Source organism: Dipodomys spectabilis, unplaced genomic scaffold (genome assembly GCF_019054845.1).
Source record: "Dipodomys spectabilis isolate Male_0828 unplaced genomic scaffold, ASM1905484v1 ptg000366l, whole genome shotgun sequence".
NCBI classification, from domain to species: domain Eukaryota; kingdom Metazoa; phylum Chordata; class Mammalia; order Rodentia; family Heteromyidae; genus Dipodomys; species Dipodomys spectabilis.
Genome location: NW_024871043.1, coordinates 1,466,551 through 1,602,904, shown reverse-complemented (window position 1 = coordinate 1,602,904; position 136,354 = coordinate 1,466,551). Strand labels below are relative to the sequence as shown.

The following is a 136,354-nucleotide window of genomic DNA, read 5'->3' as shown; positions in this document are numbered from 1 at the left end:
CATAAGAAAGAAAGAAAAGAAAGAAAGAAAGAAAGAAAGAAAGGAAGGAAGGAAGGAAGGAAGGAAGGAAGGAAGGAAGGGAAAGAGAGTTGGGTTTTCTGAGATTTTTTTGTTTGTTTTGTTTTGTGCTGGTCCTGAGGCTTGAACTCAGGGCCTAGGTGCTGTCCCTGAGCTTTTATGCTCAAGGCAAGTGCTCTACCACTTGAGCCACAGCTCCACGTCTGAGTTTTTGGTGGCTAATTGGAGATTCAAGAATCTCACAAGCCAGGCGCCGGTGGCTCACGCCTGTAACCCTAGCTACTCAAGAGGCCGAGATCTGAGGATCACAGTTTAAAGCCAGCCTTGGCAGGAAAGTCTGTGAGACTCTTATCTCCAATAAACCACCAGAAAACCGGAAGTGGCGCTGTGGCTCCAGTGATAGAGCACTTGCCTTGAGCTGAAGAGTTGAGGGACAGCACCCAGGCCCAGAGTTCAAGTCCCACGACCAACAACAACAAAAACTCACCCCCCAAAAATAATCTCACAAAACTTTCTGGCAAGGGCTGGGTTTGAACTGCAATCCTCAGATCTCAGACTCCTGAGTAACTAGGACTACAAGCTTAAGCCACTGGTACCCAGCCTGGTGGATTTTATTTAATGCTTCTCTCTGAGAACACTGAGGCAGATTTATTGATCTGTCAACCTGTTTTGACCTCTTGCCTTCCTTGATCTTGCAATACTTCAGGTCTCTGCTGAGGGGTTTTTAGTATGGTGGAAAGGATAGGGGCAGGAGGGTAGATGGATAGACAGGTTGGAAGCCAGGCAGGCAGGATAGACGAGAAGGATGAAGGGTAGACGCTAAGTGGGTAGGTAGAGTGAGAGTAAGCTGGAGAATACGGGTGGAGTTATGGGGGAGGGGCTGTTGAATAAATATCAGCTGCTGGCCCAACTTGGCTTGAGGGCTTTGAAGCCAGTTACCTGGGGCAATTGGATGAAGATCTGATGATGGGATTCATCAGGGGAAATGAAAGAAGCAATTCATCTCAGCTTTCAAATTCCTCTGCAGCTTTCTTCCTGAGCAGATGTTGAAATACCCAGGCCCACCTAGGCTATTGTCTGGAATGAGGAGCCAGAAATCAAAGGAAGGCAGGTGTGGCTGCAGCTCCCCCTGGTGGTCACTATGAGTTAATGGTCCTTTTTCTTTTTTTTTCTCCTTTTCTTTTTCCCTTCCTTCCTTCCTTCCTTCCTTCCTTCCTTCCTTCCTTCCTTCCTTCCTTCCTTCCTTCCTTCCTCTCGCTCTCTCTTTCTTTTTTTGTGTGTTTTTTTTGGGGAGGGGTCCAGTCATGGGGCCTGAACTCTGGGCCTGGGCACTGTCCCTCAGCTCTTCAGCTCAAGGCTAGCACTCTACCACTTGAGCCACAGCGCCACTTCCAGCTTTTTTCTTTTTGCTTATGTGGTGCTGAGGAATCGAACCCAGGGCCTCAGGCATGCAAGGCAAGCGCTCTACCACTGAGCCATCTTCCCAGCCCTCTTTCTTTCTTTCTTTCTTGCCTGCTCTTCCCTGCTTCTACCCCAACCCCAGGGTAGAATGAAAATAACTTTTTCTACTTAATCATTGTTTTATATTCAGCATCTGGATATTGCCTTCCATGCCAGGTGTTCAATACACAATCCTTCAAGAAGTGAATGACAGATTTCAGAATACAGGTTTCAAATTCTGCCCTGAAAGTCAGGCCCTGGTGGCTCATGCCTATAATCCTAGCTACACAGAAGGCTGAGGTCTAAGGATCTTGGTTCAAAGCCAGCCTGGGCAGGAAAATCTGTGGGACTCTTATCTCTAATGAACTTCCAAAAACCTTGAAGTGGAGCTGTAAGTCAAGTGATAGAGCACTAGCCTTGAGCAAAAAAGCTCTGGGTCAGTACCCTGGCTCTGAGTACAAGCCCCAGGACACACACACACACACAATTCTGCCTCACTTTATTGATGTGTGCTATGGGTGACTGGGAGCTCTAGCTTGCTAGTAAGATCTACTCCTTGAGCCACACCCCCAACCTTTTTTTGTCTATTTTTAAAATGTGTGTGTGTGTGAGTGTATGTGTGTGTGTATCCGTATTGGGGCTTGCCCTTAGGACTTTGTGCTCTTGCTTGGCTTTTATGCTCAAAGTTGGCACTCTGCCCTTTGAGCCACAGCCCCATTTCCGATTTGGGTGTTTTGTTTGTTTGTTTTGCTGATTACCTGGGGTTTGAACTCAGAGCCTTGAGCTTGCTAAGCAGGCACTCTACCACTTAAGCCATACCCCAGCCTACCAGTTTATTTAGGGGTAAAATAGAGACACTACTCCTCACCCCCCTTCCCTATGAGCATTTCTAAAGAAAGGAGGTCTACACATGCTGAACCAGATACTCAATCGCCACCATTTTCTTTTCATCCACCAGTTCACAATGGTGATGCCTGTCTGGCCACACCCAATCCTTCCTCCCGCCTCTAACTCACCAGCTCCTTCTGCCCGCTGAGCCTAGAGATGTCTATCCTCTGCCTGCATCTCATTCTCCCCAGCCCCACTTGGTCTGACCTACATCCAAGCCGTCTTGGGCAGCCCTGCTCCTGGCCCTCTGTAGCCTCTCTGCCCTTCCCCCTCCCCCCCCCCTTAAATGCATCTTCCTGCTGTGGACTGGATTCAACTGCAAATATGCTTATCTCATTTTCCAGCTTGAATCTGATTGTTCTTGGGACAGAATCCAAATCCTCTGCCCATTTTGTGGTCTGGAGCCAGTCTATCTCCAAGCTGACTTGCTTTCGCAAGTCCAGCTTCCAATACTACACCCCCCCTATACAAGCTATTTCCTACCTCTGGGCCTTTGCCCGTGCAATGCCCTCTGCCTGGAAGCCCAGCTCCTTGCAAGGAAGGAGTATGTTGCCTGTGCTCACCCAAGAGCCATTTCCTTCCTTCTATAATGGGATCTCCTCCCCAGCTCTCACATCTGGAGTTTCCTGTAAGTGCTGAGTGGTTTCTGGGTTCAAGGGTAAACTTAAAGGTGAACTTAAGATTCAGCCTGGGAGATCTTTGTTTTGTTTTGTTCTGTTTTTCTGTGCTGGTCCTAGGGCTTGAATTCAGGGCCTGAGTACTGTCCCTGAGCTTTTTAGCTTTTTTTTTTTTTTTTTTTGAGTCCGGTCATGGAGCCTGAACTCTGGGTCTGGGCGCTGTCCCTCAGCTCTTCAGCTCAAGGCTAGCGCTCTACCACTTGAGCCACAGCGCCACTTCCAGCTTTTTTTCATTTTGCTTATGTGGTCCTGAGGAATTGAACCCAGGGCCTCTGGCATGCAAGGCAAGCACTCTACCACTGAGCCACCTTCCCAGCCCCGCTTTTTAGCTTTTTAACCACAGCTTTATTTCTGTTTTTTGGTTTTGTTTTGGGTTGTGTGTGTGTGTGTGTGTGTGTGTGTGTGTGTGTGGTTATTTGGAGATAAGAATCTCACAGGGTTGGGAAGGTGGCTCAGTGGTAGAGTGCTTGCCTTGCATGCATGAGTCCTTGGGTTCGATTCCTTAGCACCACATAAGCAGAAAAAGTGGGAAGTGTCGCTGTGGCTCAAGTGGTAGAGCGCTAGCCTTGAGCTGAAGAGCTGAGGGACAGCGCCCAGGCCCAGAGTTCAGGTCCTACGACTGGCTTTGAACCATGATCCTCCTATCTCAGCCTCCTGAGTAGCTAGGATTTACAGGCCTGAGTAACAGCACCCAACATCGATTTCTTTAAAAAAAAAAAAAAGAAAGAAAAAAAGGAAAAAGGGGGGGGGCAGTGCTGTAACACAATGGTGTCACATGCGTTTTCCTCTTGGCCACAGTCTACTTCCCTTCTTCTTCCATCTTTACACATTTGAGTGCAGAGGTATTTGCGCTTGACAGTCCTGGTACACATTCCCCACTTACACCTCTCCTGGGCCTTCACTTCCCCCTGGAGCCTAGCGTTTTGCTTTTCAATTCCCAGACCACTCCTGGATCTAATTTCCTGGGTGCCCAGTTCTTCCAGAAGTTCACTTCTCCTTCTTCTGGGAAGAGGAGGCTCTCAGATCTGAGCTTTCCAAAGCTGGACCCCATAGATGAGCGTGTCCATGCTTCTCTGGGAGAGACAGGACACGGGATGGAGGTGGCATCAGACAGGATGGAGGTGGCATCAGACAGGACAGGTGCATCCCAGGGGCCGCCTCGGGGCTGTGCGCTGGGGGTGAGGCCTTTTGTGCTCAGAACATCACCAAAGGCAGCAAACCAAGTCTGTCCAGCATCTCCTGTCAAATGAATCTCCTTCTACTGTTGGCTCCCAGCCTGGCACAGCTGGTGCATGAAGGATAAAGGGCTTGGGACTCCTGCCTCTGATCTGAACTCCTTTTTTTTTTTGTCGGTCGTGGGGCTTGAACTCTGGGTCTGGGCGCTGTCCCTCAGCTCTTCAGCTCAAGGCGAGCGCTCTACCACTTGAGCTACAGCACCACTTCCTGTTTTCTGGTGGTTTATTGGAGATAGGAGTCTCACGATCTCTCCTGCCCGGGCTGGCTTTGAACCACGATCCTCAGATCTCAGCCTCCTGAGTAGCTAGGATTACAGGCGTGAGCCACCAGCGCCCGGCTGATCTGAACTCTTTATTGAAGGACTTTCCTCTCCCCTTTTAGCCCATTCTTTCCATGTATCCAAAGATGGAATATGAAGGAGTCACCCCCACCCCGTTTTTCCCAGGTGCATACAGATGCCAGGCAAGCCACCAAAGAGAGGCGCAGACTGCCTGACCCAGGCAGGGCAATGGGAACTGAGCCTGGTTGTAAACATTTCAGGGTGGGCCCAGCGTGTAAGGCTCTGAGGCCAGGAAAGGGTTAAAAGGTTGAAAGACCAAAAAAAAACCAACCCTGTATCCTGTGAAGGTCAAACTGTCTAGGCAAGACAGATGTAGAGCTGTTTGAACATTAAAAAGCTTGAGACCTTGGAGAAGGGGACCTTCTATTCTCTGCCTCCACCTGCAGTCGCCTCCCTATACTAGACTCATATACCGCTGTCTCTTTGCTCAGCCCCTATAAAAACCTTCACTCCAACCCTACCCCACAACCGCCAGACCCACAGGAAGGACCGTGTCCTTCCCCGACAATAAATAGTCCTGGTCTGTTGATATGGAGTTTGGCCTATTTCCTTCCTTTCTCCTCCATCTTTCTAACAGTTATTTCTCTCTCTCTCTCTCTCTCTCTCTCTCATAACAATAACAATAATAATGATGATGAAACTGTTGGACTTTGACCAATTTTTTTTTCTGTTTTCTATGTGCTGAAATAGCCGTTTTAAACCAAAGGCTGTGAGATTCACCTGTAGTCCCAGCTAGGAAGATTGAGCTGGCAGGAACTACTCAATTGAAAGTTTGAGGTCAACCAGGGCTACACTGTGAGACCATGTGTGTGTGTGCGCACGCGCGTGTGAGTGTGCACACGGGCATGCTGCAACTAGGGCATGAAGTCAGGGCCTTGCATTTTCACTTGGCTTTTTCTGCAGCTGGCACTCTACCATGTGATCCACGCTTTCCACCTCCAGCTTTTTGCTGGTTAACTGGAGAACAAGAGTCTCGCAAATCTGTTTGCCTGGGTCTGCCTTTGAAATTCTCAGGTATAAGACAATTCTCAGATCTCAGCCTCCTGAGTAGCTAGGATGACAGGAGTGAGCCACTGGTACTGGTCTACGAGACCTCATCTTCAAAAGTAATCTAAGCTGCCCTAGGCATTTCAACATAGATCCGCTATCTCTGAGTGATGACATATAGGTGCCATCCAGGCCACCCGTACATCCTCTGCTGCACAATGCCAGCTCTCATGTAACGTGTCTTCTTGTACAACACCATAAAGAGGCCCCCTGACTTGACAGTAAACAGTGCATGTTAGTCATTTCTAACACTGACCACTTAGTGTATGGTAATTATTACCATAAAGTTATTACCATAAAAAAGCCCATCAGGTTGAGTTTATTAGACCCATTTTACAGATGAGGAAACTGAGGTGAACAGAGGTGAAGTCAGGCCTGGCAGGTCACACTAAAGATGTGTCCAGCCAATCACGACTTCAGGATCGGCAGGGGTAGGGCACTGGAGTGGTCCCTTCGGCAAACAGCTTGAGGGAGAAATCGAGGGCAGGGGCAGCCTGGGTAAGCATCCCCAGAGAGATGACATCAATCTGGGGCCCACAGAACTGGGGGAGGTTGCTCAGCGTGACACCCCCACTGGCTTCCACAGTCACACTTGGGAACTGGGCCTTCACCGCAGCAGCTGTGGGGTGAAGCTCCTACAAGACACAAGCTCAGGGGAGGTGAGAGTCCTCTCTCCCGTGACCCCTCCCCATCAATCAGATCCCGCCTCACCTCAGGCTTGAAGTTGTCCAATAAGAGGAGGTCTGCACCTGCCTCAGCGGCCTGCATGGCCTCCTGCAAGCAGCTGCATTCCACTTCTATCTTTAGGGTGAAGTCTGTCACCTGCCGGGCAGCCTGGACCGCCTGCGGGGTTAGAACCCATGAGGGGGAGGGGTGAGGATAGTTAACTGGGTGCCAGGAGCTGGGACACAGAAGGGACTGGAGGTGGAGGAGAAAATTTGGGGAGCTTTCTATTAGGTTAAACCATTTTGCAGGTTAAAAAAAATAGACCAGAATTCAAGTTTGACTTGACTATTAGAACTATAAAAGGGTCTTCAAAAACATCCCTATAGGGGCTGGGAAGGTGGCTCAGTGGTAGAGCGCTTGCCTTGCATGCATGAGGCCCTGGGTTCAATTCCTCAGCACCACATAAGCAAAAAGAAAAAAGCTGAAAGTGGCGCTGTGGCTCAAGTGGTAGAGCGCTAGCCTTGAGCTGAAGAGCTGAGGGACAGCGCCCAGGCCCAGAGTTCAGGCCCCAAGACTGGACCAAAAAAAAAAAAAAAAATCCTACAACTGAGTGCCCAGTGGCTTATGCCTGTAATCCTAACAATTCAGGAGACTTAGGTCTGAGGATCATGTTTTGAAGTCAGCCCAGGCAGGGAAGTCCATGAGACTCTTATCTCCAATAAACTGCCACCCTCCCCCCCCCCCCAAAAAAAGCTGGAAGTGGAGCTGTGGCTCAAGTGGCAGAGCACTAGCCTTGAGGGAGAGAGAGAGACAAACACAGAGATGGTGCCCAGGCCCTGAGTTTAAACCCCAGGACCCCCCCCCCACAGAGAGAGAGAGAGAGAGAGAGAGAGAGAGAAGAGAAAGAAAGGACGGAAGGAAGAAAAGAAAAGAAAGACCACATACCACATTCCTACAGCTGAAAAAAACAAATCCACAAATTCAAGTGAGCCCTTGACATTGTGTTCCCAACATTGTGTTCTTTGCTCTTGAACTGGCATACCAAGCAGCAAAACAAAAAAGTAGCTAGGCAAAAGAAGTGTGTCTAGCCAGGCCCTGGTGGCTCATGACTGTAATCCTAACTGCTAAGGGGGGGGTGAGATCTGAAGATCACGGTTCAAAGCCAGCCCGGGCAGGAAAGTCTACAAGACTCTTATCTTCAGTAAACCACTAGAAAACCAGAAGTGCTGCTGTAGCTCAAGGGGTAGAGCGCTCGCCTTGAGCTGAATTGCTGAGGGACAGTGCCCAGGCCCAGAGTTCAAGCCCCACCGCTGGGGAAAAAAAAAAAAGTGTATGTAGGCTCACTCCTGTAATCCTAACTAGACAGGAGGATAAGATCTAAAGAGAGAGGTTCAAAGCTAACCTGGGCAGAAAAGTCCATGAGACTGTCCAACTAACCAGCAAAAAGCAAGAAGTGGAGGTGTGGATCAAGTGGCATAGCACCAGCCTTGAGGGAAAAAGCTAAGGTACAGCGCCCAGGCCCTGAGTTCAAGCCCTAGGACCGGCCCACAAAAACACACAGGTGAACCGCATCTGCCTCCCTCCCTGACGCGCGTGGAGGGGCTGTGAGAGGGGGGCGCCTTGCATCCGACTCGGGATTCACGATCACCGCGCAGCGGCGGGCGGCTCTGGTAGAGAGAAGGGCTGTGATCAGAGTGCGGGTCGGACCCGAAGGAGAGCAGAGGCTCAGCGGGACACACACCTTGGCCACCCCGCCGGCGGCCACCACATGGTTGTCCTTCACCATCACCAGCCCGCCCAGGTCGTAGCGGTGGGAGGCGGCCCCGCCCACCAGGAGCCCGTACTTCTCCACCAGCCGGAAGCCGGGTGTGGTCTTCCGCGTGCCGGCCACGCGCCCGGCCCAGCCCGCGGCCCGGGCCACCTCCACCGCCGAGGCGGCCGCGCTGGCCACCCCGCTGCAGCGGGCCAGCGTGTTCAGGGCCACCCGCTCCCCCAGCAGCAGGCGGTGCGCAGGGCCCCGGACCTCGGCCACCTTGACCACCGGGACCAGCTTCGAGCCCTCCGGGAGGAGCCAGGACACCTGGCAGCTGAGCCGGGCAAAGATGGCATCGAAGAAAGGCCGTCCGGCCAGGACCCCGGGCGATTTGGCCCACAGTGCCGCCTGCGCGGGGCCTGCCCCGGTCACCAGAGCTGCGAAGTTGAGGCCCGGACAGTCCTCCTGGAGCCAGCTGTCCGCCAGGGCGGCCAGGGTGGTCGGGGGCAGCAGGAGCTCCAGGCCTGCAAAGGAACAACACGGGCGCCACGTTGGTGGGCTGCGGCTGCCTACCCTGCGGGAGACAGAATATGTAACAACCTGTTGCATCGGGCGCTAGCCAATCAGAGAGGAGAGCTGGATCCAGGGGAGGGAGACTAGCCAATCAGGGAGGAGAGATAAATAAGGGGGCGGGGCGGGAGCTAGCCAACCAGAGAGGAGAGCTAGATCCAGGGGAGGGGGACTAGCCAACCAGGGAGGAGAGCTGGATCCTAGAGGTGAGGCCGGCCCCAGTGTGGACTCAGAGCACGGGACAAATTGAAATACAGGACAATCTAGTGAGATTCATTTCTAATAAGAATCACATAATCTTTTTAAAAAGCCAGATATGGGTTTCTTCCTGTCATGACCATGCTCTTTTCTTGTGGGGCTTGAACTCTGGGCCTGGGTGCTGTTCCTCAGCTCTTCAGCTCAAGGCGGGCGCTCTACCACTTGAGCTACAGCGCCACTTCCAGTTTTCTGGTGATTCATTGGAGATAAGAGTCTTGCGGGCTTTCCTACCCAGGCTGGCATTGAACCGGGATCTTCAGATCGCAGCCTCCTGAGTAGCTAAGATTACAGGCATGAGCCACCAGCACCCGGCACCATGTTCTTTTTAGTTTTTTTTTCTTTCATCTTTTCTTTTTGTGGCAATACTGGGGTTTGAACTCAGGGTCTCCTGCTCCCTGGTCTTGGCTGCCACCCTACCTCTTGAGCCACAACTCCACTTAGGCTTTTTGGTAGTTAATTGGAGATGAAGAGTCTCATAGACTTTACCACCCAGGCTGGCTATGAACTATGATCCTTTCAGATCTCAGACTCCTGAATAGCTAGAATTATTATAAGCATGAGCCACCAGCACCCACCTGGAAGTTGTTTTGGGGTTCTTGTTTGTTTTCTTTTCTTTTTATTTTTTTCATTATTTAGAGAATACTTTATTAGTTTCTGTAATCAAACCCATGTAGATAAGACCTTACATATTTAATACAGTGCGTTTACCCCTGTACAAATGGAAAAAAATTAAGTTTAACATTTCTAGACCAATATGGCTATTAATTTCTGTACAATGCTAACTCAACATGGTAAACTGGGATACTTTTTTCCAAAGTTGACAGCACAGCTAAAGTTTCCAAAAATTCAAATTATATATATGTATATATATTTATATTTATATAAAAAGACCAATAATAGCAGTATGTTATGCATTTGTTTTCTTTTAAAACAGGATCTCACTATGTAGCTATGAACTCGAGATCCTCTGCTTCAAGCCTCCTGAATGCTGGCATTACAGCTGTGCACTACTACACTTGGCTGTATGTAATGTTCTAACAACGCATGCAGCTGTCCTGTGTGTACTTGAATGAAGGCCACCCTGTTTTTTCCTATCTGTTTGCCTGCAAAGATTAGTTATGTATACACATGGAAGCCCTCCAGCACTTTATGAACATGGGTCTTTTTCATCCTAGTATATTAAAGATGTAAACTCAGATTTTTATGAGGACCACAGAGGAAAGGCAAATTGGCTGAGGTCATGCAACAAATTGGCAATAAGATCAGAACTAGATGCTTGGCTGTCTCTGTCTGTCTCTCTGCCTTTGTTTCTACTTTAGAAATCTCTTCTAAGTTTCAGCTGGGTTGCCTTTAGAGCTAAAGGCCATTCAAGGAGGAAAGGACACAGGAAAACTGGGTTTGACACCCTCTTCTGTGAAACATGGCTTCAGAAATAAGGGGTGTGAGCAGGGTGATCGAAGGTCCTGCATGGCCTGCTGACTTGCCTTTCTGGTCTATTGAGTAGACTGCAGTGGCGGAACCCAGATGTGGGCCAGCACCGCCATCTGTCGGTCAGAGAAAGATTTGCAGCCTCTTGAGTCCAGCCATCAAGGTATTTGGCTTTCCAGGGATGGGGGAGAAAAATTAGACCCAGTGTGAGGGTATTTGTTTTTACAGCCACACGTGTGCATGCTCTCTCTTTCTCTATCCCTTACACACACACACACACACACACACACACACACACACACACAGAGAGAAATGCCCAGTTTCATTCTTCTCCAAAGACAATCACTCAGGGATCACTCACCCCGCGTGCCCTGAGCCAGTCTTCAGCATCTATCTGCATTGCCCTAACCCCAGCTGGCTGTGCCCAGGCTGACGGTCCCTTCACCACCCACCTAAGGAAAAGGCCTGGGAACAAATAGCAGAGAGGTATATTCTTCCCTGAAATTCCTCCATTCAAACTAGAAGCAGTGATTTTAAGAAACAAAACACAGAAAGGGGGGAACAAAGGATGAACAAAGGCAACCAGTGGTACTCACTAGACACTATGTTGAAAATGAACTATACAACTTGTAGATGGGGACAAGAGGGAAAAACTGGAAGAAAGCAAGGGGAGGGATGACATTGTCCAAAAAGAAATGTACTCTTAGGCAGGCACTGGTGGCTCATGCCTGTAATCCTAGCTATTCAGGAGGCTGAGATGGGAGGATCATGGCTTGAAGCCATCCCAAGCAGGAAAGTACGTGAGAGTCTTGTCTCCAATAAACTACTCAGAAAAAGAGGTGGCTCAAATGGTAGAGTGCTAGCCTTGAGCAAAAGAAGCTCAGGGAGTGTGCCCAGGATCTGAGTTCAAGCCCCAGGACTAGCAGAAAAAGGAAAAAAAAAGGGGGGGGAAGAGAAGTGTACTCTTTACTTGACTTATGTAACTGTAACCCCTCTGTACATCACCTTTATAATAATGAAAAAAATTTAATGCCAAGGAGAAGCAAAACAAACAAAATGAGAATCTATCTATGCAATGCAAATCTATTATGCAATAATAAAAAAGGACCCAGCCACTAATTGACATGGTAGAAACTTTTTGCCCTAAATATAGTATTCTAAGTACAAAAACCTCATCTTGGCGATGGTGACTCATGTCTGTAATCCTAGCTATTCAGAAGGCTGAGATCTGAGGATCACAGCTTGAAGCTAATGCAGGCAGACAAATTAGGGAGACTCTTATCTCTAATTAACTACCAAAATGCCAGAAGTAGAGTTCTGGCTCAGGTGGTACAGTGGCAGCCTTGAGTGAAAAGCTAAGGAACAGCACCCAGGTTACACACAGTACAAGAATCTAGAGTCAAAGACTGCCGTTGAATGTTTCCATTCAGACAACATTCTCAACAGAATGGACATGCACTTGTCATTCAGTAACTACAGGAAACCTAGAGTAGGCATATTGTGGCCCAGGTGCATATCTGGGCAGGAAGTGAAACCCTGTCGCAAAAACTAACAAGCACACCGGGCTCCTGTGGCTCAGGCCTGTAATCCTAGCTCCTCAGGAGCCTGAGATCTGAGGATCGTGGTTCAAAGCCAGCCGAGGCAGGAAAGCCCATAAGACTCTTATCTCCAATAAACCACCAGAGAACAGAAGTGGTGCTGTGGCTCAACTGGTAGAGCTCTCGCCTTCAGCTGAAGCACTGAGAGACAGTGCCCAGGCCCAGAGTTCAAGTCCCATGACCCACCAAAAACAAACAAAAACAAAAACAAAAATCTAACAAGCACCTGGCACCAGTGACTCACACCTGTAATCCTAGCTACTCAGGAGGCTGAGATCTGAGGATCACGATTCAAAGCCAGCCTGAGCAGGAAAGTCTGTGAGACTCTTATCTCCAATTAACCACCAGAAAACTGGAAGTGGCACTATGGTTCAAAATGCCAGAGCACTAGCTCTGAGCACAAAAGCTCAGGGACAGCACCCAGGCCCTGAGTTCAAGCCCCATGAACTCCCCCCCCCAAAAAAAAAACAACTAACCAGCAAAAACCAGAGCTGGAAGCATGACTTAGTGGTAGAGCATCTGCCTAGAAATCATGAGCCCCAACTTTAATCTCCAGTACCACAAAAAAAAAAAGAATTAAAAATATGCAAATAGATCGGGATGGAAGCATGGCTCAGTAGTAGAACACTTGCCTGGCATGCTCAAAGCTCTGGGTACAAACCCTAGTACTGAAAGAAAAAAACAAAAAGTAAATTTGAGCCAGGCACCAGTGGCTCATGCCTGTAATCCTAGCTACTCAGGAGGCTGAGATCTGAGAGTCATGCTTCAAAGCCAGCCTGAACAGGAAAGTCTGAGAGACTTATCTCCAATAAACCACCCAAAAGCCAGAAGCGGATCTACGGCACAAGGGATAGAACACCAACCTTGAGTGGAGAAAACTAAGCAACATAACCCAGGCCCTGAGTTCAAGCTCTACTGTGCGCGTGCGCATACATACACATACACCCCACATGCAAATAAGATCATGACCTCACAGGTTGTTATAAAAATAAAGGTGCTAATATTTGCAAAGCCCTTCAGGGTGTCACCTGGCACACAGTAGGCGTGTTTGCTAATGATAGAAGCCTTTTGAGTGTGAAGGAGGCAGCCAGGAGGAGATGAGTGTCAGCAGGGAAGGTTGAGTTTGCCAGGGAGAGGTGTGGAGGGAGAAGACATTGGAGACTGAGCAGTGCTCAGGGCTCAAAGGCAAACAACAGGCAGGGAGAGAACTGAGATTAGGACTCACAAGAGGCCACAGGACAGAACAGCTAAGCCTCTTAGCTCAAGAGTGTGGGCAGGCCAGATGCTGGTGGCTCGTGCCTGTAATCCTAGCTGCTCAGGAGGCTGAGATCTGAGGATCATGGTTCAAACCCAACCCAGGCAGGGAAGTCCCTGAGACTCTTATCTCCAGTTAACCACTAGGAAACCATAAGTGAAGCTGTAGCTTAAAGTGGCAGAGTGCTGGGCTGGGAAGGTGGCTCAGTCGTAGAGTGCTTGCTTGCCTTGCATGCATGAGACCCTGGGTTTGATTCCTCAGCACCACATAAACAGAAAACGCCAGAAATGGTGCCGTAGCTCAAATGGTAGAGCACTAGCCTTGAGCTGAAGAGCTAAGGGACAGCACTCAGGCCCAGAGTTCAGGCCCCACGACTGACAAAACAACAACAATAAAAAGTGGCAGAGTGCTTGCCTTGAGCCAAAAAAGCTCACGGACAGCATCCACACCCTGAGTTCCAGAACCAACAAAAAAAGAAGAGTGTGGGCAGATTCTGAAACCATCATAGAACTGGGAGCTAAGGAATAAGGTGATTGTAGCTTGTGTGTGTGTGTGTGTACATGCACGCATGCACATGCGCACATGCACATGCCAGTGAGCTAGTCCTGGGGCTTGAACTCAGCTGTCCCAGTAAGGCTGTGATTCAAGTGGTGGAGTGCTAGTTTTGAAGAAAACAACAACAATAACTTAGGGACAGTGCCCAGACAGAGAGGATCCAGGGATGCAGGGGTGGGGAGTAGAGAGATCAGAGCCACCCGGGGGTAGTAACAGAGACAGTGACAGCAGATGGCAGTGGATGAGGCCACAGGGCCTACGCAGAGGGCTCTGGGAATTGTCAGTAAGGCAAGGGCAAGTAGCAGCGTGGCTACTTAAGAAGCAGGCCGGATGTCTGGGGTTGGGTAAGAAGAGGGTTCTAGAAGCAGGGTGTGGGCAGAACAAGTAGGAGGAAGCCTGAAAAATGGGTCACTGGACTTAGCAGCCAGGAGGTGTTGGCCACACAGTATTGATGCTGTGTGGTGCGGCCCGAAGCCACAGGAACATGAAGAAAGGGATGCTGGAGATGTGGGGCCCTCACACGGGGCTATGCCTTAGAAGCATCTGGAAACCTTTCAGGATCTGAGCTGCTGGGGTCCACTGCAGACTGTGGCAGAATCTTGGGGTGGGGGGTTCCCCGGTTTCCAGGTTCTAAGTCATGCTTCATTGTACTCTGTAACTTTGACACATGAAGGTCAAAAAACAATGCTCATGAATAGGGTACCAGTGGCTCCCACCTGTAATCCGAGCTACTCAAGAGGCTGAGATCTGAAGATCAAGGTTCAAAGCCAGACCAGGCAGGAAAGTTCGGGAGACTCTTATCTCTGATCAATCACCAAAAAGCCAAAAGTAGATCTGTGATTCAAGTGGTAGAGCTCTAGCCTTTGAGCAAAAAAGCTCAGAGACAATGCCCAGGCCCTGAGTTCAAGCCCCAGAATTGGCACATACAGACAAAGAAAAATCCTTCTAGAATGTGGCCAGGCACGGTGGCTCACATCTGTACCCCTAACTACTCAGGAGAGTAAGATCTGAGGCTCGAGGTTGTAAGACCTGGAAGGAAAGTCTGTGAAGACTCTTATCTCCAATAAACTACTCAGAAAAAGCCAGAAGTGGCTCTGTGGCTCCATTGATCAAACACTAATCTTGAGCACAAAGAGGCTCAGGGACAACACTCAGGCCCTGCGTTCAAGGCCCAGGACTAGAAAAAAAAAAGCCATCAATCAATCAATCAATCAATCAAATTTGTAGCTTGAAGCCTGAACTTCTGAGCATCAAGGAGAACAATGGCTTCCAAGTACCAGACATTTTCCATATATTGCTAGAAATTCTACCCACAATCCTTCAAGCTACGTAAGATTTGTATTTCTAGATTAAAAAAAAAAAAAACCCAGACATGTAAAAGGAAATGATCTAAAGGGTAGAGCTAGAAACTGATCAGCTAGAAAATAAGATAAACGGGGACCGAGGCCTTTCCTCTCCACAGCTGGGCTATGTAGAACACCCAGCTGTGTCTGTGTGGACCCCAGGGTTTTCCTGGCACCCACTTCAGGGAGATCCACTGTCCTGATTGCCTTGAGCAGAGGCACTTTCCACTAGTAGAAAATAAATAAACACATCTGGTGTTTCGTTAGCCCCCCCCGCCCCCCCCACCCCCCCCTCAGCCCCCTGGCTCTTGAATTTCCAACAAAAGGGATTTCTGTGAGTAGCTTTGAATATCCAGGCTTTCCTGATTAGCAGCTGTTCCCCAAAGGGGCTCACTTCAACACACCAGTTAGTGTCTCTGCAGCTGCAGGAGGAGGATGGGAGAAGCGATACACGGCAGTTCTCCAGATTCTAGTTCTAGAGGGTTGGCCATTCAAAGTGGTTTCAAGGTCCCTGGACTTCTGAGAAGATAGTTTCATCATGGGGGGCGAGGAGGGAAGGGGGAGGAATATAACCCTGATATCTCAAGGGAATTCCTTCTTAACCCTTTCTCCGGAGTGACTACAATGTGAATAAAAGTGGTATCTATTTCCTTTCAAATAGTCAGCAAGAAAAGCAGGACTGGAGGTGTGGTTCAAGTGGTAGAGCACCAGCAAAGCAAGCAAGCAAAGCCAGCACCAGGCCCTGACTTGAAACTCAGGAACTGGCAAACACAAATAATACATTTAAAAAAGTAAGAATAATAACTTGTCAACATTCGCACGGGTGGGAATTGTGATGTTGGGCTCACAAACCCTGGCAAACCTGCTCCAGGATTCACAGACCCATTTCACCCTCCCACACCACCACTGGATTTGGCAATGAAGTCTATTTTCAGTGCTTGTTGTATATTCAATGCTTGTTGGTGGGAATTGAACTCAGGGCCTAGACGCCGTGGTGTTCTATCACTTGAACCACACCTCTACTCCTAGCTTTTTGCTGCTCAATTGGAGATCTGAGTCTTTTGTGGACTTTTCTACCAAGGCTGGTTTTGAATAGCAATCTTCAGACCTCAGCTTCCTGAGTAGCTAGGATTTCAGGCATGAACCCTTTCTCTCCTTAGAGAAGGAAAATGACTTCCAAAAAGGTTCTGGGTGAACCCCTTACCCCCATCACCTAAGTGCTAACCTGATGTGTAGACTTTCGGAATATGGGATGCTGTAGAGGGTGAGGGCAAGAGAGGCCTGGGTAGGGCTTGGGAAGAGCTGGCCTGAGTGTCTGTGGGAATTTGATGGGGTGAAGGTGCTCTGCAGAGAATGGAGGGGCCACAGGTCACTCAGGAAAGCCCTGGCACTTGTAGACTGGAAAGGCATAGGGCAACCAAGAATCTTGGGATAAGGTCAGGCTGAGCAGGCCTCAAGGAGAAGCCAGGACTAGAGTTCTCTCTGCTCACGATACAATAGGGTATTAGCACAGAAGTGTGTGTGTGTGTGTGTGTGTGTGTGTTTGTGTGTGTGTGTGTGTGTGTGTGTGTGTGTGTTGTGGCTTGAATTCAGAGCCTCATCCCCCTCTCACTTGGCTTTTCTACTCAAACCAGAAGTGGAAGTGTAGCTCAAGTGGTAAAGGGCCAGCCTTGAGCAAAAAAGCTAAATGACAGCCAGGTGCCGGTGGCTCACGCCTGTCATCCTAGCTACTCAGGAGGCTGAGATCTGAGGATCACAGTTCAAAGCCAACCCAGGCAGGAAAGCCCGTGAGACTCTTTTCTCCAAAGAACCACCAGAAAACAGGAAGTGGCGCTGTGGATCAAGTAGTAGTACAGTAGAGTGCTCACCTTGAGCTGAAGAGCTGAGGGACAATGCCCAGGCCCTGAGTTCAAGCCCTACAACCACCACCACCACCACCAAAAAGCTAAGTGAGACAGAATATGAGCACAAGGCCCTAAGTTCAAGTTCTAGTACTGGCACACACACACACACACACACACACACACACACACACACACGGGGGGGGGGGAGGGGGGGGGTCCTGAATTCCCCTGGGGCCCAGGATGGCAATACTCCAGCACCTGTGCCACAGTAGTTAACTGTCTCTATAGCCCTGAGGCCTGGCCATCAGCTCCACCCCCCCCCCCATGTGCAAACCAAGGCTCCTCCCCTCTAAGTGACTTGCCCTGGCTCCCGGAGCTGCTGCAAGGGGTGGGAGCCTGTTGTCCTGCAGGAGACCCCAAGAGCCAGTTCACCGGAGCCCCCAGGGGCTAGTGCAAGAACCCCAGCCCAGGAGAAGACAGTGGAGGGGCAGAGAGGAGAGGCTCAGGGGGCAGGGTGGAAATTGAGGGGCCTCAGGCTGTGCGCCCCGGACTTAGCCTCAGAGCTGCTGGAGCCTATGCATGGAAAGCTTACAAAGTCAAGGAAATGGGGCCCTGGGGGCTCAGAGGCCTGCCGCAGCCTGTCCCTGGGGGAGTCCTGAGACCCCCCCCCCCAGTGTCAGGTCACAGCCATGCAGATCCCCCACCCCCCACCCCACCCCAATTCCACCTAGCAGATTCCACAGGACTTTGCCTCGGCTTCTACCCAGCGGCTAGAGAGGGGACAGAGTCCACACGCTGCCCCGGCCACACTCCGACTTCTGTCCCTGTCCGCGAGCCTCCCTTCCCTCTCCTGGGCCCGGGGCCTCCTCACTCCTCAACTCAACGGTGGGGGGCCCAACAGGGGGAGGGGACAGGGAGAGGATGCCCTTGTGGGGGTGGGGTCCTGGAGGCTGGAGGGGGAGGGGAGGGAAAAGAGTCCATAGAGAGTTGGAGGGGGCCGGGGCCTTCCAGGAAAGGGCAGAGGGACAGGGCTGTCCAGGATGGGGAGAGAGAGGGACACGGGGCCGAGCAGCCCCTTCACCTTCAGCGTCCATGGTGACGGAGCGGTCAGCTAGAGCGTCCACCGCGGCTCCGATCCGCGTTCCCAGAGGCCAGGCTGGGGGTGGGGCTGTCGGAGGGGAGGGGGGGAGAGGGAGGGACGGTCTTGCGGGTGACTGACCTTTCTCAATAGAGGCCTCTGGGACCTGCCCCCATGGGAGGAGGCTTTAGGCCTGAGGAAGGCGCAGGTCCCCTCCCTAAGCCCAGCCCAACTGAAGGCAGAAATGGGCTCCCTCCTGAGGGCTAGAAAGCCTTTGTTTCGGGCTGGGGGTGGGGGGGATCAGTCGAGGGACTTGAACTCAGGGCCTGGGCACCATCCCTGAGCTCTTTTGCTCAAGGCTTGCATTCTACAACTTTGAACCACAGCTCCACTGCTGGTTTTATAGTGGTTAATTGGAGATAAAGAGTCTCAGGGACTTTCCTGCCCAGGCTAGCTTTGAACTATGGATCCTGAGATCTCAGCCTCCTGAGTAGCTAGGATTACAAGGCACTACACCTGACCTTTTCTTTCTTTCTTTTTTTTTTTTTTAACCTTTTCTTTTTTATTATTTTTATTTATTTCATTACAAAATTTATTTTGGGGGGACTGGGAAGGTGGTTCAGTGGTAGAGTGCTTACCTTGCGTGCTTCAGGCCCTGGGTTCAATTTCTCAGTACCATGTAAGCGGAAAAAAGCTGGAAGAGGTGCTGTGGCTCAAGTGGTTGAGCACTAGCCTTGAGCTGAAGAGCTGAGGGACAGCGCCCAGGCCCAGAATTCAGGCCCCACAACTGACAAAAAAAAAAAAAAAAAAAGTCTCATGGACTTTTCTGGGTTGGTCTCAAACCATGATCCTCAAGATCTCAGCTTTCTGAGTAGCTAGGATTTTTTTTTTTTTTGCCAGTCATGGGGCCTGAACTCGGTCTGGGCACTGTCCCTCAGCTCTTCAGCTCAAGGCTAGCACTCTACCACTTGAGCCACAGCGCCACTTCCAGCTTTTTCTGCTTATGTGGTGCTGAGGAATCGAACCCAGGGCCCCATGCATGCAAGGCAAGTGCTCTACCACTGAGCCACCTTCCCAGCCCCCAAGTAGCTAGGATTATAGGGGTGAGCCACCAGAGTCCAGCTCAGCCTCTTTTCCTTTCCTTCCTTTTTTTTTTTTTTTTTTTTTTTTTGTTGTTGTTGGTTGTGAGTCTTGAACTCTGGGCCTGGGCGCTGTCCCTCAGCTCTTCAGCTCAAGGCTAGTGCTCTACCACTTGTACCACTTCTGGCTTTTTCTGCTTATGTTGTGTTGAGGAATAGAATCCAGGGCCTCATCCATGCAAGGCAAATACTACCACTGAGCCACCTTCCCAGCCCTCTTTCTTATCTTTGTCGTGGGTTTTGAACTCAGGACCTGGTAGCTGTCTGCACTTTTTTCATCAAGGCTAACACTCTACCACTTTGAGCCACAATGCCACTTCCTGTTTTCTGGTGGTTAATTGGAGATAAGACTCTCATGGACTTCGCTGCCTGGTCTGGCTTCAAACTGCGATCCTCAGATCTCAGCCTCCTGAGTAGTTAGGATTACAGGCATGAGCCACTGGTGCCCACCTAGGGCCTTTTCTTTTAATACCAGTCCTGGGACTTGAACTCAGGGCTTAGGATCTGCCCCTTAGCTTTTCACCCGAAGCCAGTACTCTACCACTTGAGCCACAGCTCCTCTTCTAGCTTTTTGGTGGTCAACTTAGAATAAGAATCTCACCATCCACCGGGCGCTGGTGGCTCATGCCTGTAATCCTAGCTACTCAGGAGGCTGAGATCTGAGGATCGTGGTTCAAAGCCAGCCCAGGCAGGAGAGACCGTGAGACTCCTATCTCCATTAAACCACCAGAAAACCAGAAGTGGCGCTGTAGCTCAAGTGGTAGAGTGCTCGCCTTGAGCTGAAGAGCTGAGGGACAGCGCCCAGGCCCAGAGTTCAAGCCCCACGGCAGACAAAAAAAAAAAAAAAAAAAAGAATCTCACCATCCTTCCCAGTCTGGTTTTGAATTGCAATTCACAGATCTTAGCATCCTGAGTAGCTAGGATTACAGATGTGAGCCACATGTGCTTGGCTTTTCTTCTTTTCTTTTTTCTTTACTCTGTGGTATAACCCTCACTTCCAGTACTGAATCTCTGGCTTCCAGAATGCTGTTTGCCTGGTCCTGACCACAGCTGAAGAATATCCCTGCCCCCAATCATCTTTGAGCTTCTGTAAACCACCACCTGTGTGTAGTTCTGACCTATATAAAAACACTGGAGGTTGGTGATGTTCTTGATCCTCCCAGGACTAGGCAATTGTTGGCTGGCCAAATAAAACTCCTTGTCACCTTTAACTGTGCCTCGTGGATTTTCTTGACTCTAAGGACATTACAACACTGGTAATGGGACTTGAACTCAGGGCCTTGTGCTCTCCCTTAATGTTTTCTGCTATAGGCTAGTACTCTACCACATAAGCCACATTTCCTTTTTGGGTTGCTTGCTGGTTAATTGGAGGTAAGAGTCTCTTGGATTTGTCTTCTCCTGGCTGGCCAGGATCTTCAGTCTCAGCCTCCTGAGTGGCTAGGATTACAGGCATGAGTTACCCACCAGCACCTGGCTTCAGATGATTCTTAAATCCATTTCTCCAGCTCTGAGTTCCCTCCCAAGCTCCAGACATCTATTTCTAGCTATCTTCCAAGCATTTCTCTTCATAGTTCTAAAAAACTGTTGTTTTTCCCCCAAACCACCACTCAGCCAAACTGAATTTTCAAATAAACGATGTCTTCAATCTCACAGCAGAGAAACCTTGAAGTGTAACCTCACGCATCCTCATCCCTATTAATTTCATCCTTAAATCTTATGCTCTGGGGGCTAGAATATGGCTTAGTGGTAGAGTGCTTGCCTAGCATGCCTGGAGCCCTGAGCTCCATTCCTCAGTACCACATACACAGAAAAAGCCTGAAGTGGTGCTGTGGCTCAAGTGGTAGTGTGCAAGCCTTGAGCAAAAGAAGCTCAGGGTCAGTGCCCAGGACTAGAAGAGAAAAAAAAATCTTATAATTTGAATAGATCCATTCCAGGCCTGAGCTCTTCTTCCATCTTAAGTGATGTCTAAGTTGCCATAAAATAAAATATGTTCTCACTGTGGGTTGCTTTTCCTGAGGTCATCCTGGATGACAGAGGGAAACTCCAAGAGATAGCTGGTGTTGCCATGTTATTCAAAAGTCTTCATTCATTCATTCATTCATTCATTCATCTCTCTACTCAGTTTCTACCTATCAGGTAGCCATGTGTACTGAAATGTAGAACTGGAACTGTTGGAGATGGCACATGGCCCTGAGGGGGCCCAATGCCAATGGTAAGTGAGGGGTCTTTTCCCATACAGCCTGGGCACCCATGCCAACCCCCTCCCCCATGGCATTGTGGGAAAGAAGAACGAACAATCTGTTTGTAGTGAATTAGAAGGGCAACTGCACCAAGATAGTGATGGTTGAGGAGGAGTTTGGTTGGCAAGTGGAGACAAATGTGCTCTGGGGACAGCTGGGGGTGGGCTGGCTTCGGGCAGAGCGGGTACAAATGCAAGGGGGAGCAGGTGGCTTTCTCCAGGGCGACACAGTCCATTCTGCTTGAGCTGGGAGCTTTACCAAGGTGCAGGCTGGCTGTCCTAATGCCACCAGCTGGAGGGGACCGGGACTCACAGACATCCCCTGTAGCTCACTAGTGACAGCAAGTCCTTCATCCCCAATGTTCCCTCATAACCCCCCCTCCCCACCAAACCTCTCCAGAACTAGGCAGCCACACACTGTGTCAGTTAGTTCTGCAAGGCATGTAACCATTAAGAATTGGTGTATGTGTGTGTGCGCGTGCGCGTGTGCATGCACGCCAACACTGGGACCTGAACTCAGGGCCTCATGCTCTCATTTGCCTCTTTGTTTTTGTTTTTGTTGTTGTTGTTGTTTTTGTCAGTCGTGGGGCTTGAACTCTGGGCCTAGTCGCTGTCCCTCAGCTCTTCAGCTCAAGGTGAACTCTCTACCACTTGATCCACAGCACCACTTCTGTTTTTCTGGTAGTTTATTGGAAATAAGAGTCTCACAGAGTTTCCTGCCTGGGCTGGCTTTGAGCCACAACCCTCAGTTCTCAGACTTCTGAATAGCTAGGATTAGAGGCATGAGCCACCAGCACCTGGCTTCATTTGCCTTTTTACACTCAAGGCTGATACTCTACCACTTGAGTCACACCTCCTCTTCTGTTTTGTGTTTTTATTTTTGTTGGTGGTGGTAGTGGTAGATGGGGCTTGAACTCAGGGACTGGGCACTGTCCCTGAGCTTCTTTTGCTCAAGGCTAGCGCTTTACCACTTGAGCCACTTCTAGCTTTTTCTGTGTATGTGGTACTGAGGAATCGAATCCAGGGCTTCATGCATGCTAGGCAAGCACTCTACCACTAAGCCACATTCCCAGCCCCCCCCCTTTTTTTTTTTGCCTGTAATGAGGCATGAGCCAGCAGTACCCAACCCAGCTAAGTTTTCATATTCTATTGCTCAGTAGGATATCTATAGTTATTAATAATAGGTTCTGTATTCAAAACATCTACAGGAGATTTCTAATGTTTCACCATAAAGAGATAATATAGATTTGAGTAGATGGATATGCTAATTACCTTGATTTCATTATTACACATTATATACATATATTGAAACATCCCATTGTAGCTCATAGATTTGAATAATAATTGTGTGTCAATTGAAAAATAAAATGAAACTTGACAAAGAAGAGAAGTCCCTGGGTCCTTCATAGACAGAAGGGAAAGGATCAGGAAATGGGACCCAGGCCGGAGATGATGGAAACTAGAGACAAAGAAGGAAGGGATTCAAGGCCTGGGGAATTGGCTGCAGGGAGCAGGAAAGGGGAGAGAGTTTCCGGATGGTTTGAAGATGGGTTGCTGGGCAACAGAGGAAGTACTCACCACATGCTGGGGTTCAAGAAGCCAGGCTTGAAGCAGACAGTCCGCTGACTCCCTCACTCCTGGCAGAAGCAAATCCAAGCTCCCCAGACCTCCATGCCCAACCCCAACCTCCTCCTCAGCCGCATCCCCACAACTATCCTCAACCAGATGCTTTAATTTCATACCATGGAATAGTACTGGGGTTTGAACTCAGGGTCATGCACTTGTTAGGCAGGTACTCTACCATTTGAGCGATGCCCCCAATCCTTTTGCTTTTATTGTGGGTTTTTTTTTTGTCAGTCATGGGGCTTGAACTCTGGGCCTGGGCGCTGTCCCTGTGTCTGCAACTCAAGGTGAGCACTCTACTGCTTGAGCCACAGCACCACTTCTGGTTTTCTAATGGTTTGATTGGAGATAAGAGTCTCACAAATTTTCCTGCCTGGGCTGGCTTTGAACCGTGATCCTCAGATCTCAGCCTCCTGAGTAGCTAGGATGACAGGCATGAGCCACCAGCACTGGGCCTGTTATTTATTTATTTTGAACAAGGTCTTGCTTTTTACCTGGGTTGATTTGAACCACGATCCTTCTGCTTATGCTTCCTGAACAGCAGGGATGCCAGGCTAAACCACCACACTTTGCTTTTTTATTGGTTGATATGGTATTTTGAGAACATCTTTCTGGATTCAAACTGTAATCCTCCTGATCTCAGCTTCCCAAATTGCTAAGATTACAGGCATGAACCACTGCACCGGGCTAGAACATTATTGTTGTTTTTTAATTTTTTTAATCAACTTTTTTTCTAGACAAAAACGCAATAGACATTTATTGTACAAAATTTGGCAAAAACAGAAAAGTATGAACAAAATAAAAATTACACTTAAACCTATCATCTTATAGCTAACTGTGAACATTTGGTATATTTCCTCTTCTTTCTATAAGTATGCATATTTTTGAGTCACTACAAAACTAGAACCATATGTATTCACAGATTGTCACTGGCTTTTTTCTCTACTTAACATCATATTGTAGGCATTTACAAAGTCTTCACATAGCTCTTGAAAACATGATTCCTAATGAGTGTGACAAGAAAAACAAATCCCTTAGAATTGTTTTCATTATCAATATATGTGAATCTGTCTCCATATTTTATAGTTCATTATTGCTTGTTTTCCTCTTTCTGCTTGTTTATTTTTTTTTCCTTTTTAGGCTTACACTATCTCCTCCTACTTCTTCTCTTTCAGAACCAGGACACACTTATTCCATGTTTAAAAAACAACAACAAACTCTCTACAAATATTTACTTCTGTACCTGCCCTACCCCCTTTGCCAGCCTAGCAAAATTCTTAGCCTTCAAAATCTCATTCATTCACTCAATCCACTCTCATTCATTCATTCACTCAACCATGCATTCTACTTATTTAATCACTCGCTCATTCCTTCCTTCCTTCCTTCATTCATTCATTTGTTCAGTCCCTGACATGCATTTCATTGACAACCTGCTACCAGCCAGTCACCATGCCACCAGAAAGACAGCAGTGAAGCAGACAGAGTCCCCAGAGCGAGCTCTTCAGGGAATTGCTCTCCTCAAGAATTCTGTGAGCTCGTGACATTTTCTTTGTGCCTCTGTTTTAACACTGACATTTTGACATTTTCTGAAGTCCCCTCCAGGTGCATTCCCCGCCCTCCCACTCTTTCCTCCAGCATTTGCACAGGAGTTGAAAACCAGTAACAGCTCCGAAACTGAGAGCCGTGGCGGGGAGCTGGGGACTTCTCCCATCCCTCACAGTGTTTTCTTTTGCTTTTTTGTCAGTTGTGGGGCCTGAACTCTGGGCCTGGGCGCTGTCCCTCAGCTCTTCAGCTCAAGGCGAGCGCTCTACCACTTGAGCCACAGCGACACTTCTGGCTTTTTCTGCTTATGTGATGCTGAGGAATCAAACCCAGGGCCTTATGCATGCAAGGCAAGCGCTCTACCACGGAGCCACCTTCCCAGCCTCCCTGACAAGTGTTTTCTAAACACTGAAATTGAGGTGCGTGGTTTGATCGATCTCAAACAAATAGCACTTGGTGAGATGCAGGCCAAGGGCCCAGTGTGGACCCTTGGGTGCCCAGTCTGGCTGGGGGAATCTAGGTGTCCAGCCCAGCCCAGCCCTTCCTCTCAGATCAAGCTCAGGGGGCCACAGAGCCTTGTGCGGTGGCAGCTGCGTCTATGGCCACTCTTCCTCTTTTCTCCTCTCTCTTCTTAGACTTCACCAGCACACACACACACACACACACACACACACACACACACACCACGCCTCACCCTCCCTATCCTACCTTCCTTCTCCACCCAGGCCTTTGCATTCACACTCACATGTGAGTGTCTGTTTTCAGCCCTCAGTCTGACTCAACAGTTTCCTCTTTACAAAGTTCTTCCGCCACCTGGGGAAATACCAACCACCTCTGGCCCACATGTCCACTGGGGGCTGTAGCCAGAGCTGATCTGAGACAATACTGCCAGGACTTGGCCCATCTCTCCACCCCAGACCAGGGCAAAAGTCCCAAGCATGTCTCTCCTTCCTCCTCCGGCCTGTCTCTTCTCCCTTTATCTAAACAGAAAGGGAGGCGCCCAACCTCTAGAATGGAAAAGGAGATACAGATAGAAAAATCAAACATGGAAGGGAACTGGCATCAGTAAGACCAGTGCCCACTGCTGAGCAATCCCCTCTCCCCCCAAGGACACACACTGTACTCACCCCTACCTTTTGCAAACATTTCCGGGGAAAGTGGGGGAAAGCAAAGGAAGGGGTGACGTGCCCAAAAAGAAATGTACTCAGGGAAGTGGTGCTGTGGCTCAAGTGGTAGAGTGCTCGCCTTGAGCTGAAGAGCGCAAGGACAGCGCCCAAGCCCCGAGTTCAAGCCCCTTGACTGAAAAAAATAAAAATAAAGGCTGTATATGACAAACCTATAGCCACCATTGAAAAAGAAATGTACTCAGTACCTGAGTTATGAAATAGTAACCCCTGTGTGAAACATCTTAATAATAACAAAAATCATATACTATATATGTATACATATTTTATTTATTTATTTATTTTTGTGGGTTGCAAGCAGGGCTTGCAATCAGGGCCCGGGCACTGTCCCTGAGCTCTTTTGCTCAAGGCCAGTGCTCTACCACTTGGAGCCACAGTGCTACTTCTGATTCTTTGGTGGTCTCAAGAACTTTCCTGCCTCTGCTGATTTTGAACCTCGATCCTCAGATCTCAGCCTCCTGAGTAGCTAGGATGACTGGTATGAACTACCAATGCCCGGCAATAAAATTACATTTGTTTCAAAAACAAAACAAACAAGGGAGGAAATGAGGGAGAAAATGGGAACAGCTTACCCTAAGCCAAAGGAAAGAACTCTACATATCACCCTATTTAGAAGAATTAGTTGCATTGTCAAAGTCTGTAGAGTTCACAAGCTTTATAGACCATGATAATGACAATTCACTTTGTGAAGGTTAAAATGCGTTTGTGACTTTAGCTAAGTATCACTATCCCACAGTACTGTGAAGTTTATGTAATCACTTAGTCCCAAGAAAGAAATTTAAAACAACAACAACATTGCTAAATTCACACCTGTGATGCACAAGCCACATCTCTGGACCTAGTCAGGTGCTGGGAATTTGGAGAACTCTGCCTAGCCTGAAACTCCCATATTAGACAGCGTCAATACAGAGGAGAGCAGAGAGAATGGAGAAGCTGGTGGTGCTTTGGGGTGGGTCACAAGCCCACCAGAGAACACAGCCCCCAACCCCTCTCTCCCCTCTTCCCTTACCCGGGCTCCAGGCTGGACCAAAGCGAATCAAAGTTTCATGGATGGGTTGGCCCAACAGGACTGTCCTAACTAGAAGATTCTCTGAGCAAATTCTTAGGGCATTTTCTGGCTTGTCATTTCTTTCTTCTCAGAGTATCCTTTGAAGGAGTTCTCAGATAAATCACAGGCTGAGTAAGCTTGGTGTCAATGGAGGAAAGAAAGGAAGGGTCGATGAAGAAGGTGGATGAAGGTTTGGCAGGGCGTAGCTGGTCAGCAGGTGTGGGCCCTGGCTCAGGTGCACCTCCAGACGCTGGGCGAGAATGCTGGCTGGAGAATCTATAGTTGAAAAGCTGTGTGAAGATTGCAAGTGAAGGGCCTGGAAAGGTGGCTTAGTGGTAGAGTGCTTCCCTACCATGCATGAAGCCCTGGGTTCGATTCCTCAGTGCCACCTACACAGAAAAAAAGCCAGAAGTGGCTCTGTGGCTCAAGTAGTAGAGTGCTAGCTGTGAGCAAAAGAAACTCAAGGACAATGACCAGGCCCTGAGTTCAAGGCCCAGGACTGGCGTGCGCGCGCACACACACACACACACACACACACACACACACACAGAGAAAAGATTGCAAGTGAAGGTCTGGGCAGCAGCTAGATGCTGGGGAAGGCTGAGGGAATTGTGCTAAGAGGGAAGGGAATGGAAAGTGGCGAGGAATAGTGGCTCCCACTAATTTTATTTTCTTTCTGCACCGGTACTGGGTTTTGAACTCAATGCCTGGACACAGTCCCTTAACTTTTCACTCAAGGCTAGTGCTCTCCCACTTGAGCCAGACTCTACTTCTCTTGGCTTTTTGTTAGTTAACTGGAGATAAAAGTCTCATGGACTTTTTTGCCTGGGCTGGCTTTGTACTGGGATCCTCAGATCTCAGCCTCCTGAGTAGCTGGGATTATAGGCGTGAGCTACCAGCACCAGGCTTCCAACTCCACTCTCATTATTCACAAGCAGCTCCATCCCCTACTTCCGGCCCATTGGAAGTGGGGGCTTCTACAACCTCATCCTCACTGCCCACCAGTGGCTCTTCCTCCCCTTTCAAGCTGGGGCCTGATCCAGGCTTTAGCTCCTCCAGTGCTAAGGAGCCCTGGTGAGACTTCCGTCTGCCAAAGAAAGTGGTGAGTGAAAGCTTCTGGCCAGACCCCTCCGTCTCAGGGATCCCAGAGCCTTTGTCAGCCCCAGATCCTCCCACCGTGGCTCTCATGGCCTCATCAGGGACCTGAGCTGGCCCAGCCCAGGCATCCGCTACGCCATTGCGCTTTCCGCCTCTGTGGAGCGTCAGGACCCCCGTGCGCTGCTTCTGCCGGTGGCGCCACAGCAGCAGCAAAGCCATTAGGACTATAACCACCAGCAGTGCCACGAGCATGGGCACCAGCAGCATGCCCCGGGACCCCTGGCCTGCCGCCAGGGCAGGGCTCAAGCTTGTGTCTGTCCAGGGATGCGGAGTAGTCATTACAGGTAGTTTTCCGTGAGAGACTGGAGAGCTGCTGGCCACACTAGAGACCTCAACAGAGCTAGTTGCCATAGCAACAGAGGGTCCATTAGTCTCATTGGAGGGCTTCAAGGTAACAGGGGGTCCACTAGAGGACTCCAGGGACCTGGTTGTCATGGTAGCAGGGGGCCCATTGGAGGGCTCAAGAGACCTGGTTGTCATGGTAGCAGGGGGTCCTGTCATCTCATTAGAGGGTGCCACAGATCTGATTGCCATGGTAACAGGGAATCCACTAGTCTCATTGTTAGCAACCAGAAAATTGGTTGCTGTGGTGACGGAAGGTTCACCGGTACCATTGGAAGTTTCCAGAAAGTCAGGTGTCATGATTCCACCTGTCAAAGTGGAGTGTTCCAGAGAGTTCTCTGCGACAGGGACAGGAATTCTGCTGGTTGCACTGGAGGTTCCTAAGGAAAGCAAAGGCTTCTTGGTGGAATCACCCTGGGAAGCTGTTGGCTCAGATGCGTTGATGGAAGCCATAGGAAGAGACACGTTACTGCTTTCAGACGGCGTGGAGTGGGGCGGAGTTGAGGTCTGGTTCCAGGTGCTGTTAGCATCAGTAAGGTTGTCTGAGAGATGCTGGATCTCAGAGTTATAGGAGACCGAAGAAGGAGGCTTTCCTGAAGTTACTGGAGTCTGCAGGCTCAGCATCGGGATCCAGAACAACCCAAAGAGGACACAAAGCAGGGCCATCTCCAGGGTGACCAGCAGACGCAGGAGTTAGGACCTGATGGTGGAGAAGTTGAAGAAACAGAACACACGGGGGCTGGGGGAGGACCCAGCCTGGCCCTCCTCCCTGCCCACTTCCCTGCCAACTGCCAGGCTCAACTTGTGGTTTAACGGCTTTTTTTTTTTCCATCCTTGCCTTTACTATTATCAGAAATAAGAGGACAGGCTCAGTGCCTGAAATCCAAGATAATTGAGAAATGGTGTTCAGGAGGATTACAGATCAAGGTCAGCCTGAGCACAAAGTTAATGAGACCTTGTCTCAACAAAACAAGTCAGGAGTGGTGATAAATTACAGCCATTGGAGTTATGGTGGGAAGCGTAAATAGGAGGATTAAGGTCTGAGCCACCTGGGCAAAAGTGAGACCCTATCTCAAAAATAACCAGAGTGAGCTGGGCACTGGTGGCTCACACCTGTCATCCTAGCTACTCAGGAGGCTGAGATCTGAGCGTCACGATTCAAAGCCAGCCGGAGCAGGAAAGTCCGTGAGACTCTGATCTCCAATAAACCACTCCGAAAACCAGAAGTGATGCAGTGGCTCAAGTGGTAGAGCGCTCGCCTTGAGCTGAAGGGCTGAGGGACAGCGCCCAGGCCCAGAGTTCAAGCCCTATGACCGACAAAACCCAAAAACAAAAACAGAGTGGGTAAGGGGTAGGAGGGGGGGGGGAGGTAAAAGGTGTGGTTCAAGCCATAGAAACTCTTGCCTAGCAAGTACCCTGAGCTCAAACCTAGTACTGAAGATAAGAAAGATCAAAGGCACGGATTCAGATGCTGCCTCAGAACTCCCCTCTTGCTCTCAGAACTCAGACTATCAATAGCTGCGTCCTCCTAGCCCTTCCTTGAGCCTGTTCAGGCTTCTGATCCTCAGGCCCATGACCTGTCAGGGTCTTCAGTGGACATTCTCATGTCCACTAAGGCTCCTGTTCCCCTCCCCCCCAGGTCACACCCTCTTACCAGCTCAACTGATAAGGCAGCCCTGGGCCAGCCACTGGAGCTCAGCTCCTCCTGAGGCTTCTTTTGGACTGGAGCAGCCTGAGCCCCAAGGGGAAAGGAAGTGGGCCTTGGCTCCACCCACCCACCCATGCGTCCTGCCCCACCCCACCCCTGTTCCTACCCCTGTGATGAGAACCTGAGAATCTGGGGGCCCAGTGGGGACAAGAGAGGAGGCAGGGGTCCAGATTGGGGGGATTCCTGGGTCTTAGATGGGACAATGGCGCAGCGGGGGGTCAGAGCTGGCATGGTGAGAAAGCACACTTGAGACACTGGGGTGCAGAGGAGAATAAGGGAGGGGAAGGTGGTTTCCTTTGCATCTGTGGTCCCCCTGAGTCAGACCAGGACCTGGGGTGGTGCATTTCCTGCCCACCAACTCCCAGGAAGTATTGGAGGGGGTGGGGGGAGCTGGGGCCTGGAAGGCTTTGCAGGTTGTGAGCCCTTGAACTATGTTGCAAGGAGTTGGGATCTCCCCCAGCGGAGACTCCAAGTGCCCTACATAGGAGATTTAGAAACAACTCCCACTAGTCCTACTGCAAGGTCTATGGTCTTATTTTTATAGAATTAGTGACTATGCTCAAAGCTACATGGGAAGATTGTCTCAAAAGCTCTCAGCTAACAGACTAACCAAATTGTCTTTGGCTAGGAAAGAGATGCAGTGTTTATTTATGTGTATTTGCTCATTTACTTATTTATTTATTCATTTAATTTTTTTGGTGCCAGTTCTGGGGTTTGAACTCAGGAACCTGGGCACTGTCTCTTAGTTTTTGTTTTGTTTTGTGTTGTTTTGCTCAAAGTTGGGACTCTACCCCGTGAGCCACACCTGTACTTCTGGCTTTTTTTTTCTGGTTCACTGGAGATGAGTCTCACAGACTTTCTAAGAGCCTCAGATCTTAGCCTCCTGAGTAGCTAAGAATACAGGCATGAGCCACAGATGCCCAGCAGCCTCGAGTTCTTGCTAAACTTTTTCATTATGGCTGGAGCTCTATCATTTGAGCTGAACTTCCAGTTCTAGTTTTTTGTGTGTTTTTGTTTTTGTTTTGCTAGTTCTGGATTATTCTTCTTTAATTCCTAAAAACAGAAATACTATTTGATCCAGACATAAATTAAAAGGAAAGGAAATCATTATTTCCAAGAGACATCTGCACACACATGACTTTTGCAGCATTAGTCATAATAACCAAGATATAGAACCCATCAAACATCCATCAGCGGATGAATGGATAAAGGAAATGGAATATTAGCCAGAAAAAAAAATCCTGTCATTTCCAGCAACATCGATGAACCTGGAAACTATCAGGTTAAAAGAAATGAGCCAGGCACAAAAATAGAAATATTGTATATTCTTTCTCACAGGTGGAAGCTAAAGAGTTGATTTCAGAGAAGCAGAAAATAGAAAGTGATACCAGACACTGGGAAGGAAAATTAGGCTAGATGAGTTAGATAAGAGAATAAGTTTTAGCCTCCTATAGCGCAGTAAAAACAATCTAAAAATTGATTACAAATTAATTTTGGTATCAGTCCTGGGACTTGAACTCAGGACCTGGGCACTGTCCCTAAGCTTTTTTGCATTTTTGTTGTTGCTCATAATCCTAGATACTCAGGAGGCTGAGATCTAAGGATTATGGTTTGAAATCAGCCTAGATAAGAAAGTTTGTGAAACTCTTATCTCCAATTAACCATCAAAAAAATGGAAATGGAGATATGGCTCCAGTGGCAGAGCTCTAGCCTTGAGTAAAAACTCAAGCCCAGAGGCAGCACCTAAGCCTTGAGTTCAAGGACTGAAAAACAAAGGTCTTGGAAGGTGGCTTAGTGGTAAAGTGCTTGCCTAGCCTGCATGAAGCCCTGGGTTTGATTCCTCAGTACCACATGAACAGAAAAAGCCAGAAGTGGCGCTGTGACTCAAGTGGTAGAGTGCTAGCCTTGAGCAAAAGAAGCTCAGGGACAGTGCCCAGGCCTGAGCTTAAGCCCCAGGATTGGTTAAAACAAAAATAGTTTCATGATCTTTCCTGCCTGCGCTGGCTTCAAACCACAATCCGCAGATCTCAGCCTTCTAAGGAGTTGCTATGATTACAGGCATGAGCCACCAGCATCCAGCTTGTTTTGTTTTGTTTTGTTTTGTTTCTAGTCAGTCTTAAGGCTTAAACTCGGGGCTTGGGCACTCTTCCTGAGCTCATTCACTCAAGGAGAGCATTCTATCAGTTTGAGCCACAGCACCACTTGTAATTTTCTGGTGGGTAATTGGAGATAAGAGTCTCACCGACTTTCCAGCCTGGGCTGGCTTTGAATCTCCATTCTCAGTGCTCAGCCTTTTGAGTACCTACGAGTACAGGAGTGAGTCATTGGTCCCCGGCTTTGTATTTTTTGAGATAATGATTACATTATGTTGTCCAGGCTGATCTGGAACTAGAGATCTTTCTTCCTCAGCCTCTAGATTGCTGGATTATAGGCATGAGCCTCGGATCTCAGCCTACTAAATAAATAGCTAGGATTACAGTCGTAAGCCACAAATGCCTAGCTCCATGGCCTCTCAGTTTTGCTGGAGTACTCCCCCAAGTCACTTCCTAAGAAAGTGACCTTCCCAAGACATAGATAAATGTTCTAAGTATTTCTGCCTAAATGTCTTTTATTCTTGCTCTTGATTGATAGAAAACTCTAGGCTAAATAAACATTTCCCCTTAAAACCTAGAAGGCATTGTTTCATTTTCTTCTAAGACCTGGATGTGTGATTTTGATGCTGATAAGACCGATGCAGTTTTAGATTTTTTTTTTCTCTAAAGACAAGCCAGGTACCAATGGCTCAGGCCTGTAATCTGAGGATCCTGGTTTGAAGTCAGCCAGGCAGGAAGTCCCTTGAGACTCTTATCTCCAAGTAAGCACCAGAAAAACAGAAGTGGTGCTGTGGCTTAAAGTAGTACAGCACTAGAGCTGGGAAGTTGGCTCAGTGGTAGAGCCTTGCCACTGCATGCTTTGGCATGCATGGGGCCCTGGGTTCAATTTCTCAGCACCACATAAGCAGAAAAAAGCAGGAAGTGGCGCTGTGGCTCAAGTGGTAGAGCACTAGCCTTGAGCTGAAGAGCTGAGGGACAGCGCCCAGTCCCAGAGTTCAGGTCCCACGACTGACCCCCCCCCCCCAAAAAAAAAAAAAATAGTTGTAGAAAACTAGCCTTGAGTGAAAAAAGGTCAGGAACATACCTAGGTGCTGAGTTCAAGCCCCATGACCACCACCACCACCAACAGCAACCACAAAAACACAAAAAACAAAAAACCCTAAAACAAAAAGAAAAATGCAAAAGTTTATCTTTCAGGTTAGAAAGTTTTACTTCAGAGTAGAAAGTACCAATTAGGCTGGGCGCTGGTGGCTCACGCCTGTCATCCTAGCTACTCAGGAGGCTGAGATCTGAGGATCACAGTTCAAAGCCAGCCCGCAGGAAAGTCCGTGAGACTCTTATCTCCAATAAACCACCAGAAAACCAGAAGGAGCGCTGTGGCTCAAGTGGTAAAACACTAGCCTAGAGCTAAAGAGCACAGGGACAGTGCCTAGGCCCAGAGTTCAAGCCTCATGACTGACAAAAAGAAAAAAAAGTACCAATTAGCCTTTGTTGACTCATTTTGGACAAAAGTAGATTTAAAGAACTACTAGTGCCACAGAAAGATGACTAGACTGTTGAGACCAAGGCGGGAGTAACTCAGGTTTATTTTACCCTGGCGGGCCCAGGGGAGTCCCATCCAAAATCTGAGTACTGACTATTGGTTTGTACAGAGTATTTGTAAGCAAGTTTAGGTGGGCAAGGGGACGTAAGAATTAGCACAGGAGGGGCTGGGAAGGTGGCTCAGTGGTAGAGCGCTTGCCTTACATGCCTGAGGCCCTGGGTTCGATTCCTCAGCACCACATAAGCAAAAAGAAAAAAGCCGGAAGTGGCGCTGTGGCTCAGGTGGTAGGGCACTAGCCTTGAGCTGAAGAGCTGAGGGACAGTGCTCAGGTCCCACAACTGGACCAAAAAAAAAAAAGAATTAGCACAGGACACAAGCATGATTACAGAAGCTAGTGACCAAGCTCATTCTGGTCAAACTGGTTACAATAATGGCTGGTGTGCTTATCACCAGAATGGTCCCTGAAGGGGAGGAGGTCCTGACTTAGTTCAGGTTTCTAGGCCTGATGTCAGCCAGGACAGGCTCCTTAACACTAGAGCCAACTATGATGGTTCACACCTGTAGTCCTGGCACTTGGAAGGCTGATGCAGAAAGATTATGAGTTCAGGACTAGCCTGGGCTGCATAGGAAGACTCTTCAGAAGAAAAAAAAAAATCAAAATTCTAGAGATTCAAGAAACCCTGCAACAAGGAAAGAAAACACCCAAGTAAAATAACCCCATAATCTCTTCTGCTTCCTTCCTTCCTAAAAGAACCCTTAACATGTGCAGTGCCCCATCTCCATCCACACAGAGGTCAGCTCCAGGCGAAGGTGATTAAAGTATCTATTATGCTTTTCTTCTTCTTCTTCTTCTTACCAGTTCTGGGGCTTGAACTCAAGGCCTGGGTGCTGTCCCTGAGCTTCTTTTGCTCAGCCACAGTGCCATTTCCGGCTTTTTCTGTTTATGTGGTACTGAGGAATCAAACCCAGGGCTTCATGCATGCTAGGCAAGCACTCTACCAACTTTGCCACATTCCCAGCCATAAAGTATCTATTATGCTTTAGATGTGAAGTATTCCCTAGAAGGTTCATGTGCTAAGTGGCTTGGTCCCCAGGTAAGGTATTAATGAGAAGTGCTTGAACTGTACATTCTCTGCCTTCATCAATGGATTAACCCATTGATGGATTTGTGACTTGTTGACATTATTGGCAGGTGATGGAGACTGAGGAAGTAAGACATGCTTGGAGGAAGTAGGCAACTAGGGATAGGCTGTGAAGGGCATATTTTGTCCAAGACTCTTTCTACTTCCTGGCCACCATGAGGTGAAAAGCTCTATCCTGCCATGTCCTCCTTCCACCCTGATGTTAAGTGTTGCCTCAGGCCCAAAGTGAGGAGACCAAGCAATCATGGATTAAAACGTTTGAGACCATGAACCAAAATAAATCCTCTTTAAGTTAGGTATTTGGTCATCTTGATAAAAAGTGACTCACAGCAGTCACATTCCCCCATCCTAGTGCGTCAGGAAAGGACATGTTCCCCATTCTCAGCCTCTGTGATACAAGGAAGGAAACAAAAGTCCCTCCTTACTTTTCAAAGAACTAGAAACGGTGACTTCTCCTCCCACCAGACATGAGTGAAAAACGCATCCCACAACTCTGAGAGGAACTTGCTCCACGATGACAACATTGTAGGGCGGCAGAACAGACAAAGAGCACAGGATCTTTGAGCCACTGCAAAAGCTGATCAACAGCCTTTATTTATTTGTTTGCTTTTTATTTATTTAGTGCTGGATCTTGAACTCAGAGCCTCAGAACTGTCCCTTAGCTTTTTTCTGCTTGAGGCTGGCTCTCTACCACTTGAGCCACAGCTCCACTTCTGGCTTTTTGGTGGTTGGTTGGAGATAAATTTCTCACAGAGCCGGGTGCTGGTGGCTCCCACCTATAATCCTAGCTACTAAAGAGGCTGAGAGCTGAAGATAGTGTTCAAAGCCAGCCCAGGCAGGAAAATCTGTGAGACTCTCATCCCCAATAAACTACTCAGAAAAGGCCAGAAGTAGCGCTGTAGCTTAAGTGGTAGAGCACTAGACTTGAGCAAAACAGCTAAGGGACAGCACCCAGTCCCTGAGTGCAAGCCCTAGGACTGGCAAAAAAAAAAGTCTCACTGACTTCCCTAACCAGGCTGGCTTCTAAACCACAATCCCCAGATCTCAGCCTCCTGTGTAGATGACAGGTGTGAGCCACTGGTGCCCAGTGTGATCAACATCTTTTAGCCCATGCATCCCTGCCTCTGGGCTTCCTAGAAGTTTGAGTTATTCGTAGCCAAAAGAATCCTAATTAGGGCTGGGAAGGTGGCTCAGTGGCAGAGTGCTTGCCTTGCATGCATGAGGCCCTGGGTTTGATTCCTCAGCACCATCTAAGCAGTAAAAAAAAAAAAAGCTGGAGGTGGCGCTGTGGCTCTAGTGATAGAGCGTTAGCCTTGAGCTGAAGAGCTGAGGGACAGTGCTCAGGCCCAGAGTTCAAGCTCCACGACCAACCAAAAAAAAAAAAAAAAAGAATCCTAATTACATTTTAAAAAATATTACTGGAGAAAACACAATTTATAAAAAAGGAAAAAAGAAAGATAAAGCTAGTATTCTAAATAGTTGAGAAGATATTGCTTTTTTTTCAGAAAGAACAAGCTTTTATGAAGAATAAATAGTGACAGAATTCCTAGAAATTAAACCCATGAAATTAAATTACTGCGAGGCTCACATCTGTAATCCTTAGCTACTCAGGAAGCTGAGATCTGAGAATCATGGTTTAAAGCCATCTGGGCAGGAAAGTCTGTGAGACCTTTTTTTTTTTTTTTCTTTTGTTGGTCCTGGGGCTCAAACTCTGGGCCTGGATGCTGAGCATCTTTTTGCTTGAAGCTAATGCTCTACTGCTTGAGCCACAGTATCACTTCTGACTTTTCCTGTGATTAATTGGAGAGAAGAATCTCACAGATTTTCTTGCCCACATCTGCTTTGAACCACGCGCAGTCCTCAGATCTCAGCCTCCTGAGTAGCTAGGATTACAGACATGAGCCATTCATCTCTAATTAGCCACCAAAAAGCCAGATGTGGAGCTGTGGTTCAAATGGTGGAGTGCTAGTCTTAAGCACAAAAGCTCAGGGACAGCACCTGGGCCCAGAACAAAAAGAAAAAATAAATTAGGGCTGGGAAGGTGGCTCAGTGGTAGAGTGCTTGCCTCGCATGCATGAGGCCCTGGGTTTGATTCCTTAGTACCACATGAACAGAAAAGGCCAGAGTGGAGCTGTGGCTCAAGTGGTAGAGTGCTAGCCTTGAGCTGAAGAGCTGAGGGACTGGCCCAGGCCCAGAGTCAAGACCCACGACTAACCAAAAAAAAAAAAAAAGTGACCAGCTCTACATTTGATTTTGAGCTTCTCAGGGCTGGCCCCAAAAGGGAAAATTCATATGACTTCTCTTAGTCAAAAGGGAAGAAACAGCAGTTCCTTAGAGAACTGTGTTTCTGGCAGTTAATTTGTATTTGAGAGCATACGTCATGCTGACAGATGCCAGTCATGCTGACTGACAGATGTCATAATGATCATTATATCATTATGATATAATGGCTTATGGAAACCCTGGGATCAGACTGCCCTTAAGTTAGCTAACACTTCTCAGCAATGTAGCCCCCTGTAGTCTCGCTCTTCCTCATATTCAATTTCTTTATTATTGCACAAGTATTTGCTGAACACCAACCTTCAGCCTGGCTTAAGAATGTGGCATAGCTGGGCGCCGGTGGCTCATGCCTGTAATCCTAGCTACTCAGGAGACTGAGATCTGAGGATTGCGGTTCAAAGCCAGCCCAGGCCAGAAAGTCCATGAGACTCTTATCTCCAATAAACCACCAGAAAACCAGAAGTGGGGCTGTGGCTCAAGTGGTAGAGAGCTAGCCTTGAACTGAAAAGTGCAGGGACAGGGCCCAGGCCCAGAGTTCAAGCCCCACAACGGGGAAAAAAAAAAAAAAAGAATGTGATATAAGAATGAACTAAAGCTGGGTGCAAGTGGCTCATACCTGTCATCCTAGCTACTCAGAAGGCTGAGATCTGAGGATCACAGTTCAAAGCCAGCGTGGACAGGAAAGTCAGTGAAACTCATCTCCAATATACTATTCAGAAAAGGCTGGAAGTGGCACTGTGGCTCAAGTGGTAAAGCACTATGAACACAAAAAGGCTCCAGGACAGTGTCCAGGACCTGAGTTCAAGCCCCAGGACTGGCCAAAACATAAAAAAACAGAACCAAACGAAGTCTTCTTGTTCTCAGGAAAACCTTAAGTGAATCCTCTGAGTTGACCTCAAAATCCTACTCCTTTTGGCGGTCATAGAGCTGGGTGAGGATATATTATTAAATCCTCCACTAGCTTTGCTGTAGATAACTCTTCTGATAGGTTGGTGGTGGTGATAATAGTTGCTTGGATTACTTTTCAGGCAGTCAAAGGCTGCTTTTCTTGGGAACATGAACTCCTCATTTGGACTTTGAGGACATCGGAGGGTGACTGGAGGAGGAATGAGAGAGCTGACATCTTTACCTTCATATTGGGTCTTGTCCCCTTTCCTGCCTTAACTTTGGGTGAGATGCTACTCAACTCTGCACGTCAACATGTTGATCACTGAAATGTTTTGTCTGAAGCTATATAATACAGTGTTAACTTGACCTAGAATTGCCTAATCTCTCTCTTTCCCCATCAAGGTTAAGACATCAGTCACAATGACCCAAAACCCAATGATGAGGAAAGATGTGGAAAGAGGTGGCATCCTGGTTCATGGAAGCTTCCTGATTATTCAAAAAAGAAAATGCCTATCCCTCTACTCTATTAGCATAGCTCTCCCTTGTGATCCCTATTCTCTGTCTGTGACTCCTCAGCAACATCAAAAAGTTGGATTGTGAGCAAAGCTCCTTTTTCTCTATTCTTTGGCCACTGAATACAGTCTTCCTTTCTCTCAAATGCTCTTCTCATTGCTTTTTTCCATAGGATGAGCTTTGGACCTGTGTTCAGGAACAGCTGTCCTCCGGGAGGTGACCTTCTCCTGAGGGAGACACTCTATAAACAAATATACCAGGAGGAGGAACCAAGAAGACACGGGCCCAGACTTTGGGTCATCAGATGGAATTTTACTGAGTTAATGGGGAGCTATTGGAGGACAATGACTTGGAAAAGAGACAAAGGTAGAAACAGGGAGACCTGGGAGAAGGTTCCTGCCATGGTCCAGGTAACAGATGACCTAGATCAGGCTGATAAGAGCTGTGGAGAGAAGTGATCAGAAGCAGAATGTTTTTTTTCTTTTCTTTTCTTTTTTTCTTTTTTGGTCAGTCATGGGGCCTGAACTCTGGGCCTCGGCGCTGTCCCTCAGCTCTTCAGCTCACAGCTAGGCTAGTGCTCTACCACTTGAGCCACAGCATCCCTTCTGGCTTTTTCTGCTTATATGGTGCTGAGGAATCGAACCCAGGGCCTCATGCATGCAATGCAAGCACTCTACCACTGAGCCATCTTCCCAGCCCCCAGAGTATCTTTTAAATGTAAAACCAACAGGGTTTTTTTTTTTTTTTTTAGCAGATTGAATCAGGGGCTGCAAGAGACAGGATAGAGGCCACCTACCAAGATTTTGGCAAGACCAACTGCAGCAATAGATGAGTTCTGATCACCAGAAGATAAATAAGGGGCTCACTTAGCTTCCCAGATTTCATATAAAATCATTAAGATTCACACCATTCTTGAGATTCACACATTAAAAAAAAAAAAAAGCATTTCAAAGTGTCACAACAATCTCACAGCTGAAAGTTTTATTAGAGATTTATTTTAGTGTAACAAAATAAAGTAGGGCCAGGTACCAGTGGCTCATGCCTGTAATCCTAGCTACTCAAGAAGCTAAGATCTGAGGGACAATGGTTAAAAGCCAGCCAGGGCAAGAAAGTCTGTGAGACTCTTATCTCCAATTAACCACCAGAAAAATGGAAGTGGTGCTGTGGCTCAAGTGGTAGAACCTTGAGCCTTCAGCCTTGAGCTGAAGAGCTCAGGGACAGTACCCAGGCCCAGAGTTCAAGCCCCATCACCGACAACAACAAAAAGGCACTTGCTTGGGTTGGAACGGTGGGTGAGAACTACTCAAAACACAGAGACAACAGATGATTTGGAGACTTTCCTTAGCCAGATTTGCCTTCAAATTCTTTGTTTGGTACCAGTACTGGGGTTTGAACTTAGGGCCTCTTGTTCTTACTTGGCTGATGCTCTACCACCTTGGGCCACACTTCCACTTCAGGCTTTTTGCTGGTTAATTGGAGATGAGAGCCCTCAGGTATTTACGTGGCTGGAATGGCTTTGAAATGGAATCTTCAGATCTCAGCCTTGTGAGTAGCTAGGATTATAGGCATGAGCTACTGGTGCTAGGCCCAATTTTCTCTTTACCCATTAAGAAGTTTGCAGCTTCTTAGGGTCTCAACGAAGGCAGACACAGATAGCCTCTGCATATTTCCTGTTCTTGTAACTGGTTGTTTTTTAGTTTCTATTTCCCAGTTTTAATGTGAGAGTCTGGCCCCTTTAATAATTACTCATTTTAACTTCTCTGTCTCCTTATCTATCTACTCTGACTCTCCACCTGATAGGGGAGGGCTGCGGGTTGCAGGGTGTATGTAAGAGCACATTTGGGGACATGCTGTTTTGGTATGCCCACTAAAACAATGCAAAGATGCCAGTTTTTAAGCTTACAAAAAAGGTCTATGCTGAAGATGAAATTGGGGAGAAATCAACACTTGGGTGTGGTTTAAAGTCGTAAGTGTGGTGAGCTCACTTTGAGGGTCAAGAGGACTAATGCTGGTTCTATTACGCCATCATTTGTGGGGTTTTGTGTGAGTGTGTGTGTATTGGTACTGAGGCTTTTTTTTTTCTGTCAGTCATGGGGCTTGAACTCTGGGCCTAGGTACTGTCCCTACACTCTTTAGCTCAAGGTGAGCGCTCTACCACTTGAGCCACAGCACCACTTCTGGTTTTCTAGTGGCTTATTAAAGTCTCACGGACTTTCCTGCCCGGGCTGGCTTTGAACCTCCATCCTCAGATCTCAGCCTCCTGAGTAGCTAGGATTACAGGCGTGAGCCACCGGTGCCCAGCCTCAAGGTTTCTTTTATGGTACAAAGTTCTAAAATTATATTGTGGTTGTCGCTCTACGATTACACTAAAAGGCAATAAAATGTGTACTTTGTTTTACTGCTGGCATTGGGGTGTAAACTCAGGGCTGGGCACTGTCCATTTTTTACTCAAGGACAGTGCTCTACCATTTGAGCCACACTCAATATCCGGGTATTTTTTGGTGGTTAATTGACAGTAAGTCTCATGGCCTTTCCTGCTTGGGCTGGCTTTGAACCAAGCTCCTCAGATCTCAGCCTCTTGAGTATGAGCCAAAGGTGCCTGGCTCACTCTGAATATTTCTTAAAGTCTAGAGTCTAGTTAGATGTGGGGTACTTGTCTGTGTCCTTTAAATGGGTGGAGTACATCTCAATAAAGCTGTTTTAAACAGTAATGCTGGACTGGGCTCCAGTGGCTCACACCTGTAATCCTACTAAGGAGGCTGAAATCTGAGGACTGTGGTTTGAAGCCAGTCAGGGCAGGAAAAGGCTGTGAAACTCCAATTAATCACCCCCACTTCCCCAAAAAAGTCAGAACTATAGCTCAAAGCATTATCTTTGAGCACAAAAGCTCAGGGACAGTGCCCTGAGTTCAAACTCCTCGACCGACACCAAAAAACAAAACAAACAAAAACCCCACAGTAATGTTGGGCTGAGGACAATTCAGTAGTAGAGGGTTTGTTCAGAATTTGTGAGCCTTCAAGTTTGACTCCACCCTTTCCTGGGACTGGAAAAAAATAGTAGCAACGTTAGAATTGTCAGTTGTGGCAAACATGTTATTTTAAGATGTTAACAGAGGAAACTAAGTGAATTTAGAGTATTCTAAATTTTCTGTAAATCTAGAAGATTGGCAAAAGGTAAGCCCAGTTGTAGGCGGAAACGGCTTGAGCACAGGGAGAGCCTATGATCACAGTGGCCCCCAGGGGAGAGGCACTCAGCTGGCCAGATGTGGATTTACTACACACTGAGGCTGTATCAAATGACCACAAACTTAGCCGCTTTAAACAACACAAGTTTATTATCTTACTATTCTTGCCAAGTCCAAGATGGTTTCACTGGACTAGCCTTCTCAAGGGGCTATGCTCTTGAAGGTCTGGGGCAAAAAAAGTGTACTTTTTGCCTTCCCCAGCTTCTCTAGGACACCTTGGCATACAGCCCTTTCCTCCATCTTCACAGCTGGCAGAGCAATGTCCTCCCCTTTCTTGCTGGGGGCCTCTCAACTTCATCTCTTTCACTCATAAGGACCACTGAGAAGACCCTTATCCCACATCAATCACCTCAAATAATCTCAAAACTCACTATCGTTTGTCTGCAAGTTCTCTTATACCATGAAGGTAATAGTCACAGGCCTGGAGCTCGGCACGTGGGTAGCTTTGTGAACCATGATTCTGGCCACCCCCCAGTGCCATTGGTGAAACTGTGAGATGAAGTCAGCCTTGAACACGTGGAGTCTGTAGTTGCTGCTGGACACCAGGGGCAGGAATCCTAGGCAGCCATCCACCATCAAACACGGACACTCCCCACTTCCCAAGATAGCCTGGAATGGTGGTGTACGCCGGTGATCCCAGCTAGCTACTCAGCAAGTGGGGGGGGGGGGGGGGGGGGAGATCCCAAGTTCCTGCCCAGGCGGATTTAGTAAGACTTTAATCTCAAAAACAAAAAGCACAAATAAAAGGACTGGGGAAGGGGAGGGGTCGCAGGGGGTTGTGTGGCTTAAGTGCAAAGCCCTGGATTCAATCCCCACTATTTGAGGAGAGGGGGAATAGTCATTGGGGCTACAAAGGTGACCATTGTATTTCTTTTCATTTCTAAACACTTCTAGAACCAAGGTATCTTTTAATCAAAGACACTTTCCAGTTTTATCTGGAAGGATTTTCTTTCTTACTAACAGTCAGGTCTGACAACAAAGATGGCTTCTTGGGCAAGTCAAATTCTGGCATAGGCTGGCACTGAAAGGACCTAAATATAGAAGATGAAGGCCTCACAAGAGTATCGAGACCCCACTCAGCCTCAAACCGCCCCTCCCTCCCTGACTCTCCTTGTTTCTAGGCTGCTCCCTGCTCCTCTGGGACTCCTGGGTAGCCTCTTAACTCTGGTACACAGATCTCCTGCAACTAACCGTCTCCACAAAAGCCACACAAGATCAGCTGTTACCCCAGAAGGGTCAAGAAGGTGTCTTCTCTCTTCAGGAGTAGCCGAGTCACAGGAGTGAGGCTGCTCAGGGGTTTTCAGCTGATGGCATACTAGCAACACTTGGAGAGCTTCTAAGAGCCATTATTACCTGGGCACCAGCCAGCTCCCTCAGTCCCGTACAGCCACTTGGTTCAGCCACAGGGACACAGCAGAATAATCAATCTAACTTGGTACAAATTAGGTGGGGTATAAGGCAATACTGGTTGGGGAAGAACGTGTTAGTCCAGGCAATAAAATCACACCTGTCTTCCGTGTCTCCTCGACCAGACTCAAGAGTTTCTGGCAGCAGACCAGCCCAATCACCTGTTTCCTTCAGACACTAGCCCAGTAGTAGTTACAAGCAGGGCTTGGGAATGGAGGCTACAAGGCCAAGCAGAAAAGACTTTGTGGCCAAGCAAAGTCTGGAAAACATGCCCACTGGGTCTGAGCCAATGGAATCACTGTGTGACCTCTAGCGAGTTCCTGCCCCCTCTCTGTGCCTGTGCAATGCATGGCTAGTCCAGATGGCCTTGAAGGGCCTTTCATGTACCATCACTGGGTTTGCACTTCACTTAAGAGGCGTGGAAACTGCCACGGGAGAAAGAGAAGCCAGATTAGGGAAGAGTCAGCTCAGTCTCAGGCTCACAGCGCTTTTGGCTGAAGTCTACGGAGCTTGAGAAGGTGGGAGCCAGTGTGTACCATGCTCCTGCTTGCCCTCAACAGAGTCCTAAAGTCTTCCAGATAGCTTAGCCCTTCCAGGCCTTAAATCTCCACTTGGGACCTCTATCCCTGGGGGTCAAAGACTCAAGAGGAACAGAACAAGAACTCCAGAGAAGACTGGAGAAGGGTGCGAGTGAAAGGATTTCTACACAATGAGCAGAGTTTGGGAAAGGGGACCTCGAGACACCTGATAGGCTCGAACTCTGCTACTAATGGGGGTCCACAAAGGTGAGATGGTCCAAGAAATCAGAGAGAAACTGCCAAGGAGGAACTTCATGGAGGAAACACTCAAGGACTTAGGCAAGGCCAGAGGAGCTATGGCATACGCCCCTGGCTTTTGGCCATCAGTGCAGCCAAGGATTTAAGGGAAAGGAAAACTGATTGAAAAGTGGCCTCCAATATCCTAACTGCTGAGGTCGCTGGGGCCTCCTCCACCATGTCCGGAAAAGAAGGGGCCACTCAACTGGGCTCTCAATAGGCTCAAGTGTAGAGATCAAAGTCAATGCGTTTGGAGTTGTAGAACTGACCACCAGGGGGGTCCAGCTTCCGGCAATAAACACCGTCGGGGAAGTAGCCTTCGCTCACCCAGGTCTGCAGGAAGAGAGAGCAGAATTGAGAAGAACGACAGGAGTCAGGGGAGGGAGGGACAAGGCCAAAGGATATAGAAAGGGGCTTACCTGCATCTGGGCACTTGTAAAGGGCCCATAGAGCTCAGCATCCCCTGTGTTCTCCCACTTATATTCCCACATTACATCCACCAGACCATCTCCTGGCGACTCTGTTTCTAAAACAAGAGGCAAAGCCATTTGGGCCTCCAGTGCCCTGCCTTCTCCCCACAGTACCCCTCTTTGGCCCTCCAAGCTCACCTTCTTTCTGGGTAGGGGTTGGGGTCTCCAGCTCCCCCTCAGCCACTTCCTCAGCGAACATGTCCAGGGAGGGTGGAGGGGTAGGGTCAGGGGCTCCCTGGGTCCGGCACCCTAACCCCTTTAGCCGCATAGCCAACCGTTCCCTAGTTTCCTGGTATACACCCAGGTTGCCTCGGGCCACCATCTGGTCAGCCAACCCCGAGAGCCGGTCCAGGCGTTGGGGGGAGCTAGGCCTCCCTGTCCCCTTGCTGCCTCCTTTGCTTCCTCCTCTGGCCCCCAGACGCCTCAGTGCCCCCGCTACTGTCTCCCTTGGCAACAGCAGCTCTAAAAGTCCCTCTAGGAGGGCTTGGGCACTCATTGGTGTCTGGCCCACACTGTCCTCATCCTCTGAGTCTGAGGCTTGTCGCTGATCAGGTGGCCGCTCCTTGATCTTCACCTATAAAGGAAAGATAAAGAATTATTTCCTGCTGGGTGCAGGTGGTTCATACCTGTAATCCTAAAAGATCTAAGATTTCAGCTTGAAGTCAGCCCAAGAAAGTCTGTGGGAGTCTCACCTTCAATTAACCACAGAAAGTCAGAAGTGGAGCTGTGGCTCAAGTGGTAGAGCACTAGCCCTGAGCAAAAAAGCTCAGGGTCAGCACCCAGGACTGGTCAAGCCCCAGGACTGGCACAAAAGAAAAAAAAAATTCAAGCTGAGCTCTGGTAGCTTATGGCTATAATCCTAGCTTACTCGGGAGGCTGAGATCAGGGGATCATGGTTTAGGGAAGAAAAGTCTATGAGACTCTTATCTCCAATTAGCCACCAGAAAACCGGAAGTGGCGCTGTGGCTTAAAGTGGTACAGCACTAGCCTTGAGCAAAAAACCTCAGGGACATGACTAACCCCCCACAAATTCCTATAAACCTCCACTGGGGCCCAGGCCCAGTACTTGCCATCCCCAGGCCTCAGTTATGCCAGCCCCTGAGCCACACCCAGTCAATGTTGTCCAGCCAGCTGTCTCGGATCTGAGCATCCCGGTTCAGGAAGTAGTTGCCATCAGCATCAAAATGGCCTTCTTCCATCTCTTCTTGCAGGTTGAAAGGTGTAATCCGTACACCTCCTTCACTGGGGAGTGTGGCTGCTTCCTGACCTGTATAGAAAAGAAGAAAAAAAAAAGGTTACCCTATGCTAGGTATGTAAAACAGAGACAGGAGCCTCCCTTGCTGCACATTCCTAAGGCCCCTGACCTTTCCTTCTAGCAGAGTCCATGTTTACTTTTTTTTTTTTTTTTTTTAATTTTGGTACTGGGGATCGAACCCAGGACATTTCACTTGCTAGTCCAGTGCTTTGCCACTGAGCTACTTCTTGTATATAACTCACCTTCTACATCTTCCGAGGCCAGGATGTCATATTTTCTGGACCCCTCATCATCATCATCCTCCTCATCGCTGTCCAAAGAGTGTTTGCCTTTGAAGCGGCTCCCAGGACCCCCTGCCCCAACCACAGGGTCCACGAGCTGTGAGCAAGTAGCAGCAGTGAGACAGGCATATTACTGATGACTTCCCAAACAGCCCAACATCTGGACCCAAACTGAAAACCATTCAGACCCAGTACTCCGGGAATGCAGGGAAACTCTATGACACACCACCCCTTTCCTCCTCTTCGTTCAGGCTTGGGGCCCCGCCCCCGTACGCTTTACTCCCCCCGAATGCAACGTAGATCACTTCACCTTCTTCTTGGGAGCACTGTTTTCATTCTCATCGTCCTCATCTCCCACACCTTGGAAAGTCACTTTCCTCTTTGGCATGACTGGCAGAGGGGGATTTCTTCAAGCTGAGTCCAGGAAAAGGATGCAGAGTAAGGAAACTAGATAAGGAAGGGACTGACCGCGAGAGGGCCCCCGGGACAAGCATTGCTCCTGGTGAAGAGACAGGCCTAGCTGGGGAAGGGAGCGATGAGAGAATCGCTGCGCCTGTGATTGTCCCTGAAGAAGGGAGTCGGGCTTCCGGGCCTGACAGGCCGACACGCCCCCTCCCCCCCTCCCGGACCCTCCCGGCCCGGCTAGACCCGGGACCCGGCGCCCCGGCCGCTCCGCTTCTCCCCGCGCCGACTCCCATCCACGTGGTGACTCCCCCAGCCGTCCCGGACTGTTACAAACCACACCGGCAGCAGAGCCACGGGCACTCAGGTAGTCCCAACTGCCCGCGCTCACCGGGGATCCCACGGGGAGGTGGAGGAAGAAAGGAAAGATGCTTTCGCCAAGGCTACATCCGGGGCACCAGGCCGCCATAACCCGGAAGAGGATGGAGGAAGGCGCCAAAGGAGACCGGAAATGGCTTCATTCGAGCCGGAGGGCTAACTGCGAGAGCGGGCGGAAGTGCGCAGAGAGGCGGGGCTGAGGCGGGGCAGCTGCCCGCCCTCCCGCCTCTCCCCAGCCAGAAGAGACGGAAGCCTCCAGAGGATGGGAGGGGCGGGCCGATCTACACCTAGACCCGCACGCAGGTGGCCGGAAGTCACTTGGATTCCCTGACAGCCGCAGAGGCTCTGGCGGGAACGTGGAGAGCATCCATTTAGGGGGTGTCCAGGGTTAGGATGGAGAGCAGTCTGGGCAGGGCCCGTGGCATCCTGCCCGTTTTCTTTTCCAGGGTTCGAGTCGCGCTTCTTCCAGAGCCGGAAAAGGCGCGGCGCCCAATACCATTTCACTAGAAATCTCGCCTTGAGAGCCAGGCGTAGTGCTGCCGCCCGTGGGCAACCCTGCTACCCGTGAGGTTGAGGAAGGATGGCAAGTTCGAAGCCAGCCCAGGTTACAGAGCCAGACCCTTTACGAACACACACACACACACACACACACACACGACAAACCCCGCTTGCTGTCCAAGTTGTCAGCCCTCCCTGAGATGACACCTTGCTTGTTCTTTCCCTAAGAAAATGCCCTGTGGCACATAGTGCACTTTATGAACCTAGCTTCCTTTAGGACCCAGAGGAAATCATTTGCCCCGCGTCCATTCCACGGGCCAGTTCCTGGTTTCAGGGGTAGGAAAGCCATCACAGGTGAGGTGGCATTGACACCGGTGCCTTGGGCCTAGGCCAGAAGCCCCTCGAACCCTGCTCTCAGGTAGGCTTGGAAAAAGGGCAACAATACCTCTCTTGAACCACAGCTGCAGGATGAAGCCCACTGCTTAGCCAAGAGGACCCAGCATCACCTAGGTGGTGATGAAATGTGGCCCAAGTATTGGCAGGATTAGGAAGTGAGGGGGAGCCTTGGGGACCATCCGATCTTAAACCCTGTAGGCCAGGATTGCATGGGTGAGCTGGGAGAGGGCAGCATGAAGGATTTTCCAAAGCAACAGACCACTCTTTTCCAGGGCTTCCTCCCACACTGGATCATCATGAAATTGCACCGCAAGTCTGTGCTCAGTCTCTTCCATGGGCATAGAACACAGGCTCCGGACCAGGAGGGCATCTTGCTAAAGAAGGGGACTAGAAACACCAGCTATCAGCGGCGTTGGTTTGTCCTCCGGGGAAACCTCCTCTTCTACCTCGAACACAAGGCAGACCACACACCCCTGGGCCTCATCCTGTTGGAGAACTGCCAAGTGGAGCCCCACCTTAAGGCTGCAGAACCCTATGCCTTTACCATCCAGACTCCTGGGGTGGAAGGCACAAGGGGAAGGACCTACAAACTAGCTGCAGAAAACCAGGAAGAACTAGAAGCTTGGCTGTGTGCACTGGCTAGGGTGAGCTGGAGGCGGCTGGCTGCACTGCTACCAGCCCTGGAAGCCCAGTATCAGGAGCTGTGCCAGGCAGCTGGCCAAGAGCCCAGCTCACCCCCAGAAGACAGTGGCTTTCTAGCTGCTCTCGCTGCTCCCTCCCACTTCCAGGAGTTGCATGAGCGCATTGGTAAGGAGATCCGGGTGCTGCGGGCAGTACCTAGAGGGCTCCAGGAAGCCAATGACAATGCTGGCAGCAGCTCTCAGACAAAGCTGGAGCAGAAGTTCGACCAGTGTTTGTTGATGACAGACTGAGAGTTGGACCAAGGGCCAAGAGCTACCACCTACATACCTGTTGAGATCACAAACTGCTTTCAGAGACCAAGGCCCTGGCTTTTCCCCCTCCCTTCCTAGTCCTTCCCCATAAGCCTCCTCTATCAAATAACAAGGCAAGGAGACAAACCCAGGTACAACAGCAGGTTCTTTTTCCGGTTCCTCAAAGCGCCGCATGGGATGGGGCTGAGACAGAAGAGAATGTAAACACTGGGTTCCATCCCCTGGACTCAAGGGAGGACCCTTACTCAGAAAGGAGCTTGAGGGTTGGAAGGGAACAAGATGAAAAGTAGGAGTCCTGGTGAGATAAAGCAGAGGCCTGAGAATACAGAGCAGGTAGATGAAGAGGGAGTGCCAGAGAAGTGCGGGAGGGGAAGAGGGGGACAGTTCCTATTTGAGTGCATGTCCCCTTAAATACACCGAAGTTTAGGAACACTGGAAGGAGAATGAAGGACAGAGTGAGCACCCCACCCTGGGCCAACCTTGATCCTCTGTACATAATTACAACAGAGATGTCCAAAAGTAGAGGGAGGAGAGGAGAGCGCTGGCCCCCAGAAAGGCAGTGGGAGAAACACGCAGGGTTGAAGAAGGGAAAAGGAACCTGGCTCTACCTTGTGGGTAATGTGAGCCACTGCTGTGTAAGAATCTGCAAACTGCTGCCGCTGCCAAGAGTCACCCCTGTGGTGACAAGAGGCCAGTTAGGACAGCACCTAGGAAAGGACCCCAGAGGGAATTGGCAGGAGAGACAGACATCCCAGCTGGGCCTAATCAGAGGCAAGCGGCCCCAGCCTTGGTCATGGCTACCCCAGGAAATGTAGCTGCCCCATGCATTGTGGTTGTCCTAGCTGTGTAGGGACCAGCAGCTGGCAAAAAATGGGAGAATCAAGCCACTTTCCTCAGAACGAGGGACAGCCTGTTGAAGGGGCTGAGGGAGGATCCCAGGCCTGGCCTGTTCTTGGCTGAGGGAAATGGAGGGGGCCATGCTGTCCAGCCCCAGGCAGAGGTCAGAAATAAGCGTCCTGCCTGGCCTCAGCTGCAGAGGACCTGTCCCCATCATCATGAGGCGCTGGGGGACCATCTGCCTTCCGACGCAGGGAAAGCTTCCGGCCTTGGCCCTTCTTCTCTTGTTTCTGCCTCTCCTTCTCCCGCTCCTTCTCCTGTTTCTGCCGCTCCTTCTCCCTCTCCTTTTCCTGTTTCTGCCGTTCCTTCTCCTGCTTCTGCTGTTCTTTCTCTTGTTCTTTTTCCCACTTCTGCCTCTCCTTCTCTTGCTTCTCCCGCTCCTTCTCCTGTTTCTGCCGCTCCTTCTCTTGCCGCCGGGTCTCCTTGCTGGAACCCAGGGGTGTGCTGTTGCCGGTGGGTGAGGGAAGGGAAGGGTGCAGTCCCTCTGCAGTCACCACGGGCCCGGGGACAGGCCCAGCACTGGCTCTGCGGGGGAGAGAGGGAGGGGAGGGGGCCCCTCCAGCTGCCCGAGAGCCTCTGCTCTTGAGGCCGGGGAGGCTAAGGAGGCTGGAGGAGGGACCCAGGGGTGGCTGCTGACGCCTGCGCTCCTCGTGGATAGCCCGCGAGCCATGCAGTCGCCGGGAAGGCCGATACTGCAACTCTCCCCGGGTTTCCCGCCACTTCTTCAGCTGAGTTGTATTCTCTCGCTCAATCAGTGCTTCTGTCACTGGGAGGTTTGTAACCTAGATATAGAAAATAAGTACCAGAAGGAAGATGAGACTCAAGTGTTCCAGCACCTGCCTAACAAGTGCAAGGCCCTGACAAAGCCTACTGTCACCACCACCCCTTTTTTTTTCATTTTTGTTTTTTTTTGTTTTTGTTTTTGATGGTGGTCATGGGGCTTGAATTCAGGGTCTGGGTGCTGTCCCTGAGCGTTTTTGCTCAAGGTTGTTGCTCTACCACTTTGAACCACATCTCCATTTCTGGGTTTTAGGTGGTTAATTGGAGAGTCTTGTGGACTTTTCTGCCCAGGCTGGCTTTCATCCTCAATCTTCAAAGCTCAGCCTCTTGAGTAGCTAGGATTAGAGGTGTGAACCACCAGTGCCCATCTTTTTTCCCCCCAGTTCAAACAATCAGAATACAGAGGACCTGGGAATGGGCTAAAGCAGTGGGGCATGCTGAGAGCCTACCTCATGTACCAGGAAGTCCTCTTGCATGCACTGTTGAGGCAGGTTGCGCAGCTGCTCCATGGTTTCATACATGCCTTGGCAGGAACGCAGCTTCTCCACCGACCCCAGCGTGTGTCGAAGCAAAACTAGGGCCACCCGAAAGATGATCTTGACTCCTATAGGGTGGAAGAAAAGAGAATGGGGGGAGGGGGGTTGGGAAGGAGGCTCAGTGGTAGAGTGCTTGTCTTCCATGCATGAAGCCCTGGGTTCGATTCCTCAGCACTACATAAGCAGTAAAAGTCGGAAGTGGCACTGTGGTTCAAGTGGTAGGGCACTAGCTTTGAGCTGAAGAGCTCAGGGATAGTACCCAGGCCTCTAGAGCTCAGGCCCCATGATGGGCACACACAAAAAAAGAGAAAGGGGGGGGGGGGGTGGGTTCCAAGTTCCAAGCCCAGGATCTCAGCCATTAGGCTCTTAAATCTCTTAAATTATTGAGGGCTCACAGTTCTTATCCCTATCTACTTCCAACTTTACAGATGAAGAAACTGAGGCCCCAAGAAGGGGTTGTATTGCTATAGGTTCAGATTCCTAGGAGGAAAGTGGGCTGGCTGAAACAAGACCCAGGCCCGTTTCTCTACTCCATAGGTTACTTATAGGGAAGCCTTGGCCCAACAAGTACCTTTTGTCCATGGTCCACCAGAAATATAGCAGAACTCTCTGACAGTCACCACAGAACCTAAGCCCCTTCACAGCCTAGATGGCACTTAAATACCTTCACAGAAAAACATGTCCCAGACACGCAGCACTGAAGCCCAGGGCAAGGTGCGGGCAAAGATGCACATGAACCATTCTGTCATGTAGAGCACAGGGTCAATGCGCTGCCGCCGCAGGTGTCGATGTGCTAATGGGGAGGCCCGGCGCAGGAGTGCAAAGAAGATTTCTCCATCCAGCTGAATAGCCTCCTGAAGGTGGGAAGAGCCATGAGAGGAAGGCCTGGTCCGCTGTGGCCCTCAGGATAGAATCAACCTTGATCCTCACCTCAGTGGAAAGGTCCAGAGAACACAGGGATAGAAAGGCCAGGATGGGCAGGGGAAGGACCTCCCCTGCAGCCATAGCAAGTCACAACCCCAGGTACCCAAACACTCACCAGCCCTGCACTGTAGTAACCCGGGAGGTACTTGTCGCAGATCTGCACCAGGCACCAAAAGGCTTGCTAAGAAGGACAACAATGAGGAGGGAGGGATGGAACCTGAGAAGCAGGGAGTAGGAAGCTCCCCTATCACCTAGTACAGGCCAAGAGCCCCCCCACCCCCCAGGCCAGGACCACAGATGCTGACCTCAGCTGGCATGTGCATGAGCAGGACTGCAGCCACTGGGGCCTGGGCTTGACAGTAGCCCTCGTCAGGTCTGTAGATGGTGTAGGCCTTGAGGATTCGGTACAGGTCCTGTTGCCTTTGGGGATTGAAGAACATGGCAATCACAGCAATGGGAGCTCTCTGTCCCCAACCAAACCAACCTCAGCCCAGACCTTTCCTATATCTAGCCGATTACAGATTGGCCTTAGAGCTTTACCACCACACTCCTCCATTCACCTTCCGAGCCATGCCCACCAGAGGTTCAACCCACAATCAAAGCATCCAAGTCCCAGCCTTCCACCCTGGGCCACACGCCTCACATACTTCCTACTCATTGCTCAGCAAAGCTTGCACTCTCTCCAGCCTTCTGCCACCATCCCATAAATGTCCAAGGTCACTTGTACCATCCACAGTGCTAGCTCTCCTCTAGCACTGTCTGGATGTTTTTTTTTTATCACTCCAGGGCATGAGCTTTCCCAGGCAAGGGCTGCTTTATCTATTTCACTGGATTTCATCAGCTCTCTCAGCAAGTTCAATGGGCACTGGCTCTTGAGAAGACTTAACAGCCCCAAACCTATGTCTTGTCTCTGCAACTAAAAAAATGAAGTCAGCTCTACAACTGTTCCTCTCCGAGACTTGCTGGCGTCCATCACACCTGGGACTTAGATCTCCTCAGCTCTACATCAGAAAAAAGAGTGTTCCTCATTCCCCTTGGTTAATCACCAAGTCTAAGCAATGCTACATCCTGAACTCTATTCATGTCTGTTCTCTCTCCTCCTCCAAAGCCATTTTCAGATCAGCTCTCCATCTCTTGCCCAAAGAAAGGTAATGATCTCCCTGCTCTTCTCCCTGACTCCAGTCTCACACATACTCCTAACACTGCTTATAATAGCTTTGCCCCAAATCCAGTCATTCAAGTGTGATCATTTATGTCTTATCTGCATAACAACCCACTATTATTTACTTAATATTTTCTCTCCACTTTGCAAATTACCCATGAAATGACAGGTTTGATATACTGGTTATTTTACCTAATACATATTAAATACGTAACTTCCACAAGCTCCCACAATACATCCACCCACTGCCTTCATCTGTGTCCCTGCCTTCCCCTTGTTGCTATGGGTGAACTGTCTGTGATCCCTGCCAAGCACAGCCTTTCCAGTTGGGTTCTGGATCCCATCTTCACTCACCCACACAGACTATCAAGCCAGCAACCACCATCTCTCCTACATAGCCATTTTTTCCTCTCTTGACTGGATCACTCCTATCATCATACCAATGCTGTAATTCCTTCTTGACTAAAAAAATGTTCCCTGAGCCAGGCACCAGTGGCTCACACCTATAATCCTAGCTATTCAGAAGGCTGAGATTTGAAGGATTGTGGCCTGAAGCAAATCCCAGCAGAAAAGTCTGAGAGACTCTTATCTCCAATTAGCCAGCAAAACAAAAACAAAACAAAACAAAAATCAGGTGGTATGGCTTAAGCGGCCAAGTGCCAGTCATGAACAAAAAAGCCGAGCCACAATGCAAAGCTCAGAGTTCAAGCTCCAGTACTGAAACAGAATTCCTGTAGTCCTCCTATTCCCCTGCAAAGAGCAATTCTTTCCTTACCTAGTCAGCAAAACTCTCCCACAATATAGGCTTGCTCTCTTTCATGTCCTTCCCCACAATTCTCTAGAGAAGCCACACAACACTGCTTTTATCAAGTCATTATCCACCTCCACAGTGTTAAATCCAGAAGGCAGTACCCAGGCTTGATTGACTTGCCCTCTCAGCAACATTTCTCACAGCTGATCTTTGAAACCTTCACTTTGCTTCCAGAAATTACTCTCCTGGTTTCCTTCCTACAACTCTAATATCTCAGTCCACTCTCTATTGGTTATCTCCTTATTTCCAAATCATTTGAGCTTCAAGAGTCAATCCTTGGACATCTTTCTTTTGTTTCTATTTTTGTTTGTTTTGGCTTGGTTTTACAGTTTTAAGGAGTTGTACAAAGGCACTACAATTCCATTAAGTCAGGTAATGAGTACAATGCTTCTTGGACAATGCCACCACTTTTTCCAATTTTCATTACCCTCCTATCCCTGCCCATAAGTTGCATAGTTTATTTTTCACAGAGTGTATGTTGAATACAGTACACAACTTCATTTGTTCATCCTTCCCCCTCCATTCCTATGCCTCTCTTTTGCCCCCACAAAAAAGACAACAAAAAAACAATAACAGCACACCAACAAAAAACCACGTGTTTTAGTTTTTTAATCCTGGTACTGAACCTGAACTCAGGACCTCCCACTCTCCCTTACCCTTTTTCTCTGCCACTTGAGCCATACCTCCACTTCTGGCTTTTTGCTGGTTACTTGGGAAAAAAAAGCCTAGGGGATATGTCTGCTCAGGCTGGCTTCAAACCTTGATCCTGAGACCTCAGCCTTCTGAGTAGCTGGGATTACAGGTGTGAGCCACCGGCATGTGGCACATCCATAATTTTAAACTGAACATTCCAAAAGTGAACTCCTGATATGGCCCCAAAGCCTACCTTCTCCTCAGTTTTCCTTATCCATATCAGTAAATAATAGCTCCTTTCTTCTAGTTTCTGAGATCAAAAACTTTATGAGTCACCACAACGTCTTTTTCTTTTTCTCTCACATACTTTACATATAATCTCGTAGCAATCTCTACTACACTACCTTCAGAACCCAGCTACGTTTCCTCATTCTTCTACAGCAACCTTCCTGTCATCATCTGTCATCACCTATTCTGAATTACAGAAATAGTCTCCTAACTGGCCTGGTGCTACCTTTGTTTCCCTACAGTCTGTTCTCAAGGTAGCAGCTATAGCCATCTTCTTTAAAGGTAAGCCAGATCTGGTCATTTTGTAATACCATCCCCATTCACAGTCTCTATTTTTTTTTTTTTTGAGGTGGTACTGGGGCTTGAACTCAAGTCCTGGGCACTGCCTTAGCTTTTCCTGGTCAAGGCTGGTGCTCTTTCACTTGAGCCACACCTCTACTTTGCAGGATTTTACTGATTAATTGGAGATGACTCTCCAATTAACCAGTTCATACCTGTAATCCTGGCTACTCAGGAGGCTGAGATATGAGGATCGTGGTTCAAAGCCAGCCCACGCAGGAAAGTCTGTGAGACTCTTACCTCAATTAACCACTAAAAAAGCTGGAAGTGTGTCTCAAGTGATAAAATGCTAGTCTGGTAAAAAAAAAAAAAAAAAAAAAAAGTAGTAAAAACCCCACAAAACTCAGGGACAAAGCTAAGAAGGCCTTGAGTGTAAGCCCCAGGACCAGGACTAAGACCAGTACAAAAAAAAAAAAAAAAGAGTCTCACAGACTTTCCTTACCAGCCTGGCTTTGAACAGCTATCCTGAGATTTCAGCCTCCTGAGTAGCTAGGATCACAGGCATGAGCCACTGGTATCTGACTCTATTCTCCTTTCTTGCTTTCAACTCTTCTGTAAACCACAAACATACTTTTTTTAATCTGATACACTGCTTATTCCCTTAAAAACAATATAACTTACAAGGACAGGAGATTTTATTTGGTTCACTGCTTTCATATATGACTAAAACAGTACCTGACAGATAACAAGTACTCAATAAGTATTGGTTAAAAGATGAACTTATTGATTAAAAAACCGGTCCATGCAGAGCTGGAGATGTAGCTCATAGATAGCACATGCCCATTATGTGCAAAGCCCCAAGTTTGATCTCCAGCACTGCAAAACAAAAAAGTCTATCTAACCATCTACCATCATCTTGAATACTTTAAAGGGATAATATACGCATGTATCCTCACAGCTTTAGGAAATAGCCTACACAACAAAAACTCAAGTGTCTTGGTATAGTATTTAAGAGCTCACCTATTGGTGATATGGCCCAAACTTTTTTAGTCTCAGCTCTACCTCAGTAGAGCTCACAACCTAGATAGTGTTTACAAAACTCCCCAGGCAGAAAAACTCTGCCCCACCCTATTGCCCATCTATCCTTGAATGAAACCTTGAAACTTGAAGGAAACTTAAAGGAAAATATGAAGTGAAACCTTTTCAATGAAACCCCCCTCAGAAAGAGACACACATAGAACCCAAGTTTAGTCTGAGATCCCTGCTTTAACACAAGATGACATTTAGTCCATTAAGGATCACTTTTCAAGTCCTACAGGGCAAGAACTGTTTTTTGTTTTTGTGCCAGTCCTGGGGCTTGAACTCAGTGCTTAGGTACTGTCTGAACTGTTGTGCTCAAGACTAGTCTCTACAACTTGAGCGACAGCTCCACTTCTGGCTTTTTGGTGTTTAATTGGAGATAAGAGTCTCTAGCCAGGAGCTGGTGGCCTGTAATCCTAGCTACTCAGGAGGCTGAAGGATCAAGATTCAAAGCCAGCTTGAGCAGGAAAGTCCTTGAAACTCTCATCTCCAATAAACCACCAGAAAACCGGACGTGGCACTGTAGTTCAAGTGGTAGAGCGCTCACCTTGAGCTGAAGAGCTGAGGGACAGCGTCCAAGCCCAGAGTTCAAGCCCCACGAACAACCAAAAAAAAAAAAAAAAAAGAGTCTCACAGACATTCCTGCCCAGGCAGGAATGTCTCAGATCTCAGCCTTCTGAATTACTAGGATTATAGGCATGAGCCACCAGCACCCAGCTTGCAAGAACTGGTTTTTAGCCTCATTTTTTTTTTTTAATCACCTAAAATCCTCAACAAATGGTTACTGACTATCCCACAGTCAGTCCACCTTACCCATGCCCCCCTCGAGCAGCAAACATCTCATGGAAAGGGAACTGGCGGTGCAGGTCTTTCTCAATCACATCCAGCCACTTGGGGTCCCCAGGAGCCCGTTCCAACTCCTGCAGTGGGACAGAAAGGATTATTTCAAAATCTGAGGAAGCTGACATGCTCTTTGCACAGACAGGGCCAAGTCTCCATACCCTGGAGCTGCACGCACCTCAAACTTGCCGGGGTTCTGATCCAGAAGTTCCTTGCTATTAGATAAGTACTGCCAGGCTTTGGCTCTTAGGGAGGAGGGGATCCCCTTCCGGCAGCGTAGCTTCACCTAAAGCAGAGTGGCAGCCAGGGGGACAGTTTCAAGGTCTGACAGGGCTTCCAAGCTTTTCCAGCAGTCCTCAGACTTCTTCAAACTCTTCCTACATGACAGACTTGACTCCACTGGACCTGTCCTTGGCCTTCTACTTAAAGCTTCTCCTCCTCTCGGGGACCAAGTCCCACCTACACCCAATATGGTCCTGAAGGCAGATACTGTCAAGTTTCTTGGGCTTCCCTAGAGCAATGTGCCTCCCGCACCCTGGTACATTGCCCAACCCATCATATAACCCTCTCAAACCTTCTGGAAACGCCGTGACAGCCACTTATCCCAGTTGTTGAACATCTCCAGCCACTTGAGCTCCCGCTGACGAGCCACATCCACAGGAATGGAACTTTCTCTATAGGATGGGGGAGCATGGAAGGGGTTAAGTAGCCATAGCATAAAACCTGTGCTGCTGGGGAAGTTGTGCCAGCTACCTTGCTAGACTCCAATGAGAATCTGGGTATTCTGTGAGCTAGCAAGCATTACAATGTCTAGCCAGATAGCCATATCCACAGCCTTATTTGCTACACTCAAAGGGCTTCCTTCCCTGTTGAATCTCTATACAGTGATCCCACTTTAGACACATACAAACTTGAAGAATAAGTACAGAATATTTAAAAGTCGCATTTTGGCTAGAGATGTAGCTCAGTGGTAGAGCCCTTGCCTAGCATGCATAAGGCCCTGGTCCAACTCCCAGTGCCACAAAATAACAATAAATAAAAGCCACTTTTTGTATTAAGACTTGGATCCAAAGCCTAGCCGTACCATTTATTCATCGTGACCTTAGGCTAGTCATTTACTTTTTCTAGGCCTCAATTTCCTTTTTCTTTCTTCCTTCTTTCTTTTTTAAGTCGGTCGTAGGGGCTGAACTCTGGGCCTGGGCACTGTTTCTCAGCTCTTCAGCTCAAGGCTAGTGCTCTACTACCTGAGCCACAGAGCCATTTCCGGCTTTTTCTGCTTATGTGGTGCTGAGGAATTGAACCCAGAGCCTCATGCATGTAAGTCAAGCCTCTACCACTGAGCCACCTTCCCAGCCCCTCAATTTTCTTTTTCATAAGGTGAAGAAAATAACAGTAGCCTCCAAAGGGACTTGCTGAAATTATATGAACTAAACACAAAGCAAGGGGCTCAGTAAGTCATAGTAATTATCTATCAATCAAATGCAGAAAAAATGTATTTGTATCTTTAGAACTGAGTTTCATCCTATCAGCCTCTTAAGATCCCTTCTAGCCAGGCACTGGTGGCTCATGCCAGTAATCTTAGCAATTCGGGAGGCTTAGATTTGAGGATGGAGGTTCAAAGCCAGCGTGGACATAAAAGTCCCTGTGAGAGTCATCTTTAATTAACCACTCAAAAACCAGAAGTGGGGCCGTGGCTCAAAGTGGTAAAGCACTAGCCTTGAGTAAAAAAGCTCAGGGAGAGGATGTGAGGGCGATCTGGCTGCGACATCTGTCACCCCATTGATCGCCAGGGTTGATTCGGCTGATCTGGCTGGCTAGGCGGGTGTCCCCTTCCTCCCTCACCGCTCCATGTGCGTCCCTCCCGAAGCTGCGCGCTCGGTCGAAGAGGATGACCATCCCCGATAGAGGAGGACCGGTCTTCGGTCAAGGGTATACGAGTAGCTGCGCTCCCCTGCTAGAACCTCCAAACAAGCTCTCAAAAGCTCAGGGAGGCTGGGAATATGACTTAGTGGAAGCATACATGAAGCCCTGGGTTTGATTCCTCAGTACCACATAAACAGAAAAAGCCAGAAGTGTTGCTTTGGCTCAAGTGGTAGAGTGCTTGCCTGACATACATGAAGCCCTGGGTTCGATTCCTCAGTGCCACATAAACAGAAAAAGCCAGAAGTAGTGCTGTGGCTCAAGTGGTAGAGCACTTGCCTTGAGCACAGAGAGGCTCAAGGTCATTGCACAGGACCTGAGTTCAAGCCTTAGGACATCAAAAAAAAAAAAAAAGAGCTCAGGGTCAGCACCTAGGTCCTGAGTTTAAGACAACAGTCAAAAAAATTTGACAGGGGCTGGGGAAGGTGGCTCAGTGGTAGAGTGCATGCCTTGCATGCATGAGGCCCTGGGTTCAATTCCTCAGCACCACATAAGCAGAAAAAGCCAGAAAGGGTGCTGTGGCTCAAGTGGTAGAGAGCTTGCCTTGAGCTGAAGAGCTGAGGGACAGTGCCCAGGTCCAGAGTTCAAGCCCAACGACCGACCAAAAAAAAAAAAAATATATATATATATATCTTATATATATAATATATATTATATATAAGATATATATCTTATGTATATCTTATACACACACACACACACACACACACACACACACACACACACACACACACACACACATATATCCCTTCTACCATTTGAGAATTTGAGATTTCATGTACCTCTTCCATCCTTCTCCCTGAAATCTCCCTGATTTCTAGACAAATGAAGTTCTTCTTGCCCTGTTTGCCATTCTTCTGCCAGAGCTTCACACTTGCTATAACCCTAATTTGAAAGTTATTGTAGAAGCCAGTCCAGGAGAAATGAACATTTGGGCTTTAGAAATAAGAAGACCTAAGCTGGGCACCGGTGGCTCACACCCGTAATCCTAGCTACTCGGGAGGCAGAGATCTGAGGATCTTGGTTCAAAGCCAGCCTGGGCAGGAAAGTCCACGAGACTCTTATCTCCAATAAACCATCAGAAAACCGGAAGTGGTGCTGTGGCTCATGTGGTAGAGTGCTAGCCTTAAGCTGAAGAGCTGAGGGACAGCGCCTAGACCGAGTTCAAGCCCAACGACTGACGAAAATAAATAAGAAAGAAAGAAAGGAAGGAAGGAAGGAAGGAAGGAAGGAAGGAAGGAAGGAAGGAAGGAAGGAAGGAAGGAAGGAAGGAAGGAAGGAGACCTAAGCTCAAGTCCCAGCTCTGTCCTTTATAAGCTGGTTTGTAAGGGAGAGAGTCTTGGGAAGTATAACCTGAGTCTCTTCTTTGGCTATAAAAAGGGATGTCATCACAAAATTGGAGTACTATGAGATTAAAAAAAAAAAAATCTATATAAAGGACTGTTAAGCAGAAGTTTTAGGATCAGAGCATAAATTCTATGCTTCTTAACAAAGATATCATTTTCATGTGTGTGCTGGTACTGGGATTAAATTCAGGGTCTGGTTGCTGTTCCTGAGCTTCTTTGGCTGAAGGCTAGTGCTCTACCACTTGACCACAGCTTCACTTTCAGTTTTTGGTAGTTTACTTGGAGTTATGAATCTTATTAACTTTCTGGCCCAGGCTGGCTTTGTACCATGACCCTTAGATCTCAACCTCCTGGGCAGCTAGGATTAAAGACATGAGCCACTGGTGCCTAGGTTTTTTGTTTTATTGTTTTGGGTTTGTTTGTTTGTTTTCCCCAGTTCTGGAGCTTGAACTCAGGGCCTGGGCACTGTCCCTGAGCTTCATTTGCTCAAGGTTAGCACTCTACCACTTGAGCCACAGTGTCACTTCCAGCTTTTTCTGTTTATGTGGTAATGAGGAATCGAACCCAGGGCCTCATGCATGCTAGGCAGGCACTCTACCATTAGGCCACATTCCCAGCCCTGTTTTTTTTGTTGTTGTTTTTGTTGTTATTGTTTTTGCCAGTCACTGAGCTTGAACCCAGTGGCTAGGTTCTGTTCCTGATCTCTTTTTGCTCAAGGCCAGTGCTCTACCACTTGAGCCACAGCTGTACTTCTGGCTTTTTTTTTTTTTTTTTTTTGACAGTTTAGTGGAGGCGATAAAGAGTTCCATGGAGAGCTGGAGGTGTGACTCAAGTGGTAAAGCGCTTGCCTAGAAAGCATGAGGCCCTGAGTTCAAACCCAAATAGCACCAACAAACAAAACAAAGAATTCATATCTAGATACCAGTAATCCTAGCTATTCAGGAAGCTGATATCTGAGGATTGATTGAGGTTCAAAGTCAGCCCAAAAGGAAATGTCTGAGAGACTCTTATCTACAATTAATTTCCCAAAAGCTGGAAATGGAGCTAAGTGGTAGGAAGACTTAGATACCTTTCCTATGCACAAGAACATCACAGTCTAAGAAGTTCCAGCATGGTATGGGAAATGCAAAGATGCACACAAGTCATGTAATTGGAGAGTCAGGTATCAGGGAAAGCTTCTTGGAGAAGAATGAATCTGATGTGAACCATAAGGAATGAGTAGAAATTACCTAGCAGCTTGACACGGGTGGCTCACACCTGTAATCCTAGCTGCTCAGGAGACAGATATGAGGATCTCAGTTTGAAGCCAGCCCAGGCAAGAAAGTCCATGAGACTCTTATGACCAATTAACTACCAAAAAATAAAAGCCAGAAGCGGAGCTGTGGCTCAAGTGGTAGAGTTCTAGCCTTAAGCTCAGTGGTAGCGCCTAGGCTCTGAGTTCATGTCCCAGGACCAGCCAAAAGAAAAAAAAAAAGAAAGAATTAAATTACCAAAGAAGGGAAAGAACATTTTTAACGGATGGTACAGGCCTAAATATAAATGGGGAACAATTACAATGAGCTCTGCAGAACCAGAGCAGAGTGCCTGGAAATGAGTAGTGAGAAATCAGACTGAGGCTGGTGTGGCCAGAATAAGGAGCTTGTGTTCAAGCTAAAGAGCTTGGACTTTACCCTGAAGACAAAAAAGCTTTCAAGGTAACTAGTGCCACAGTCAGCCTTACCTCTGAGGTAAGAAGAGAACACACATTTTTAGAGCCCCAAACTTAGAAAGCAGAGAAACAGCACCCAAGCATAGTGCAAGCACATACAAGAGGGACTCTCTGAACCTGAATTTAACCCAAATTCCTTAAGACAGTCTAGTGTTGAAGAAAGAGGCATTTGTCATGCAATTCACTCAACTGTTCTAATTCAAATCCATCTATAAACTGAGCATAACTCTTCCTGGGCCATCGGAAAGCACCAGGGTCAAAATTCAATTACAGCACACCTTCCCTACAACATACCATGAATGTTGTTGCTCAATCAAAACTTTTCTGATATTTGCTAGCTTATAAACTGTTTTTATTCCCCATACACAATCCTTTACCCTACCCCACTTCAACATAGAGTCAGGTCTAAAACACACTTATTCTTCATGATTCAGACCACACTGGGGAGAAGATCCCTTCTCCAGGTGTTCACAAAACCCTCCTAGGCTACACCTGACATACTGTATTGAAACCAGCTGTTCAAGTACTAGTCACAACCTCCAGATGAGCTCATCCGGAGAAAAGAATTACTTTATGGTGAGTTGCGGCATAGGAACTGGCACAAACGAGCTCAGGCGATGCTGTAAGCTGAGCTGACCAGCAGGTTAAGGGGGCACAACAACGAGCAGGATCAGACTGAGGGAAGGAAGAAATCAGAAGCAGTAACTCCCCCACCTCAGGAGTGACTCAGGCCCGTGGAGGGAACTAGGAAAGAGTAAGCCCAGCTGGGGAGATGAGGAAATGGGGAAGAGGCCTTCCCTACCCCCTTTCCTTCAGTGAAGACATAAAACTGACCTCTGTTTCACAGAGGAGCCCTGTTTTCAGGGTCTTTTCTCCATGAAGCTGATTTCTCTACCTCATCACTCCAGCTGTGAAGGAAGATGCCTGCATCCCTGCCAGACTGTCCCTAAAGAGGCCAAAGGTCCCTACCACAATCTCCCACTGCCCAACCAACCTTCCAGATCATCAGGTCTGTAGCTAGAACTCCCCACCAAAAAGCTGAGACGACCTTAGGTATCACTTCATTCAACCCTTCATAGAAGACACTAAGGCTCAGAAACAGGGATGCCACTAGCTCAAGGACACACAGCCCTCCAAAGACAAGGTCTAGGCTTGGACCAGATGTGCTGATCCTTGATTCCCCCCCCCCCCCCCAACAAGCCAATGCCATGAAACCATCAATATGCTGCTCTAGATACCACATTCCTATTAATCAACCGCCTCTCCCCCATCCTCAGAGGAGGCTGGGCAGCTAGAGGTTGGCCAAGGTGTGTCATTTGACCATCCCCCTTCCACCTGGACCTCCACTTCCCGGGGTGGTCCTGCCGGGTACCTGGTGGCTACTTACAGGCTTCCAGAGTACTGGCTACCCCCTAGGAAGCCATACTTGTCCGTCTTGCGCAGGGGCAGCCCGTTTATCTCCGAGTCTGAGCCCAAGGAGCTCACATCATCCGCCAAGGACTCCAAGGTCCCGGACATGAGGCTTACAGAGTCCAAGTAGCTCAGGGTGTCCGGGGCCTGCCCCCGAGGCCCCGAGATGCCAGGTCCCAAGCTGGATGTAGAGCCCAGGTCTTGAGTGTTTTCCACCGGCTCTGGAGCTGGGGTCACCGTCACGACAGCTACCGGAGCCTCACTCGTCCCTGCAGCGCCAGGACCCGGGCCCGAGGCGTCCTCTGGAGCCTGTCCTGCTGATGCTGGCGTTGCTGTTGCGGCCCCGTGTCCAGGTCCACTTGTCACCTTTGCTGCTGCACCCCGTGCAGTCGCTCCTGAGGCCACTGGGGTTCCCGGCTTGGGGGCAAGCGGAGGTTTGCCGGCCAGAACCCCAGGAGCTGTTCTGGAAGGGGTCTTGGTGGGGGTCCCGGTGGGAGTCCCTGGTCCTGGGACAGGTGAGGTTCGAAGCTCTTCCATCTTCGGAGAGTCCACCCCTGACGCCGGAGGCGCTGGCGCTGGGGCTGCGGCCGCGGGCGCGGGCACCGGGGGCTCCGGGCCGGGGGGAACCTGCATCTCCGGGGCTTCGGATGAAGCTTCCAGAGTCAGCACCACCACCGTGCTGGCCGGGGCCGTCGAGGCCGAGGTCGGGGCCGGCCCCTGGACCCAGGCGGGCCGCGCCTCCCCGGGGGCCACCAGGGTGACGGGGGCCGAAGTGGCCGTAGTCACAGGCGGCCCCTGGGCCACCACCAACATGGGCCCGGCCCGGGAACCCCGGGGCGGCGGCGAGGGGGCCGCAGGGGCGCCATGACGGCGCGGCGGGGCCACCAGGGGCGCCGGGCCCGTCTCCATAGCCGCCGGCCGCCCCTCACATCCCCCGGCCGGGGAGGCCGCAGAAGGCGCCGCCCCTCAGGCCGCCCGGAGCCTCCCGTCAGGGAAGGGGAGAGGGCGAAGGGCGCGGCCCGGCGCGCGCCAGGGGCGGGGCGGCGCGCGGCGGCCGCGGGGCGCGCGGGGGCGGGGCAGGGGTCGCGGGGCGCCTCGCGCCGGGGTCTCGCTCGTGCCCTCTCACCGCCCCCCTCCCCCTGAGCGCTCTCGCCGCCCCCTCCCTCCCGCTTGGAGCGAGTGGCCGGCGTCGCGCCTGCGCACACGCGGCGGAGCGGCCTGCGTCGGCGCGTTCCACGCCTGCGCGGGAGCCGGCCCCTCGCGCCCCTTTTTTTCTCCCGCCTCTGTCAAAGCACTTGGACGAATAATAGAAGAGAGGAAACTGGGTTCCTGCCAATCGATGGCTGGGTGGGTGGTGTTGGAGGCGGGAAGTGGGTGGGTAATGTAGAAGGAGGAAACGGAGAAGGCGGAGGACGAGGAGGCCAATCAGAGGGTGAGCCAAGGAAGGAGGTGGGACGAAGGAAACAACCAGTAGAAAACCAGGAATCTGAACCTTCTGGCCAATAAACACAGCTACAGAGTAAATGATTGCGGAAGAACGGGAAATGAGGGTGGTGCTGTGCAGTGGGAGGCGGGGCTTGATAGGCTTCTAACCAATAGAAACGTAAAAGGAGAGCCAATGAAAAGGGGGGGTAGGCGGTCAAAATGACAAGACCGTGATGTCTATTAGAACAGTGACAGCGTCCAGAGTCAATAGAAGAGCGGAAGAATTCTCCCAAGATGGTCAGGACGGAATGACAGCTGGGGAGAGGCGGGTTACACTTGTGATTAATTTGTCGCTCCAACCAATGATTGCTTTCCTCCACTTTAGCAACATAGGAAGATAACTTACAGCGACAGCCAATGGTACCACCGAGGAGGCAAGGATGCTGCTAGCAGGCAGAGTGCCAGCCTGGGGATAGCCGGTGACAACCGGAGACAAGCGCGAAAGGGGGTGACAGTTGGGGACAGCACGGAGAAGCCCGGAACATTAGCGCAGCTCTTAACCAATGACTAGCCTGCTGCTGCCCTTCTTGAGTCCTTTGTGGGCCCCCATTTTCCATTCAGCTGCGGAGCCCCTTACTGATCCAGTGCTCTTACCCAGTACTCTATCTGACTGCCTCTATAGTCAGAGCCCCCAGATACTTTAAGGAATTTATCTGTCTGGATTCCCCATTTCTGGCAGAAATCCCAAGCCCAATTCCCTCTCCCAAGTTTCCATCAATCTGAATTCTTCACCCAGATTCAAGCTCTAGTTCTCCCAGACCCCATCTCTCCCCATTCTAGTGAGAAATCACAGGACCCAAATCTACGAGGCTTTGCTATCATGAACTTACTGTTCTTGAGAGGGTCCAGGAACACAGGTATATCAGTCAGCCCCTCTCCCCTCATTGGCTCATCTCTCTGTGCTCTTTATTTCTAGAACCCACACCCCAATATCAGCAGCCCTCCCCCCTCACCAGGTTGCCTTTAGGCCATAAACATAAAAACCAAATTTTATGAGGTCCAACCTTCCCACTTCTAAACATCAGGAGGTTAGAAGGTCTCGGTATTCATATGGTACTCCACCACCCTGAAATTTCAGACAGATCTAGCTCTCAAGGAACTTCTCAGTTCTTTGGTTTCTGTCAGAGGTTGCTCAGAGCCTCCCAACTCAGACCCAAATACTGTGATCGCCTGCCTATTCGGTATCTGGCCTCCTCATTGTCCCTATCTTCCATTTGATTCAGGTTTACTGAGTACTGCCCCATTGCCCTTTTTGGAGGCCTCCTCCCCTCCCAGAAAGGACTAATAAAGTGGGCTCCTCCCTGGCATAGACCCCCACGGTAACCATATAAGGCCAGGCAGCTGCCATCTGAGGTCGGGAGGGGCTGGCGCAGGAGGCCAAGGGCAGCTGCTAAGTTTAGGGTGGCTCCTTCTCTCTTCTTAGAGACAACAGGTGGCTAGGCCCCAGTGCCCAGAAAAGAAAATGTCTTAGAGGCATTGGCATGGGATTGGAGGAGGGGAGGGGAGGATATATCTTCCTCAGGACATTAGGTCCTAGAGGGAGCTGTAGGAGATGGGTATCCTTGCCTATCTGGATCTTCTTCCATCACTATTTCCCCAGACTTCACTGCATGAAGACCCATAGGGTTAGGAGAGGGTACATCAGAGTCACATAGCCAAACTCTCTTACCTATAGCGAAAAGAGAAGTCACTAACCATCCACCCACATCACATCCCAGCCACCTAGGATAAGGTGGCAGCCAGCTTCCCTCTTGATACTTTTTTTTTTTTTGTCAGTTGTGGGGCTTGAACTCTGGATTTGGGCGCTGTCCCCATGCTCTTCAGCTCAAGGCCAGCGCTCTACCACTTGAGCCACAGCGCCACTTCCAGTTTTCTAGTGGTTTATTGGAGAAAAGAGTCTCACAGACTTTCCTGCCTGGGCTGGCTTTGAACTGTGATCCTCAGATCTCAGTCTCCTGAGTAGCTAGGATTACAGGTGTGAGCCACTGGCGCCCAGCTTCCCTCTTGATGTCTTTACCTCCCTTCCACTGAGGCCCAGCTTCCACACCAGAACCTAGAGAAATGATCTAGTCTCAGACTAGTCCATGTTCTTTTCCTGCTTCAAAATTTGCCAAGCTTATCAGTCTTTACCACTGCATTGAATGTCCCCTACTGTCTAGTCACTAACATTTTGCATCCTCTACTCTAAGCCTATGATTGTTAATAACTCTAACACCTGATCTTTGCTCATGCTGGGCACTCTGCTTAGTGTGTCTACTCCTCCATCTTCATCTCTGTTTTTCTCCACCTAGGAACCTTCCTGAAGCCATTCCTATATTCCCAAAGTTACTGTGCTGTCTACTTTTAGACTTCTGACCAGCAGACATATCACTCTTAGCATTTATTCCTGTCTTCCATGGCTAAACTATTGAATTTCACCAGGGAAGAGCTTAACTGTTGACTATAATACAAAATTCTGCAGTATGAGAGCTGTTCTCATTTTATAGAAATGAAACCCAGGCCCAGGGGTTTAAAGCTCAAAGCCTGAAACCACAGACTATCTTTCCTCACAAAAAAAAATAGGAAGCCGGGCGCTGGTGGCTCACGCCTGTAATCCTAGCTACTCAGGAGGCTGAGATCTGAGGATCGCGGTTCAAAGCCAGCCCGGGCAGGAGAGACCGTGAGACTCCTATCTCCAATAAACCACCAGAAAACCGGAAGTGGCGCTGTAGCTCAAGTGGTAGAGCGCTCGCCTTGAGCTGAAGAGCTGAGGGACAGCGCCCAGGCCCAGAGTTCAAGCCCCACGACCGACAAAAAAAAAAAAAAAATAGGATAGGAAATCTTCCTGAGCTTTTAGATTCCATAGGTATTTCTTTCCCATCTTTAAGCTTTGCCACTACCTCCACACCAATACACAGTGGACTATGAATCCTAGGATGTGGGTGCACAGGGACTGTATTTACCAACATGTACTCACAAAGCACAGCATACTACCTGTGTACACTGTAGGTAACCAATCAATGGTTACTATACCTTATTACACCACCTATTCTAGGCCTCTTTTGGGAGGAAAAAAATCTCTTCCTGCCTAGGTCCTAATGAGACATTCATCCCAAGACCCACTCCCTCCTCCCTCCCTAGGCTCCAGCTGCTTCAGGCCCTCCAAGAAAGGAGAGGCCCTGAGCTGGGCTATTTTGGTATCTGGGGTGGGCACCAACAGGGCTAAGGTTACCCTGGTATGCTAAGGGCTCCCCGGGGCAGGGCTATATAACTCCACATGGACTGCTCCAGGCTGACTCTCTGCTTTGTTCCAGCTGGAGCTCCTGCCTTACTCTCAGAAGACATAAGACATGGTGAGTGAGAGAATCCCCTGCCCCTGGTCAGATCCCTTATACTCAGCCTCACCCTTGAAAAGAAATAAAAGATGATGCTTGTCTTTCTTAACATTACTAATAAGAATAAGAAACAGGCATAGCGAAGATCTAAAGAACTTAAGGATAATCTTCCATTCCATTCACCAGGGTCTAGTCCCCCTCAAAGCCTGTTCTGTCTTTTCTTGCATTCCATCTTCCTAAAGTCTTCTGGGACATGATGATTCCTACTCCCATTTTAGAAATGAGGTTCAACCAGAGTAAATGAGTAGATCAAGGCCACACAATTTGTCTGGGACTCATAGGAGTCCCAGAGTACTGAGTACTGAGAAGGGAAAGAAGTCTCTACCTATTGGGCAGGATGAAAGGAATGGGATCCCAGAACTACAGGTGGGATTTGGGGGTTGTAACCTTTGGGCTAAGCCTCCTCAGCAAAGAAATCCCAAGGAGGGGAAAAATTACTTTACAAAAAGGGATTCAAGTAGGTGCCGGTGGCTCACACCTGTAATCCTAGCTATTCAGGAGGCTGAGATCTGAGGATCAACGGTTCAAAGCCAGCCCAGGCTGGCTTTGAATCACCAGAATGAATCACCAGAAAACTGGAAGTAGTGCTGTGGCTCAAGTGGTAGAGTGCTTGCCTTGAGCTGAAGAGCTGAGGGACAGCAGCCAGGCCCAGAGTTCAAGCCCCACAACTGACAAAAAAAAAAAAAGGAGGGGGGGATTCAAAGGCTGGAGGTCTGGATCAAGTGATACAATGCTTGCCCAGCAATCTCACTACCAAGAAAAATAGGGGAAAATGGGGGGGGTGTGTGTGTGTGTGAAGATTCTTATAATAGTCCTAGCTACTTGGGAGACTGACTAGGCAGGAGGATTAGTTGAGTTCAAGGCCAGCCTGGATGACAAAGGGAGACCCTATCTTAAGAAAATAAAAGTGGGGAACGCCACAAAAACTTGAATCTAATCATTGCTTCCATAGAGGTTTAAGGACTGGCCCATGGACCCTTTTGCCCAATCCTCACTCCCTAGGCACCTAAGAAGGCCAAGAGAAGGGCAGCAGCAGAAGGAAGCTCCAATGTCTTTTCCATGTTTGACCAGACTCAGATCCAGGAGTTCAAAGAGGTGAGTAAGGGGAGATGGGAGACCAAAGACCAAAGACAGTCCTCCCCTCCCCTCCCTGGAATGTGCACCTGTTGGGGGGAGGAGGAAGGTTTAGAATTCCTTCCTCCCTTCCCCCTGCTTAGGGTGGAAGGGGACAGCTGGCTGGGGGCCAGAATCTGATCTGGCTGAAGCCAGACTATGTGGGACCTTATTCTTTCTCACCCCTTCCCTCTCCAGGCCTTCACTGTAATTGATCAGAACCGTGATGGCATTATTGACAAGGAGGACCTTCGGGACACCTTCGCAGCCATGGGTGAGCCCCATACTCCCACCCATAAATAGTCAGTACAAAACTGCAGCATCCAAGGGAATTTAGTTGTCTTAGGCCTCAGTTTATCTAGCTAGGAAAAAAAAAATGAAGTAATCTAAATTTAGGGGACCCAGTCCCAGCCCCTGCTTCCCCTATCCCTCTGCAGGCCGCCTCAATGTGAAAAATGAGGAACTAGATGCCATGATGAAGGAAGCCAGTGGTCCCATCAACTTCACTGTCTTCCTGACCATGTTTGGGGAGAAGCTTAAAGGTGAGTGAAGTGTCCTGGGGTTAAGCCCCCAGTTGCCTCTTCCCAGACCATCAGTCACTCTTCTGACTCATGATGTCCTCTGATCCTTTAGGCGCTGACCCCGAGGATGTGATCACAGGTGCCTTCAAGGTCCTGGACCCAGAAGGGAAGGGCACCATCAAGAAGCAGTTGTAAGTGGCCCCTCTCACTGTTTCCATACAGACGGCTCCTTAAATTCTTACTACAGTATTGGCCAGCCTGGGCTATATAGGCCAGGTCAGTCTGGGCTACATAGCGAGTAAGAGAGAAAGAAAACTCGTGGCTCACACGTGTAATCCTAGCTACTCAGGAAGCTGAGATCTGAGGATAGCAGTTCAAAGCCAACCCAGGCAGAAAAGTTGGTGAGACTCTGTTTGTTTGTTTTCTGTTGTTTTTTTTGGGGGGGGGGAGTCCGGGTCGTGGGGCCTGAACTCTGGGCCTGGGCACTGTCCCTCAGCTCTTCAGCTCAAGGCTGGAGTTCTACCCCTTGAGCCACAGTGCCACTCTGGCTTTTTTCTTTTTTCTTATGTGGTGCTGAGGAATAAGAACCCAGGGCCTCATGTATGCAAGGCAAGCGCTCTACCACTGAGCCACCTTCCCAGCCCATTGGTGAGACTCTTATCTCCAATTAACCACCAGAAAACTAGAAGTAGTGCTGTGGCTCAAGTGATAAAGTGCTAGTCTTGAGCAAAAGAAGTTCAGGGACACTGCCCAGGCCCTGAGTTCAAGCCCCAGGACTGGCGAAAGGAAGGAAGCAAGCAAGGAAGAAAGAGAAAGACAGAGACAGAGAAACTTAGTAGTAGGATTACATTTTTGCAGCACATTGGGACAAACTTAAGAGGGAGCAGTTTTGGAAAATGAGTGAAAGATCTAAGAGTAGGCCCCAGAGAAGCATGGGGGTGGCAACGGGGATGGAAGTGGACAGGAATCATGAACCCAATCTCAATTCCCTTAATGTCACCTCTCCAGCCTGGAGGAGCTGCTTACCACACAGTGTGACCGCTTCTCCCAGGAGGAGGTGAGTGGGGAGAGAGGCTGGGAAGGAGGAAGGAACTGGGAGGGAAAGGGCCAGGAACTGATGCTGAGGTGTAGGTGCATCTTCCCTCAGATCAAGAATATGTGGGCTGCCTTCCCCCCGGATGTGGGCGGCAACGTAGACTACAAGAACATCTGCTACGTCATCACGCACGGTGATGCTAAGGACCAGGAGTAGAGAGGACCCTCTTAGGGCCTCTGGTGGCCAACAACACTTCCAGCCAGTCCGATTCTCACCCAAACAAACTCCCAATAAAATTCAACTGGTCTTTCTTATTAACGGCGCCTTCAGTATGTTTATGTGAGAGGGGCTCAAGTTCAAAGCTGGGATGACACTGTCCAAACAGTGTCCCAACAAATGAATGAATGAAGGGCCAGGAGGCCAGCGGGCTGGGAGGATGGAGAACACTCGAGTGGATATGAGAAGCTGATTTTATTGAATGAAGAGGGGGACACCCCAAAGTGGAGAGGAGCGGTCTAGGGCTGGCCTGGAGGGCTCCTCTGCAAGAACTGGGCGGGGCTTCTGGCTGTGGGCGGGGCTTCTGGCGGGGCGGGGCTGCACATTCAGGCATAGTGCTCTGGGGCTGAACCATTTAGTCTGAGCACCTGCGCAAAGCAAGTGCCAGGCCCATCTAGTGGTTGGGGTCCGGCTGGGCAATCGGAGCCCGGGGATTGGACAAGCGACCTACTTAAGGCGGAGCCAAGGTAAGGAAGGGCAGAGGCGGGGACCTCAGAGAGAGTCCGACTGCTCGCCCTGAGCCTGGCTCTGCTGCATCTGGGCCTGCATCTTCTCCAGCATCTCTTGCATGCGGCGTAGCTGTGCGGGGCAAGATTGCAGGCGATGGGACCAGGCAAAGCCCAAGGGGCACCGTGAAAATGACCCAGGGCCTCGTTTGGAGGGGAAGTGAGGCACCTCACCTCTTCGTCCTTCTCACGGATCAACTTCTCCGTCTCGGCCAGAGGCAGCATGGGCAGCGGGATCTCTGTGGCACTCTGACGAGATAGCTTACTGGGAGGATGGGGAGGGGGGGAGAGGGAGTAGAGGAGGGGGAGATCGGAGTCAGGGGCGGGGTCTGGGTTTGGGGAGAAGTTGGGCCTGGGAGGCGGGGCCACGGACGCTGAGTTAGGCAAAGTGGGAGGAGAAAGTGAGGGAGAAGTCTTGTTGGAGGCGGGGCTTGGGGCGGGGCCTACCCGAAAGGCTGCCCTAAGGGTCGGGCACGAAAATAAAAGCATCTAAAATAAGTCGGCGCCAGTTCTCACCTGCGACTGGCTCGGTCTCGAGCCCCGGGCCTGGCCAGGCTCTGGAGGCAGCGGGCTCGGTAGCCCTCGTAGAGCAGATCGTGCGTCACCTCTTTCAAGTCCTGCAAGTGTGTCTGCACCAACATCCGTCTCAGGTTCAGGAAGTCGCAATGATGTGGGTTCTCCACTGGAGGGGGGATGGGGGGAACCAGAGCTGGACGGGGAGCTTCGGGCCCAACCTCAGGATCAAGGTTAGGTGCATTGGGAGTCCTGCTGTTGTACTTCTCAGGGACCCACATTTTGCATCCCTAGTTGGATTCCCAGGAACTCCCCGGACCAGTGCCCACTCCAATTTCACATATCAGGTGCAGACTCTGGGCTCCCAGCTGGCGCCAGAACGTGTCTATGCCTTACCCTCCACGGTACCCCAGGAATAGCGGCGTCCCCTCACTAGTCGGGTCCCGCCATCCTTTACCACCTCGCAGGAACCAACCACTGCAAAAGGAATGCTTTCCTAGAAGACAGGGATCAGGGGTCATGTCGGCCCCTAGTGGGCAGAAAATTATCAGCTTCCACCTCCACATCTGCCTTCTTGGTTTCTCTGTCTCTTCCTCCTGTGCCCTCTCCCACCTTCATCTCCTCATTCTGCCTCTTGAAATCTTCATCTTCATCAGAATCACATTCCGGAAACTGGTATATATTGATCTCCTCCTCCTTCAACTGGTCCCGGATCTCAAAGGAAACAGATACAGAGTGAGGAACAGAGGCTTAGGGAATATTGGCCTGGCCAGAGACAGTGCATGGTCAGAGACAAAAGAAGAGAGGAAAGACAGAGATGGTGAGGGATACACATAGAAGCTAACCAAAAATAAAATCTAGCTGGGTGCTGGTGGCTCCCGCCTGTAATCCTAGCTACTCAGGAGGCTCAGATCTGAGGATCATGGTTCAAAGCCAGCCCAGGCAGGAAAGTTGGTGAAACTCTTATCCCCAATTAGCCACCAAAAAACCAGAAGTGTTGTGTTATGGCTCAAAGTGGTAGAGCACTAGCCTTGAGTGAAAGAGCTCAGGAACAGCACCCACACCCTGAGTTCAAGACCCACAACCGCAGCCACCACCAACAAAATCTTAAAGGCATAGATGGTTAGAAACTGAGAAAGGTGGGACAGATACCCGGAGATCAGGAGAGACAAACAGAGCAGTGAGCAAAGGTTCTGAAGACACCAGGTAGGGGCTAAAACAATGTCAGAGATCATCATGGCCAAGTGGGTCTTAGCCAAGTATCTAGTACTGAACATCCATCTTGTTCTGACCCTTTCAGGAATGGCAACCCCCTGCCCACCTTCCTCAGACACTTTCTCTTATAATCTAGCCTGACACTTAGAATTCTAAGAAAGCCAACCTCCTCCACCCCACTCCCATCTAAAGGAAGAAAATCAAACCTAAGATTGTGTTTGGTCATGACTTTTCACTTTAAGGTCAATGCCCACACCTTTTGCTTGAGGGCCTGGGTTTCCTTAGGCATCAGAGCATCTGCTTTACCGATAACTGGAATGATGTTGACTTTCTCATGCACTGCCCGGAGGAAGGCCACATCTAGGGGTCGGAGCCTGCACCCAGAAATTAGTCAGGACCAAGCTCCAAAAGCAGACACCCCTAACACTCCCACCCCTTGGGTTGTCTTTCAGACCCCCGGCCGAAGGGCGAGATGAAGTAGAGGCAGCAATGAACCCGGGAATCTTGGATGTTCTTCCTGTTCAGTCCACTCTCATCTCTGAGATACTGTTCAAATTGTTCCTCAATGAAGCGAACCACAGGCAGCCAGCTGGGGTGTGGGAAGAGGATGTGGGGGGTCAGAGATCAGAGGCTAGAGGACAGGGAAGGGGATAAGGCTAACCAGGGCTATGGGAACAAGAAATAGTTCCTTTGCTGCCAACCAAAGGCATCAAAGGCAACGGGTGGGGACATAGGCGAGATGTCACCAAGCCCAGAAATGACTTCCTTTTGGATCCAGGATAGACTTAACCCTGTGATTGACCCCTAGGCCTCCAGACAGCTGTTTTGAGAAGCTCATCCCCCATCCCCTGCCCTTTTCCTCACCAGTCCGAGCAGTCCACAGAGTCCCCAAAGCCAGGTGTGTCCACTAAGGTCAGCTTCACCTTGATACCCCCCTCCTCCATCTCCACACCCCTGCGCTCAATGGTCAGCGTTCGTGTCAGACGGGCTGTGGGGGTGGGGAGAAGCCACGACTGAGTTCCTTTCCCAGCAACACAGCTGCTGCCATTCGTTCTTCAGGGGGAGAAGCAGTGGCTACCGAGTCCCCAGCTGGAACAGAAAAGAGTCAGTCTAGGGACACAGCCAAAGGAGGGGGCAGGAGGGTCTTACCATTGGCATCTGGCACCTGCCGATCCTCATACAGGTTGGTAAGGAACAGGCTGTTGATGAGGGTGGATTTCCCCAGTCCTGATTCCCCTGTGGGCAGACCAAGCCAATCGATCAGAGTTAGGGAGAGCTAGGGTTCCCTGGGGACACCACCCATTTCCCCAAAGCCCTTCCTAGAACCCCCAGACCTGCCACCATGAGTGTGAAGTCAAACCCCTTCTTGACGGACTTGCGGTGCAGCTGGTTGGGGAGGGCTGCAAAACCCACATACTCCTTGTCCTGTTGGGAGGGGTGAGGGGGACTCCATATGAGGCTCTGTGGAATAGCCCCCTTATCACCTGAACCCAGAGGCTAGGAAAAGTCAGCCTGCTGTGTGTCAACCAAGGTTTTGGGGGGAGGGGGCTCTGGAGGGGGGGAGGGGATCCTGGGCATAAGGACTCACCATGGCTCCCCAGCTCTTGCTGCACCTGGTATCTCTCCCCACTTCCTCTGTGAGGCAGGAAGTTGAGTGCTACAAAGAAGGGGGCGGGCAGCATAGGAAGTGGAGATGCTTCAATTGGCCCAGGCCAGAGAGATAGGGAAAGACAAAACCAAGAAGAGTTGGGACTCCTGCATTCTGGATCCCTTTACCCATCACTCAGTACTAGCACACACACACACACACACACACACACACACACACACACACACACACACACACAAGCACTGGGGGTGTGGCTCAGTGTAGAACGCGTGCTTTGAAAGTGCAAGACTCAGCTAAACGCCAGTACTGCAAAAGATAAGCAATTACTCTCTCTGAGCCTTATAAACTAAGTTTCTACAAGGGCCTGCTCCATCTGGAGCCCACTCGCCTCTACAAATCCATGTTCTTCTCTTTTCCCTTCCTTTTGGTTTATTATTTTTCTTTTAGCCTCTGTTACGGCTGAATTGTATCTTATCCTTCCTCCACTAAATTCCTGTGTTCAAGTCTTAGCCCCCCAGTGCAAATCTATGTACAGACAGGATTAAATGAGGTAGGGCTGAGAAGGTGGCTCAGTGGTAGGATTAAATGAGATAATTAAACTTAAACAAGCTTGGAGCCCGGTGTAAGTGGTTCATGCTTGTAATCCTAGCCACTCAGGAGGCTGAGATCTGAAGATTGAGGTTCAGAGGAAGAAAGTTTGTGAGACTCATCTCCAATTAACTGGCAAAAAGCCAGAAGTGGAGCTGTGGCTCAAGTGCCCAAGCCCTGAATTCAAGCCCCAGTGCTAGTACACACACACACACACACACACACACACACACACACACACGTGTGTTTGGGGCCCTAATTCAATAACAGTAGTGTCCTAATAAGTAGAAGAAACACAAATTTTCTGTTTGTGTCTCTCTATCTTTCTTTCTGTCTCTCTCTCTTTCTCTCTCTTTGTGTGTGTATATCCACGGGGAAAAGGCCAAATGAGGACACAGCCAGTAGAGGGCCATCAGCCAGCCAAGGAGAGAGGCCTCCAGACACCAATCATGCTGGCACCTTGATCTCAGATTTCCAGTCTTCAAAACTGTGAGAAAATAAATGTCTGTTGTTTTAGACACCGAGGCTGAGATATTCTTTTAGGTAGACTCCAGCAGACCAACATAGCGCTAAAACTCACTCGTCTTTCTGTCCATCCTAAGGCAATTACGCTACTGTGCTTAATGTGTACTTTTTTGGTTTCTATGTATTTTGAAAAATGTGCCATAGAAGTACCTGTTACTTGGTATATATTTATATAGAAAGGTGTGTGTATGTGTATGTATAGTTCTAGAGGTCAGATCCAAGGCCTTATATATGCCATATATGTATCTTTTTTGTTTGTTTGTTTGTTTTGGGGTCCGGTCGTGGGGCCTGAACTCTGGGCCTGGGCACTGTCCCTCAGCTCCTCAGCTCAAGGCTAGTGCTCTACCACTTGAGCCACAGCGCCACTTCCGGCTTTTTTCTTTTTGCTTATGTGATGCTGAGGAATGGAACCCAGGGCATCATGCATGCAAGGCAAGCGCTCTACCACTGAGCCACCTTCCCAGCCCCTATCGTTTTGTTTTTTATCTATTTTGTGCTAGTCCTGGGGCTTGAACTTGGGGCTTGGGCACTGCCCCGTAGCTTTTTTTTTTTTTGGTCATGGGGCTTGAATTCTGGGCCTGGGTGCCGTCCCTGCGCTCTTCAGCTCATAACAAGTGCTCTACCACTTGAGCCTCAGTACCACTTCTGGTTTTCTGGTGACTTATTGGAGATAAGAGTCTCATAGGCTTTCCTGCCTGGGCAGGCTTTGAACTGTGATCCTCAGATCTCAGTCTCCTGAGTAGCGAAGATTACAGGTATGAGCCACCAGGGCCTGGTTTGTTTTGCTTTTTTGATAGTGGGTCTCCCTATGAAACCAAGACTGGCTTCACAGCACCATCCTCCTGCCTCAGCTTCCTGAGTGCTGGGATTACAAGTATGTACCACAAACCCAGGCTTATTATATTCCCTACTTCAAGCTCATTACTAGTTTATTTCTCCTATGTAACCTAGAAAAGTCATCTCTCTGGGTCTTCCTTCTATTCTAACTAACAAGATTGGGAGTCCTAACACGCTAAACTCACAGCTTTAGTAAATACATATGACTATGGTGACACATAGTCATTTAGAACTGTGTGACCTTGTGCATCTTTAGCTTTCTGGTGACTCCATTTCTATACCTGTTCAATGGCCCCAGTGATAATTCTATTCTTGTAAAAACCTGAAAAAGCCAAGACCTGGGCTGGGAAGGTGGCTCAGTGGTAGAGCGCTTGCCTTCCATGCATGAGGCCCTGGGTTCGATTCCCCAACACCACATAAGCAAAAAGGAAAAAAGCCGGAAGTGGCACTGTGGCCCGAGTGGTAGAGCACTAGCCTTGAGCTGAAGAGCTGAGGGACAGCGCCGAGGTCAAAAGATTCGGCATGAAGCCAGGCTGGGCAGAAAAAAAAGTTCATGAGACTTTCTCTCCCCTCTTTCCCCCTCCCCGCTCCCGTCCTGGGGCTTGAACTCTGTGACTGGGTGCTGTATCTGTGCCAAGGTTCCTTTTGCTCAAGGCTAGCACTCTACCACTTGAGCCACAGTTCCACTTTGCTTTTTGGTGATTAATTGGAGCTAAGAGTCTCTTTTTTTTTGGTCCAGTTATGGGGCCTGAACTCTGGGCCTAGGCGCTGTCCCTCAGCTCTTCAGCTCAAGGCTAGCACTCTACCACCTGAGCCACAGCGCCACTTCTGGCTTTTTTCTTATGTGGTGCTGAGGAATCAAACCCAGGGCCTCTGGCATGCAAGGCAAGCGCTCTACCACTGAGCCACCTTCCCAGCCCCGGAGCTAAGAGTCTCATGGCCTTTCTTTCCCCAGGCTGGCTTCAAACCACCAGCCTCAGATCTCAGCCTCCTCAATAGCTAGAATTATAGGCATGAGCCACTGGTGCCCAGCTTCTATGAGACCCGTATCTCTAATTAATCAGCAAAAAGCCAGAAGCAAAGTTGGGGCTCAAGTGGTAGCATACCAGCCTTGAGCAGAAGAGCCAAGCAAAAGTGTAAGGCTGTGAGTTCAAGCCTCAGTACTGGACACGTGTACACATATCACACACACACACACACACACACACACACACACACACACACACACACACACACACACACACACACCACCTGATGAAGATTATAGCATATGAGCTACATCACATAGAGCTGTTAGAACAGGCTTTGTCTATGAGATGAGTTCACTTAGGGTAAACTCTAGTTATTACTTATGAGCTGAGTAGTGTGGTGGGGCTGACAGTTCAAATCCAGTCACTGTTCTCTGGATCAGTTGTTAAAGATTCAGACAGTGTGAATTAAGTCAGTCCAGAGAGACAGCCACAAGTAAGTATAACTCACAGCATTCACTTTTAAGTGGGGGGAGGGGGAGGAGGAAGGATGACAGTAATGCTTAGATAGAAGCAAAGGGAAGGATAATTATATCCTTTCCTATTCCAGCCCTTCCTCCCAAGTTTCTCATCAGGCTGAGCAGCCCTATGGTCTTAGTTAAGACTCTGGGGGCGGGGGAGTCAGGGAATCACTTAGTATTCATGAGGCACTGGGCTCTGCCCCAACATCACAAAAGAAAAAGCAGGAAGGAAGAAAAGAAAATCATAACTGGCTAACCATGAACCATGCCTATAATCCTAGCTACTCAGGAGGCTGAGATCGGAGGATCAACACTTGAAACCAGCCCTGGCACAGAGGTCCTTGAGACTTATCTTCAATTAACCAGCAAAAAGTCAGAAATGGAGCTGTGGCTCAAGTAGTAGAGTGCCACCCTGGAACACTTAGTAGTATTTGTGTTGTGATGGTACAAGGGATTGCAATTCTTTTTTTTTTTTTTTTGTCGGTCGTGGGGCTTGAACTCTGGTCCTGGGCGCTGTCCCTCAGCTCTTCAGCTCAAGGCGAGCGCTCTACCACTTGAGCTACAGTGCCACTTCCGGTTTTCTGGTGGTTTATTGGAGATAGGAGTCTCACGGTCTTTCTTGCCTGGGCTGGCTTTGAACCTCGATCCTCAGATCTCAGCCTCCTGAGTAGCTAGGATTACAGGCGTGAGCCACCAGCGCCCGGCTTACAAGGGATAGCAATTCTGGGCCTTGAACTCACTAGACAAATTCTCTGCTACTTAAGCCACACTCCAATCCTTAAATTCTTAGATCCACAGATCTACTTCCCATTTTTAGGTGGTTAATTAGAGATAAGTGTCTCCTGGACTTTCCTGCCTGGGCTGGCTTCTAACTGTGGTCCTCAAATCTCAGCCTCCTAAGTAGCTAGGATTATAGACATGAGCTAGCACAAGGGCCTTCTTTTTTTTTTTTTTTTTAATGTTTAACTGGAGATAGGAGTCTTGTAGACTTTTCTTTCTTTCTCTCTTTTTTATTTTTTCAGTCTGGTCATGGGGCCTGAACTCTGGGCCTGGGCGCTGTCCCTTGAGCTCTTCAGCTCAAGGTTAGCACTCTACCACTTGAGCCACAGCACTACTTCCGTTTTTTTTTTTCTTTTTGCTTATGTGGTGCTGAGGAATCGAACCCAGGTCCTCATGCATGCAAAGCAAGCACTCTACCACTGAGTCACCTTCCCAGCCCCTCTCGTAGATTTTTCTACCCAAACTTTGAACCCAGATTCTCAGATCTCAGCCTCCTGAGTAGCTACAGCTACAAGCATGAGCCACTGGCACCGGATTGTGACTATTTGTAGAAATCTATATGCAGCCCAGCGCTGGTGGCTCACATCTGTAATCTTAGCTAACTCAGGAGGCTGTGATCTGAGGATCATGGTTCAAAGCCAGCCCAGGCAAGAAAGTCAATGAGACTATATCCAATTAACCACCTGAAAAGCGGAAGTGACACTGTGGTTCAAGTGGAAGAGTGCTAGCCTTGAGCTGAAGAGCTGAGGGACAGTGCCCAGGCCCAGAGTTCAAGCTCCACAACTGACCAAAAAGAAAGAAATCTATATGCTTACCTATGTTCAGGCACAGATGCACATCTGGAAGGATAAATACTAACATGAGATTATATCAGTGTAACAATATTAGATTTAAATTTTCCTGCTGGTTATGATGTGTATGCCTATAATCCCAGCATTCAGAAGGCTAAGAAGATAGTGTTTGTCATCAGCATGGGCTACAGGGTGTGACCTTGTCCTAAAACACCAAATTAACAAAATAAAATTTTCTAATTTATTTTCATTTTCTAATTTTTCTTTGACAGCACATATTGGTAATATAACTAATAAAGAAATGCATATGCCAGGCGCTGGTGGCTCACACCTGTAATTCGAGCTACTCAGGAGGCTGAGATCAGAAGATCATGGTTCAAAGCCAGCCCAGGCAGGAAAGTCCGTGAGATTCTTATCTCCAATAAACCACTAGAAAACCAGAAGTGGCGCTGTGGCTCAAGCAGTAGAGCTCTCTCCTTGAGGTGAAGAGCTGAGGGACAACACCGAGGCCCAGAGTTCAAGCCCCACAATCAACCAAAAAAATATAAATAAATAAATAAAAAATAAAGAAATGCATATATTACCTTCTTGAATGTTATTGAGTAAGAGGAATGAGCTGACCAGACGTAAAACTAAGGCAGGACAGTAGAGTACAGTGGGTGAAGAAAAGGGGACCAATTTTTCTGATAGAGAGACTAGACTTGAACACCAGTTGAATATCTTGTGGAGGATGAGGGAAGGAAAAGTTCCAAATATTTTTATTTGGTTTTGTTTGTCCTGGTACTTTGGCTTGAACTCAAAGCCTGGGCACTATTGAGCAATTTATTTGCTCAAGGTTAGCTCTCTACCACTTGAGCCACATCTCTGCTAATTGGTGGCTAATTGGAGATAAGTGTCTCACAGGCTTTCCAGCCCAGGCTGGCTTCCAACCATTGATCCTCAGATCTCAGCCTTCTGAGTAGTTGGATTACAGGTGTGAGCCAGCTCCCCTTGCCTCTTTTTGGAAGAGTGGCTGAAGATCCCTCTGGGCATTCCTTTCCTCAAAAGTAGACCTGCCTCCTGGAGTACAAGCCAGGTGCCGGTGGGGGTGGGTGGCAGCGGGTGGCAGCTACTCAGGAGGCTGAGATCTGGGGATGGCAGTTCAGAGCTGCCTGGGCAGAAAAGTCCATGAGACTCTTGTCTCCAATAAACCACAAGAAAACCGGAAGTGGTGCTGTGGCTCAAGTGGTAGAGCTCTAGCCTGGAGCTGAAGAGGACAGGGACAGTGTCCAGGCCCAGAGTTCAAGCCCCACAACTGACCCCCCCCTCAAAAAAAAAGATCCTGCAATTATGCCTCTTCCTGGGCTTGGGATTTGTAGGTATGTCCACGGGTCCCTAGCTTTCTGACAGCCTCTTTGTGTCTGTCTCTTTGTTCCTGCCTGTTTAACTCAATGTTGTCTTTTGTTCCTCTATATCTGGCTGGTTTCTCTCCAGGATTCCTGCTCCTGCTTTTCCTTTTTCCTCCAACACTGCTTCAATAACTTTATATCTCTCTTTTATCTGTTTGTCCATCTCTTTGTCTCCAGAGGCCATTTTTCCCCCCTCCACTGTCAACCTTGGTGCATTGTCTCTGCCTGAGCATTGCATCCTCTTTAACTCAGGCCTCTGACTTCTGTTGAGTCGCAGCTTCAGGGTCTCGGTGGAGGCTACAAATGTGATTCTGACAGCACATAGTGGTCTTGGGTTCTTTTCTTTTCTTTTATTTTCTCTCCCAATAAATAACAAATTAGGAGGCAGGAAAAGTGAGAGCAGAGGCAAAGTTTATTCAAAAGTGAGAGTAAAGTGCGAGGTCAGCTGGGGAACGCTAATAGCAGGTCATCTAAGCTCCCCATCTAGGACTCCTGTCCACCTGCTGGGGGGGGGGAGGGGAGGAAGAGGAGGAGGAAGGGCAGGAGGGGGAGGAGACAGACTTCTCAGCCTGAGGATGAGAAGGGGGTCCGGAAATCTGTAGCCTTATGCAATGCTCTTGGGATTTCCCTCTTACAACCTTTGTGGGCACGTCTCAGCGGATCTGGCACCTGGTTGGGGCCCTGTTCACCTCACCCCAAGGGAGAGGCGCCCCTCCCCGGGCACCGATCTGCTCCTGGGTCGTCAGGGGCGTTGCTGACTCGGCTTTCCAGGGTCTTCAGGAAGAGGAAGGGGCCTCTCTCTCTCTCCGCTTCTCCCCCTATTCCATCAGCCGGCCTCACCCCCCAGCATTTACCTGGGGACCCCCCCCCAGCCCCTCTCCTGTCCCGGTCCTCCCCCCCCCCCCCCCAGCCCAGCCCCCGCCCCTCCCGGGCCGCCGGCCTCCGGGCCAGCCGGGCTTTGTTTCCCGAGACTCGGCGCCCCGCCCCGCCCCGTCTGGGGTCCCCGCCGCCCTTTGTCTGCCTCGGTCTCTCCCCCACCCCTTTCCCCGGGTCCGGCTCCGGATCCCTCTTTGTCTCTCCCGGGCCAGCGTGGCTGGTGGCGCTGCCCACCCGCCCCGGAGGTGGGCGCGGGTGACGCCGGGACCCGGCGACGATCAGGAAGAAGCAGCCTCGGCCCCCGGCGCCCCGCAGCAGCCCAGGAAGCACACGGTTAAAACCACCGAGTTCGGGCCGCCGTCCCCGGCTCGGAGCCGCCCGCCAGCCACCGAGCCCCGCCGACCGGGCGGCGCCCGCGGGCGCGCGGCTCCTCCCGGGTCCTAGAGCGGCTCGGCGCGCCCCGCGCTGGCTTCCGCTCCCCGCGGCCGCCCCGGGACGCCTGGGGGCCGAGCCCCCCTCCGGCTTGGGCGCGGAGCCCGTGTCGCGGGGCGCCGGGGAGCTCCGGTAACCCGCATCCCGCTGGGAGGCAAGGACGCGGTGGCCGGGCGCGCGTGCGACGGGGAGCAGCAGGTGCAGGGGAGGCCGGCGGGGGTCCCCGGGAGCCGCGCCCCGCGCCGGGGCCCCGGTGCCCGCCTCGGCCGGCAGAGGGCGGCGGCAGGGCGCCGCGGGCCGCACATGGCTGCGTGACCGCTGGGGCTGGTGTCTGTCCCTTTGCCCAGGGCGGCGTGCCGCGCGATGGAGCGCGCCGTGGAGCCCTGGGGTCCGAACCTGCGGAGCCCGGAGGAGAGGGAGCTGCCGAGAGGCGCCGGTGCAGGTGAGGACCCCCACTGACAGGGCATGGCTGGGTGGGGGCTCCGGTCCTGGGGCTCTGGCCCACTGAGATCGGGGGGAGCTGTGCCTCCCGGGGCGGAGGGGGAGGGGAGCGCGCTCCGAGGGAGGAAGCCAGCGTTAATGAACACCTACTGTGTGCCAGGCCGGAAGGGGCATCTGCTCCGGAATCGCACCCCTCCCCCACAGTCTACACCACGCTCTCGGTCTCTGCCCTACTTCAGGTCTCGTTCTGTCTCAGCCGAGCAATTGCAGTCAACCTTCCCCCTCGACCTTTTCTCTCCAGTGATGCTTTCCTGCAGCCGGATTGATCTACGTCCCAGATCTAATCCTGTCTCTGCGTTTTCAAGCCTTCCTTAGCTCTCCTCTACTAATTGAAAGCCTTTCTTAGCTTCTGTTTAGTCCAGATCTTGCATGCTCAGACTAGTCCTGACATCCATCTCTAGCTTTATCTGCCCTGCCTCTCCAGGATCTTCTCTGTTCCAATGCAAATGTCTGTCCCTGTCTCCTTTCTCCTCTCTCTGAATCGAGCTATAATGATTGGTACTTTATTTTACCGCTCCTACCACTCCTAAACATCTTGAGGGATGGCTGTGGGTACCCACAGTCATACATAGGATGAGTGAAGAAATAAATTACAAACCCGGGTAATACGTCAAGATACAAATAGAACACATACCAGGTTTCAAAACAGAGACATAGCGTAATAGGTAACACAGGCTTGGGTGTCAGACTTAAATTAAAAAATCTGGCTTTGAGTGGGACACTGGTGCGCTCAAGCCTGTAATCCTAGCTCCACAGGAGGCTGAGATCTGAGGATTGAGGTTTGAAGCCAGCCAGAGCAGTAAAATCTATGAGACTCTCTTCTCCTAGTTTACCACCAAAAAGGTAGAAGTGGAGCTGTGGCTTAAGTGGTAGAGTGCTAGCTTTAAGCAAAAAAGCTCAGGGACAGCACCCAGGCCCTAAGTTTAAGCTCCAAGACCAGCACAAAATACAAACAAACTACAGAAAATCCTAAGTTCTCAGCATCTCTATGATTATAAGAGTAATTTTTGTTGTTGTTGTTGTTGTTGGTCATGGGGCTTGAACTCTGGGCTTGGGTGCTGTCCCTGCACTCTTCAACTCTAGGCGAGCGTTCTACTGCTTGAGCCACAGCACCACCTCCGGTTTTCTAGTGGTTTATTGGAGATAAGAGTCTCAGGGACTTTCCTGCCTGGGCTGGCTTTGAACTGAAGTCCTCAGATCTCAGCCTCCTGAGTAGCTAGGATTACAGGCATGAGCCACAGGAGTGAGGCACCGGAGTCTGGCCTATAAGAGTAATTACAATGGTAATACGATCTTAGGATTTTGGGGGTTCCACATAACTTAGTGATTGATACATATTTATTTTTGGAGTGTGAACTCAGGGCTTTTAAGATTGCTAGGCAGGCCGGGCACTGGTGGCTCACCCCTATAATCCTAGCTGTTCACTGGTCTGAGATCTGAGGATTGAGGATCAAAGTCAGCTGGATAGGGAAGTCCATTAAGACTCTTATACCTGATTAACCACCCAAAAGCAGGAAGTAGAGGTGGCTCAAGTGGTAGAACTCCAGTGAAAAAGCTCAAAAACAGCATCCAGGCCTTGAGTTCCAGTCCCAGCACAAGAAGGAAAAAAAGATGGCTACACTGGAGCCATGCTCTAGGCCTTTTCTTAGTTCTGCGAGATTGGCATATATTAAGGATATGGTAAATAGGTATCACCATTATTACTGAAATGCATAGATAATAAGTGCTTGACAAGCTTAGAGGAGAAATCCTTGAGACAAAGCCATTGTCAAAAGAAGTCTTATAACCAGGCACCAGTGGCTTACACTTGTAATCCTAGCTACTCAAGAAACTGAGATCTGGGCTGGGAAGGTGGCTCAGTGGTAGAGTGCTTGCCTTGCATGCATGAGGCCCTGGGTTCGATTCCTCAGCACCACATAAGCAAGAAGAAAAAAGCTGGAAGTGGTGATATGGCTCAAGTGGTAGAGCGCTAGCCTTGAGCTAAAGAGCTGAGGGACAGCGCCCAGGCCCAGAGTTCAGGCCCCAGGACCGGACCCCCCCAAAAAAAAACAACAAAAAACTGAGATCTGAGGACCAAGGTTCAAAGCCAGCCCAAGCAAGAAAGACCATGAGATTTTTATCTTCATTTAAACACCCAAAAAGCCAAAAGTGGAGCTGTGGCTCAAGTGGTAGAATGTTAGCTTTGAGCACAAAAGCTTAGACAGTGCCTTGAGTTCAAGGCCCAGGATCTGTACACACACACACACACACACACACAAAAGAGCCTTTTTATGGAGGTTGATATCAAAGATAAGATCTGGTGGGCTCCGAGTATACAGCTCAATGATCAAGTGCTGAGGTGTGCAACTCCTTTCTTTCCCAGCTTTAGGGAGTGAGAATGTGGAGGTTTCTCAGCCTGATGAGTTTGAACTACAGGAAGAAGATGACTTGGGATTCAAAGAAGAGGAAGATTTGGCCCCAGCTCATGAGGTCGGAACTGTGTCTCTAAAACCTGAAGGTATCCAGACCTGGGATGACTTATGGGTCCACAAAGAGGGGTTAGGGAAGCCTCAGCCTCGGGACAGAGCTCCCCGAGTCTTGGGAGAACCACGCTGGGGCCAGGGGAGTGGTGATCGGACAGCAGTGTGTGGCGAGTGTGGCAAGAGCTTTCGGCAGATGTCGGACCTGGTGAAACACCAGCGGACCCACACCGGGGAGAAGCCCTACAAATGTGGGGTGTGTGGCAAGGGCTTTGGCGATAGCTCAGCTCGCATCAAACACCAGCGAACTCACAGTGGTGAGAAGCCCTACAGGGCTCGGCCACAGACCCAGGGTCCCCCAAAGATCCCTCGACCCCGGATCCCGGCTGGTGAGCGCCCCACTATTTGTGGGGAATGTGGCAAGAGCTTCCGGCAGAGTTCTGATCTGGTGAAGCACCAGCGGACACACACGGGTGAGAAACCTTACAAGTGTGGCATCTGTGGGAAGGGCTTCGGCGATAGTTCTGCCCGCATAAAGCACCAGCGGACACACCGAGGGGAGCAGCCCCCCAGGCCGGTGGTACCTCGACAACAGCCATCCCGGGCCACCCCCACTGCTGCCCAGGGACCCAAGGCACAGGACAAGCCTTATACCTGCACTGATTGTGGCAAGAGGTTTATACTCAGCTGCAGCCTCCTGAGCCACCAGCGCAGTCACCTGGGACCCAAGCCTTTTGGCTGTGATGTGTGTGGGAAGGAATTTGCTCGAGGCTCCGACCTAGTAAAGCACCTGCGGGTGCACACAGGTGAGAAGCCTTACCTGTGCCCTGAGTGTGGCAAGGGCTTTGCTGACAGTTCAGCCCGGGTTAAGCATCTCCGTACCCATAGTGGCGAGAGACCCCACGCCTGCCCGGAATGTGACCGAACCTTCAGCCTCAGCTCTACCCTGCTTCGCCATCGTCTGACACACATGGAACCCCAAGACTTCGGTTTTGCAGGCTACCCTGTAGCCCCGTTGATCTCCAGCCCACCTCCACCACCTCTTGGCACCAGCCCCTCCCTGACACCCAGAAGCCCTTCGCACTCGGGTGATGGGCCTTTTGGCTTGCCTGGCTTCGAGCCAGAGCCCGGAGGCCCCCAGGCTGGGGAGCCACCCCCACCACTGGCAGGTGACAAGCCCCACAAATGTCCTGAGTGTGGCAAGGGCTTCCGCCGAAGCTCTGACCTGGTAAAACACCATCGTGTGCACACAGGAGAGAAACCTTACCTCTGTCCTGAATGTGGCAAAGGTTTTGCTGATAGCTCAGCCCGAGTTAAGCACCTCCGCACCCATCGTGGTGAACGTGCCCGGCCACCACCACCACCATCTACTCTCCTGCGGCCCCATAACCCACCTGGCCCAGCACCCACGACTCCACGACCCCGAGTTCGGGCCCAACCCTCTGGACCCAGCCAGCCCCATGTGTGTGGCTTCTGTGGGAAAGAATTCCCCCGAAGCTCAGATCTCGTCAAACACAGGCGCACCCACACTGGAGAGAAGCCATACAAGTGTGCAGAGTGTGGCAAAGGTTTTGGTGACAGCTCGGCTCGCATCAAGCACCAGCGGGGGCACCTGGCCTTGAGACCCTTTGGCATAGTGGATGTTCAGACAAGGCCTCTCAAGGAAGAATCACCAACAGGACTGGAATGATGGGGTCCAGGAGAGGGTGGAGAGCCAGCAAACCAAAGGGAGGGGAATCTGCTGCTGAAGCAGAAGAGAAGGGCATGGGAGGTGGTGGGAGGGAGCAGTGGGAGAAAGGAGTGGGTAGGTAGAAATAGAGATCGGAGACCATAATTGTGTTTTGATACTCAGGAAATTGTCCTGGCAAGGTGTTAGGACCTTGCCAGTATGGCCTGTACTCCCCGATTCTAGAATCTCGCCTCACATACAGGCGCTCATTAAATACTTGGGAAATTTAGAAATGGATTAAGATCTATAGACTCCTAACCCTAAGTTTGCAAGGAACTAGTGGTTTACACCAGTGATTGCAGCAAGTGGGAGTGGAAAGTTCTGGAGACTCCATCTCAACCTATAGCTGGGTATGATGGTGGGTGCTTGTCATCACAGCATAAATAGGAAGATGAAAGTCCAGGTCAACCCCAGGAGAGTCTTATTTCAAAAATAAAACAAAAAGGGCTGGAATATGGCTCAAGCAGTGTGATCCTGCCTAGTGAAAAGGAAGTTCTGATTTCAAACACTAGTACCTCCAAGAAAAAAAAAAAAAGAAGAAAGGGCTGGGAAGGTGGCTCAGTGGCAGAGTGCTTGCCTTGCATGCATGAGGCCCTGGGTTCGATTCCTCAGCACCACATAAGCAGAAAACAGCCGGAAGTGGCACTGTGGCTCAAGTGGTAGAGCGCTAGCCTTGAGCTGAAGAGCTGAGGGACAGCGCCCAGGCCCAGAGTTCAGGCCCCACAACCGACAAAAAAAAAAAAAAAAGAAAGAAATCCTAAAGTTTGGCTGCTTCTTGTCTGTTCAGAATTTACTTTTCTCAGCCTTGCCCTGTGCTTTCTGAGTGATAGCAATGAGACTTCTGGAAATGAAGGCTAGGAATTAAGAATGAGATAAAAGCCGGGTGCAGTGGCTCACACCTATACCTATAATCCTAGCTACTCAAGAGACTTAAACCTTGATCTGAAGATCAAGGTTCAAAGCCAGCCGGGGCAGGAAAGTCTGTGAGACTCTTATCTCCAATTAATCGCCAAAAGCCAGAAATAGAGCTATGTCTTTAGTAGAGCACTAAGCCCTTGAGCAAAAAAGAGTTTAAAAATAGCACCCAGGCCTTAAGTTGAAGGCCCAGGACTGGCACCCCAAAAAAAAGAATGAGGTGGAGCATTCTGATCACCTTCATGGGGAAAGTTAACTGTGTGGTAAGTGGTCCTCACCTCTAATTGGGGCTACCAAACACAATCTTAGCCAGAAAGGGGCAGATTTGGATGCAGCTCGGATCTATGTGCCCTAGACTGCCATGACAACTGGACTGTAGAGGAATAGACAGACAGAGAGCTAGGCCATTAGTGGCATCCAGTTTGGGTGCCATGCCATACCCAGAGGTCAGCAGGCTGGGTTGGGGACTTCACTGGGACTGAGGTCAGGAGATGCCAGAAAAACTCCAAGGCCAGACAGCCACATTTCCATGTGTCTCCTAATAAACTTCCTTGCCTGAGGCTCGGACTCTGTTGTAGGTGTGTGTGTGTGATGTGTGTATATGTTCTTAACATGCTGTCCTGTGACAATTAAAATGGTGTAAATGTACTACCACAGGCAAAGCCCTTAAGGAGATGTGGATCCCTTGCTCTCTGTGTCCTTTAGAGGCTGTCTTGGCATAGTCAGCCACTTTGGAACTCCAGTATCTGGTCTATAAAGGCTGCCAGAGCTAGGTGTCAGTGGCTCATGCCTGTAATCCTAGCTTCTCAGGAGGCTGAGATCTGAGGATGGAGGTTTGGTTTGAAGCCAGCTCAGGCAAAACATTTGTGAGACCTTTTTATCTCCAATTAGCTTTCAAAAAACCAGAATTGAAATTGTGGCTCAAGTGGTACAGTGCCAGCCTTGAATGAAAAAATTAAGGGATAGTACACAGGCCCTGAGTTCAAACCCCAATACTGACACACAAATACCAAGTCTACCAACTGCTGACCCAGGTTAAGGATTGGCTATCATAGGCCAAAGCCTGGATCAAGCACTACCCTTAAAAGGATAATTGTGTGTCTCAGCAAAGGGAGGGAAAACTTGCTGGAGCTGGCTGGAATGTTTCCAGTCCTTTAGGTCCAGACACTCAAGACAAGGATGCAGAGAAACCCACCTCCCTTAGGCTCTTTTTTCTGTAGCAGAAAACAACCAGATTGCACAGCCCAAAGAGAGGCAAAAAGAATGTCATCCCTTGCAGAAAGTAACCACAGTTCCCTGTGCCAGGGCCCTCGGAGAGGGAAGGGGGAAGGGCAAGAATAATTGACCTCATAGGCCAGGAACAAAAACACCAGGGCACATCTGGCCAGCTGAAGCAATGCTAAAGTACTTGATAGCTTGCAATTTTGCTTGTCCCAGGCTAATGGTCCTGGGGGAGTAGTCCTGAATAGAAATTCCCCAGAGATCGCAGCCTCCCACTGGCTTCCCTAGAAACAAATCAAAGCTTGCTACAGTGCCTTTCCTCCCCATCTGCCCACCCCTGTTAAGTTGTGTACCCCTTGGAGACTGGAACTTTGTGCTCAAGACTGGTTGTCTTGAACTTTTGCCTGTAACTGCACAGGCAGAGCTAGTCTGAATGGGGCCCTTAGGGGGTTTTTGAGAAGATGGTTCTGGCTGTTTTCCTGACTTGCTTCCAAGTTGACCTTGGTGAACGCTGTAAAATTACATATGGCCATACTGCTTAGGCATATAAATGCTTACTGTCTCTCCCTTTCCCTGCTCCCTCTCTGATAAGCCTAACTCCTTAGCTTACCACTTGTATACTTTTAGCTATATGCCTGCTTGCTAGCCTCTTCCTTTTTTCCTTGTTCTCTATCTCTCTCTCTCTCTCTCCCTCTCTCCCTCTCTCTCTCTCTCCTCTCTTAACATACTAGGGTTTGAATTCAGGACTTCAGGATTGCTAGGCCCTCTATTACTTAAGCCACACCTCCAGCCCTGTTTTTATTTTATTTTTCTAAGAAAGGGTCTGGCTATGTCATTCAGACCCATCTTTGACTCAGCGTGTACCATGGGCTTGATACCAAGCACACAGTTTCTGAGGCAGTTTCCAAGAAGTCAGGCTAGCGGTATATACATGTAGTGCAAGCTACTTGGGAGGCAGAGGCAGTAAGATCCATTGAATACAGGAGTTTGGGGCTATTTTAGAGAACAGAGCAATCCTACCCTCCTGACCCTTCAAAAATAGAATTTCTAGCACTCCTTGTAATTCAAGCTACTCAGGAGACTGATACCTCCTGTTGGTTTGAAGCCAGCCCTGGCAGGGAAAAAAAATCCACAAGACTGTCTCTTAATTAACCAATAAAATGACAGATTGGAGGCATAGCTCATGAGGTAGAGTGCCAGCTATGACCAAGCAAACCCAGCGAGAAAACTAGGGCTATGGGTTCAAGCCTCAATATGTGCACCAAACAAAATAAAAAAGAGATAAAGCATGGGAGATGGTGTTTTAGGTGGAACCAAACCAGGTACTAGTGGCTCACACCTGTAATCCTAGCTACTCAGGAGACTGAGATCTGAGGATCCAGGTTCACAGCCAGCCTGGGCAGGAGAGTCTGTGAGACTCACCTCCAATTAAACACCAGAAGTGGCACTGTGGCTCAAAGTGGTAGCGCACTAGACGTGAGGGCAGAAGCTGAGACACAGCATCCAGGCCCTGAGTTCAAGCCCCATGACTAAGAAAAAAAAAGAAAAAGAAGAAAGTATGCATCATCCTAGGATCAACCTTTAAAACCAGTCTGATAAAAGTGTGCTCTTCATTTCAACCAATGGGTGGCCTATGCCTGTTATCCCCAGTGGCACAGAGAAGCACAAGTAGGAGGATCATGGTCCAGATTGTTCAGGCATAGAGCAAGACCCTATCTTGAAAATAACACAGCCGGGCACCAGTGGCTCACGGACTGTAATCCTAGCTCCTCAGGAGGCTGAGATCTGAGGATCACAGTTTGAAGCCAGCTGGGACAGGAAAGTCTGTGAGACTCTACAAGAGTTTACAATCCCATAATTTCCTTACCAATCTGACAAACTCCCTCTGGCTTGCTTTCCAAGGTCCTTCACTCGTTTAGGGAGGTACCAGTGCCTGCTCCTTTCAAGGAGTTGTTCAATGGCTTCGTGTTCTGCCAGGTCACCCAGTGTCCTTTTTTGTATGTACATAAGTGATTCATAATGCCTTTAAAAAAAGAAAAAGAAAAAGGAAACTTTTGTGCTGCTAAGGATAGAAGCCAGGTTCTTGCTTATGTTAAGCACATGTTCTACTACTGTGCTACACTCCCAGATCAGTATATTGATTTTTTTGTGTTGATGTGTGCCAATTCTGGGCCTTGAATTCAGGTCTGGGTGCTGTCATTTAGCTTGAGCCACAACTCCACTTCCAGCTTTTCTTTTTTTTTTTTTGGTAGTTTAGTTGAGAAGATCAGAGCCTCATAGACTTTCCTGCCTGGGGCTGGCTTTGAACCTCAATCTTTAGATTACAGCCTCCTGAGTAGCTAGGATTACAGGGGTAAGCTACTGGCTTCTGGTTTCCTTATTAAATTATTCTGTTTATTTGCTTACTTTTTTTTTTTTTCAGTGCTTGGGATGGAACACAAGCTAGGGCTTCATTGTTACCTGTTATATTCCAGCCACTTGTTTACATTTTTCCTGTTCTTAGAAGTATCACAGATGCCAAGATTTGTTGTTATTGTTGTTCCCTGTGACACCCCCAATACCTAGAATGGTATCTGGCACATAGTGGGATTAGAGAAGAAACACAATCAAAATGGTTTTGGGGGATCTTGTGTGTAAATATCTAGTCATTTGTCCTTTTCTCAATGCTGAGCCAGTGATAAAATTTAAGCAGATGTAATCCAACCAAACAAATTATGCCTTGGATTCTGCAGACAGAGACTCAGATTTGAGTCCTCGCTCTGTCACTGGTTTCCTGTGTAACTTTGTTCCCAAGAGAGCATTTTATGCAATAGAAGAACAGGAGCTTAGAATCCACTTCTTACCAGCTGTGAGACTTTGAGCAAATTACTTTATGTCTACAAGGTTGAATGGTCTCATTTGTCAAATGGAGATATTGATTCCCAAAGGGCTATTGTAAAGAGACAATATACAGATTGTAGACAATGTATTTTTTCTCATTTATTTGTCCTTTCTCAATATCTTGGTTGCCCCATTCATAAAATGGGGAAATAAGCATCAGCTTGTTCAAGAGAATTGAGAACAGATTTCTATATATAATAACCCAATTTTTCTCTTTTCTCCTCTCCTCCCCCCATTGAATGGCTAGGCAAGTGCTCTTCCAGTGAGCTATATCCATAGCTCCATATCCCAATTTCTTTTTCTTTTCAGTCCTGGGGCCAGAACTCAGGACTTGGGCACTGGCCCTGAGCTTTTTTGCTCAAGGCTAGTGTTCTATCACTTGAGCTACAGCTGAATTTCCCAATTTTTGGAGGTTAATTCAAGATAAGGGTCTCACAGACTTTCCTGCCCAAGCTGGCTTCAAACTGTGATCCTCAAATCTCAGACTCCTGAATAGCTAGGATGACAGGAGTGAGCGGCCAGCACCCAGCTCCATACACCATTTTCCTTCCTTCCTTCCTTTCTTCCTCCCTTCCTTTCTTCCTTCCTTCCTTTCTTCCTCCCTTCCTTTCTTCCTCCCTTCCTTTCTTCCTCCCTTCCTTCCTTCCTCCCTTCCTCCCTGTCGTGGGGCTTAAACTCAGGGCCTGGGCATTGTCCCTGAATTTCTTTTGCTCTACCACTTGAGCCACAGAGCCACTTCTGGCTTTTTCTGTGTATATGGTACTGAGGAATCAAACCCAGGGTGTCATGCATGCTAAGCAAGCACTTTACAACTAAGCCACATTCCCAGGCCCCATACCCCAATTTCTAAATGTTACAGTTTATAAAAGATTTATCCACTGTTTTGAAACTATGTGTATATTTAAAAGATTTCTCCAGTTTTGGGCTGGGAAGGTGGCTCAGTGGTAGAGTGCTTGCTTTGCATGTATGAGGCCCTGGGTTCAATTCCCCAGCACCATGTAAGCAAAAATTTAAAAAAGCCAGAAGTGGTGCTGTGGCTCAAGTGGTAGGGCGCTAGCCTTGAGCTGAAGAGCTGAGGGACAGCGCCCAGGCCCAGAGTTTAGGCCCCACGACCAGTGTCCAGGGCCTGGACACTGTCCTTTAGTTTTTTCACTCAAGACTGAGCTCTACTACTTGTGCTACAGCCCCACTTCCAGCTTTTTTGTTGACTAATTGGAGATAAAAGTATCTCAGATATTCCTGTCCTAGGTTGGCTTTGAATCTCAGATCTCAGGCCCCCCCCCCCCCCCACATTATTCTGAGGGCCAAACTTTGGTGGTCTGGGTTTGGGCTAATTTTCTAGCTAGGGTACAAGTCACAACTTAGGCAAATGAGTTTACTTCCCTGAACTTCATTTAGCTCATCTGTAAAATGGGCCATCTCCCCGTGGTGCACATCAAATGAGACCAAGTGTGTAAATGCTGGGCCTAACCGGCGCAAAGTAAGTTTACCACACAATAAACAACAAGAAGAGCTTGGGCTTCTGTTGATTTGGGCGGTATAAATTCAAAGAAGCAAGAAGACATCCTAGAGGCCGGAAGATCGGGCAGAGTACGAAAGGAAGCAAGAAACAGGAGGGGGGGAAAAGGTATGGACGAGGTAAAAGGTGAGGAGGCAACAGGGTCCGCCCTCCAGGCGGGGCGCCAGCGAGAGGCCCTAGCCGGGGCGGGAGCGCACGTGGCCTATTTCGGGCGGAGCAGACGAGCTTGGCCGCGGAGTAGACCTCGCAGCTGACTCGACCGCGGCTGCGGGCACCTCGAAAGCTGGGCAAGGGAAGCTTTCCGATCCTTAAGAGTTAGGGTGTAGAGGGTCTCTCGGTAAGCGCAGGGGCTGGGCTCTGGGCCTCCCCAGGCGGATAGGGCCTAATGTCTGGGTCATCTGGGCTCCTCCCCTAGGGGCGTGGCCATGCCATCGGACCAATGAGCGGTCGCCTCCGCGGCCCCGCCCCCGCCCCGTCCCCGGAGCCGCGGCCTCACGGAGTAGCGAACCGCCCCGCGCCCAGGCCTGGGGCAGCGCGAGCGCCGAACCTTGGGCTGGTGAGTGCGCAGTCCTCCCCTGGGTCGCCGCCCCATCCTGCCTCCAGCCCGTCCCGCAGGGCTCGCTCCAGGTCGCTGACCCAGGCTCCGGGGAGTGACTCAGCGCGGGGAGGGTAGCGACTAGCGAGGGCTGGGGATTCGAACTGTTCAGGGCCTTGAATGCCGGGATGAGTGGGGGTGAATGGATATGTCCTAGGCTGGCCCCTGGGCTGCGACGGAGCATGGGGCTTGGGTGGATGAGAGAGGGCCAGACTCGGAGGCCAGGCCAGGGCTGGAGAAGCCGCCGCTGCACCGCCTAGTCTGGGTCAGGGCCATGGGAAGGGGCAGGGGGGAGGGGCCGGGTCCTGAGCTTCTGATCCAGCTCCATGCCTCAGATCACCAAGATGCCTGGAGAACAGCAGGCAGAGGAGGAGGAGGAGGAAGAAATGCAAGAGGAGATGGTGCTGCTGGTGAAGGGTGAGGAGGAGGAAGGTGAGGAGAAGTATGAGGTGGTGAAACTCAAGATCCCTGTGGACAACAAGGAGGTAAGCATCACATAAACACCCTGGGGCCCGCCACCCACAATCCTGAGGTCTACGCTCAGCTTTCCTCAGATGGAAGCCCGGGATCTGGCTCTCATCTCCCACCTAGAATCTAAAGGTTTACTCATTCTGCCCTTCATTCTAGCTTCCCTCACACAGATGTCTGGCCTGCTGTGTGCCAGACTCTGTGCTGGGTGCTTGGGACAAAGCACTTCCCCTTTGCTCTCCATAGAGCTGGGTGTCAAACAGACAATCACAAGTCTGTGTGATGGGTGCAGGAACATGGAGGCGGTAAAACCCAGAGATGACTTAGTTCAGACTTCGGAGTGGGGGAGGTCAGGCTAGGCCACAGTAACAGTACGTAACTCTTGCATAGTTTCCTGTGTGCCAGACAATTATAAACCCTCTATTCTATGATGTAGGTAGTGTTCATTCCATTTTACAAGTGAGGAAACTGAGGCCCAGGATAATTTGGTCACTGACCTAGGGTCTCAAAGTTGGTATCTGAGGTCAGTAGGAATCTGAGGGATGAAGTGGACCAGCCACAGGCAAAGGACCTGGTGGAATTGGAAGGGCAAGTGGCTGGCTCAGGCCGTTGAATGGTAAGGGTTTGGTTGGGAGGCTCACAGGGAATCTGGATTCTGTCCTGAGGGTAGCTGAAGGTTTTCAGGATATCATATCATAATGAGTTGGAGTTCCCCATTTATGACCTTAATTGCCACCAAGTAGGTTTCTACTTCCCAGAGCTGCATGAGATTCTGGCTACCCCTAGTCTGAGTAGCTCTTACTCGGCTGGAGGGGGCTCTTGCTCTGGAGGTTTTAAGGCCCAGTTCCTAAGAAACGTTTGCTGCCCCCTAATGGCCATGTTGAGTCCTAAAAGGAAGAGGGCTGGCTGCTTAGGTCTGTTTAGTCTAAATGGCTAAGTAGCTCTGCTCCCATCTCCCCTTCCTCCCCGGACTTGGCCCATTAGTTTCTCCCAGCATGCCTCTTCTGCCCCAATGGGCCTTCTGATCTCCTTTGACTTAGACAGATATTCTAAGTTTACAGGCTCTAGAGCTTAGGGTGGGCTATCAGCTCCATCTCAGAGCTCAGGGACAGGCGCCCAGGCCCTGAGTTCAAGCCCAAGGACTGACCCCCCCAAAAAAACAAACAAACAAAAAGTTAGAACTGTGTCTGGCACAGAAGCATTATGTAAACAGTCATTATTATTAATATTATTCCTAAACTTAAGGGCCTTGGGCTGTCATCCTCTAGATATTTTTCTAGCCTCCTCTCCCCTCCTTCCTTTTTTCCCCCCCTGACAGTACTGGGACTTGAGTTTAGGACTTTTGCACTGTCCCTTAGCTTTTTCCCTCAAGTCTAGCATTCTGCAACTTGAGGCACAGCTCCAACCTGGCTTTTTTCTGGTTTACTGGAGATAAGAGTCTCATGGACTTTTCTGCTTTGAACCCATATCCTCAGATCTCAGCCTCCTGAGTAGCTAGGATTATAGATATGAGCCACTGGGCCCAGAAAAATCCATATTTATTTGAGGCTGAACCCTGAGATCTGGAGATGAACAAAGAAGCCTATTTGGATGTCTACACACACTCCAGTCAGTGGGGAAGCAATAGTGTGCTGACATGGGCCCAACACAGGCTTAGGAGGGCTGACAGATGATGAGGAGAGAGGGAAGTCACTCCAGGAGGAGGATATTCTAATAGTAAAGGTCTGGAGCAGGTGCACTCATCTTGGGTCCAGAGCACAAAAGGCCTTGAAGTAAGCCAGAGGAGCAAGGAGGATGGACTGGGTATGGCTTGTAGTCCTATGGGAAGTCTTAAATCAGGGGAGGGACATGGTTGGAGTGTTTGTTGAGAAGATTCACTGGTTGCTAGGAGGACATCAGTGTAAGGTTGGTGGCCTGCTCAAAAGCTGAAGTGAGGGCTGGGAAGGTGGCTCAGTGGTAGAGTGCTTGCCTATTGCATGCATGAGGCCCTGGGTTCAATTCCTCAGCACCACATAAACAGAAAAAGCCAGAAGTGGCGCTGTGGCTAAAGTGGTAGAGCACTAGCCTGGAGCTGAAGATCTGAGAGACAGCGCCCAGGCCCAGAGTCCAAGCCCTACAACTCACAAAAAAAAGTGAAGGAGAGAAGGGGATATTTGGGAACCCCAACTAGACAGGCTGACACTGAGGAGCAGAAGGACAGTTTGGCATAAAAGCTAAGACAAAGCCGGGCGCTGGTGGCTCACGCCTGTAATCCTAGCTAGTCAGGAGGCTAAGATCTGAGGATCGCGGTTCAAAGCCAGCCCGGGCAGGAGAGACCGTGAGACTCCTATTTCCAGTAAGCCACCAGAAAACCGGAAGTGGCGCTGTAGCTCAAGTGGTAGAGCACTAGCCTTGAGCTGAAGAGCTGAGGGACAGCGTCCAGGCCCAGAGTTCAAGCCTCACGACCGACCAAAAAAAAAAAAAAAAGCTAAGACAATATGTCTGGCCAGACTTCATCATGTATCCTGTAGCCACCAAATCCTACCTCTACCTTGTACCACCTTTGCCTCAGCTTCCCCATCTGTAAAATGAGATAATGGTATAAGATCATTAAATGCCAGTCTGAGAAATGACATCTGGAGAAGTGGATTAGGAGAAAGTAGAATGGAGGATTGCAAACATTTAGCAGATGGCTCAATAATTGGATATGGGGCTCCCAGAACCTCATTTCTCTCTGTAAAAACAAGTGATCTCAAGCCAGGCTCATACCTGTAATCCTAGCTATTGAGAAGGCTGAAATGTGAGGATCATGGTTCAAAGCCAGCCTGGGCAGGAAAATCCATGAGACTCTTATCTCCAATAAGCTACTTAGAAAAATCTGGAAATAGCTGGGCACCCGTGGCTCACGCTTATAATCCTAGCTACTCAGGAGGCTGAGATCTGAGTATGCAGTTCAAAACCAGCCCATGCAGGAAAGCTGGTGAGACTCTTATCTCCAATAAACCACAGAAAACCAGAAGTGGCGCTGTGGCTCAAGTGGTAGAGCACTTGCCATGAGCTGAAGAGCTCAGGGACAGCTCTCAGGCTGAGTTCAAGCCCCACGACTGACAAACAAAAACCTCAACAACAACAAAAAGAAAAAGCTGAAAATGGTGCTGTGGCTCAAGTGATAGAGTGCTAGCCTTAACAAAAGAAGCTCAGGGACAGCACCCACAAGGCCCTAAGTTCAGACCACAGGACACACACACACAAAGTGACCTCAGACCACAGGACACACACACACACACACACACACACACAAAGTGACCTCAGACCACAGGACACACACACACACACACACACACACAGTGACCTCAAAATTGCCTGCCAGCTGAGTTTGAAGGTACACACCTGTAATCTCAGCATTTGAGATTACACCTCTCAGGCAGGAAAGTGTAATCTCAGCATTTGGGAGACTGGCATACCAGCCTAGACTATGTAGTGAGAACCTGTCAATAAACAAACAAATGTGCCTTCCTGTGCTGAATTCTGTGATTGTTAGCTAAACTTTAATTACACTGCATATAGTGGCTGGAGTATTTGCTGTGCCTCAAACTCCAATCTATCTTTTTTTTTGGTCTGGTTGTGGGGCCTGAACTCTGGGCCTGGGCGCTGTCCCTCAGCTCTTCAGCTCAAGGCTAGCGCTCTACCACTTGAGCCACAGCGCCACTTCTGGCTTTTTTCTTATGTGGTGCTGAGGAATTGAACCCAGGGCCTCAGGCATGCAAGGCAAGCGCTCTACCACTGAGCCACCTTCCCAGCCCCTCCAATCTATCTTTAAGGAGTAGAAAGGTGTTTTGATTTTGTTGGTTGTGGGCTTGAACTCAGGGCCTCAGTGTTGTACCTGAGCTCTTTTGCTCAAGGCTAGTGTTCTACCACTTTGAGCCACAGCTCCACTTCAGCTCAAGGTTAGCGCTCTACCACTTAAGTCACAGTGCTACTTCTGGCTTTTTCTGCTTATGTGCTGCTGAGGAATTGAACTCAGGGCCTCATGCATGCAAGGCAAGCACTCTACCACTGAGCCACCTTCCCAGCCTCCACTTCCAGTTTTTGAGGGGTTAATTGGAGTTAAGAGTCTCATGAAGATTTTTCTGCCCAGTCTGGCTTTGAACCATGATCCTCAGATCTCAGCTTCCTGAGTAGCTAGGATTATAGGCATGAGCCACTGGTACCCAGGTCAGAAAAAGGTTTTCTAAGAGGAAAAATTTGTGTACATTCACACCTCTCTCCTTGGCTTGAATTTTGGAGTGGTTTTATTTCCCTATGATGAATTCTCAGCTCTTCAGCCTGGCATTCAAAGCTCTTCACCATTGGACCTCATCATTCCAGTTTCATTCCTAACTCCTCTACATCTGTCCCATGCCCACCTTCAAACACACCTGTTTCTCACCTCTGAGGTTTTACCCATGAGGTCTTGGCTTGTAAAACCCTCCACTTTTTCCACCTGTTTTCCACAGGAGCCACTCCTTTTTTTTAGATCAGCTTACTTCATTTTTTTTTTTCTTCTTTTTTTTTTTTTTTTGGGTCCGGCCGTGGGCCTGAACTTTGGGCCTGGGCGCTGTCCCTCAGCTCTTCAGCTCAAGGCTAGAGGTCTACCACTTGAGCCACAGCACCACTTCCGGCTTTTTTCTTTTTGCTTATGTAATGCTGAGGAATGGAACCCAGGGCCTCAGGCACGCAAGGCAAGCGTTCTACCACTGAGCCACCTTCCCAGCCCTCTTCTTTTTTTGAGATGGGGTGTGTGTGTTGGGGGAGTGGCTCACTATGTTGTCTAGGCTGGCCTTGAACTTAGGATCTTCTGGTCTGTCTCCCAATAGCTTCGGTTAAAGATGTTTGCTACCATAACTAACAGGTTGCTTAATTTTTAACATGCATTCAAACCACTTGAGGATCTTGTTAAAAATGAAGATTTTGCTTGTTGGTTTTTGTGATGTGGGGGAACAAACCTAAGACCTTGCTCATGCTAGGTAAGTGCTCTACTACTGGATTACACACTGTTAGCTGAAAATGGAAATTCTGAGTCCATAAATCTGGGGCAGGGTTGAGATTGAGCATTTCTCTGTGTGTGTGTATGTGCACGTGTGCGCATTGCTGGGGCTTGAATTCAGGGTCTCTTTCACACTTCCTTGTCTAGCTTTTTGCTAGTTAACTGGAGATAAGAGTCATTTATATTTGTCTGATTGGGTCTCAAATCATGGTCCTTAGATCTCAGTCTCTGAGTTGTTGGGGTAATAGGGGAAAGAGGGGGGGGGGAGGGAGAGAGAGAGAGAGAATGTCTGTGTGTTTCAATTTTTTTTTTTTTTTTGTGCCAGTTCTGGGGCTTGACCTCAGGGCCTGGGGTGCTGTCCCTGAGCTTTTGTGCTCAAGATTAGTGCTTTACAATTTTGAGCCACAGCACCATTTCTGGCTTTTTAGTAGTTAATTGGAGATAAGAGTCTCATGGACTTTCCTGCCTGGGCTAGCTTTGAACAGTGATCCTCAGATCTCAGGCTTCTGAGCAGCTAGCATTACAGGGATAAGCTCCCATCACCCGGCTATGTTTAAAATTTTTTGGCAATATGTGTTTGAACTCTGGACCTATATCCAGAGTTTACCCTGCTCTACCACTTGAACTAGGCAGTCAGCCCTTTTTACTTTTCGTTTGTTTTTTTATTTTTGGTTGGTTGTGGGGCTTGAACTCTGGGCCTGTGTGCTGTCCCTAAGCTCTTCAGCTCAAGGCTAGCTCTCTACCACTTGAGCCACAACACCACTTCTGGTTTTCGGAGTGGTTTATTGGAGATAAGAGTCTCATGGACTTTTCCTGCACAGGCTGCCTTTTAACCACGATCCTCAGATCTCAGCCTCCTGAGGAGCTAGGATTACAGGTATGACCCACTGGCGCCGACCTTTTAGGTTATTTAGCTAGCCTGTAACCCACAATCTTCTATATATCTGTTTTATGAGTAGCTGGGATTACATGTGTGGACAACTGTACCCAGACAGGTTTTACTTGGTACCAAAAAGAAGGAAGATTTTGACTATTAGAAGGATCTGGCGAGTAGACAAGCTGGGTAGGTGCCTCTTAAACTTTATTAAGGGAGACTTTATGTTTGTATTGTGCATTAAGAGAATAGGTGTTCTAGACAATGACAGAACTCCAGTTCAGACCTTGATTTTGCCATTTAGTAGCGCTAAAGCCTTGGCTTGCCAGGTAACTTTTTTCTTTTTTTCTCGGTTGTGGGGCCTGATCTCTAGGCCTGGGCTCTGTCCCTCAGCTCTTCAGCTGTAGACTAGCGCTCTACCACTTGAGCCACGGTACCACTTCCGGCTTTTTCTGCTTATGTGGTGCTGAGGAATCGAACCCAGGGCTTCATGCATGCAAGGCAAGCACTCTACCACTGAGCTACCTTCCCAGCCAACTTTTTTCTATCTCAATTTCCTCATTTATAAAATGGGCAAGATAGCTAACACAAAGGATTGTGATTTCTTTCTGTTTGTGTGTATGCCAGTCCTGGACTGGAACTTAGGGCCTGGGCACTGTCCTTGAACTTTTATGCTCAAGGCTAGCACTTAACACTTGAGCCAGAGCTCTACTTGTGGCTTTATGGTAGTTAACTAGAGATAAGAGTCTCATGGACTTTCTTGCCCAGATTCACTTTGAACCTTGGTCCTAGATCTCAGCCTCCTGAATAGCTAGGATTACATGTTTAGACAGTTTCTCACTATGTAGCTCAGGCTGGCTTTCAACTTTTAAGTGCGGGGGTTACTGGTGTGTGACACTGTGCCTGGTACTTGTGGAAATTTTGAATGAGTTTTAAATGAGACCATTGTTGTGGGAAATGGATGTAGCTCAATAGTAGAGTGGTTATGTACTATGAACAATGCCCTAGGTTTTATCCTCAGCAGGCCTACAAAAAAAAGGTGTGCTTTTATTATTTACTTATTATTTTGCCAGTCCTGGGGCTGGAACTCAGAGCCAGGGCTTCTTTTTGCTCAAGGCTAGCACTCTTAACACTTAAGTCACAGTGCCACTTCTGGCTTTTTCTGTGTATGTGGTACTGAGGAATTGAACCCAGGGCTTTGTGCATGCTAGGCAAGCACTCTACCACTAAGCCACATTCCCAACCCAAGCTCTTCAACAAAGGAAAATAAGAGGAAAAAAAGCACCTAGCACACAGTTCCTGGAACATAGTGAATACTCAAAAATGGAATCAATTATTAACAATTAGAAAAGTAAGCTGGGCACTGGTAGCTCATGCCTGTAATACTAGCTCCTCAGGAGACTAAGATCCTAGGATCATGGTTTGAAGGCATCCTGGGCAGGAAAGTCTATGAGACTTTGTCACTAACCACCAAAAAAGCTAGAAATGGAGCTGTTGCTCAAGTGATAAAGTCCCAGCCTTGAACAAAAAAAGTGCCCAGTACAGTACCAGCACACATACATACACACAAGTAAATTAGAAAAGTAATGGCTAAGGATGCAACTAGGATGTTAACCATAGTTACAAGAATTTAAGCAAGAAGACAAAAATTATTCATTTCTTATTCCTGGATTGTTACTGTACTTAATTCTCCCTCTATAGTGCCCCGTTATTGCAATTCAGATATTATTTATTATAATTTTTAAGTCTACTAGTTGTAGAATATAAGACACCCACAGGCCTTTAATGATAGCCTGCAGTGGTATTTGTCAAGTTTCTGTTGCATGTGTACTATCTTATTCACGGTATTCTATTAGTGCTCTTAAAATGGATTAATAATATTTTGTTAAGTAAAATTACCTTCATCTAAACAACCATATTGGTGAAATTGTGAGTTTCGTGTAATCCATGGTTTTTCTAATGTCCATGAAATAAACACATAATGATTATAAGAAGATAGAAAATTTCCCACACATGACCTAGAATGTTCTTGTATCTTACACTGTGGCCACCGCAAATTGGGAAACTTTGAACTTATGTCCTCAAGACCTTGAGACAGGATAAACAAATGAGTAGCCCAGAGTCTTAGTAAGCTAGAATCAGCTTCTTACCAAGATTCTTCTTCAAGCACCAAGAATCAAGATTCTTCTTTTTTAAAAAAAAATTAAATTAAGCTGGGCACTGGTGCCTCACACTCATAATTCTAGCTACTTTTTTGCCAACCCAGGCAAAAAAGTCCTCACGAGACTCTTACCTCCAATTAATCACTCAAAAACTGAAAGTGGCTGGGTGCTGGTGGCTCACACCTGTAATCCTAGCTACTCAGGAGGCTGAGTTCTGAGGATCAAGGTTCAAAGCCAGCCTGGGCAGGAAAGTCCATGAGACTCTTACCTCCAATTAACCACCAGAAAAATGGAAGTGGCACTGTGGCTCAAGTGGTAGAGTGCTAGCCTTGAGCTGAAGAGCTCAGGGACAGGGCCTGGGCCCAGAGTTCAAGCCCTATGACCTACAAAGAGACATAAAAAAATAAATAAATAAAAAATAAAAATAACTGGATGTGGTGCTGTGGCTCAAGTGGTAGAGCACTAGCCTTGAGGAAAAAGAGGCTCAGGGACAGCACCCAGTCCCTAAGTTCAAGCCCCAAAACCAACAAAACATAAATAATTAAAGTTTTGATATTTAAGTAGTTGTACACAGGGGTTACTATTCAACAAATAGGTTGATAAGTATAATACATCTTGATCTTCATGCTTATGTGAAGAATTTATTTGTTTTCCATGTCAGTGAAGTCAATAAGAAGTCCCCAGGGTGCACCAAAGTCACCTTAAAGAAGGGTGCCAAGGGAAAGAAAAAAAAAGGCCAGAAAAATATCAATGTAATGAGAAAAGTTCTCTTCACAATGGCTGAAGTGTTGGAATAAACCCTGCATGTCAAAACCAGGCCAAGACTGCCAAGTGTGACCTTGCACTGAGGCTCTGCCAGCCCTGCAGTGGGGAGTTTCTTGATTTAAAGTATCGAGTTTTATTTTAACTTGAATCTCTCTTGGAGAAAGTCAGGGACTTGGAGTCCAGCCTATTCCAGCTTGGTGGTGTCAATTCGGGGAAGCATTGTCTCCTGGTTGCCCCTCGATTATGAAATTTGCTTCCTTCAGTCTCAGGCTTCTCTACCAAAAAAGAGGTAACACCTGACTAAGAGTGAGTGCAATAATGTACATAGAGTCGTGTTGTCAAAGCTTAATACTGTGGCATTAATGGCAGTCCCCTCCCTGCCTTATGGATATATTCCAAGACACCTCCTAGTGAAACCCTGAAACTTTACATATACTATGCTTTTTTCCTAACTATGCTTTTTTTCCTAACTGCATATCTATAATTACTTTTTCTGTGCCAAAATTGGGGCTTGATCTCAAGGCCTTGCTCTCTCATTTGGCTTATTTACTCAAAATTGCCACTGTAGTTGGGCACTAGTAGCTCACATCTATAATCCTAGCTACTTAGGAAGCTGAGATGTGAGGATCAAGGTTCACAGCCAGCCCAGGCAGGAAAGTCTGTGTGAGACTCTTATCTCCAATGAACCACCAGAAAACCAAAAATGGCACTGTGGCTCAAAGTGGTAGCCTTGAACAAAAGAGCACAGGGATAACACCCAGGCCCAGAGTTCAAGCCCCATAAAAAAAAAAAGAAAAAAAAATGGGGAGGGGAACTGGCACTGTACCTTTTAAGCCACATTTCTACTTCCAAAGTTTAATTTATAAATTAAAAAAAGAGATTAACAACCACTAGAACAATAGAACAATTATAACAGTATCCTGTAATAAAAATTACTTGAAACTTACAGATTGATTTTGGGGGGGGGGGGGGGGGAGCTGGAATTTCCACTTGATTTTTTTTTTCTTTTTTCTTTTTTCTTTTTTTTTGTCTATTGTGGGGCCTGAACTCTGGGCCTGGGTACTGTCCCTCAGCTCTTCAGCTCAAGGCTAGTGCTCTACCACTTGAGCAACAGCACCACTTCCGATTTTTTCTGCTTATGTGGTGCTGAGGAATCGAACCTAGGGCCTCATGCATGCAAGGCAAGCGCTCTACCACTGAGCCACCTTCCCAGCCCCTCCACTTGATATTTTCTGATCATGCTTGACAGCACTGAAATAGGAAAGTCAAATCATGGGTGAAGGGACTGTTGAATTATTATTATTATTATTAGTAGTAGTAGTATATGGTTAAAATTAACCAGTTGCTAAATTTTCAATTTATTCTGATTCCCAGTTTGAATTCAAAGTTATTTTTTTTTCCAACTTTTTTTGTGCTGACAGTGGGGCTTGAACTCAGGCCCTCAAACTCTCACTTGGCTTTTTTGCTCAAGGCTGGCATTCTTACCATTTGAACCACACCTCCACTTATGATTTTTGGAGGTTAATTGGAGATAAGAGTCTCATAGACTCTTCTGCCCAGGCTAGCTTTGAACCAAGATCGTCAGACCTCAGCCTCCTCAGCAGCATGGGCCAGAGGTACCTGGTACTCTCTGATCTTGAGCTGCCCATCTGTAGCTTCAGAAAAGCAGTTAATTATCTTTTACCATGTTTCATCATCTTTAAACAGGATAACAACAGGAATACACCAGGTGCTGGCGTCTCATGCCTATAATCCTGGCTGCCCAGGAGACAGATCTGAGGATCACTGTTCAAAGCCAGCCTGGGCAGGAAAGTTGGTGAGATTCTTATCGCCAATAAACTATCTCAGAAAAGCCAGAAGTGGAGCTGTGGCTCAAGTGGTAGAGCACGAGCCTTGAGCAAAAGAAGCTCAGGGAAGTGCCCAGACCCCAGATTCAAGCCCCAGGTCTGGCACAAGGGAAAATTAAAAAAAAAACAAAACATTGGATATGAGAGATGCTAACACAGTCTTGACCTTAATATATGCCAGAGATTTCCTTCAGTTATGAATTAGTGCTCTTAATTGCTTGACCCACACTAGATACTCATTACAGTTTTCCTTGGCTGAGCATTCTTTTGAACCACAGCTCCACTTCTGGTTTTCTGCTTGTTAATTAGAGGTAAGAGTCTGGAGCCCTTTCCCAATCAGACTGGCTTTGAACCATGATCCTCAGATCTCAGCCTCCTGGGTAGCTAGGATTACTGGTGTGAGCCTGCTCCCAACTGAGCATTCCCTTTTCTAAGGAAGTAGAGCCTCATCATTCCTATTTGCTGTTAATACAAAATGTTTCCTTTTACCCACCTCCTACAAAGCTATCTTTTTCTTTCTTTCTGGTTTTATCTCTCAAAACTGTTAGCTTCATGAAAGTGGCTCATTTCCAAATACTTTCATTTTAGTCCTCAGAATACCAGTTGGTTTTCTTTTTTTTTTAACCATTGCTCTTTTCTTCACAGCTTAAAAAAATAAAAGGTGCTTACTCTTAAAAGTCGGTCAAACATTCTGGCCCAGCTGCCAGGATGGCACTGTCCTTGCTTCTTCTCAGATTTGGTTGCTGGCTGCTTATCTTGCTGTCCCAGATTTTCTGTGCCCATTCTCTGGGTGATCTTCTCTCATCTCAAGGCTTTAAAAACCACCTGGAGGTTGACAGCTTCTCAGTTAACATCTACAGTCCTGAGCTCTAGATGTGTCAAGAATTGACTGTCCACAAAGCCCCAAACAGATCTCACCTCACAACCTGCTCTTCCCATCATCTTCATCTCTATAAATGACAGCTCCTTTAATAGTTGCTAACCCCACCCCCCAAAAAAACCTTTCATTATTCTCTTTATATACCACTTCGAATCCATTATTATTAAATCTTCTGTTACAAACCACAGCCAGAATCCAACTTCCCACCAACTCCACCTTCCACTTAGGTTTCTTGGATCTAAGCTATGTCATATATATGTGTGTGTATACATATACATATATATGTTGTATATATACATACATATACATATATATGATACTGTAAAGAGGGGTTACAGTTACACGAGCAAGGTAATGAGTCTATTTCCTATAAAGCATTGTTACCCCCTCTTTTGTTTTTCCCTACCATCCCTTTCCTCCCCACACCTGTCTTCTTTTATCACTGACTAGCCACCTTGTGGAACCCCCTACTTCTGCACCTTCTCTCCACTGGTTTCTTTTGGAGCCTGTTGATCTAAGGGTGATCTAGTTAGCCACTTCCCTGCTCAAAACTCTTCATCCCTTCTAATAGATCCCCACCTTTAATCATGCCCATAATGGGCTTGAACTCAGGGTCAGGGCACACTCTCCCTTAGATTTTTTTTTTTTTTTTTTTTTGCTCAAGGCTGGTGAGCTACTACTTGAACCAAACTCCACTTCCAGCTCTTTGCTGGTTAATTGGAGATAAGTCTCTGCAGATTTTCCTGCTTGAGCTAACTTTGAATTGTGATCCTCGGATCTCAGGCTCCTGAGTAGCTGGGATTACAGGTGTGAGCCACTAGTACCTGGCTCCCCATCTAATTTACACTAGAAGCCAGTCAGTACTGTGGCTAATTTACTCTTCTGCCTCCATCTCTCCATTTTTCTCTTCTCCCCTGATGTTACTCTATCGTTAAGGTGTTTTGACAACCCTATTTAAGTTTCCAGCATCCCTCATCCTTTCTTCCTGAAAGGAAGAAATGTTAAAATGCTGTCTTCTTACTTAGTACTGAATCCTCAGTGCCCATGACACATTCTGGGACATTTCAACTGCCCAATAAGTATTTGCTGAACTAGTACGAATAGCTGGAATGCCAGCAGGCATGGTGATGTGTTCCGTATGCAGCGAAGACACACAACCCCATTTACCTATCCTGCTGGCACCGCTGTGTCCTCAAAGAGGTTGCCACGGGCTCTAGAGACCCGGGTCTCCGGCTCCGGGGGCCTGTGGGTCAGGGCTGACATGTCCTCTCCTCTCCCCGCAGGTCCCGGGCGAGATGCCAGCGCCGTCCGTCGACCCCGCGCGCCCCCACGCGTGCCCGGACTGCGGCCGCGCCTTTGCGCGCCGCTCCACGCTGGCCAAGCACGCGCGCACGCACACGGGCGAGCGGCCGTTCGCGTGCACCGAGTGCGGCCGGTGCTTCTCGCAGAAATCAGCGCTGACCAAACACGGCCGCACGCACACGGGCGAGCGGCCCTACCAGTGCCCGGAGTGCGACAAGCGCTTCTCCGCCGCCTCGAACCTGCGGCAGCACCGACGGCGCCACACGGGCGAGAAGCCGTACGCATGCGCCGACTGCGGCCGGCGCTTCGCGCAGAGCTCCAACTACGCACAGCACCTGCGCGTGCACACGGGCGAGAAGCCGTACGCGTGCCCGGACTGCGGACGAGCCTTCGGCGGAAGTTCGTGCCTGGCGCGCCACCGGCGCACGCACACGGGCGAGCGGCCGTACGCATGCGCCGACTGCGGCACGCGCTTCGCGCAGAGCTCGGCGCTGGCCAAGCACCGGCGCGTGCACACGGGCGAGAAGCCGCACCGCTGCGCCGTGTGCGGCCGGCGCTTCGGCCACCGCTCTAATCTGGCGGAGCACGCGCGCACGCACACCGGCGAGCGGCCCTACCCGTGCGCGGAGTGCGGCCGCCGCTTCCGCCTCAGCTCGCACTTCATCCGCCACCGTCGCGCACACATGCGGCGTCGCCTCTACATCTGCGTTGGTTGTGGCCGGGACTTTAAGCTTCCAGTCGGCGCCACGGCCGCCACCGCCACCGAGCGCTGCCCGGAATGCGAGGGCAGCTGAGCCGCCCCGGTCCTGCCTCGGCCCGGGGGGACTGCGCTGCACCGACCTGGACGTGTGGCTCCTCCCGCGCCCCTGCACCTGGGCCCGGGAGAGGATGGGGCCGGCCGGCCTGGCTGCTCTGGAACTCGGGGTCCCTGGGAGCCGTGTCCCACCCCCATCACTACAGTCCCGTGGCCCGTGTTAGTGAATAAAGTATTCTGTCTTCACGAGGATGGGATGATCTCCAGCCTGGGTGTTAGAGAGCTGGGTGGGGCCAAGCCTACAGTCTGGAATTGAGTTATGGGTGTGGCCATCCTGTGTGTGTGTGTGTGTGTGCACGCGTGTGTGCTGGTGCTTGAACTCAGGGCCTGGGTGCTGTCCCTTAGCCTTTTCTCCCAAGGCTGGCATTTTACCCCCTTTTAACCAACACTGCACCACAGTTTCTAATCTCTCTCTTTATAGATCTAGTGGGAGGTTTGCCTGAAATCCCACCGAGATTTTTGCTAGAACCCAAACTCTACCCTGCAGGTATGAGGCACAAGAAAATGTGGGAACTGGGAATTGAGGCACCCTCTCTGGCAGTACCTGCTGAGAGAGAGCCTCCTTGGCTATACAGGAAGAAATCTGGAGGTTACACAAAACCGTTTATTGGGGGAGAAAACACTTGGAGGCAGCTGCAGAGGTTCTGGGCCTCAGACATCTGGAAATAGAGCTCTCAGGCCCGTTGTTAGGAAAGGGGAAGATGGTTCCATGTTGAGATATAGGTCCCAGTCCTGTATTTCTAGGTTGAGGGTTCATCTGCAGACCTCACATTTTGGTCTTCAGAGATAGCTCCATGAGGCAAGTCTGTATACTTGCTGGCAGAGCCACGGGACAAGTGAACTGGGTACCGTCGCCGGTTGGTGTCCATTTTGGAGAGAACTGCTTGGGGAAGATCGACATGGCAGCGGGCTGCTAATGCTACCAGATAGATGAGGACATCACTAAGCTCTTCTTGAAGGGCTGCTCGTTCCTTCGGGGGCCAGGCATAAGGGCCGGGCTCTGCATCAGACTTCCACTGACTGGGGACAGAACATGACAGATACAGATTGCTACTAAATAGGAAATGGGTCACACCTCCCTTGGTAGTGTATAAGTGTGGGGGAGAGACCCCATGGATAAAAGCTACACCTCATCAGGTTCTGGTGGCTCATGCCTGTAATCCTAGCTATCCAGGAGGCTAAGATGAGGATCAAGGTTCAAAGCCAGTCCAGGCAAGAAAGTCCATGAGACTCTTATCTCCAATTAACCACTAGAAAACGGGAAGTAGCACAGTGGCTCAAGTGGTAGCGCACTAGCCTTGAGCTAAAGAGCTGAGGGACAGTGCCCAGGTCCAGAGTTCAGGCCCCATGACAAAAAAAAAAAAAGCTACACCTCTGTGTTTCTACCTGAGTCAGGGGTGGCCAAGAGAATACTTTACTTTAGAGTCTCATTCTACTCTCTAGCCCAACCACTGGAACTCCAGAGCAAACCTCAGACCTTGAGCATCACAGAAGCCTCTTAATTCATCTTCCTAATGCACTCCTCTTTCTCATTGTCCATCAAGTCACTGATGACTTTGCCTCATAAACAAGCAAAATTGTCACAAGGATTTTGCACTTAGTGCTCCCTCTGCAAGCCTTTTCTCCTGCTCTTTTTATTTATTTTTGGTCAGTCATGGGGCCTGAACTCTGGGCCTAGGCTGTCCCTCAGCTCTTTAGCTCAAGGCTAGCACTCTACCACTCGAGCCACAGCGCCACTTCTGGCTTTTTCTGCTTATGTGGTACTGAAGAATCGAATCCAGGGCCTCATGCAGGCAAGGCAAGCACTCTACCACTGAGCCATCATCCCAGCCCTCCTGCTCTTTTTAGATTCTTTCTGGGCTGGCTCCTTCTTCTTTGGGTCTCAATTCAGATGTCACCTCTTCAGAAAGCCTTCCCTCTGTTACTTCCTCATGTCCTGTGTTACTTTATAAAATTGTCGCAGTGTTTTGAAAACTCTCACACAGTTAATGCCAACTGATCTATAAAAAATGAAGAGCCTAGATCAAACTAGTAGCTGAGATTTGAGGACTGAGGTTTGAAGCCAACCCAAGAAAGTCCATGAGACTCTTATTTCCAATGAACTTTCAAAAGAGTTGTAAGTGGAGCTGTGACTCAAGTGGTAAAGCGCTAGCCTCGAGCTAAAAAAAGCTCAGAGATAGTGCAGGCCTTGAGTTCAAAACAAAAACAACTAAGGGGCAGTGATTCAATCTATCCTGTGACACAGTGGTCTTTGGATCACCTGTCCAAACTCCAGGGTTCTCTTATCCATCTTTTCGCACCCTTCTCCCCCACAGCACCATCTCTTACGGAGTAGATGCCTCCACCATTACACTCTTCCAAGAAGCCTGCATTTACTCACAAGAGTTCTGCCAGCTCTCCCACTTCTCCCACCAAGGCCAGGAGGAGGTTCCGAGGTTGGTGGAATTGGTTCCAGTCCCGCTCAGCAGCAAACTCTGCATGTAAGCGTCGGCTGGAAAAAAAATAAACAGGCAAGCAGAAGAACAAGCTCAGGATTATGGGGTTAAGCAGCAGGTATCCCAGTGATATTTAAAGGGGGTATGGGCTGAAGCCAGCAGCATACCCCTGTAATACTAATTACTCAGGAGGATGAGATCTGAGGATCAAGTTTCAAAGCCAGCAGGGGCAGGAAAACTCTGTAAGACTCTTACTCCCAATTAACCAGCAGAAACCAAAAGTGGGGCTGTGGCTCAAGTGGTAGAGTACCAGCCTTGAGCAAAAAAAGTAAGATACAGTACTCAGGTCTCAAATTCAAGCTCAAGCACTAAATAAATCAATGGGATTAAGGATTCTGTCAAGTAGTTTCTTTTTTTTCTTTTTTTTTTTTTTGGGGGGGGGGTCCGGTCGTGGGGCCTGAACTCTGGGCCTGGACACTGTCCCTCAGCTCCGGCTTTTTGCTTATGTGGTGCTGAGGAATCGAACCCAGGGCCTCAGGCATGCAAGGCAAGCGCTCTACCACTGAGCCACCTTCCCAGCCCCTGTCAAGTAGTTTCTTAGATGCTTTGAGCATGTCACTGCCTCTTTCACCATAAGCCAAGCCTAACAATAGTATTGTTTATTATGCCATCTCCTGCCTCTAATATTCTTGTTTCCTCTACCCAGAATGTCCCTATCTCTGCGCATTGGTTTGTTTTATCCAATGCTACGGCCACTTCCTCTAGGAAGACTTCCTTGATTTCCTCCAGTAAGAAGTAATGTCTCCCCGCAATGGACGGTCCATCTGCCCCTGCCCAACACCCCCCCCCCCCAACTCCAGATGGGCAGAGGCAGCATCAGATCCCGTTATCCGCCCCCAAACTGGGCATCACCCCACTTCCTCCGCTTCAGTTGTGCACTGCTGAGCCCGTTTTGCACTCGACAAGGTTCAGAGGTCAACAGGGAGTAGGCGGGGCCCGAGTACAACTAAGTTTTCTTCCCAACCACGTGGAGGTGGAGGGGCCCTCCCCAACAAGGGAAGCGGTCACCCCCCGACCTCAGGCTGCTTACATGTCCTCGAGCGTGGGCTCCGGGCTGAAGCTGAACGAGCCGGCAGCAGCAGTGCCATCCTCCCGCTCCTCCCCACGCGCATCGCCCCCGGCACGGGACATAACGCTCAACCCCTGGCAGCCGCCACTGCACAAAACCCCGCGCCACGCTCAGGGCTCGCCTCCGAGGCTCCTGGCCAATCACAGGCGTCCTCCATTCCTTCACAGGGCAGAACCGGAGGTAAAACCAATCATCGACGTGGGTTTTGGTACAACCCGCCTTTTACCCACACTGGACCAATCAGGAGAAGCTTCGAAGGTTGCTCTATTAAACTCTCACCCTGGAATTCTTCCGCCTAAGCGGAACGTCTTAAAGGGAGAGGTACCAATTTGACTCCGGAAAGAGACTAGAGCGGAACGCAGAGCGCAGGCGCTTTACGTGCCTGGTGGGCGTCAGGCTGAACCTGACTTGCGAAGCGGCGAGGGGGTTGTGAACGGGTAAAGGATCAGCTGGATGGGAAAATCCTATAAATGAAGGACCTTACGCCTAGATATCGTCTCTCAGGGCTAAGTCTAGTTCGCATTCTATTTGAATGAGATTGAAGGAAAAGAGGAAGATGGTCAGCAAGGACTAGGACCCACTTTTACTTTCCTGCCTCAGATGTGTCTTTAGTTCAAAGGAGTTACACTCCCTCCCCATCCTTGTCCCAAGGAAAAGAATCATTCAGTCTTCCTTGAATACAAAATGGTTCTAGATTATCCAGGTGCTATCCTATAGAGGTGGCATTCAGGTCTAAACTTCAGGATCCTAGGGGCTGGGAAGGTGGCTCAGTGGTAGAGCGCTTGCCTTGCATGCCTGAGGCCCTGGGTTCGATTTCCAGCACCACATAAGCAAAAAGATAAAAAGCCAGAAGTGGCGCTGTGGCTCAAGTGGTAGAGCACTAGCCTTGAGCTGAAGAGCTGAGGGACAGCGCCCAGGCCCAGAGTTCAGGCCCCACGACTGGACCCCCCCCAAAAATAAAAATAAATAAACTTCAGGATCCTGGTACTACTCTGTGGATCTGGAATTGGAAATTTTAGGTACCTCAACCCCCACCTTCAAGAACTTCCCCAGGATTATTGTTGCTGATTTTTTGGGGGTGTGTATGCCAGGCCTGGAAAATAATAGAATTTCACATTAGAAAAATCACTTACTGTCAGAATTGTGAAAGCACTGTCCTTTAGCTCCCATTCTTCATGGTAAGACAACATCCTTAATCATAAACCTTTAAATCATGGCAATTAGAAGCATGAGCTCTGGAGTTAAGACTTTCTGTATGAGTTAGCACACAATGTTTTTTTTTTCTTTTTCTTCTTTTGCCAGTCCTGAGGCTTGAACTCAGGGTCTGGGCACTGTCCCCGAGCTTCTATTGCTCAAGGCTAGCACTCTACCACTTGAGTCACAGGGCCACTTCCGGCTTTTTCCCTGTATGTGATACTGAGGGATCGAAGCCAGGGTTTCATGCATGCTAGGCAAGCACTCTACCACAAAGCCACATTCCCAGCCACATTGTTTTGCTTTTCTGGACATATTTCTTAATCTTCCAGCACCTTAACTTCATTTGCAAAACGAGGTTGTTGGAATTTTGAGTTAATACATCTAAAGCACTTAGTGCCTGGCACAGAGCATACTGTGGAACCATTTGCTGTTGTTTGGTAGTGTCTCTTTATCCCTGGCATATTGAAATTTAATAAAATAATATGCTTCGTTTGGTGCTGGTACTGGGGCTTGAACTCAGGGCCTAAATGCTGTCCCTTTGCTTTTTCCTCAAGGATGGTACTCTATTACTTGACCTACACCTCCACTTACAGCTTCTTGGCTAATTGGAGATGTGTTTCATGGAGCTGGGTGCTTGTGCCTCAAAGGGTGCCTGTGGCTCAAACCTGTAATCCCAGTTACTCAGGAGTACTGAGATCTGAGGATCTTGGTTTGAAGCCAGCCTGGGTAGGAAAGTCCATGAGACTCTTAATTCCAGTTAACCTACAAAAAGGGGTAGGTGTCAGTGGCTCGCATCTGTAATCCTAGCTACTCAGGAGGTTGAGATCTGAGGATCGTGGTTTAAAGCCAGCTCCAGCAGGAAAGTCTGTGAGACTCTTATCTCCAATTAACCCCCAGAAAACCGGAAGTGGCACTGTGGCTCAAATGGTAGAGCACTAGCCTTGAGCTGAAGAGTGCAGGGACAGCACCCAAGCCCAGAGTTCAAGCCCCATGACCAACCAAAAAAAAAAAAAAAAAGCAAGAGCAAGAAAGGGACAGTCCCACGCTGAGTCTAAGCACCAGAATCTCCCCCCCTCCCGCCCCATTCCCTGTGTGTGTTCACAACAGAAAAGGAATCTCATAGACTTTTCTGCCCAGCTGGTTTCAAACTACAATCCTTGGGTCTAGCGTTCTGAGAATCTAGGATTACATGTATAAGCCATCAGTGCTCAGCAGAATTTTTATTTTTCTTTATTATTTTCGGGTCCAGTTGTGAGGCCTGAACTCTGGGCCTGGGCGCCGTCCCTCAGCTCTTCAGCTCAAGGCTAGCGCTCTACCACTTGAGCCACAGCGCCACTTCTGGCTTTTTTTTCTTTTTGCTTATGTGGTGCTGAGGAATCGAACCCAGGGCCTCAGGCATGCAAAGCAAGCGCTCTACCACTGAGCCACCTTCCCATCCCCTCAGCAGGATTTTTATTTGTTCCTTCTTGCTACGCTGGGCATTGAACCTGGGACCTTGTGCAACCTAGGTAAGCACTTAGCTACCTTGCTCCACTTAATGGCTAAGTTGAGGAAGAGGGTGGGCAGTCTAATTTTTTCTTGCTTTGTCCTCTGCTGTGCCTGGTGTTCCTGACTGCCCCTTTCCCAGGCAAGAGGTGAGTCACCTGTGTAATGGGAGGAGTTTGAGAAGTATAAAGATCTAATTAAACTGCATAAAAGCTTTCAACTGTTTTCATCCTTAGCCCTACCCCCTCACCTTTCTAAGCACCTCTGGAGCCTATCAGTTTACTTCCTGTTGGTCTCCCCTGGCAGCTTCTAAGGCTTATCCATCCCTCTCCCAGCCCCTTCCATTCTCCAAATCTTTCCTTTGCTATTTTTCCTCCTGCCCTTGAATTCCTCAAGTATATATATCCATTTTCAGTCCTTTTGTGTCATATCAGGAAGAAGATACAAATCTAAATCTGGGTATTAAACCTCCCGGTCCAGGATGAGAGAAAATAACTCTTTCCACTTTGCTGGATTCTAAATGTATCAACAAGTTTATTTGATAAGGCCAAAAGCTTGAGAATCGCCAAGAAGCAAACATTAGTCAGACAAGTTTTCCAACAAAGTCCCTTTTATTTATTAAACCAAAAGAAATTATTAATTAAATCACCAGGAATTTTTCAGCACAATATTTAACATCTTAATGACCACGAAGGCCTGGGCTCTAGAGCTTGCTCTGCCTTTCCCAGTCCTTACCGGGGTTTAGAGGGAAAGACATCATTAATAGAGACCAAGTCAGGTGGTTGCATGTCCTCCTTTCCCAGTCATTGGACAAGCTGCTCAACTCTTGTCCAGAGTAGGAAAAGAGACAGTTCCTCAGAAAAAAATCTAATAAAAGAATTTGACATTGCATCATAAGATTTCTCTTAGCAATTTAGACTTATCAATAGTATTGGTTCAAACTCATTTGCTTCTCATTTTCATGTTGCAATTTAGTTTTTGTGTAGGTAATTCTAATAATCTCACCCCCTGTGCAGAAATGAATCAACCCAGTGCAAAGACAAATCCATCAAACTGGAACAGCTTCATCTTCATCTTGCTTTCAAAAGAGAAAGCAGGTTTTGGCTTTTTTTTTTTTTTCTGCTCCTCATCTACCCAAGAGATGAACACATGTCCCTACCCCTCCCACCCCCAAGTTCAAAATGTTACTTCTGGCCTTGGAATGTACACACGGGCACTTTTGATGACTTGATTCGAATCACCTAGACAGGGCAGCTGGAACCACTATGCAGGCAGGCTTCTTTGGAAATTTCTTAAAATCAACACTTGAGACTCATCCATCATCGTGTACAAAGGCTTGAAGTTCCTAACTACTTCTGCTATTCCATCTCACGAATTAGGCTCAGAGGAAGCGTTGGAATTATCAGGAGCAGCAGCAGCAGCAGTGGCACCACGAGGTAGAACCTCAATAACTCGAGGCTTGTCAATGATCCGAGCCGTCCTGTTTCCCTTTTCCACGATGCCGACAATCCAAGCTTGGTGACCCTCTCCATACTTTGAAGATTTGATTTCAGAACAGAAGCGGGCTGCCTGTTCTCTTGGCAGACAAATGAGCAGTCCTCCAGAGGTTTCAGATGAGGTTCCTTGGAGGAGTCCGAACCGCCCACTGGCCTTGCTGACGGCAGCCATCTTGGCGATAATTGGCAGATTATGAATGACAAAAGACACCTCGTTTCTCTGCTGTTTTGCCAGATTCTGAGAGTGTCCTAAGATGCCAAAGCCTGTGATATCGGTGGCTGCATGGGCATTAAATGTGTGCATTAACCCAGCGGCAGTTCTGTTTAGGGTAGCCATATTGAACATGGCTTCCTGATAGGCCAGCTCGACTTCCTCTTTCGACACTACCATCTTTATCTTACCCCACCTTTCGGGGTTATCCAACCATTGGTGGGCATTGACGGCAACCTGGGTTCCTAAGGGTTTGGTCAACACGAGCACATCCCCTACCACAGCGCTGTCAGGCATGATGAATTCATTGGGCTGACACACCACAGTGGCCACCCCACCGATGATAATCCAGGGGTTGACCACTGTCTGTCCACCCGTCACTGCGGTTCCTCCCTCCTCAGCAGCATCCCGAAAGCCTTTGACCATGAGCGGTGTCACCTTCTCTCGTTCCTCCTCACTCATACTCTGGCTGACGCTGAGTAACATTAGCATGTTGTCACATTCAGTAATGCCCATGGCGTAGAGGTCACTCAGCACGTTGGCACACGCTATCCGCCCCATCATGTAAGGATCTTCGACCAAGGGGTAAAAGAAGTCGGTGGTCTGTATCAGCGACAGACCCCCGTGCCTCAGCGGGATGACGCACGAGTCCATCCCAATGCTCAGGGTGGGAAAGGCGGCGGCGGCTTGCAGGCCAGCTTCCTGGGCCACCTCATCGAGGCTTCCAACCAAGCCGGGGCCCAGCGGGGGCCGCAGGGCCGGCTGCGTCAGTCCCTCCAGGAGTTTGAGCAGCGTCTCCTGGGGGACCTTGCAGCCTCAGCCCTTCATGCCGGAGAAGCCCGTCAGCCGCCAAGTCGGGCTGAGGCCCAGGGCTTGGGGCTCAAAGGGCCGGTAGCTCGAAAAGCCCCGGCCCAGAGACAAGATCGCCGGGCCCGAGGAGCCTTCCGCCGCCGCCACCACCATCGCCGCCATCGCCTCGCCGCTGGCGCCCGCGGCCGCTTCTGCCATCACGCCGGCCTCGGCCGAGACAGGAGGCGGGGAGGAGAGACGGCTTCCAAAACAAAAATGCTACTCGAGTTAGCGTGAACTAACAGTCAGATATTACCCGAAGAGCTGGCTCCCTCACGCGGCCCGCGCGGCACGACCACAACGCGCGACTCACGCCACACCGGTGCCTTCCGGAGCCAGCAGCCGCCGGCTTCCTCTATTTATAGAGACCTGGTGATTGACACACGCGCCATCCAATGAAGACGCTGCGCCCCCGAGAGAGGCGTGCGCTTTCACTCCGAAAGGTGCTGGCAACTGCCGGGTTGCAAAAGAAGATCCCGGCGGGGGTGGCGGGACGTCGCGTGCGTCCCGTTCGCTCGGCTTGAAATTTAAATGATCTCTCGGGAGTGGCGGGGACCGAAGTCCAGAATTCTTGCAAGCGAAGGATGACTAAGTGATCTGGGCCAAGGTCGTTTGACCGCACACGAAATCGATCGCGTAGAAAAACAGCCCTGGAGACACAACCCGAGAGATTAAAAAATTAGGTAACTGCGGTTACGGCAGCAAATGGCGACATCCACACGGCGGAACCCGCGTGCAGCTCCACGACACTTCGGGCGGGAAGGTCAGACCCCCGGCTGGGCGCCGAGGGCGCTGGTTCTGCCACCCAGTGCTCGGTGTCACTTTCCCTCCATCAGTTCATTCCTCTGTGCAGTGGAAAACCTGACCTTACCTAGGTGCGCTCTTATTCAAGCTTCTGCATGTCTCTAAGTTTAATTTATTAATGTTTATTATCTAATGTTTATTTAAAAAAAACACACCTGGCCTGGGAGCTGGTGGCTCCCACCTGGAATCCTAGCTACACAGAAAGCTGAGATCTGAGGATCTCAAGTTCAAAGCCAGCCTGGGCTGCAAAAGTCAATGAGACTCTTCTCTCCAATTAACCACTGCCATACCTGAAGTGGAGCTGTGGCTCCAGTGGTAGAAAGCTAGCCATGAACCAAAGGACGCCATGACAAAAAACAAAACAAAACAAAACAAAAAAAAACAACTCTGCACAAAGTACTTTTGACCCAACAGTTCCAGTTCTAGAATTGTATCCAATAGTTCTATGCCTCCGTGTGGGATACTGTATTTATTGTTGTACTGTTTGCATTATCATCTTATTGGTAACACTTTTAAGTGCTTATCAATCATGATTAAACTAAATGATAGTGTTAAGTGAAGATGGATAGATAGATGAGGAGACAGGGAAAATATATTATTTTCAAGAAATAGCAAAAGGTCCAGATTGAGAAGTTAAAACCAGAAGTGAACTGAAAAAAGCAACTAAGCTCACTTCCCACCATACCTACCTCCTTGTTAAATTACAAGGTTAAGAGATATGCCTCTTTGAAATGGTAAAAATCTGAGAACTAGAGAGAAATATGGAAAGGGAGACACTGATCAAGATGCATTGTACTAACAGATGGATGAATGGATCAAAAAAATGTGGCATATGCCAGGCATCAGTAGCTACTCAGGAGGCTGAGATCTGAGGATCATGGTTCAAAGCCAGCCCAGGCAGGAAACTCTGTGAGACTCAGAAAACCAGAAGTGGCACTGTGGCTCAAGTGGTAGAGTGCTTGCCTTGAGCTGAAGAGCTGAGGGACAGCATCCAGGCCCGGAGTTCAAGCCCCACAACCAACAAAAAAGAAAAGAAAAGAAAAGAAAATATATATACATACAATGGAATTTTACTCATCCATTAGAAAGAATGTTATTTGCAGAAAAATGGACAGACTTGGAAAAAGTATGTTAAGTGACATAAGACTCAGAGAGAAAAATGGCATGTTTTCTCTAATACGTGGAAGCTGTATCTAAAATACAAACGTAATGATAACAAATACAGAGTTCTGTGCATATATACACAAACTGATGGTACACTTAGGGGAGGAATCAAAATGAATACCAGGTAGTGGAAACATGTTTAGGGGGAGGACCAATGGGAGACACATGAATAAGGAATATGCAGTCATTATAACCAATGTCATTATGTAAAAACTGAACTATGGCCAGATGTCTGTAATCCTAGCTACACAGGAGGCTAAGATCTAAGAAACCTGATTCAAAGACGGCCCAGGCAGGAAAATCTGTGAGACTCTTACCTCCAATTAAACATTAAAAAGTCAGAAGTAGAGCTACGGCACAAGTGGTAGAGTGCTTATCTTGGGCACCAAAGCTCAGGGACAGCAAGTTCAGAGGCCCCAAGTTCAAGGCCCAGGACTTGAACAAAACAAATACAACAAACACAACTCAACTATGTAACTTGAAGGGAGGATGGGAAGGGGAAAATGGAATAGAACAATGAAAGAAGTGACGTCTATCAAGATGTAGTGTACTCATAAGCTAACTTACGGAACTGTAACCTTTTTGTACAACTACCTAATAAAATAAAAGATGCATTGTACTTCTGACCTGTTGAATTTTTTTTTTTTTTAAACACAAAACCAAAATAAGTGGTTGGGTAAAGACAGATTGGAAAGTATGTCTTATAGAAGGAAGTCCTGCAGGCTACCTAGGTCTTGGATGGGATAAAGAGTCACTAGTCTGATACGACTATAGGTATTCTCCCAGCTCAGAAAGCAAAAAAGCTACAGATAGAGACCGTCAATTTGAGTCTCCAACTCTTGTTTCCTGTATGAGGAGCAAGAAATGTTTTTCTTTATTTCTTCTTCCTTTAGCTCTGTTTTTTACTAAAGCAAACTTTTTAAAACTTTTTACCTTGTGGGCTGGGAAGGTGGCTCAGTGGTAGAGTGCTTGCCTTGCACCCATGAGGCCCTGAGTTAGATTTTTCAGCACCACATAAGCAGAAAAAGCCGGAAGTGTTGCTGTGGTTCAAGTGGTAGAGCGCTAGCCTTGAGCTGAAGAGCTCAGGAACAGCGCCCAGGCCCAGAGTATGGGCCCCATGACCGACAAACAACAACAATAACTATAACAAAACAACTTTCTACCTTGTGATAATCTCCTTTTTGTGAGACACCCTGAAATGCTTTTCAGGAGTGGATCTCAAGAATTTGAGATCCTTGGGCTGGGAATGTGGCTTAGTGGTAAAGTGCTTGTCTACCATGCATGAAGCTCTGCGTTTGATTCCTCAGTACCATATAAACAGAAAAAGCCAGAAGTGATGCTGTGGCTCAAGTGGTAGAGTACAAGCCCTGAGCAAAAGAAGCTCAGGGACAGTGCTCAGACCCTGAGTTCAAGCCCCAGGACTGGCAAAGATGAGATCTTTGCCTGGAAACTGGGAAGCTAGGGGCCGGTTATCTATCCTCTGGTAACTGATATAGCTCAGTGGTTGAGCCTAATATACAGAAGGACTCGGGCTCAATTACCATAACTGCAAATAGCAAAATAATAAGAAGTAATTTTGAGACTTTATATATTAGACCATTATGTAGCTGTAAAAAAGTAAAAATATGTAAGTTGAGAGATAATACAGTTTTAATAGACACAACTCTAAATTCTTTTTTTTTTTTTGGTCAGTCGTGGGGCCTGAACTCTGGGCCTGGGCGCTGTCCCTCAGCTCTTCAGCTCAAGGCCAGCACTCTACCACTTGAGCCACAGCGCCACTTCCAGCTTTTTCTGCTTATGTAGTGCTGAGGAATTGAACCCGGGGCCTCAGGCATGCAAGGCAAGCACTCTACCACTGAGCCACCTTCCCAGCCCCACAACTGTAAATTCTTTACATATATTTACTAATTTAATTCTAAAAACTTTATGAGCCAGATGATGGCATCTCATGCTTTGTAATCCTAGCTACTCAGGAGGTTGAAATCTGATAGTCAAGGTTCAAAACCAGCCCAGGCAGAAAAGTCCATGAGACTCATGTCTAATTAACACCCAAAAGCTGCAAGTGGAGGTGTGGTTCAATTGGTAGAGTGCCAGCCTTGAGCAAAAAAGTGAGGTGAGCCAGGTGCTTGTGGCTCATGCCTGTAAAAAAAGAAGAAGAAGAAGAAGCCAGGTGAGAGTGAGAGACCATGAGTTCAAGTTCTAATACCAGCAAAATAAATTGTCTTTTTTCTGGACCTGGGACTTGAACTCAGGGCCTGGGTGCTGTCCCCCCAGCCTCTTTGAACTCAAGGCTAAAGCTTTACTGCTTAAAACTCAGCACCACTTCTGGGTGTTTCTTTCTTTCTTTTCTTTTTTTTTTTTTTTTTGTCAGTCATGGGCCTGAACACTGGGTCTGGGCGCTGTCCCTCAGCTCTCCAGCTCAAGGCTAGCGCTCTACCATTGGAACTACAGCGCCACTTCTGGTTTTTTCTGCTTAGGTGGTGCTGAGGAATCAAACTCAGGGCCTCATGCATGCAAGGCAAGCACTCTACCACTGAGCTATCTTCTGAGTAGTTTATTGCAGATAAGAGTCTCACAGACTTTTCTGCCCCAGCTAGTTTCTAACTCTGACCCTCAGACCTCAGGTTCCTGAATAGTTAGGATTACAGGTGTGAACTACTGGCACCTGGCTATAAATTTATTTTTAAAAGTAATTGAAGGAAATGAAAGATCACATCAAGCTTAGAGTCAAAACAGGAATTCAACCTGCTCTAAAGACCAACTGGGTTAAGCTATACTGCTTATTATATATATAAAGAGAAACAAGTCAACATTTGCATGTTTGTGAACCAGTATCGATGCATATGGCACCAAGTATTGTTAAGAGGTACAGTCTTAGATGATAAAATTTGTTCAAAAGGCAAGAGAATGGGGGCCAGGAATGTGGCTTAGTGGTAGAGTGCTTGACTAGTGTTAGCGAAATGAGCTCCCTTCCTTAGTCCACGCCTTCCCTTCTCCACAGCTTAGCATGCTCCCTTCCTAAGCAGTACTAGGCCCATGTAGTAAAGGCAGTAAATAATCAACTTCCAACCCCTTTTACCTTGGGATGGCACTTCTCTGGGGGCAGCTTCCACTATATAAAGCAACAGGAGCCACTTAAAAGTGATCTTCAGGTCTAGGCAGCTGCAGGACCCTTATCTACTATTTGGATGGCAGCCATAGATCCAAGTCCGCCGTGATGAAGCCCCTGGCCCACATGTCTACACCTGAGTCTCTGCCTTCTAGCCCCTTCTAGCGCCTCCTAAACCTCCTAGGTTATATAGGTCACCTCAGACAATGGCTGGTGCTGCTTCTCACTTCTCCCTTGGAGAAGGGGGCTTGCCGGCCCCCTTTTCCAGCAATAAACCTTTTTTTGTTCTCTGTACCTGGATGTCTGCGTGATTCTCTGGCAAAGTCTAATAATCTTTCATCTAGCACGAACGAAGCCCTGGGTTCGATTGCTCAGTACTGCAAAAACAGAAAAGGCCAGAAGTGGTGCTGTGGCTCAATTGGTGGAGCATTAGCTTTGAGCAAAAAGAGTTCAGGAACAGCGCCTAGGCCCTGAGTTTAAGACCTAGGATTGACGGAAAAAAGAGAAGTTTTAAATAACAACTTTGTGGGGGGTGGGGGTGGGGGCGGGGGCGGTTTGGTCCTAGGGCTTGAACTCAGGGCCTGGGTACTGTCCCTGAGTGCTCAAGTTTAGCATTCTACTACTTTAGTCACAACACCACTTCCAATGTTTTTTCTGAGTAGTTCACTGGAGGTAAGAGTCTCACAGACTTTCCTACCCAGGCTGGCTTCAAACCATGATCCTCAGATTTCAGCCTCCTAAGAAGCTAGGATTACAGGTGTGAGCCACCAGTGCCTAGCTTTTTTTTTTTTTTTAAGTAACTGGTAGCTCATGCCTGTAATCCTAGCTTCTCAGGAGGCTGAGGATCCTGGTATCAAAGCCAACCTGGGCAGAAAATGAGACTCTGTTCTCCAAATAGCCACTAAAAAGCCAGAAATAGAGCTGTGTCTCAAGTGGTAGAGTGCCAGCCTTGAGGGAAAAAATGCCAAAAGACAGTGTCCAGGCTCTGAATTCAAGCTCTGGAACTGGCACAAAAGAAAAAAATAAAACAATTTATAGAATAAAATAACATAGTGATAAAATAACAGATATAGAGACAAAAGACATATTATTATTATTATTTTCATTCTAGATTCACATGCTAGGTTAACACTTTACCACTGAGCTCCACCTCCCTCCCCTACAACTGACCTTTGGGATTTGAGCTGTGTCCTTGAGGAAATTCTAGTGCACGGAAGCTGCACTTCTATAAACTGAAAGGCCAAAGCCCCAAAGGCAAAAGAGAACTTTGTACAAATTGTGGCTATAAGGGAAGGGTCTTTCTCTTTCTAAGGGGAAGATATTAATCTGTCATCACTTCACCTGAGTTAAAAAGTGACTAAATCAGATGTTGTTGGTTATTTGCTCTTGGTTCTTTGGACTTTTCCCTCTCGATTACAACGGGTAATTATTTATTTGTGTAATCTGCTCCACTAGGTCACAAATTCCACCAAGCAGGGCTGCCTTGTTTTGCCCTGGCATTTTTGCATGGTAATAACCACTGGTGAATGATTACATCCTTTTACACAGTTTATACCGTCTACTAGCTGATGAGCTAGAGGTAAGCATTTTGCATTTATTTATGGCCTCATTCAATTCTCAAAATAGCCCCAGGAAAATGGCTTCCTTCCTTCCTTCCTTCCTTCCTTCCTCCCTCCCTCCCTCCCTCCCTCCCTCCCTCCCTCCCTCCCTTCCTTCCTTCCTTCCTTCCTTCCTTCCTTCTGTGGTGTCACTATGTAGTTCGAGCTGACATTGAATGTGGGATCCTCTTGCTCAACCTCCTGAGTACTTGTGAAAGCACAAAGAAAGGTCTGGGGTAGGCAATCAGGGGAAAAGCTCCCCTCCAACAGGGGTGCTACATCCCTCACCATGGCCTTGTGCTGTCCTGTAGGCAAGGCCCAAGACATCACATCACCATGACCTTGAGAATTCACACACTGGAGGCCCCTGGGCATCATTTCATGGCCCATTTTTCCACTTGCATAGGAATACCAGGCTGATTGGATCCCTGAGGGGTGTGTTGGAATGGGCACCCAATCAAAAGGCATGGAGTGCTTGTACAGGCTGCATGGGGCCTCTGATTGGGTTTGTGGACTGCATGACCCTCAGTCTGTCCAATGAGGGAACTTTAGCTCTCCCCTAAAGATAACTTATTTGCCCCTGTACAATGCACCCCTAGGTAATACCCTCCTTTGGGACCCCTCCAATTTAGCAGGAGCTCTGTTTATCTTTTTCTTCAATAAATCTTTTCCATTGTATTTTTTTCTTCTAGGTCTGGGGACTCATTCTTTGACACCAGAGAGACAAAGATTCCAGGTGTTGCAGTTTTTCAGTACCCCTTGGGATTTTAGGGGTGCACTAGCATACCCAGCCACACTTCCATTTTACAGAAAAGTAGGTCTGTGAGGGGTGAAGAGTCTTGTGTGTGTAAGAGGGGTGGGTAACAACTAGGATCACAGTGAGAATGCAAACTCGAGTCTGACAGACCTCAAGACTCCTGCTCTACCTCCCTCCTGGGACCACCCAATGATGCTAACCACCCCACATCATGGCCTTTACCCTTCGAGGGCTCTTTAGGGTACGGTTTCATCCACTAAGTTTTTTTTTTTTCAGTGGTTGGGGCCTGGGTGCTGTCCCTCAGCAATTCAGCTCAAGGCTAGTACTCTACCACTTGAGCCACAGCTCCACTTCTGGATTTTCTGCTTATGTGGTGCTGAGGAATCAAACCCATGGCCTCATGCATGCAAGACAAGCACTCTACCACTGAGCCACCTTCCCAGCCTGTCATCCACCAATTTTTTTTTCGGCTAGCTCATTGCTACTTGAGAGCAATGTTCACTTGATGAACACAAAGTTATGAATTTGTCTTGGCCAGAGATCAACTCACCGGAGCTTAGAGTTACAAGGTCATGTCCCTTTGGGCTGGTGGTCCATACAGGCCTCCCCAGAGGAATCTTAGTGACATTTCATGAGTATTAGAAAGAATCCCTTTAATTTTTATCTTGTTTCTTATTGAGATCCAGTGAGCTACATTTCTCATTTGGACTAAAGCATGTGAGTCAATGAAGCATGGGTTTAGATATGAAATCCCCACCCCTTCCCCAAAGGCTCGTCAAGTGTTGAAGATCTGGTGACTAGCTGGCAGATTCAATCAGGAAGAGGTGATAGACCTGAGTTCATTGACCTTGGTCAATGAGCTTGGTGGTGCATGCCTGTAATCCTAGCCACTCAGAAGGATGAGTTCTGAAGATCAAGGTTCAAAGCCAGCTTGAGCAGAAAAATCTCTAACCAGCACAAAGGTAGAAGTAGAAGATGCACACGCGTGTGAGCACGCAGGCGTGCTCACGCTCACACACACACACACACACACACACACACACACACCACATAAGGGCTCTAGCTTAATCAATTAATTAATCCACTGATGGATTCATAATTTGATGACGTTATTTTTGGATGACTTTATTGAGATGTGGTAGAAACTAAGAGGTAAAGTAAGAATGTCACTGGTAGCCTGTTTTTTTTTTTTAATTTCTCAGTGATTTAAATACTTCTGGAATATCTACATGTCATAGTCATATGAAACTCTAAAAAAACTTATTAAAAAACCTTATTAAGATGGTTTGATCATTTGCCAGTGACATATCCTTATTTTATTTATTTATTTATTAGTTGGTTGGTTGGTTGGTTGATCATGGGGCTTGAGCTCTGGGCTTGGGCACTGTCCCTGCGCTCTTCAGCTTAAGGCTAGTGCTCTACCACTTGAGCCATTGAACCACTTCCTGTTTTCTAGTGGTTTTTATTGGAGATAAGTGTCTCAGGTACTTTCCTGCCCCGTCTGGCTTTGAACCATGATCCTCAGATCTCAGCCTCCTGAGTAACCAGGATTACAGGCGTGAGCCACCAGTGCCTGGCTTGAGATCCTTATTTTGAAAGTTTCCATTGTGGGCTGGGAAGGTGGCTCAGTGGTAGAGCGCTTGCCTTGCATGCATGAGGCCCTGGGTTCGATTCCTCAGCACCACATAAGCAAAAAGAAAAAAGCCAGAAGTGGCCCTAGGACTCAAGTGGTAGAGCTCTAGCCTTGAGCAGAAGAGCTGAGGGACAGCGTCCTGGCCCAGAGTTCAGGCCCCACAACTGAACCCCCCCAAAAAGAAAGTTTCTATTGTAATATACATCAAAATGCATTCTTGCAGATAATCAGTAGTTGTGTGTGTGTGTGTGTGTGTGTGTGTGTGTGTGTGTGTGTGTGTATTTGTGTCAGTACTGAGGCTTGAGTGCCTCTCGCTCTTGGTATTCTTCCTATAATAATCTTTCTGTTATCATGGGAGAAAAACAACAAAAGACAGCTTAGCAAAAAAAAAGAGGAAATTTAGAATAAGTAGACATTCCACTTCCCAGAGAGAAGTAGAAGTACATTTACATTTTTAATAAGAAGTTATTTTAGATATTTTCTTGTATGTAGACAGCATTACCTCTCCCTGAACACTAGAGGGCACCCTAACACCTTCCACCCCATGTGCTCTGGGTATGTACAATTTTACGTTGTTTTTTTTTTTCTTCCCTCAGCAAAAATAGCATAATCAAATTTGTTTCTACAGGTTGAATGTCCTTTATTCAAAAGTCTTAGGACAATTGCATCTCACTAAAATATACAACTTCTATTGTGTGTCTGTATCTGTTAAAGATTAATAATAAGCCAGACATTGGTGGGGCTTACCCTGTAATAATAATCTCAAGAGGCTGAGATCTGAGAATCATGGTTCAAATCCAGCCTGGGTAGAGAAGTTCATGAGACTCTTAAACTCCAATTAACCACTAAAAAGCTGAAAGTAGAGCTCTGGTTTAAGTGATAAAACACAAGCCTTAAGCAAAAAAGTTCAAGGATGATAGCTGGACAATGGTGGCTCAGATCTGTAATCCTAACTATGCAGGAGACTGAGATCTCAGGATCGTGGTTCAAAGCCAGCCCAGACAAGAAAAGCCAAGAGACTCTTATCTCCAATAAACTACTCAAAAATAGGGAGTGGTGCTGTGGCTCAAGTGGTACAGTGCTAGCCTTGAGCTAAAGAGCTGAGGGACAGCTTCCAGGCCCAGAGTTCAAGCCCCACAACTGACAAAGACATATATATATATACATTTAGGAGTGCAATACATCTCCCATCAGTCTCCCTCTGTGTGTGTGTGTGTATGTGTGTGTGTGTGTGTGTGTGTGTGTGTGTGTGTGTGTGTGTGTGCTGAGTAGCTAGGATTACAGGCATGAGCTACCGGTGCCCCGCTTCTGTATATATATTTTTTAATATTTATTTTTCCCTAGTTTGTTTTGTTGTTGGTAAAGGGGTTTGAACTCAGGGCCTTGCATAGCTAGTTGGTGTTCTACAATTTCAAAAACACCTCCAATTCTGGTTTTTGCTGGTTCATTTAGAGAAAGATCGTAGCAAACTTTTTTACCCAACCAGGCCTCAAACCTCAGTACTCCAGACCTCAGCCCCCTAAGTAGCTAGAATTACAGGTGTCAGTGACCCACTAGCTTCTAGCTAAGGTTTATTTTGGGGGGGGAAGGATGGGAAGGTTACCAGTCCTAGGGCTTGAACTCGGGGACTGGGTGCTTTCCCTGAGCTTCTTTGTGCTCAAGGCTAGCCTTCTAGCATTTGAGCCACAGTGCCACTTCCAGCGTTTTCTGAGTAGTTTGTTGGAGTTAGAGTCTCATAGACTTTCCTTCCTAGGCTGGCTTTAATCATGATCCTCAGATCTCAGCCTCTTGAGTAACTAGGATTACAGGTGTGAGCCAGAGCCACCAGTGCCTGGCCTAAAAGATTTAGTTTTTTTCTTTCTTTCTTTTTTATCGGTCATGGGGCTTGAATTCTGGGCCTGAGCGCTGTCCCTGAGCTCTTCAGCTCAAGGCTGGCACTCTACCACTTGAACCACAGCACCACTTCTGGTTTTCTGGTAGTTAATTAGAGATCAGAGTCTCATAGACTTAACTGCTTGGGCTGGCTTCAAACTGTGATCCTCATATCTCAACCTCCTGAGTAGCTAAGATTACAGACCTGAGCCACCAGCGCCCGGCTTCTAAGGTTTAGTTTTTAAATAAGCTAGGATATTGGGTACCAAAGCAATTTGAGTCCTTAATTGATAGCTGCTGCTAGACTCTTCCCTGATGCCTCGGTTTCTTCCAGGGAATGATCATAGGCCAAGCAGCCAGCTGGATTGCTCCATGGACACTTTGAGGAAGCTACAGAGCAACCACAGCTGCTTGCTGCTGAAGCACATCTTTGGTTCCTGAAGGCAATGTTCAGCCATAGCTGTTTCAAACAGCTTCCAGAGGTTTTCTTTTCCATCAGAAGATTCAGTGAACTCTACAGTACCCTGCAGCCATTTCTACCTATGCCAGAGAAGCACTTCCCCTGATGGCCCAACCAGAGGCCTATGATTGGCTCAAACACAGGTCTTCATTTGCATGAGGGGCTGCTTTACTTGGTGCAAGGGTAGTCTTTCATGTGATCTTCATTTGCATGAAGCTCAGGCCCTCTTGCCACACTCCTTTTCTATCTATATGAACAAGCTGTTCAGTCCACTTTGGGTGAGAGCAGTAGCATCTAGAGGGCAGTCAGAGCAGAAACAATGTGAATTGTGGGTCTAGGTTAAGTCCAGATATATTAGGCAGGAGAGCTGTAACCCTTGTTGCTTTAAGGCTGAGGTACCCCTACCAGAGGCCTTTACAACTGTGGTAAAACTAGCAGGTGCCATTTGCTGCTTCCTGTCTCCCTTGCTGCTGGAAGCTGAGAATTATACTAGCTGACAATTGCTGGGACCACTACTGTTTAATGCCCGGAACAATAAACCTCCAACGTAAGTGCCCAGAACTATAGTTCTCTGGTTTCTAAAGCTTAGAACAATAAGTCTAGTCCAGCCTCAGTTGTCAACCACACCACCCATGGGCCTTCCTGGAACTCTACCCTGGAGACTCGAGAGCTGACGCCCAAGGCCATAGCTCTTACCTTCCTTCAGTCACAAGTGACAGAAAGCTTCAGCTTGGTATATGGGGCAAATGTGAGAAGCCCTTGTGAGTCATCTCTTGCCATGACATTGAGGGGGGGGGGGGGGAGAGGGAGAGAAGAGAGGAGAAACAGCAATAGAAAAATGGCATAGATCTCAGGAAGTGGAAGATACACAGACAGAGAATGGCAGGATGGCTTTGAAGATGTAGAGGATGGAATTATGTGATAATTGGGGCGGGGGGCAGAGCCTTCAGAACAGAGCATTGACCATGGCCAAGACTCCAGTGGAGCCAACCTAATGTGGGAAAGAGCAAGTAGTTTGGGATGGGTGGCAAAGGAGGAATGAAGGAGATCAGAGGCAAGCCATGAAGGACTAGAATGCGCAATGCCTTGTGGTCTCTGGGAAGGCCTTGGTCTTTGACTCTGAGTAGGAGAGGAATCATTAGAGCGAAGTGCCATGACCAGCCTGGTTGCAAGGTGAGGGTAGGCAGGGCGGCTCCTCGACGAAGTCTTGGGCACTGGTGGTTTGACCGAGCGTGGAGACACTGGAGAGGATGAGATCCAATGATGGCGTTTTCATTTTTTGTGCTGACACCAAACACAAAGCTTTGTGCTCTACTAGCACTTGGCATTTTGCTCAAAGCTGGCACTCTACCACTTGAGCCATAGCTCCACTTCCAGCTTTTTACTGGTTAATTGGAGCTAAGGATGTGCCAGACTTTTCTGTTCAGTCTGGTTTCAAATCTTGATTCTCAGATCTCAACCTCCTGAATAGCTAGGATTACAGGTGGGGGCTACTGGTACCCAGTGAGATCTATTCACTTTTTGGCACCAGGAAGCAAACAGAGACAGGAAAGAATCCGGGTCTCAAAATCCCCTTCAAACCCATACTGTAAATGACCAACATGTCTCACTAGGCCCCACCTACCAGAGGTACCATTACTTCCCACAGTACCGCAGGCTGGGGACCTTTAGCATATAAGCTTTGGGTGGGGGGGGGGGCGGTGAACATTTATGATCCCAACCACAGCATGGAGTAAGATTGAGCTTCATCTAAGAAACAAATAAGCTTGGTGACCCGCCCAGCCTTACAGTCCCCTTTTGAGAACTTCCTGATCCAAGCAAGATGACCAGATGCTGGGTTCCTATCAAGGACAGAGATAGGACTGGAAAGAATGCTCACCTAACATACACAAGGATCCCAAAGTTTTTTTAAAAAAAAAATCAAAATAACTACCAAAAAATAACAAACCTAGGGACTTGGAATGTGGCTTAACAGTAGAGTTGCTTGCCTAGCATGCATGAAGCCCTGGGTTTGATTCCTCAGTACCACATACACAGAAAAAAACCGGAAGTGGTGCTGTGGCTCAAGTGGTACAGCACTAGCCTTGAGCAAAAGCAGCTCAGAGACAGTGCTCAGGACCTAAGTTCAAGCCCCAGGACTGGGAGAAACAAACAAAACAAAACAAAACCAACCAGCAGCGCTGTGGGAGTGAAGCTGAGACAGACTTCCTTCCTTGCTCACAAATAGGATGCAACACCCACTATTTTGTAACTTGTAATTTTCCAACTCTCATTATCTTTATCATAATCTATGCTAGTACATGCAGGGCTATCATATTTTGTTAAAGTTTGAAAAAAAGAAGTTGGTATTCTATGATTGTGTGTGTGTGTGTGTGTGTGTGTGTGTGTGTGTGTAATTTTTTTTCTTTTTGGGTCAGGTCGTGGGGCCTGAACTCTGGGCCTGGGCGCTGTCCCTCAGCTCTTCAGCTCAAGGCTAGCGCTCTACCACTTGAGCCACAGCGGCGCTTCCAGCTTTTTTCTTTTTGCTGATGTGGTGCTGAGAAATTGAACCCAGAGCCTCATGCATGCAAGGCAAGCGCTCTACCACTGAGCCACCTTCCCAGCCCTGTGTGTGTAATTTTTGAGACCAGTTCTCACTTCGTAGACTAGGATAGCTTGAAACTTAGGATCTTCCTGCCTCTACTTCCCAAGTACTAGGATTACAAGTATGTGCTACTACACTCATTAAATGGATATATTGAATTGGTTAACCACCTTTTTTTTTTTTTTTTTGTCGGTTGTGGGGCCTGAACTCTGGGCCTGGGCACTGTCCCCTCAACTCTTCAGCTCAAGGCTAGTGCTCTACCACTTGAGCTACGGCACCACTTCCAGCTTTTTCTGCTTATGTGGTGCTGAGGAATTGAACCCAGGGCTTCATGCATGCAAGGCAAGCACTCTACCACTGAGCCACCTTCCCAGCTCCCCAACAATTTCTTTTTTTGGTCGGTCGTGGGGCTTGAACTCTGGGCTTGGGCACTGTCCCTGAGCTCTTCAGCTCAAGGGGAGCACTCTACCACTTGAGCCACAGTGCCACTTCCGGTTTTCTAGTGGTTTATTAGAGATAAGAGTCTCCTGGACTTTCCTGCCGGGGCTGGCTTTGAACCATGGTTCTCAGATCTCAGTCTCCTGAGTAACTAGGATTACAGGCGTGAGCCACCAGTACCCGGCAGCAATTTTTTTTTTTTTGTATGAGTATGTAGTGCTAGGGATGGAAAGCAGAGCATTGCACATATTAGGCAAGTACTCTGCCATTGAGCTATGTCCCATCTTCCATCTTCCTTCATTTAGTTTTAAAAAATGTATTAAAATAGGGCTGGGAAGGTAGCTCAGCGGTAGAGTGCATGCCTTGCAAGCATGAGACCCTGGGTTCGATTCCTCAGCACCACATAAACAGAAAAAGCCAGAAGTGGTGCTGTGGCTCCAGTGGTAGAGCGCTAGCCGTGAGCTGAAGAGCCGAGGGACAGCGCCCAGACCCAGAGTTCAGGCCCCATGACTTGCAAAAATAAAAAAATAAAATAATTCCTGGGGGCTGGGAATGTGGCTTAGTTGTAGAGTACTTGCCTAGCATGCATGAAGCCCTGGGTTTGATTCCTCAGTGCCATATACACAGAAAAAGCCAAAAGTGGTGCTGTGGCTCAAATGGTAAAGCACTGGCCTTGAACAAACAAACAAAAAAGAGCTCAAGTACTGTGCTCAGGCCCTGAGTTCAAGCCCCCAGGACTGGAAAAATAAAGAGATTTCCTGAGCCAGGTGCTGGTGGTTCATGTCTGTAATCCTAGCTACGCAGGAGGCTTGATTTGAGGATCCTGGTTCAAAGCCAGGCTGGGCAGTAAAGTCCATGTGATATTCTGATCTCTTATCTCCAATCAATCACCAAAAACCTGGAAGTGGATCTGTGGCTCAAGTGGTAGAGTACCACGAACCTTGAGCAAAAAAGCTAAGGGCAGGGCTGAGAAGGTGGCTCAGTGGTAGAGCGCTTGCCTTGCATGCATGAGGTCCTGGGTTCGATTCCTCAGCACCACATAAGCAGAAAAAGCCGGAAGTGGCACTGTGGCTCAAGTGGTAGAGCTCTTTCCTTGAGCTGAAGAGCTGAGGGACAGCGCCCAGGCTCAGAGTTCAGGTCCCATGACCAGACCCCCCCCCCCCAAAAAAGCTAAGGGCAGTTTCTAGGTCCTGAGTTTAAGCCCCAGGATGGAGACACATACACATTTTTTTTTTTCTTGGAAGACCCTTGCTGCATTGGAGCAGATCTTAGGAGGGAATTTTAGAGCACTTGAGGTTTTGTTTTACAGGGAACAGTAGATTCAACTTGATGTGTGAGTCAAGAAAGCATATTCTAGCCAGGGACCAGTGGCTCAGGGTTGTAATCCTAGCCACTTAGGAGGCTGAGATATGAGGATCGAGATTTGAAGCCAGCTCAGGCAGGAAAGTCAGACTCTTATCTCCAATTAATCACAGAAAAAGCAGGAAGTGGTGCCATAGCTCAAGTGGTAGAGTGTTAGTCATGAACAAAAGGAATTTAGGAACCCTCCAAGCAGAGAGTTCAAAGCCCAGGACCAGCAACAACAAAAAAGCATCTTCCCTTACGGGCAGAGCTGCAGGAGATGCCATGGCTCTGGCTGGGAATTCTGGTTCCTGGAGAACAGGTCTTGTAGTAGGAACATAGAAGGGCCTTGTGTGAGGTAGAGGAGGAAAATACTTTTGTTATTTGAAGGTTTTCCAACTCTGAAATGCTGTTATTAGGCAAAGGTATGGAGAAAGATGATACAGTAGACTGGGTGTGATGCCTTAAGAGTTTTTGTTTTGTTTTGTTGTCAGTCATGGGGCCTGAACTCTGGGCCTGGGCACTGTCCCTCAGCTCTTCAGCTCAAGGCTAGCACTCTACCACTTGAGCCACAGTACCACTTCTGGCTTTTTCTGCTTATGTGGTGCTGAGGAATCGAACCCAGGGCCTCATGCATCCAAGGCAAGCATTCTACCACTGAGCCACCTTCCCAGCCCCAAGAGAATATTTTGCTGATAGAAGAATGTATACTTCAGGTCAAGGGGACAGGCTGATTTGAGAGACTGAAGGAGGAAAAGAGGCTAAAAGGCTAAAGAGAGAGTTTAGACCAAGCCATGAAATTATTAACTTTTTGTTATGGTAACAAAGTGCCCGAGTAATCAACTTAAAAAGAAGAGGGGTGGCTCACGCCTGTAATCCTAGCTACTCAGGAGGCTGAGATCTGAGGATCGCGATTCAAAGCCAGCCCGGGCAGGAGAGACCGTGAGACTCCTATCTCCAATAAACCACTAGAAAACCGGAAGTGGCGCTGTAGCTCAAGTGGTAGAGCGCTCGCCTTGAGCTGAAGAGCTGAGGGACAGCGCCCAGGCCCAGAGTTCAAGCCCCACGACCGACAAAAAAAAAAAAAAAAAGAGGAAGAGAGGTTTGGTACATTACTTGCCTAGAATGTGTGAGGCCTGATTTCTATCCCCAGCACTAAAAAGAAAAAGAAAAAAGAAAGAGTTAATATTTATTTTGGCTCATAATTTCAGAAGTTTCAGAACTGGATACTTTATCTTGGCAGGCAGAAGAAGTATATAATAACAAGGAAGTATAAGTTTCCCATGATTCTAAATTAGCTGTGTATAGAGGAAGTCACTGAGATTGAAGAAATTTGTGGCTCTGTGTGTGTGTGTGTGTGTGTGTGTGTGTGTTGGCCCAGGCTTGCACTCTTAGCTTTCTTGCTCATGACTGGTGTTCTACCACTTAAGCCACACATCTAGTTCAAGATGTGTGCAGTACTGGCCTTGAACTCAGGGCCTTAGTCTCTCACCTAGCCTTTTCTGCTCAAGGCTGATGCTCTACCACTTGAACCACATCTCCACTTCTGACTTTTTTTTTGCCAGTCCTGGGGCTTAATCTCAGAGCCTGGGCACTGTCCCTGAGGTTTTTTTTTTTCTCTCTCTCTCTCAAGGCTAGCGCTCTACAACTTGAGCCACAGCACCACTTCTGGCTTTTTCTGTATATGTAGTACTGAGGAATCGAACCCAGGGCTGCATGCATGCTAGGCAAGCACTCTAGCTCTTAGCCACATTCCCAGCCCCCACTTCTTACTTAGAGTAGTTAATTGGATATAAGAGTCTCTTGGATTTGTCTGCCCAGGCTGGCTTCAAACCTCAATTCTTAGATCTCAGCCTCTTGAATGGCTAGGATTACAGGTGTGAGCCACCAGTGCCTGGCGATTTGTGAGGTTCATTGCAAGAATATTGTCTCTCTCTGTTACACAGACACACAATCAGCCACATGCCATGGGCTAGTCATGAAGCTCCTAGAGTAAGATCACCCAATAACAAGGGAGACCTAAGAGTTATTATCCTTGGAAAATCCCTACCTGTGGTATGCTCAGCTGGGTTCTCCCTCAGAAAATCCAGGGTGAGTTTCTAGAACTTTAGAATGCCCACTTATGAGATCACAAGGGGCCTTTGGGAAAGGGTGGTGGTCCCCAGGTCCCTTTGTGGGGGGCGCTCAGGGATTCCCTCTGCTCTGAGGCCCAAGTTCTTTCTCTGCAGGAGGGAAGACAGGGAAAGGGGCAGTGTGGTAACCTACATACATCTGTCACATCCATCCTTGCCAAAGGGCCTGTGTCACTGCACCAAAGAGGAAGTGGTGGGTGGGGGACCGGGGCAGAAGACAGGAACTGCATTGTCAGCAGCAAACTTGTGGGCATATGGAGAGAGAGTTTTAGTCCTTGGGTATCCTGGATTTGCAGGTGGTCAGGCCTGATGAGATGGAATGGGGAACTTACAAGGGGGTAGAGGTTCCTAGTGTTTTTCTGGGTAGAGTTTCGCTGCCCTCTACCTGTCCCTAAGCAAAAGGAGAAGTTCTATGCTGCCATGCCCTTGTTTTGTGACTTCTAAGAGCCACGAAAGAGAAAGTGGTTTTGTTGTTGTTGTTTTTGTTTCTTCTGGTCCCCAGGCTTGAACTCCAGGCCTGGGTGCTGTCAAGGCTGTAACTCTGCTACCCCTTAAGCCACCGCTCCACTTCTAAGAGTTTTACTATCAGCTTTTGTTGGCTGGAACTAGGGAATGCTTAGCAAAGGAGGGCAGCTCTTGAGTTATTGTTTTTCTGGTTTTGTAGAACTTAATTTCACGGAAGGGATGGGAAAGGGAAACAAAGGAGGAGGCTACATTGCTTGATAAAAAATGTACTCATTATCTTGCCCATGTAATAGTAATCCCTCTGTACGGTATTTTCACAATAAAAAAAAAAAGAACTTAATTTCGTCCTGATGATATTTATTTCTCTGCATGATTCTGATCGTGTTTGTATGTGCGCCAGTATGGGGGTTTGAACTCAGGGCCTTGTGCTCTTGCTTGGCAAGGCTGATGCTCTATGACTTGAGCCATAATTCCACTTCCAAATTTTTTTTTTTGGGGGGGGGGTGTCAGTCGCAGGGCTTGAACTCTGGGCCTGGGCTCTGTCCCTCAGCAATTCAACTCAAGGCTACCATTTGAGCCACAGCACCACTTCTGGCTTTTTCTTTTCTTTTCTTTCTTTCTTTCTTTCTTTTTTTGGTCATGGGACTTCAACTCTGAGCTTGGGCGCTGTCCCTCAACAATTCAGCTCAAGGCGAGTGCTTTATCACTTGAGCCACAGTGCCACTTCTGGTTTTCTGATAGGTTTTATTGGAGATG

General features: G+C 48.7%; 11 protein-coding genes across 19 annotated transcripts; 4 read left to right on the top strand and 7 right to left on the bottom strand.

Annotated features, from left to right (window-relative positions):
* Positions 1–5,936: 5,936 nt before the first annotated feature.
* Positions 5,937–18,087, bottom strand: Qprt (quinolinate phosphoribosyltransferase). Of its 2 annotated transcripts, none has more exons than XM_042666733.1 (4): positions 17,998–18,087; positions 8,054–8,589; positions 6,358–6,489; positions 5,937–6,281 (listed from the first exon to the last, which is right to left on the bottom strand). In XM_042666733.1, exons 1-4 carry the CDS (start codon positions 18,008–18,010, stop codon positions 6,063–6,065), a joined length of 900 nt encoding a protein of 299 aa, XP_042522667.1. In that variant the 5' UTR covers positions 18,011–18,087; the 3' UTR covers positions 5,937–6,062. The 2 variants fall into 2 exon arrangements, with proteins under 2 accessions (XP_042522667.1, XP_042522668.1); XM_042666734.1 differs by having other exon boundaries at positions 8,336–8,589.
* A 9,517-nt stretch (positions 18,088–27,604) lies between these two features.
* Spn (sialophorin) lies at positions 27,605–30,256 on the bottom strand. The gene is made up of 3 exons (XM_042666764.1): positions 30,099–30,256; positions 29,924–30,001; positions 27,605–28,969 (listed from the first exon to the last, which is right to left on the bottom strand). Exon 3 carries the CDS (start codon positions 28,933–28,935, stop codon positions 27,694–27,696), a length of 1,242 nt encoding a protein of 413 aa, XP_042522698.1. The 5' UTR covers positions 28,936–28,969; positions 29,924–30,001; positions 30,099–30,256; the 3' UTR covers positions 27,605–27,693.
* A 12,309-nt stretch (positions 30,257–42,565) lies between these two features.
* On the bottom strand, positions 42,566–46,818 carry Cd2bp2 (CD2 cytoplasmic tail binding protein 2). Of its 4 annotated transcripts, none has more exons than XM_042666768.1 (7): positions 46,702–46,818; positions 46,219–46,322; positions 45,870–46,005; positions 45,482–45,639; positions 44,511–44,946; positions 44,322–44,422; positions 42,566–44,235 (listed from the first exon to the last, which is right to left on the bottom strand). In XM_042666768.1, exons 2-7 carry the CDS (start codon positions 46,294–46,296, stop codon positions 44,125–44,127), a joined length of 1,020 nt encoding a protein of 339 aa, XP_042522702.1. In that variant the 5' UTR covers positions 46,297–46,322; positions 46,702–46,818; the 3' UTR covers positions 42,566–44,124. The 4 variants fall into 4 exon arrangements, with proteins under 4 accessions (XP_042522702.1, XP_042522700.1, XP_042522699.1 ...); XM_042666766.1 differs by having other exon boundaries at positions 44,322–44,428; positions 46,648–46,817; XM_042666765.1 differs by having other exon boundaries at positions 44,322–44,428; positions 46,702–46,817.
* A 551-nt stretch (positions 46,819–47,369) lies between these two features.
* LOC122096268 (sesquipedalian-1-like) lies at positions 47,370–48,589 on the top strand. Of its 4 annotated transcripts, none has more exons than XM_042666771.1 (2): positions 47,370–47,540; positions 47,855–48,589. In XM_042666771.1, exon 2 carries the CDS (start codon positions 47,879–47,881, stop codon positions 48,512–48,514), a length of 636 nt encoding a protein of 211 aa, XP_042522705.1. In that variant the 5' UTR covers positions 47,370–47,540; positions 47,855–47,878; the 3' UTR covers positions 48,515–48,589. The 4 variants fall into 4 exon arrangements, with proteins under 4 accessions (XP_042522705.1, XP_042522703.1, XP_042522704.1 ...); XM_042666769.1 differs by having other exon boundaries at positions 47,526–47,604; XM_042666770.1 differs by lacking the exon at positions 47,370–47,540 and adding an exon at positions 47,618–47,724.
* A 73-nt stretch (positions 48,590–48,662) lies between these two features.
* On the bottom strand, positions 48,663–64,106 carry Tbc1d10b (TBC1 domain family member 10B). Its single transcript, XM_042666762.1, has 9 exons — positions 63,127–64,106; positions 57,340–57,439; positions 56,944–57,051; positions 56,739–56,845; positions 51,978–52,092; positions 51,788–51,853; positions 51,413–51,602; positions 50,662–50,816; positions 48,663–50,214 (listed from the first exon to the last, which is right to left on the bottom strand). The coding sequence occupies exons 1-9, from the start codon at positions 64,056–64,058 to the stop codon at positions 49,537–49,539; spliced, it is 2,451 nt and encodes an 816-aa protein (XP_042522696.1). The 5' UTR covers positions 64,059–64,106; the 3' UTR covers positions 48,663–49,536.
* A 3,704-nt stretch (positions 64,107–67,810) lies between these two features.
* Positions 67,811–70,991, top strand: Mylpf (myosin light chain, phosphorylatable, fast skeletal muscle). 2 transcript variants are annotated; one of them, XM_042666760.1, is made up of 7 exons: positions 67,811–67,966; positions 69,011–69,103; positions 69,320–69,395; positions 69,559–69,663; positions 69,755–69,833; positions 70,651–70,699; positions 70,790–70,991. In XM_042666760.1, exons 1-7 carry the CDS (start codon positions 67,964–67,966, stop codon positions 70,892–70,894), a joined length of 510 nt encoding a protein of 169 aa, XP_042522694.1. In that variant the 5' UTR covers positions 67,811–67,963; the 3' UTR covers positions 70,895–70,991. The 2 variants fall into 2 exon arrangements, with proteins under 2 accessions (XP_042522694.1, XP_042522695.1); XM_042666761.1 differs by having other exon boundaries at positions 67,939–67,966; positions 68,961–69,103.
* Positions 70,992–71,134: 143 nt separating this feature from the next.
* Septin1 (septin 1) lies at positions 71,135–74,854 on the bottom strand. Its single transcript, XM_042666853.1, has 11 exons — positions 74,777–74,854; positions 74,523–74,613; positions 74,338–74,424; positions 74,053–74,176; positions 73,643–73,777; positions 73,445–73,562; positions 72,586–72,687; positions 72,370–72,469; positions 71,977–72,142; positions 71,635–71,725; positions 71,135–71,533 (listed from the first exon to the last, which is right to left on the bottom strand). The coding sequence occupies exons 1-11, from the start codon at positions 74,777–74,779 to the stop codon at positions 71,447–71,449; spliced, it is 1,104 nt and encodes a 367-aa protein (XP_042522787.1). The 5' UTR covers positions 74,780–74,854; the 3' UTR covers positions 71,135–71,446.
* Positions 74,855–82,792: 7,938 nt separating this feature from the next.
* Positions 82,793–87,709, top strand: Znf48 (zinc finger protein 48). Its single transcript, XM_042666686.1, has 2 exons — positions 82,793–82,945; positions 85,367–87,709. The coding sequence occupies exons 1-2, from the start codon at positions 82,867–82,869 to the stop codon at positions 87,151–87,153; spliced, it is 1,866 nt and encodes a 621-aa protein (XP_042522620.1). The 5' UTR covers positions 82,793–82,866; the 3' UTR covers positions 87,154–87,709.
* Positions 87,710–93,928: 6,219 nt separating this feature from the next.
* Positions 93,929–108,631, top strand: Znf771 (zinc finger protein 771). Its single transcript, XM_042666873.1, has 3 exons — positions 93,929–94,283; positions 94,658–94,807; positions 107,607–108,631. The coding sequence occupies exons 1-3, from the start codon at positions 94,167–94,169 to the stop codon at positions 108,417–108,419; spliced, it is 1,080 nt and encodes a 359-aa protein (XP_042522807.1). The 5' UTR covers positions 93,929–94,166; the 3' UTR covers positions 108,420–108,631.
* A 392-nt stretch (positions 108,632–109,023) lies between these two features.
* On the bottom strand, positions 109,024–112,130 carry Dctpp1 (dCTP pyrophosphatase 1). The gene is made up of 3 exons (XM_042666750.1): positions 111,965–112,130; positions 110,820–110,930; positions 109,024–109,459 (listed from the first exon to the last, which is right to left on the bottom strand). The coding sequence occupies exons 1-3, from the start codon at positions 112,063–112,065 to the stop codon at positions 109,180–109,182; spliced, it is 492 nt and encodes a 163-aa protein (XP_042522684.1). The 5' UTR covers positions 112,066–112,130; the 3' UTR covers positions 109,024–109,179.
* A 3,147-nt stretch (positions 112,131–115,277) lies between these two features.
* On the bottom strand, positions 115,278–117,588 carry Sephs2 (selenophosphate synthetase 2). The gene has a single exon (XM_042666652.1). It carries the CDS (start codon positions 117,398–117,400, stop codon positions 116,054–116,056), a length of 1,347 nt encoding a protein of 448 aa, XP_042522586.1. The 5' UTR covers positions 117,401–117,588; the 3' UTR covers positions 115,278–116,053.
* Between the last annotated feature and the right edge of the window lie 18,766 nt (positions 117,589–136,354).

Excerpts from the sequence above, each read along its gene's own strand:
- Qprt (XM_042666733.1), bottom strand. Across the intron at positions 6,490-8,053 it reads CCGCCGGCGGGGTGGCCAAG|GCGGTCCAGGCTGCCCGGCA; the intron begins GTGTGTGTCCCG and ends CTAACCCCGCAG. Across the intron at positions 6,282-6,357 it reads TGGACAACTTCAAGCCTGAG|GAGCTTCACCCCACAGCTGC; the intron begins GTGAGGCGGGAT and ends TGTGTCTTGTAG.
- Spn (XM_042666764.1), bottom strand. The coding sequence starts at position 28,935 with ATGGCCCTGCTTTGTGTCCTCTTTGGGTTGTTCTGGATCCCGATGCTG.
- Cd2bp2 (XM_042666766.1), bottom strand. The coding sequence starts at position 46,296 with ATGCCAAAGAGGAAAGTGACTTTCCAAGGTGTGGGAGATGAGGACGAT. Across the intron at positions 44,947-45,481 it reads GGCTGGACAACATTGACTGG|GTGAAGATCAAGGAGCGGCC; the intron begins GTGTGGCTCAGG and ends TTTCCTTTATAG. Across the intron at positions 44,429-44,510 it reads AACCCCTACCCAGAAAGAAG|AAACAGAGTCGCCAGGAGAT; the intron begins GTGAGCTTGGAG and ends CTCTTGTTTTAG.
- LOC122096268 (XM_042666771.1), top strand. The coding sequence starts at position 47,879 with ATGAAATTGCACCGCAAGTCTGTGCTCAGTCTCTTCCATGGGCATAGA.
- Tbc1d10b (XM_042666762.1), bottom strand. The coding sequence starts at position 64,058 with ATGGAGACGGGCCCGGCGCCCCTGGTGGCCCCGCCGCGCCGTCATGGC. Across the intron at positions 57,052-57,339 it reads TGTCACGGCGTTTCCAGAAG|GTGAAGCTACGCTGCCGGAA; the intron begins GTTTGAGAGGGT and ends ACTCTGCTTTAG. Across the intron at positions 50,817-51,412 it reads GGACATGTTTTTCTGTGAAG|GAGTCAAGATCATCTTTCGG; the intron begins GTATTTAAGTGC and ends TCCACCCTATAG.
- Mylpf (XM_042666760.1), top strand. Across the intron at positions 69,104-69,319 it reads AGATCCAGGAGTTCAAAGAG|GCCTTCACTGTAATTGATCA; the intron begins GTGAGTAAGGGG and ends TTCCCTCTCCAG. Across the intron at positions 69,834-70,650 it reads GGCACCATCAAGAAGCAGTT|CCTGGAGGAGCTGCTTACCA; the intron begins GTAAGTGGCCCC and ends TCACCTCTCCAG.
- Septin1 (XM_042666853.1), bottom strand. Across the intron at positions 74,177-74,337 it reads GCAGGTGCCAGATGCCAATG|CCCGTCTGACACGAACGCTG; the intron begins GTAAGACCCTCC and ends CCACCCCCACAG. Across the intron at positions 72,688-73,444 it reads CCCAGGCCCTCAAGCAAAAG|ATCCGGGACCAGTTGAAGGA; the intron begins GTGTGGGCATTG and ends GTTTCCTTTGAG.
- Znf48 (XM_042666686.1), top strand. The coding sequence starts at position 82,867 with ATGGAGCGCGCCGTGGAGCCCTGGGGTCCGAACCTGCGGAGCCCGGAG. Across the intron at positions 82,946-85,366 it reads GCCGAGAGGCGCCGGTGCAG|CTTTAGGGAGTGAGAATGTG; the intron begins GTGAGGACCCCC and ends TTTCTTTCCCAG.
- Znf771 (XM_042666873.1), top strand. The coding sequence starts at position 94,167 with ATGAGCGGTCGCCTCCGCGGCCCCGCCCCCGCCCCGTCCCCGGAGCCG. Across the intron at positions 94,284-94,657 it reads GAGCGCCGAACCTTGGGCTG|ATCACCAAGATGCCTGGAGA; the intron begins GTGAGTGCGCAG and ends TCCATGCCTCAG. Across the intron at positions 94,808-107,606 it reads TCCCTGTGGACAACAAGGAG|GTCCCGGGCGAGATGCCAGC; the intron begins GTAAGCATCACA and ends CTCTCCCCGCAG.
- Dctpp1 (XM_042666750.1), bottom strand. The coding sequence starts at position 112,065 with ATGTCCCGTGCCGGGGGCGATGCGCGTGGGGAGGAGCGGGAGGATGGC. Across the intron at positions 110,931-111,964 it reads GAGCCCACGCTCGAGGACAT|CCGACGCTTACATGCAGAGT; the intron begins GTAAGCAGCCTG and ends TTTTTTTTCCAG. Across the intron at positions 109,460-110,819 it reads GGAGAGCTGGCAGAACTCTT|TCAGTGGAAGTCTGATGCAG; the intron begins GTGAGTAAATGC and ends TTCTGTCCCCAG.